The sequence below is a fragment of the Vombatus ursinus genome, unplaced genomic scaffold, assembly GCF_900497805.2.
Source record: "Vombatus ursinus unplaced genomic scaffold, bare-nosed wombat genome assembly UNPS02014781.1, whole genome shotgun sequence".
NCBI lineage: Eukaryota > Metazoa > Chordata > Mammalia > Diprotodontia > Vombatidae > Vombatus > Vombatus ursinus.
The window spans coordinates 46,239,483-46,383,661 of NW_020954559.1; positions in this window are offsets into that span (position 1 = coordinate 46,239,483).

Genomic DNA, 144,179 nt, shown 5'->3' on the forward strand with positions numbered 1-144,179 from the left:
CTTCCTTCCTTCCTTCCTTCCTTCCTTCCTTCCTTCCTTCCTTCCTTCCTTCCTTCCTTCCTTCCTTCCTTCCGTCCTTCCAGTAAACAATCTCACTCAACCTCTAGGATCTTTCAATTAAAAAACCAAACAAAATACATAACCAAAACTAATTCTGAAAATATTACCCAAGGTGAGTTCATCCTTCAGCTTTCTGGATGGTCACATCTGAATGAATAATGCTCAATGAATAATGGATTCTTTAGTTTGTTTTCAGCCATAGGAACTCACATCTTCTTTACCTTACAATAAAGCATGAGCTTGTGCTTGTACTATTTCCATCAAATAGGATACCAATAACTATATATTTTAATCATAATTTCAAATTTTAAAATATATTAATACATGTTAATATCTTATATGTACATATAACAATGTAACATAAAGTAATAGATAATAATAAATATATTCTAACACTTTATCTATTCCACCTTCATCCCTTTACTTCCCTCCAGACTATGGACTATCCTCTGCACAGACTTTTCCTTGATTAAACAGTGTCTGCAATAGAAGTATCTTTCAGGGCACTATGATGATTCTCCTCTTTGTAAATAATTCAGAATGAAGGGGAAAGCCTCTATATGTGTTTATATAAAGCTTTCATGGTCTGTGCCAAAAGAACATGCCCCAGAGACAAATATGCAATACATTGGTCCTGGCTGATCGTGAGACCTGTAGCTACCACCCAACCTGGGCCATTTCCAGAAGGGATGAGAAGGAAGATATAGACATATGTCTGAAAGCCACAGTTATTCTTCTTTCTGTATGAAATGGCTGCTGCTTTTGAGTTTTCTACTTTCTTCTCTGGCTTGATTGATAAGCTGATTATTATTCAAAGCTTCAGTTAAATAGAAATCAGCCAATTAACTCTTCCTCATAAGAAAAGTCGGAGGTGTGTGTGGTACTAGCCACATTACTTTGGTCACAGGACCCCCAGGAGCTAAAGAATGTGCATATAAAAGAAGGAAACTTAAAAACACAAATTATATTGGGAAAAATATGTAAAAGATGCACAAATCACTAGATTAAAATGTATATTGCAATAGAGGTCTCAGATACAACAGCAAAATGCTAGTGTCTTTGTCTGCTGATTCTCCCTGTATCATCCCTCAGAGCAAACAATTCACTCAAAGCTTCAGACTAGTCTAGAAAGTCAAATATTTTGTGTCTCCTATTAGTGCCAGGGTCAGCCCCAGGCTTAGTACACTTTGAGTCAACTGGATCTGCTTCCCTTCTTCTGAGACAGAAACCAGTCAGAATGGGATGGGGATCAGATTATAGTAGAGACACATTGGAAATGCCCTGGAATAAACAAGTTAACCCAATTTAAAATGGACAGGAATTATATTCTCCAATAAATTCCTATACCAACTCCTCATAATAGTGTGGCCTTGACCCTATGTTATTAAAGGCTATGCCAACAGCCCACAGGCATTGGCATGTTTTACCAAGCTGAAAAGGCTGAGAGTTTGGCCTCTTCCTTGGATGTATATCTGCCATCCAATGACCGGTCTAGTTAACCTCCTAAATGACCTTCAGTATGGGGAGGTTTATCATTGGAAGTTGCTCTTTTGCAAGGGCCCAGGTAGGTAGAAGGATATCTGTCATTGTTGAGTAGAGAGGTGTGTGGCTCTGGGTCTTTTGTTTGCCGGCTCTATGTGTTGTCTGCTATTACCCACCCTACAAGAAAACAATGCCTTGAGAATTCTGTCATTACTAAGGGCATAGGGGAGTGGAGGTTATTATTCCTGAGGTGAGAGGAAGGGTTTTTACCAGGTCAACATATCTATGTCTAACTCAGGCCCTCCTCTCCTCAGTCTCTGTCCTCTGCCTTTTCCTTCACCTATGCTCTCTAGACCTCCTGGTTCACCATTTGCAAAGTCTTCTTCATCTTATATCTTCTCCTCTCTCATTCTTTCCATCTTCTATGTTCATGGAACCTTGACTCCCTCTGTATAACACTTTATTTCTGACTATCCTTTACAATGCTGCCTATTTCTTTTCCCATGTTCCTCTTTGTGTCAGATCAGGAGGTAGAGTCAGAATATTCCTTGTTCTCAAATGCCACCTACAATTTTCACTCAGAATCCTATGCCTTCTAGATTCACTCTATCTATATCACCCTGTCAAAAACACTGTTACAGTAGTTGATCAGTCTCTGGGTCTTTTTCTGTTTTCTCAGTGTTTCTTTTAGTTTATGATCTTTTTGACTCCAATCCTTACTGTTATACTACTACTACCACCACCACCACCACCACCACCATCACCACCACCACTACTACTGCTACTACTACTACAACTACTTGTACAACTACTACTACTACTACTAAGACTGTGACCTACTATGACCACCACCACTACTACTATGACTGCTACTACAATACTGTTGCTGCTGCTGCTACTACTACTACTACTACTACTACTAGACTGCTACTACTACCACTATTATTACTATGACTACTACAGCTATACAGTTACTATTGCTACTATTATTACTAAAATACTACTACTACCACTATTACTACTATGACTACTACTATTACTACTATGACTATACAGTGGCTATTGTTACTATTATTACTACTATACTTCCACTACTACCACTATTACTACCATACTGCTGCTGCTGTTGCTGCTGCTACTACTACTATGACTACTACCATACATAGTGCTGCTACTACCACCATTACTACACAATTTATATGGTGCCAAATGCAAAATGCTTTACATATGTTATCTCATCTGATCCTCACAACAACCCTGGGAAGTAGGGGTTATTATCCTCACTTTACAGATAAGGAAACTGAGGTACACAGAAGTTAAGTATCTTGTCTAAGGTCCCACAGCTAGTGAGTATCTGAGACAGGAATTGAACTCAGATCCTCCAATTCTCTATCCACTGCATTACCTTGCAGTTAGACTTCATTATTCATATCGGTGCCCCATCAGACACCTTGGTTTCCCAGTCCATTATCCCTCTCAGCTCCCAGGACCCATGGCTCCATTCCATATCAGTCTCCAACATGGATGTTCATTCCTTAAATCTCATCTGGACTGCAACCTGCAAACTGAACTGCAATTAAGGCCCTTCAAATTTTTGTTCCAATGTACATTTCCAGCTTTATTTTATTTTATTCTTCTCATGTTCTCTGTGTTCCAGTGTATTAGAGTACTAGTTAACTTTCCCAAACTTTCTGGAGAATTCCTTTTCTAGCTTCCTCACATTTGCATAAGCCATCTCTTATGTTTGGAATCCACTCCCTCCTCACCTCTGCCTCTCCGAATTACCTATTTCAAGGCATAGCTTTGGTGTAATTTCTCTCCCTTCTCAAATTTCTATCTACTAAATTTTGCATGTTATATATCCCCTTAGTAGAATGTTACCTCCTTAAATGTAGAGACTATTTATTTTTGTCTTTGTATTACAGATGCCTAACAAAGTACTTTTCAAATAGTAAGTGCTTAATAAATATTTTAAAAACTGTATCGGACCATGACTATCTACTAAGGCACAAGAAAGGGCACAATCTTCATTAAGATGGGAGTACTCACACTGATAAAATAATAGATTTCTTTGGAAATGTTAAAATATTGAAGACATGATTCAAATTAGATAATACTGGGGTTCTTCCAAGAAATGCCAAAGAAAGAAATGAGTGGCAAGAGGTATAGTGGACTACTATGAGATATGTATTGTGTCCTCATATTGTAAGCTCTGGTTAAGATTTTTTCACATTCTCTTATACTCTCATTTTTTTTAGCCAGAGATATTTTAAGTCCTGGAGAGAACCTCTGAATGATGGTTAAGTTTCTAGATTTCTAGGATGAGATTTTCTATTCTAAAGCTTCCTTTCCAAGGCAGTGATCAGGACACTAGCATCATGACAAAGATTGAACTTAAGGTAAAAATTACATTTTCTGGAAAATCCTTGTTATTACTTCTTAGGTTCAGTGGTTTCTAACATCAGAATTCTTATTGGAACCAACTCTATTAGACCACTGAAAATTATTATTATAGCCATGAGTGGCATGGGCTGAGACAGCCACAAAGGGCAGGGAGGAGCACTTCTTCATTTTCTCTAAAATTTTCTTCTTCTCCAAAATCACTGAACACAAAATATCAGAGGTACAATAAAAAGCTATTTTAGGTTTCATCAGGGAGGATTGAGAAGAGGAATAGGAAGCTAGGAGGGAAAATGGACACACATACAAGAGGGAAAAGATCTATGTAGGCTTAGCAAGTCCAATGAAGCAAAAGAATTGACATGAACAAACAATTGAAATGACAAGGAAGGAAATACAGAATTTTTCTCCCCCAAAAAGAAAGGGGATGGACATAAACACGGTAGCTACATTGGTTTTTCTTGGTCCATATTTAAACAATATGATTGATTATCCGTCTACTTCATATCTCCTTGATTTTTATCAACTTAGTAAGAATAGATATGTGTCCATAACAAAGAGGGAAGAAATAAGGAGCAGAAATGGTGATTTGAGGAAAGTTATTTTATTGCCAAGTGAAATGACAAAACCAACATAAAAAGATCTATTAAATTACTAACAAGTGAAGTACACTAGAAATATTTTAATTCTCTTACAATTCTTCAGATTTCTAGGGTTATCCTAGTTTTGAGATCTTTTTTGCTACTTGATTTTACAAGGGAAATCTTATATAAAGGTAGTCAGTGTGGTCTAAGAGAATGGACATAAAACATGAGTAAGGAGATCAGCTTCTTCATTAACTTCTCAGGTGACCTTGCACAAGTCCCTTCATGTTATTGAGTCTTCCTATCCCCACTTTACAAATGAGGAACTGGTCAAAAATCATGGTTCTGTGCATCCCTGGGAGATGTGGAGTTCTGCAAGTGGTCTGAAAACTCACATGCATATAGTCATATATGTATTTTGTTGTTGTTCCATCATTTCAGTCATGTCTGGCTCTTTGTAACCCCATTTGGGGTTTTCTTGGCAAAAATACTGGTTTGTCATTTCCTTCTCCTGTTCATTTTACAGATGAGGAACTGAGGCAAATAGTGTTAAGTGATTTGCCCAGGATCACACAGCTAGTAAAAGTCTGGGGCTGGATTTGAACTCAGGAAGATGAGTCTTCCTAACTTCAGACCTGACACTCTATCCACTTCACTGCCTAGCTGCCTCATATATTCATGACTGTTCTTCAAATGGACATACATGTTGTTATAATGTAATAAAGTATACATTCATTAAAAAACATTATTGAATTCATAGTAGCATTTGGTCCTATTCTCCATGAGAACAGACCCCCAAATCTGAAATGGTTTTAGGAAGAAATTTGTTAGGTCATTTGGTAAAGACAAGAGAGAGAGCTGGAAAGAGAATGCCTCTTTCCCCAGATTCAGGAAGATTTGGGATTTTGACAAAGAATTCTCACACACCGGAATTCTCACACTACATACCCCATGTACCCAACTAGGCAATTTTGCCAAGAGGGCAGCCTAAAAACAAAATAGATTGTGATAGGTATGAGTAACTAACCCAAAACATGAATGCTTTGGGTGGATCTAGGGTCTGGGAGAATCAGAAACACCATGTAGCCTTCTTGGGCAATCCTAAAGAGTTACTACAGTCAAGCAACATTCTGGTGTGGATAACCTTTAATCACATAAAATTGGATTCAAATAGCATAATTCCCCCCAACAGTATAATAAATAATCTTCTCCACAATCATCATTAATTTTTTTCAACGAACAGATGAAGCTACAACAATTATCCTGGGAGGCTTGGTGAGTTTTTTGTTTTTAGTATATAGGCTCTAATACCAAAAAAAAAGCAACATCTGGATTGGAATAGGAAACTAATAAAGAAAATAGATTCCCTCTTTCAAAGAAAGATAGGGAAAACATTCTTAAGATGAGGAAGTATAATGAAACAAAGAACTGACAAGAATGTTCATTTGAAATGGCAGGGAGAAAATGTAAAGCTTTTCCAAGACTCATCTTCAAGCACCTGCTTCTGCATGAAGCCTTTCTCTCAGTGGCCCTCCCAATGGCCGGGGCAACCCCTCCCAAATTTACCTTTTATTCTTTTTGTATATATTACGCATGTACTTATGTGTATAAATATTTCCTACATTAGAATGTACACTTTTGTGTGGCAGGGACTGTTTTACTTTTGTCTTTGTGCCTCCAGGCTTACATGGCAAACAATAAATGCTTGTTGATTGATTGATAATATCATAACTTCACTGGTGTTCTTTTGTCCATTGTTAAGCCAGATGACTGATTATTCTTTTAGTCTAGCTTGTATCCTTCAGGTTTCTTTCAGATCTAAAGTTTAACACTTACTAAATATCAGTTTTGCATGTATCATAGGCTTGCACAGGTGAATTTCATTCAGACTTGACAACCAATAACAAGCCAGTCACAGACTTGCAGATGCATGGGCTGACTATAGTTATTGATATACGCATTGAGAACACATTTTCAGTATGATTTTAATTTGTCTATTCCAGGAGTGGGGAATCTGCAGGCTCAAGGCCACATGTGGCCCTCTAGGTCCTCAAGTGTGGCCCTTTGACTGAATCCAAACTTCACAGAACAAATCTCTGTAATAAAGGGATTTGTTCTGTAAAATTTGGACCCAGTCAGAAGACTAAACGCAAGGACTTAAAAGGCTACATGTGACCTCAAGGACACAGGTCCCCCACCCCATCTATTCCATTATTTCTCTTTGTTTCAGTCTATTTGCTTATATTTAGTAAGTGTATGAAGCAGTGGAAATGTACACAGTAGAATTGTAAGCATATACTTGTATACATATCTATTGATCACCTTTGGGGCTGGAAAAAAGTGTATCTTGAAACTGAAATCACAGGCTGGCTGAGACAATGGTGAAGTTTAGAATTACAGCACCAGCTAAAAACAAGTTCCAGTTAAAAAAAAAATGTGAAGATGAAAAGTGTAGTAGGAAGCATCCAACATTTAACTTTTGACCATTTGGATGAGCTGATACACTTTAAACCAGGGATTTCAGTCAGCTCCCACACGTGTTGAAAGGATCAGATTAGTAAGTGACAAAAAAGCAGAGGAAACATAAAGGTTTTAGGGATAGATGGTTGCTAGCTGGGTGGCAGCTCTAGTTGTGCTTATAGAAAACCTCATAGAATTACTTCCAAGATGTCACTGCTATGGTTCTGGTGACCAGGGTTCCAAGACTCAAGATAATGGAATCTAAGGAATAGGAGTAATATACATATAAAAGAAATTCCCTTATTGAATTTATGGATATACACACACAGTGAATTCAGTTTAAGGATGATGTTTCCCAAGGAGAACCCTGACCAGGAAGCTTTTATGCTATTCTTATCTCTCCTGTCTAGAAAATTAGTCAAGGATGGTATATGTCAAAGTGGTTTGAAGGAAATTAAAAAAAAAATCATGGAAATTGTGAGGTAGGAAAAATAACTTTGGTAAAAGTTCTCTAGTTTGAACTCAGAAAGTTTTGTATGACAATTTGTAAATAATTTTTCATGTAAGTATTTTATTTAAAAGTTCATTGGTCTCATAGACTTCTGCTTAAGTCATGGGAAGCTCTGGTCTTGAGCATCAGGGATCTACATATTTTCCCCTCAAAATCTTTATTTTTTAACATTATAGACATTTATTTTTTTCCACCATACAGCACTCCTCCTCAAAATAGGAGGAAAAGGAAAATCCTTGTAACAAATAAGCATAGTCAAGTAAAACAAATTTCCATGTTGTCCAGGTCCAGAAGTGTGTGTCTCATTCTACATTAATTCATCACTTCTGTCTCAGGAGATAGATGGCATTCTTTATTATTGATCCTCTGGAATCATGATTGTTCATTGCACCAGTCAGAGTTATTGAGTCTTTCTAAATTGTTCATTCTTACAATGTTGATGTTACAGTATAAGTTGTTCTGGTTTTGCTCATTTCATTCTGCATCAGTCTGTATAAGTTTTGCTAAGTTTTTCTAAAACCATCTCTTCTTTTCTTATAGCAAAAATATCTTATTACATTTCATTCATATACCATAATTTGTTCAGCCATTCCTCAATTGATGGGAACCCTACCACCTTAGTTTATAATTCTTTGCCACCACAGAAAAGCTATGATGTCTAGTTATGATATTCGTGGTTCAAAGAGGGATGCACAGTTCAATATTTTTGGGGGGCATAGTTCCAAATTACTTTCTAGAATGGTTAGACTAAATCAGAGCTACAGCAGTGCATCAATGCACTTATTTTCTTGCAGCCCATCATCATTTATCATTTCCTATTTTTGTTAATTTTTTGCTGATCTCAAGAGTGTGATGTGAAACCTCAGAGTTGTCTTAATTTGCATTTCTCTAATTGTTAGTGATAGGGAACATTTTTTCATATGGCCTTATATAACTTGGATTTCTTCCCTTTAGAATTGCTTGTTCATATCTTTTGACCATTTATCAATTAAGGAATGGCTCCTTTTCTTATAAATTTGAATCAGTTCCTTATATATTTTGGAAATGAGACATTTATTGGAGAAACTTGCTGCAAAATTTCCCCCCAGTTAACTACAAATTTTTTTTTTTCATTCTCACTCAGTGGCAGCTTTCTTAGGTCATTGGATTTGTTTTTTCCATTCACGGCACCTCTGCTCATTGATCAGTACCAATCGCTCTGTTCTAGGGCAAGCACACTTTTAGCAACTTTCAGTCTCCACTCTGATGCCATCTTCAAATGAGGCCTTCCAGGTAGTATCTTCCAAATATACACTATAATGAAAGAGAAAAAGTGAAAATAAAATGCCTGAAATATTTAATTTCTACATCTACAAAATATATATTATAGTATATTTTACCAATCCCTAGAGAGACAGTATGGCATAGTGGACTGTCCTTGAGCCAGGAAGACCTGGGTTTAAGTCCTACCTCTGACAATACTGCTCAGGGTACAACTCTGTGGGACCCTGGGCAAATCACATAATCTCTCAGTATTTTAGGCCATCCTTTAAGAAGATAAGTCGTAGAAGAGGTGTCAACCTTCCATGGCACAAGGAGTTTCCTCATCTGAAAGTTTCCTGTACCAATGAAATAACAGGACCTATCCTAGCCTCACCAAACTCCTTAACTATTTTGGGGACATTTTGAATGAAGAATTTTAATTTATTTGTATATGTAGCCAATTCTGAACCATTCATGGCAATGGGGAATAAAGCATGAATAAATGAAATCTGTAGATTATTTAGAAATCTCATTTCAATTATTTCTTTAAACATATATTCACATATCTATCTTTCATTCTTTCTACTTTCTATTTTTATTTCCATTGGCAAATGTGGCCATTCAAATACATGAGCAAAAGCATAAGAAAAGAATATGAGAAAAATGATCAGGTAAGTAGTAACCAACAAATTAAAAATAAAATAGTTATAAATGATATTTTCATTTGATAACTCCTATCACAAAGTTGCATATAATGGTTTTATTTTATTTTTTAAGATATATTTTATTGATGTCTTTTGTTTTTCCATCATAGCCAGTTCTGGAAAATATATTTCTGATTGAACCCTTTCGACATAGAAAAACAATTAATCAAAAGCATCTGAAAACAGTAACTACATCTGTTCACATATATAGAATTCTGCCTTAGTGGTCCCTTGACTAATTGCCAGAAAGGAAATACACACACACACATACATACACTTTAAGATAGGACCCTCATTGTCCTTGTTTTCCTTATCCTTTCTGCCATTGTTTACTGAATGTATAATTTGAATTTCTTACTGTTACTGTTGTCAAGTCAACAAGTATTCATTGAGTGCCTATCATGTTCCAGACAACATGCTAAGCCTTAGACATACAAATAAAAGAAAAATGGACTAGTACTTGCTCTCAAAGAGCTCACAGTCTAATGGGGAAAACAATGCCAAAGCTACAATACTGATGAGATGAATTGGATCTAACTTTAGAGAGAAGGCACTAGCATTAAGTAGAATTAGAAAAGGTTTCTTGCAAGATGTGGGATTTTGGCTGGGACCTGGAGGAAGTCAGGAAAGCCAGGAGGCAGGGAGAGAATTCCAAACATAGAGGAAAGCCAAGGAAAATACATGGAGTTGGGAAATGCATCATATTTGAAGAAGGGAAAACTAGATGCTTCAGTGGATAGAACTCCTGCCCTGTAATCAGGAGGACCTGAGTTCAAATCCAATCTCAGATACTTACTAATTGTGGTATTATGTGAAAGTCACTTAACTCTGTTTGCCTCAGTTTCCTCATCTGCAAAATGAGCTGGAGAAGGAAATGGCAAACCATTCCAGTATTTTTGCCAAGGTATCCCTAAAATGGGGTTACAAAGGGTTGGGCACAAGTGAAATGACCCAACAACTTGTTCAAACAACAAAGAGACTTTAACTACATTGCAATATCCAATTTATATATTGTTATTTAGCCTCTGCCTTTTTTTTTTTACTGTATATAATTTCATACACATCTTTCTATATTCATCATTTCTCATGGCAAGTTCACATTCCAATACATTCCTATATCATCATTTATTCAGTTGTTTGCCAATTGATAGGTACCTATTTTGTTTCCATTTTCCCTTTCTTTTTTTCTGCTACAAATAGTTCAGTCATTCCTTTGGGGCCCTTGTTTCATTAAACCTTTAGCAAGAACTACTGATAAGTGGCAAAATGGACCCATTTGAATTTCATCTCTATTTCCTCTCTTCCCCTGGTGGTAGAAGTACTAATGAGCAGTGTGATGGCCAAAAGGTGGTCAGTAGAGATCGAAAACAGAAATGAAGAACCAAAATAATCCATTCTGGAATGATCAAGATATTTTGCATGTTAAGTCATTTTTTTTTATTGAGACAGCCACAATAACAACCATAAAATGCAAGGCGCTGTGCCAGTAGGAGGAATGGTAATAGTATTTGTATCATTATATTTTTATATTACATAGCACTATTGAATTACACCCAGTGATTGATGCAGTCAGATTAGAGATGCAGCTCAAGGGAGGAACCCTCCTTAGGATGGTTTTTGAGTGTTCCACTAGTGTTTCCACTAGTGTTCCTTTTAAATTGGGGATAGTGGGAGGGGGGAGAGAGGGAGGAAGAGGCCTTTCTGACCAGGCTTAAGGTCCTTGTAAAACCAAGTTTAATATGAATTTTGCCTATTTTAATCTTTGAGTGACAGTTTCATTTCATTCCTGAGGTTTCCTGGAATGCTGTGACTCAGTGCTTTCCCAAAATGTATTCTCTGCTTCCTGCCTTCCTCAGTGATTCTCTTCCCTTCAGGTTTGGGGATCCATGCTTACCCTGACATTTGTTTTTCACAGTTGAAGAAACTGAATTTTAATGATTAAAAACAGCAACAAGCCCACAGCACCCTACCACTTTGCCTTTTAAACACTCCATAAGCGATAGGAAGCACAAGACAAAGAGGAGAAATCAAATTTGTCAGACTGCTTTGTGGGAATCATGACCCCACACACATAGCAGACTTGGGGGTCTCTGATCTTTTATCCAGAGAGGTTCTCAGCAGGGAGACTAAGATCATAAGACAGAGCTCAGACTTGCAAGTGTTTATGAGTTGGAGAAATGTGGTGGCTCTGAACAGTATGATTTCAAAATCCATATAGTAATTGTAACTGGGAAAAAGAGGGGTAAAACAAAACAAAAAAACAAAAATCATGAGTGCTGGAAAGCCAACAGGCAGAGGTAATGCTGCTGAAGAGGAACAAAATATTCTGAAAGGGCTATAGCTAAGGAAATATCAGTATAACCTTTGTTGAGGAGCTGTTAAAGCTATTAGGATATCATAGTACTGGGACCAAAAGCACACCATCAGAGTCTATAGTCTGACTGATGGCTAAGAGCACCCATTGAAGAGGAGGCAGATATACTGAAGTGACCTCTGCAATCCAGGGAGGGCAGGCAAGAAACGTATGTGGTTTGTAGTTGGCGGCTAGTTAGCAACTTGTCTGAAGCCAAGGTAAGAGAGACGAGGGATACTGAGCCCACGTGGTCCCACTGGGCTTGCCATTTTCATCCCACTCTGCAGAGGAGGTCCTTGTTTCCTGTCCCGAGTCCACCTGCACATATAAACAGAGTGGCTATTTTTGTTAAACAGAGCTTAACTGTTTCTGATACAGTCATTTATTTGTGAAGACTATTTTATGTTAATTTAATTATAAGAAAATTGAAAAGTGTAATACATAGCTAAGCCCTTAAGGCCAGTTAATCTATTTGGATTGTAACAAATATAATTTTTATTAGCTCAGCCTATTTGGATGGTAACGAGTATAACCTTTCGATAGACATTACAGATTCTGAATTATGGTCTATTTTATGTAAAACCAGCATTTAATACAATAAAAGGAAAATTCTTTATCTGTCATTGTGTTATGAAATCATTATAAAAATGAGAGTAGGATCTGAACTATACCTATAATTCAAGAGAGGGGTTTTCCTGTTTTTCACAAGGATACCCAGGTAGCTATTAGAAAAACAATCAGCCACAGAGTAGGGTGAAGTTTTCTGAAACTGCCTTGCCAAGGAAAATGACCAACATTGCAGGAAGTTTATCATTTTCAGAGTCAGTCTAATTATAGTAGTTAACATTTCCCTTATCTAGAGTTCAGTTCTCCAGCAACCTTGGTAATTCAGAACAAAATCGAGAACCCAGAAGGAAAAAAAAGACATTTTTGAGTAGCCAGAATACATGTCATGAAATATAGACAGAGGCTTATCTACTTTATATGCTCATGTAGTTTTTAGGTGGTAATTATAATAATAACAATAAACATAGTCCCCAAAACAAAGGCAGAAGTAGTCATTTTGTGACCTGGTCCAGTCAGGATACATTTAGAGGGGGTGGATTCAGTTTTAGATGCCATATTGGCAAGCTGGATATTGTCCAGAGGAGATTGAATAAGGGACTCCAAATCTAACCATATAAGAATCAGTTGGATCAATTGGGAAGGTTTAGTCAGGAAAAGAAGGCTTAGGAAGGGCATGACAGTTGTTCTCAAATAACTGAAGGGATGTAAAGTGGAAAAGGGATCAGAATGGTTCTGCTTGCCTCTGTACTATTCTCTTCCCTCCTCCTCCCACCCCCAACCAATATCCAAAGGGTAGAAGTCACAAGGAGGCAGATTTCAGCTTAACAGAAAGAAAATCTCCCCTACCATTTTTCAGCTGCCTTGGGAGACAGTGAGAGTCCCATTGATGGAGGTCTCCATACAAAGAGTCAATGCAAAGTTTTTTAGGAATGTCAGCCAAGGTCTTTATGATTTGCATGAAGGTTAAACTAGCTGATTTCAGAAGTATCTTGCGAGTTTATGATTTTATGAAATTTATAGGAGAAAGATATACCTTCATTCAGAGCCTATTTATGCTATTTTATTTAAAATTTTAATAAGCTTTTCTGGTTTCTCAGACAATAATCAACAAGAAGGAGCAAGTAAGAAGGGGGCCTGCTAGAGGTAACCAAAGTGAGAGGACCAGGGGGAGATAGTTGACTCCCTGAGAAAATGGAAGGAAAGAGAAACCAAGTTCCCTCCCATTTTTAACATTCCATAACTATAAACAAATAGACACAAGAGTTGTTTCTTTTTTCATTGTGTCTGGAGCTATTCACTAGAGGAATACACAGCTCTACATATCTTGATAATTCCTTGAGACACTGTTATATCTGCATGGTAGAGTAGCTGCTGTTCACAATGACCCTTGGTCATCAAGAAGAGTTTTCATTTATGTTAAGTATATGCTGTTTAAGGAGGCAAAGAACTGTGAAAAACATTTGAGAAAGGTTTCACTGCAATATGGTTTAAAAATTTTTGGCACTCGAAATGGTAAACTTTTGCTATAAGGAAAATTCACTTATATAGAACACTTCATTCTATGGTTACATAATAGCTGGATAAATGAGGTGTCACTATATGTTCTCTCTTGCCCATAATGCAAAATGGCAAGTTTTCAAGCGTAGACAATTCTTTATATTTTTCTGAATACTCTTTCACATGTACATACACACACGTACAAATACACAGAGACACTGATTTACTGTGATGAATAGGTTAAAACAGCTTGTACTATACTTGGCCTCTTCCCAAATGTTCAGTATTTCAGCAAATTGTGTTTAAACTGGTTCAGTTTTGTAAAAAGATGAGTATAAGCATACATATATAATTTTGTCACTTCGTCAAAGGGCTAGATTAATCTGGGGCCCGTGAATTTGGTTCTTTTTAAATATTTTGATCATTGTTTTTCAGTATAGTTGGTTTCACACATTTAAAAATATTATTCTGAGAAGGGGTCCATAGGCTTCATCAAATTGTTAAAGGGGTCCATGACTCAAAAAAAGTCTTAAATAAAACAAAAATAAAAAAAAAATAAAATAAGTCTTGTTAAGGGATCTCGCAGGGAGGGTATCTGGTCCAACTGTTCTTTCTTAAAACGAGGAAACTGAGTAATGTTTAAAATTGATCAAGATTAAGTGACTTGCACAAAGGCATACAAACATTTAATAGTAGAGCTGGAATTAGGAGAGTAGAACCAGCGTTCTTTGACTTAAAATCCATTACCTTTTCTATATAAAAATATGCTCCCTCTCATACAACTTTAAGGAAAGTTATTTTCCAGTTCAAGGGAATAATTTTTACTTAAGTAAGGTAGGCAAGCCAACAGTTCAGAAGCCTGCTATTTAAGCAACTTTGCCTACTTTCCTATGTGGCAAAAGTAACTGGAACCATATAGGGGCTGGTTTTCAAAGCATATGCCCTGGCACAAATGCCATTTGGCACCCCTTCACTGCCAGGCACATTTCCCTCATTTCCACATCTCTTAAGTACTGCATGGTAGATATTAGAGGAGATCTCTTCTGGTCTAGAGATGGCCAAGGGTTTTTTTTCTCTGAGTTTGAGCCAATTAGTCAGTCAGTCTACGCAAGTATTATTTAATGAATGCCCACAGTGTCAGCCAATCTATTCTTGGGTATGCAAAGGAAAGGACCCTGGGCAGGAAGGAGAGCAGCCTAATTTAGTCTGATAAATTCCTTTTCTATATTAGCTGAAACTCAAAAGCTATTGGGTTGGCAGCCCATTCAGTATCCCTCAACTGCTGCCACCAGTCCAGGCCTACACTCAGTACAGATGCCCCTACTCTGCTCTCTCTTTCTCAGTGCACTACAGAGAGAGGCAGAGCTTTTTAGAAGAACTTTAGTACTAATGGAAAACAAAGTAAAAATAACCATGAAATTTAGAAAGTATAGAAATATCCAATTACAACGAAGAAGAACTTTAAGGCATGCTTTATTTATCATGAAAAGGAGCAAGGTACATGTGTAATATATTCACTTGTGTGGCTAATGCAGGCTGTGGAACATGCTTCTCAGAGAGTCTTGATGATAGGGCATGGAAAGACTTGGAGAGACTCTAGAACACGCGAAAACGTTCTGTAACTGGTTCCAGTCTATGGAACATTCTTGTTTCTATCTATGGTTGGGAGAACCTTTGTCAAATGACTCTGTAGTCAAAAGTTAGGGAGCCTTAAAAAGGACCTATATTATCTTCTCTGTGTCTCTTTACCTTGCTCAGTGACTCCTTTGTTCATTGTATTAAGTTAGAGATGTTGTGTTAAAGGAAAAGGCCTTGGAGCCCACGCCTTTCTGAGGCAATGCAGCCCTATAAAAGGGTCTCAGTCTTCAGTCTCTGTGTTTGTTCTTTTCCTTTTTAAGCGAAGGTAATTAATCTGGAGGTTGGGAAAGCCAGTTACAAGAATCAGAAAATCTGACTCAAGCCCAATTTTTCTAGCCAGTCCAGTATCGATGCCTTGAGGAAGAAAGAGTGAATTTAGGAAGTGACCAAATGAAGCTCAGAGTAGGACTCATCTGGCAGTCAGGCCACATCTTAAATGAACTTGGTGGAACCAGTGGAGTTCAGAGTATGTTAGAGTTGTGTTAGACACGTAAGTGAAGGCATTGTGCATGTACCGTACCCTTGTTACATGATGAATAAAGGGTGTGTTGAAGTTCCTACTCTTTGTAATTGGACAATTCTGTGCTCTGCTAATTTCATATTTATTTTTACTTTATTTTCCCTTAGTACTAAACTCTTTCTAGAAAGCTCTATTTCTGTTTGTGGTGCACTGAGAAAGAGAGAGGAGAATGAGGACATCCATATTGAGCCTAGACCAGGAGCAGCAGTTGAGGGATACCAAATGTTTTTGTGTGGTGGTGATGGTGGTGGGTAGGGCAACGTTTGTACATTTGCTATATTTTTGAGGTAAACATTTCACTGCACTACATTAAAACTATGCTAAGATTCCTGGGGCACCCCAAATATATATATATATATATATATATATGTATATATATATATGTATATGTGTGTGTGTGTGTACATAAGTTGCCTCTTTCTGTAACTCTAGAAGACTGCAAATTACAGGGAAGAAGCTGCGTTTCCTAACCCAGTTCCCTATGCCAATGAAATCACAGGTCTAATTCCCTTTCCTATAATTGCATGTATATATCAGTCAGTCAAATAATAAATATTTATTAAGCACTCGCTATGTGCCAGGCATTGTGCTAAGTGTTAGAAGAAGAAAGGCAAAAGATGGTGCTGTTTTTCAAGGAATTCACATTCTAACGGGGAAGACAACATGCAAACAACTATATACAAATAAGCTATATACAGGATAAATTGGGAATAATCTCAGAGGAAATGCACTAGCATTAAGGGGAATTGGGAAAGGCTTCTTGTAGAAGGCGTGATTTTAGCTGGGACTTGAAGAAAGCCAGGGAAGCCAAGAGACATGAACACTAACTTTTTACTGCCTGGGTTTATTATGTATGTTTGTATATATACACAAACTGGTGGCAGTGATAGGATAGCTACACTAACTATGACTTATTCAATAGCTTTGAGGCACTGGCAAGTAAAGAGGAAATACAAAAAAGGAAGTAAACCCCAGGTGTTACTGGATCTGGCTGCTCTCCTTCCTGACTTGTGTCTGCTTATTTACATGGATCCCACTGCTGCAACCACATTTAAAGAAAAACAAGTGAGCTCTGGCAGGAAAGAAACTGATCAGTCAGATACTACTCACTTGGGGGTTTTTCCTTACTGCATATTCCTGGAGTTTTAATTCATTCCCTAGGAGCTAGTTCTGTGAAATTCCTGAATTTGTCCAGAACCATCAGCTCTCTCCCAAGAAAGATGGGAACTCAAAAATTACTCAAACTAACCAACCTGTGGAAGATTGTGGGCAAGGCCAAGTGCAAAGCAGATTGGCAGTAGTGGAGTGGGAGGAAGGAGGATGGGATTTTCTAGTGCTATTTGGATTAAGATGTGATCTCTTGGTAGACCTCCTGAACTAGCCTGTTGTAACAACAACATTCTATCCTTTATATAACACTTTACAAATAATATCTCATTGGGTCTAGGGGCTAAGGATTAAAGGTGCCTCTTGGCATGACAAAGCCAACTGGTATGAATTCTATGTTTTGTATTTGCCCAAACTTCTCTAAACTACCATTTTAGTACATGTCCTGTACATTAATATACCTCTTAGATTTTGATGAGAGGCAACATAGCAGACTGGATAAATTATTAGACTTGGAGTCAGAAGGACTTAGATTCACATTCTGCTTCAGATACTAACTATGTGACCAAAGGGAAACCACAGTTTCCTCCTGTATGAAATGGGGTTAATAATAGTTCAATCTTACATGGTTGTTGAAGATCAATTGAGATAATGTAAAGTGTTTTGTAAACTTCAAAGTGCTGTGTAAATGTCAGCTATTATTATTTCTGGCTTAGTGCATTTTGTTTGTATATTCTTTGTTTTTTCCATTAAATTACAAAAATTATTTTAAAATAAGGAGTATAATCTCCTTTTGTAAATTCTCCCTGACATCTAGAGCTGTGTTAAGTACTCAGTGAGCGGGCAATAGGTGAAGATGATGATGATGACGATGGTAGTAGTGGTGGTGGTGGTGTATCATATACATTTCAGTGCTCCATGGGGAGCCCTCAAAGTTATATTACATCAAAATTTAGGAAAAGAATCTGAAGATTTCTCTTACTCTTAGGAGAAAGTTCCCATAATTCTTGACTTAAAAATTAGTGAGGAAAAATATTCCATTTAATTTTGAAAACAAAACAAAAACATAACACACTGAAAACATTGTACTTGAAAATTATGTTCTCAAAGTAGTCCTTTCTGTAGTGTCCTAGTTTTTTTTTTATTTTTCTGAAAAAAAAAACTGAGTATGCACTATTTAAGATATGTACACACAATCAAGTGCTATAGAAATAAAAAAAGCTTTAATGTGCTAATTTAGTTTTAAAAATCTCTTCTCTAAGTTTAATTTTGCTCTCATTCTCGTATTACCACGCTACTATGTTGAATAATTACTCCTTAGATTAATGGAGTGCTTTTTTCCCCCCAAGATCAATGCCTTTTAATACAATAATCTTATTGTATTATACATTGTAAGATACAAAATATCCTAATTATCACAATATCCCTCTGAGGAGAATAATATTACACACAAGAAGTATTGGGTCTTTTAAAAATGTCTATAGGTGGTGGTAGGTTACATATGGAATGTCATGGATTCTTTAACAGTTGTTGGCCAAAAGTTCACCTGTCACAAAAAAAGGGTGTCCTTGTAATGAATGCAAAAGAGTTTATATCTACATTTGGAATTATGTGCTGCCTTTTCTAGTCATGTGATATCCAAGGTCATATAATGCTCTGACCTAGGGGAAGGAAGAGATGTAGTTACCCAAATATTAGCTTGTTGGGAAGGTGTAGATAGAACACCATCAATCAGTAGGCTTCCTAATTGACTAAAAGTGCATCTGTGATTGCACCTAAATGAAAAATTCATAGAATCATAGAATCTCGACAGAAGGAGGTAATACTATAACTGGCTAGTTTTGCATCCATGGCAAGAATATACAATTGATTCTCCCTGCTAGATGGCATGGTGTATTGGGGATAGTGGTTGCATATTTCATATATGTTTGTACCTTTCAGTTTTGTGAACCTGAAGGAAGTGCTTCATTTGCCACACCTTTGGGATCCTTACTCATTGGGGAACCTAGTTCACTCACAAACAGGAAGCCTTTCTAAAACTTTCTAAAACATGCCCAGTAACTGGTCATCTAGCCTCCATTTGAAGATCTCCAAAGATGGGAATCTCATAGCTTCTCAAGGCAACCCATTCCACTTTTGAATTTCTATAATTGTTAAAAGATTCGGAAGTTATTTCCTTATATTGAGCCAAAATCTGTCTCGTTACTATTTACAAAGGGATATAAAGTTCATAACCCTCTATCATTGTTTCTATTTTCTGGACCCAATTAAATCAAGTCTAATTCCTTTACCACATTATGGTCTTCCAACTATTTGAAGGCCCTTCTTTTGTCACAGCTAATTTTTTTTCTTCAGCTCATTCAAGTCCTCTCCTCACTTCTCTTTCCCTCTGTTGTTCTTTTAACTAATTCTATTATAGTGTAATTTTGAATAACCTTATCATCCTGGTTACTCTCCTTCTGAGATGCTTCGGTTTGTCAATACCCTTTCTAAAATGTGAGAATGTAGTTTGCTTGACACTCAATGTGTTTATTTGAAGACATGGAGGGCAGTTAAGTGTTCACTTACCATCTCCTTATTAAGCTTGCATTTCAGTACTGTGCTAATGATTTTTGTTCTATACAGTCTTGAAATAATTCTCCTTGGTACAGAAAGCAATCAAATTTAAAATTGGGTAGCCCTATTTTCTTTTCATATTTTTCTTTTATCATCCTCCCATCCAATCTAATCTGTAGTGCAATTCCTTTTCTTGCCCCTAAAATAGCTTTCAAAAAGCCTCGTTTTTGTTGTCCTTAGTATTCAAGTAAAAGAATCAGCTATTTTTAGGTTTTTGTGTTCCTGACACTATTCTTGTAGAACTTGGTCACCTTTAATGTTGAGCCTCAGTTGCTTTCTCTTTTTCTCTTTTGTGGGGAATCATAGAATCCCTGAATTTCAGAGGGACCTCAGAGATCATCTAGTCCAAAACAAATCCAAATAGAAACCCCTGCTATGATATCCTAGACAACTGGTTACCGTTTAACCTTTTTAAGCTTTCAGTGTGGGAAAACTCTTGGTTTTCCGCAAGAAGTTCATTCTACCTGAGCATCAGGCTAAGTTAGTCTTACACCAGCAGAAAGTAGGAAGGTCTCAAATAAAAAAAAAACAAATTTCCATTTTTGAAGTCATAAACATGATATTTTGAGTCCCCAGCAGGAATAATGGCCTCATAATTATTACTATTGGGAAATGTTTGCTAGGTAGATGAATTTGGAAAGGTTGGGAGCCATATAGTTTAATTGCTGGGTAGAATTCTTTTAGATATCCTCTGGATTACTTGAGTCTTCATTTTGCTATTTCTAAAAATATTCTTTCCTCTGACAAATAGACATACAAACTTGTGGTTTTGTGGGTGTGGTAGGGAATATGATGAAGACTGTATATGATAGGCACTGATAGCAGATATCTTTGTAGGATTCAGAACCACAATCCTGGAAGGGCAGAATGTCAAGATTACTGCATGGATTCCAAGATACCAATTTCCACACAGACTTCCTTCCACAAGGAAGGAAGAAATTCTAGATGCAAAAACAGATCCATAACTAGGAATTAAAGTGGCTGGGACAAGGGAGGGGTTAAAGAACAAGTGGAGAGACCAAGAGGTCAGCCAGGAGAAGGATGGAGGCAAGATAAGGCTAAGGGATAATTCACTTGGAGTTCAGGGAAGGTCCTCACCTTGGAGTGCTGCTGGCCTAATGTGAGTGGCATTCCCCTGAGTAATTCCTGGTGGTGTGAAGTCACACTTGGGGAAGGATAGTCCTGTTCTCAGGGAGCTCATCCTATGGACTGAGCCACCTATGAGTTCTGTTCACTCTGTATTACCTCAAGGAGAAGGAGGTGAAAGGATAAAGCAGGGCATCCACACTGAGAAGCAATCAGAAAACATGGTGTGGCAGGAAGTGAGCAGAGTGCCACCAGCAGGAGCTCAGAGGATGGAGCAGGGAGTAGTTTTCATGAATGAGGGATAGTGGTCTGGGCATGATAAAGGGCTGTAGCTTTTTCCTCAAGTCCTTAGCCCCCCTCAATTTGCTCTCTTAGCATTCTAAGTTTCTTTGATGCTCTTCTGGGTTACTATGGTAACCTGTTCTTTTGCCCCTTTGCCAAAGTGTCCTGGGTAGATTCTCTTATTGAAGCTTATGAAGTTATACTGGGAATCTTCCCATCCCTCTCCTTGGTTATTTGGATTTGGAAGGAATGATTTTGGTAGCAGAAACTTGCTCCTTGCCTAGGGCTTGCCAAATAAGCACCTTTGGCTAAAGAGGCCCTGACCCATGATCTTGGGGGTTGTCATCTCTGTATTTCAATTAATTTTCTGCATGACAGTCTCCACCTTTATTAATTCCTTTGTATTTAGTTTTCTCCTCTGAACCCTGTTGACCTCAGGGAAATGCTACATGGAAATGTTAAATAAAGTTTCTAAAGGACTTTGAAACATTCTATGAAGCAGGTATACAAGTAGCCATTTTAAAGTACATCTGAAAATGAAATGTCTTCTGCATGTATGGTATCACTTATAGAATATTTAGACTATTCTTGCCGAAGAGTGGCAAGATCATACTTAGCAATTTCTTCCAATAAGCATGTGCCAGGCCCTGGGCTGGGTGTTGGAAATACAAAGACAAAAACAAAACAATGCCTGATCTTGAAGATCTTACATTCTACTATGAGGATAAAACATGCACACAAATAAGTAAACATCAGACATATATGCAACATACACATAGTGATGGGGGGGGCACTCACAATTAATTAGTCAAGTCTTCATGTACAAAGCCCTTGAGTTAAGTCTAGAGACTAGGGAGTTGAGTGGAATCTAGATCAACTCAAAACAAGGAATTTATAATACCCCAAAGCTCCCAGACCTGTCTTCTTGTTGCATGGTCCCTAGTATTTGAAACCCAAGCCACATTCTTCAGGGACAGGGATTCTCATATTCCAATGCTGCCGTCATAAACTAGGACATCTTTTAGGATCTCATTTCCTTCTCTCACCATACCAAAGCCATCTTGGGTCTAAGCAAAGATATTTAGTTATAAAGGAAAAAAAAAGAATAATTTTGCAAATAATGCATGAAATTAAAGGCAAAATGAAATTAGTACAGAAGAAAACATGACAGTATATATAATGTGGTTCTCAAACCTATTAATCAATCCAATTCAGCTAAAAATCCTCAGCAGAGTTTTCAGCCCCACCTCTGATGCCTGAGTCCCGCTCTCTGAGCATCTCTGTTCTACTCTGGTTTAAAATTAGGACAACGTTATTTTAAAAATTCTTCCAGGCTGGCTGGCTTTCCACTTCTCAGTGAAGTAACAGTCCAATTCTCCTTTTCACCTATGCTTTTCAGACTCAAAAGCAAAATCGATCAACATAATATGTTAATTATTTTACTTCTGCTCCAGTGAGGATTCTTCAAAGACCAATCTACTGTACTGAACCTTGAGTGAGTCTTGGATTCCTTTAGGTCAGAAAAAGGAAGTCTCTGAAATAAAGTTCACTAACTTACTTGGAGAATGGTCTTTCCACCTCCTTCCCAGGAAAAGATATCCCACGATCCAGTGTACAAGTTTACAGGTAAAGACAATCCATGACCCAAACTCATAGAAGCCCTACCCAAGAAGTTCCAAAAGACATCTCGTTTTCTTTATAGCAGACAGTGCTATAAGTAGCTGTACATGATAGAAGGGGGGTGGATTCCCCATAGGGGTTTTAATTCAACTTTCTCACAATTGGATCAACCCCTCCCCTTTTCCCTCTGGACTTCTTAAGTCCATGTAACTAACAGTATTAATTGAGACCAAGGTCTGTGTTTGCTTTTCTTCATTGTGGCTTCCCACCCCTACCTCTTGGTTCTAGAACTCTTCTATTTGGTCTGGGAACTTGATATTGTCCAGAACAAATCCTTTTTTCTTCAGAAGGTTTGTTGATGGAATTCCTTGGCTTGTTCTGGTACCCTTTGGCTGTTCTATCACTGTTTATGGTGACTGCCATTTCTGTGATTGAGTGGTTCCCTTTCTCCTATAGTGTCATGGTTCCCTGAAGGGATCCCACAGATTGGCCAGTGAACTGAGTCCAGAGTCCCTGTAGGCCCTTCTTTATAAGTGTCTCTGGTTTCATTATCTCAGCTCTCCCAGGTGAAGCATATGACTAGCCATCAATCACTTTTAACTGCCATGACTCAAGAAGTCATTCTCAAATGTGGCCAAAAAGGGCAAGTGGATTCTTTCATATCTTCTCAAGGAGACATTATCGAGGCAGGAATAAAGTCCTAAGTGTGGTATCTGTAGGAATGCTTATACCTTCTCTAGGGAAATGTCTTCATTGTCAGAACAAAGGCTTTATCCTTTAACCTTATTAAACCAGATGAGTTTCCTCCTGGTCACACACACCCTTTCTACAATAAAGAACTAGGACAGAAGTGCAAAGTAAGTATGTTGTTCTTGAGTCATTTCAGTCATGTCCAACTCTTTGTGACTCCATTTGGGGTTTTCTTGGTAAAGATACTGAATGGTTTGCCATTTCTTTCTCTGGCTCATTTTACAGATGAAGAAACTGAGGCAAATAGGATTAAGTGACTTGCCCAGGGTCACCCAGCTAGTCTGAGGTCAGATTTGAATTCAGAAGGATGACTCTTCTTGACTCTAGGGCCTTTGCTCTATCTACTGTGCCACCTAGCTGCTCTTAAAGCAAGTACAAAGTTGTTGTTGTTGCTTTTGCTGCTGCTGTTGTTTTTCTTTCATTCTTGAAGAGGACCATGACATCAGGAAGGTGATGACTTGCAAGTGAATTGGATTTAAGTGAGGCAGGACTATGCAAAGTCACCAGCCTCACTTTCTCCTCCAGAGCCATCTGGGTTCAGTGGCAAGACACAGATCAGGATGACTAGAGATGGCCCTGGATACAGTGGGAGACCTTGGCCTTTTTAAGCTAAGACATTTCCCAGGTCTCAGTTTGTCTGAGGCAATACCTATTCAATGATTATGGCTAGATAAGAAGTCAAGCATAAAGTATAATAAAATGAAAGGGTGAGGTAGATTTGGAGATCAAAACCACTGTGGAGGAGGAAGAAAAGGAAATAAAAGAAAGGAAAAATGTAAACTAGTAATGGAGAAAATTGGAGGAGAGGCAAGGCCCCCAGAAGGACATCTATTACATTATATATTGTCTCTCTCCTAATCCTTTGCCCAAACAGGAAAATACCAGCAATGGTGTAGGCAATAGCATTTTCAGATCATCAAGGGAAGGAGTGGAGCCCACATGAAACATATGTGAATAATGCAGTAAAACCTTATTTAGTCTTGATCCTCTCAGCCAGAAATCTCTATTAGTTGGTACTTCTCTAATAGAATGAGAAGTGATGTTGCTGAGGATGATTGTAAAGCACTATAAGGCGCTGAAGTACCTTCTGAATCATCGAGGGAAAGATGACTGATGTTTAGTAAGTACCAGATAAGAAAAAAAATGTTATACTATAATTCTAGTACAATGAACTATATAAAATCTATTTCTGGGTTTCCAGACAAATAAGAAGAAACATACTGTGATCAAAATGGAGAAATAGAAAAATAAAGGTGTGTGTCTATGTATGGGCATGTGTGTATGCATGTGTGTTTGTTAGTGCATGAATGTGTGGGCATGCTAGTATGTGCATGTGTGTGTTTGTGTGGATTTTGTATGTGCACATGTGTGTCTCTGTGTGTGCAAGAGTTTCTGTGAGTACATGCATGTATGCCTGCATGTGGGTGTTTGTATGTGTTTGTGTGGATTAGTGTGTGTATATGTGTTTTGCTTTCATAAAAGAATGAGAGTGAAAATGAAAAAGAAACTTAAGAAAACATTATAGACACTTTTTGGGAAGAGGAATTTGTAAAACAAATTTAAGAAGAGTGATTTGGAGAGGTGAGAAGAAAATCAGACTAAGGAGTATATGTAACAGGCAGTATCTTCTGACATTCTTATTTCCCCTTTTTATATGTAAATAAATTACCTTTGGCTACTGCCAACTGAATGCATGGTTTCTCTGTTGAGACTGTTTATTGTCTTATATGATAATAAGGCCAATATGATTAAAAGGCAGTTAGTATATTTTCCTCCCTGTGAAGGAGGGCTGGGAATGATGAACCCAGAGGTCTTCTCTGAAATTATATTTCTGTGTTATAATTTTAATAAACACAGAAGGGAAGAAGCATGTGGGAGGGAGGTAAGGGAAAGTTTTAAGTTTCATCTTCTCAACTTGAAAACCACGGTAGAAAGAAACAGAATCTTTCAAAGGGAAAAAGGATAACAGCTTGAAAAGGGTCAACATTTGAAAAAGAGGGCTTTTAAAAGGACTGAGGAGTGAAGTAGAAAGAGAAGGAAGTTGAAAACATGCAGATATCCTCAGGGAAGAGTATATAAACAAAGTTGAATTTGAAGGCTTTGGGTTACTGGAAGTGGAAGGAAGAGTGAGACCATTAAAGACTAGGGAATTACCAGGGGTGGGAGGTTAGGGAAATGGTATGACTTTTCCCAATATAGGACTCTTCAGTTTAATATAGGTCATAGGCTATTAGAATCACAGTATTATAGAGCTAGGAGGGATGTTAGAGATTACCTCTCTATTTTATACCTCTCACTTGACAGTGAAGGAAACTGAGTCTCAGGTAGATCAAGTGATTTGCCAAAGTTTACAGAGCTCCTAAGTGATAGAATCAGAGAATGGTATATGGACTACCAAAAAAAGAAAAGACAAGTGTTAAGGTTATGTAATAATAAACACACTGGGACAGAGCAAATGATAAATATTTTAAAGAAAAATATTAAGAGGAGTTATTATTTATATAGCATTTTAAAAACTGCGAAAGAATTTATATACATTATCTCATGTGCGTTTCATAACAATGCTGTGATGTGGATGCTGTAGACATAACCCTTGTTTTATTGAAGAGTTTTTCTATGAAGAAATTGAAGCTTAAAGAGGTTAAATGGCTTATCCATAGTCACATAGCTATTCTGTGTTGGAGGATGGATATTCCTCATTCCAAGATTAGTACTCTATTTACTGTGCCACTATAAGAGTGACTTTATAAAACAATTAGCAAAAAGGATGAAATATAGAATTGTGCTCATTAAGATAAGAGATGGTAATCCTTTTTAAAGAAAAGAAAAAACCAACAAACAAACCCAAAGGTCTCTGAGCCTTCGGAGTTTGGGAAACAAAGGCTAGATGGGGTATATTAACTTTTAAATATTTCCATAGTGAAATTTGTTGTCTTAAATCAGTAAGGGATAACTGAAGTGGAATTAAGTAATGGTCATTCATTTGTTTACGATTTTAGGATTGAAGCATTTAAGACGAATATGTTAATCTAAAAATTATGATAAAAATGAGGGAATTAGTGAAAAGCTCTGATCTCAGAAGGAAGGCACTGTAGGAATATAATGTACAATTACATTATTCTTATGCATAAGAGGGAGGAAGTAGAGTCTTAATATGAAGATCAAATCCCAAAGTTCCTGTGATATGGGAAAATTAATGCTGTTGGCAAAAGGTGAATTTCCTCTGTGCTTACTGCTATTTTAAATGTTATGTCTCAGAATTGCATTGACTTTTTATTTCAAAAGTTGCATAGGTAGTTTAATGGATTGTTTTTGTAATCCCTCATGGCTCCTCTTTATCGGTTTGAGAAGACAGGAATTTATAGAAAGGATTAAGACACCTATAGGTGAGAAGTCTCTTTTTTTGGGGCATCCTTTTGTGGCCAAGAACCTGAAATTAATACCTTATGGAGGGTAATTTACTTTTGAAGGTGTTCAGGAACACAGACACACACACACACACACACATCTCATGAAACTTTCTTCTCTCCTCATTAAAGGTCTTATACCAGTGACATTATCATCACTTTGTGATGGAGTCAGAGCTGGTTAGAAAAAAGAATCCTTCTATCCTGTGCTAGAACCGAGATGCAGTTAACGTTGGCATATATTGCACTGTGATTTTAATTAAAGCATTTGAATGCTGGCAGGTCAGTATTGTTAGAATGAGTGTCTGATTAATTGCTTATTTCTTTGTCATAGCTATAAATGGGATGTTGTGAGGATACACGTTAGACTCCAAACAATTCCCCTGGGGTCTAGGAGTAAATGGACTCTGGAGCAATCAGTTCTTTTTACTCAGAATGTCAGATAGGAGAGAAGCCAAAATTACATTGGTCATCAAACGATCCCATTTTAAGATGCTGTGGGTTAAAAATGTCTTAGTAGGATGGATGGGTAGGCCATTCCTGTTCCTTTATTTTGCATGACACCATTCCAGAGGCTAGAGAGAATTCAGGAGGTAAAGTATACTGTACTTTCCATCAGCCAAATTAATAAATGTACAAATTAAAAAGGATGTCAGAGCACTAAAGAAACATCTGCTAACCAAAGTAAAAAAAGTAATGATGATGATGATAAATAAGGAGAGACAAAAGGGAGTTCTGCTTGGGGCAGATTTCTCTCCACCTGCACCCTACTATAAAGAACCATCAAAGTTATCCACAAGGAGGCCTCAGTTCAGAATTCTCTCTTGTAGCTTCTAGATCACATGTTACTAACCTGATGACACCTAGCCTCTTTGTTAAATCTAACACTGGAGGCTGTTCTCCTTCATCCCAGTTCAGTTTAACCATACACAATACCCACCATCTGAACGTGCCCCAGTGGAGAGACAATACCACAGCAGAATGAGAGGCCCAACTCGTTAAGAATTCAACAGCAAATTTCCTGATGGGAGGAACAATCAATGTCAGATTGTATCTAGTGAAGTATACCGTACATATAACAGTTGCGATTGATAAAATCCACTTAGGAAATTCAGAACATTTATCTTTTAGAAAGCCAGGCTTCTCTGTCCTAATATAAATACATATACAAATAGAAACACATATTCTCTTACTTTAAACATTTTGCTGCTCTCCCCTCTCCCCCCTTTTTTTTCAGTTCTTCAAGAAATCTGCAATGGGAGTTTTTTACTTTTCAATGAAATAGTAAGATGTATTCTGCAGAGGGTAAACACAGCAGTGTCTTTTTTTACATCTGAAAATATGAAGAAATCTCGGAGCTAAATACTTTCAACATTTCAAGATCTTTCCCCATGAACTTCCTGTTTAGAATAACATAGTAATTACTAATTATAATTATGTCCTGAATCTTTATAACCAGCTGCCTGCATTTTTGTTGTTGTTGTTGTTGGATGAGCAGGTGAAGACTATACTAATCCTTGGAATACACACACATCACCTGGGAAAATTCAGGGCTGATTATTCAGTATTCTATTTTGCCTCACCTATCCTTCCATTTTTATAAATCCCCTCCCCCTACTCTGTTGTTTATTATGTTACACCTGAGAAGCTGTCTAATCATGTGATTACTTCAAGAATTTTATAAAAAAAGAATGGATGAAGGCAGCATAATCATAAAAGTTATTTTTTAATTCATATTCTTCATTTTGCTTTCCTTTTCTAAACAAAAATTGTACTTCAGAAGAAAGACTCCAAATATACCAAAATATTTATAAGAGCACTTTTTATGGTAGCAAAGAATTTGAAACAAAATAAATGATTATAGCCTGGGAAATGGCTAAAGAAATAGGTGTACATGAACATGTACCATTACATATTACATACATATTACATTATATTACACATTTATATGCTGTAATTAGTAAATACAATAAATATAGAGAAGCTTGGAATGGCTTACTTGAAATGATACAAAGTGAAGTCAGCAGACTAGAAAACAATACATACAATCACAATCACCACAAAATGACTGAAAATGAATGTTGCAAAATGACAAAAAAGCATGGCCCCAAAGAAGTGATAGGATAATATGCCCTTGCCCCCATTTCTTTGCAGAGGTGGGAGGTCCACATCTGTGATACATTGCACATATATTTCAGACTTTTTCAATGTATTGATCAGTTTTTCTGATTTTTAAAAGTCTTTTCCTTTTTTCTTTTAAGTATCATTTGTTTTAAAATATTATCTGCCATTGGGAATGGCTCTCTGGGAGGAGGAGGGGGATGAATAATGGGAGAAATTTTGGTGATATAAAAAAATCAAAGACATTTTAAAAAAAGAAAGTTAGAAATACAGGGACATTGGAAGTATGAAATCTCAACTGAGTCACCTTTAAAATTCTATAAAGACATGGAACTACAATAAATGACATATATACTTCATGAGAAAGCTATATCATAGGTATTTGATAAAACTGAAATGTACATTAACTTGATATTCCTTTACCTGATAGAGTTAAAACTCTGTTTCACATAGCATTTTGATAATTTTGGATTTATTAATATATTATTCAGAAGGGAACCCAGTAATATGTATTGCTATTAAACAATAAAATTAGTGGACATTTAAAATCAGTAAAAATAAATTGAACTGTATCATTCCATCACACAGAACGTACAGTAATGGTGCCTTGAGATGGAAACCATATTCTTTACATTTCTAATCCATGACTAGGACTCAATACCTTTTTGGACCAAAAATCACCTCCAGAAATTCCTTTCAGTCTTAAATAGATCTTTCATTCTGAGAAATATATTATCTTTTATCCCAACACAAAGTTGAAGATTTAAGTTGCTCCAATATAATAAAATTTGGCTGCCACCAGTCCCCCATTCTTTCCTCAAAGTTAGCAGCCCAAATCAGTGGAGAGGTCATCACCTCACTCAATCAAGACACCTCAAAGTTTATCCTATAATCCAACAGGAATAACAACAGATGGAAAGTTATGTCAAGGTCCATAACCCCTGAAAGGGAACCCTTCTTGTAATCGCCGCAGACTGGTGCTACAGACTCAAGAGATTTGCACACGGTTTGAATAAGCAGCCAAACTTTGGGGTACTTGTCCAAATGTGGTCTTGAAGCCTTTCCCATTTTATCCAGCCCTAATAGAAACCAGAAGTTTTCTTCATCTTTGATTACAAAGCAGTGAAACCTGCCAATGTTTCTTTTAGTAAGATGTGCAGTCTGCTTCCACCAGGATGGAAAACTTATTTTAAATGCACTGAGTATGCATATCGTGCATAACTGGCTATAGGCAGTATATAAGTATGCATTCACTTACAAAATCATGAAATATTTTGGGGCAATTTCATGATTCTAAGGGACTGTTGACAGAATTATGGAATTATGGAAGTGGAAGGGACCTTCAAAGGTCATTGAGTCAATCCTCCCTGCTATAGGCAAGACTGTGTTGAAACCATACCTGAAAAAGACTTGCCTATCCTTTTTAAAAAGCCTCTGAAAACAGGAGATTCATTGACCTCTGGTTTGTTTATGTGACAGTGAATGGTTGGTAATATTAGGATCTAGGAACTATTAGTTGCTATCCATCCCCTTGTAAAAGATGCAGAGATATACCAGGTGTTTCATTGCTACTGTTAAATGTTATTTATTAAGAAATAACCATACAGTCAAAAGGCATTTGCACTGATTGGAAATGGGCCATTACTGGCCAATCAGAGAACTTGGGTTTGTAAACTGTATAGTCATTGAGAAACAGCTGTACAGATGTGGGTCAGTAACTGTACAACATTTCAGCATGCCAACTGGCCAAGAAAATTTCATTTATTGTAATTAAATGATGATCTAGGGTTGAAAGAAATGTTTGCTCTTCAATAAAGGATTACCAGGTAAGATAAATGCCTTAAGGGAGCTGAGGTATATATTTGGAATAAAGTCTGTTTACTTTACAGCATACTTGTACCATTGTATCAGGGAAACAGTATGCATATGTTCACAGACACAGGAAGCACAAGGATTTATAGCTGAGGCAACAGAGAGGGCATGATTAGCAATGACAGCAGATACATGGATTATTGAGAAGCAAAGGGTAGGAAAGTTGCAAAATAAGGGATATGGCCTGAATGCAAGGGTGATTCTGAATTTGTTTTTCTTTGTTTTAGATCAAGGGAAAAAGTTACTTATTGAGACCTTTACAAAGAGGTTCTGATTAGTGTGAATAATGAATTCCATGAAATGGTGGCATGTATTCCAATTCGCACTATCAGAAAATACATTTATGTAAAACTTGGTAACTGGTCCCAACCCAATGGAAATATGCAGTGCAGATTTGAATAATGCAACCACTTTCATGGGATTCATTTTTCACATTAATTGACCAAGCTGTTTATATAAGATTCTTTCTTATATCCAGTGTGGGCAAGGAAGATGATGTTAAGGGAAAGAACACTGGATTGACTGAGAGTTGGGGCCCTGGCTTTAGTCACAGCTCTGCCATTAATTGGCTAGTCGTATGTGAACTCAGCCAGGGCACATAACTTCTGTGGTTCTCAGTATCCCCATTTATAAAATGATGGAGTCAAGACAAGTAGGCTCAAAATCTTTTCCAGTTTTATGTTTCTATATACTTATTTGGCTAGGGTACACCTCTCCCCTACTTTGTCCTGGCACTTTCAGTGTTTCCAGGATCCCAGTACCAGTGTTTAAAGGTTTTGTCAATGTATTTCCACCATCAAAATATTTCCTTCTTAGTAAGTTTGGGAAATATTGGGCTAGATAAACTCTTATTTAGCTTCAAAGGAGAATAGGATATTCACAGGCAGGGAGAGGAGTTAAAACTTTGAGCCTCCAGATGGCACTAAGATATGGTCAACTGCTGTCCTTACCACCAGCTCAGTAAGCACCCAAATGACCAAATATGTCACACAGGCTAAAAAGCCTCAGGTCACAGTATCTGGCATATAGTACGGCTCACTGAGTATTAATTCATTGATTGAATAAGTGAATGAGTGTCTGAGTTTGAATGATTATACTTGATTAAAAAGGCTTGTGTTCAATCTGAAAAAAATAATCTAGTCATATGGCAAATTTTACGTTAAAATCTAGTAAGTGAAAATCACTGCTGCTTTAGTAAAACTCCATCTATTTTTTTTTAAATTACATGCAGGAATATATTATAACTCCCATCTCTATGCTGTGTGTTCATGTAACGTTGATTTATTAGTACAGTAGAAGCTCACTAATTAGCACTAATGACAGGGAGACCCATTGTGGATTATAGAATTTTGCAAATTAGTGAATGTATGAACAAACAATAAAAATCAAGAGTCCTGCATTGCAAAATGTCCTTTTCTACTTATTTTGACAGAATGGTTTACTGTTAATTATTTATTATAATTCTTCATAGTGTGTTGGTAATATTATACTTTGTTAAAAGGGGCATTTGTAAGGATTAATGGGTTCATGCTTATAAAGCACTTGGAAGAAATGTATAATGTGAAGGGGAAGCATTATTATTATTATTGTGGAATATAATGAAATCTTAGTAATATGAGGCTTTGTGCAGGTGTCTGTTCTCAAATTTTGGATAAGAAGTAGGTGAGACAGCTGAATTTATTCTGAGGCTTATTGGAGTTGTGGGCTTGTGCATTGAGAATTAACTATACTTAAATATTAAATAACTGTAAAAATCAGATATCCTGAGTTTGTCACTGAGGTGTTCAAATGATTAAACATACAATTCTAACTACTGTGAAAAATCTGATTTTTGGGTGGCACTTTCCAGTAATGATAAGTTTACTGAAATATTAAAAAGGCAAGAAGTTCATATGTCAAGTAGCTAAGGAGCTGTCTTCATTTTGAAATTCATTTCCATGAGGAAGGGCATCCTGAACCTTTGCATTTGGTTTGGGGTTCCTTATTATGGAAAAGACCTAGGGTAGTAGAAGGAGTCTGGAGAAGGGCAAAGTAATTAATTCAGGGGCTGGAAGGATTGACTCATAATGAAATAATAGATTGTGGCTAAGTGAATATGAAATAGGTAGTATATAAAATATACCTGGGTGTACATACCAAAACTGAAGAAGTTACTTAGCCAATTAAAAGGATAAAGCCATGCAATTAAGAGCCAAGTATCAGAGTAAACCAGCCTTGAAATAGGATCAACAAATCCCAGGCTCTCACATTCTTACTAGACTCTAATATTTTGTGATAATGCAAAGGAGTGGAATACTTGAACTCTGTGTCTTCTTTCAAAATTTAATTACAATTTAGTTTGTCTGCAGTCAGTTTTCCTTCAGGCACTGGGCTTAGAGGTTGCCTCGCTGGGCTTAAGTGTCCTGAATGCTATATCTATTAAGTTGTGGTACCTACTTTGCTTAGTACCTAATTACTGCACTTTGTTTTGGAGACATTTAAATTTAAACTAGGTTAATTACATTTTAGGGGGTATATGGTAAAGACAAGGGAAGGAACAGGTTTTTTTTTCCCTCTACTTTCAATTATCCTTATGATGGCATGTTTTTTTTTCACCTTAACAAAACTGTTCCCCTTCTATTGTCAAATATCTAAAATCAATCAACTGCTTAACAAAAATTTATTTAGCACCTACTATGTGAAAGGCACTGTAATAGGTATTGGGGATAGAAAAACAAAAATGAAACAATCCCTGTCCCCAAGGAGATTACATTGTATGGGGGAGGGGAAGGGAAATATATACAAAAAGAAATAGAAGGTAATTGCGGGCTGGGGTGGGCAAGGCACTGGGTGTGGTGGGGATCAGAAAAGACTTCATAGGGTATATGGTACTTGAGCTGAGTTTTGAAGGTAACAGAGATAAAAACAGAGAATAGAGATAAAGTGAGACATCCAAAGTTTAGGAATGGTATGACACCAGTTACATATGTTTATATATATTATATATTCACACACATATGTATATACTTACATATGTACACATTAATAATAGAGGACTATATAAAGAGATGTATGCACACACATACATATATGCATATATGTGCATTGTGTACGTGTGTACATGTGTATGCATATGCATATGCATGTGTGTATGTGTATGTGTATATGTATATGTATATGCATGTTTACATGTATATGTGTATGTGTATGTGTATGTGTATATGTATGTTTACAGGATGGTTGGGAGGGAAAAAGAAGGCCAAGATTCTGGGGATCTGTGGGATGAGAAATTGATTTGCCATCCTTTTTTTTTTACCTTTTTTAGCTCTCTACTGCACAGGGATCCAAGAAACCCTTTAAAATGAAGTGGGCAAAGCAGAGAAGCTATTAGCATATGCAAAAAAAAAAATCAAGCCTTTAAGAGCTTATTTAAAAGTTGCCCATTTGTGTTTGAAAATAAAGGTCAAACACCAGTCTATTTGACTTAAATCCAGGTGAATAATTTTAAATCCCCCTTTTGTTCTGCTCGACAAATTCTGAAGCGGTTGAAGTATATACACTCTCCAAAAACACAGGGTAGTGAACAAGAGCCTTAGATTTTCTTCATTCACCACATCCTACCTACTCACGGAGTTAGGAGAAAAAAAAAATGCAGGCAAGCGTCTCTGGCTCAAGGAAAGGCAAAAGGTCTCTCGCACCCCCTGTGTTCTATTCTATTCTTAAATACAAATGTAATGTCAGCTGAGGCTACCTACAGCACCCTCAAAACTCAGCCTAGGCTGGGGGACTATTTTTGTCAAAATCTTTGTGTTGCTCATCTGTAATAAGAATTTTTTAAGTACTAAAAATATCAAGGCACCAAGTGGAATCAATAGTGTGCACAGTGAGTTATTTCCAATTGACATAACCTGGAAATTATCCTTTGGGTTTAATCCCTCCCTCTCCCCCAATTTAAAAAAAAAAAGAGTGAGAAATTGTTCTGAAAGATTCCACGGGCAGGTTACTAATTCTTTAAAAATGCCTATATTAAAAAAGGTGGTTTTTTTTTAATCCAACAAAAGGAAACATTATCTAGCACTACATGGTCCTGAAAAATTAACTGGCACCTAGGGTGGGGCAAGTGTAAATTTTGGCAGATATCTTTAACTAGTTTTCAACCATTTATAGTTTGTGCACATACCATTCTAAAACCTATTTTTTTCCAAGCACATTTCCGTTCTTTTTAACCCATTCGTTGTGATTATTAATTTGATTTGATCCTTTATTGGGGACCTTTATTCCATATGCTTCCAATTCATTCAACTAACAAAACAATTTATAAAAATCTATCAGATGTTTTATACCTGTTTAACAAGCCCTGTTTTTTAGAGACTAGAAAATTACCAAGTATAAATGGAATTGAACCCCAATGAACACAAGTTTAGTTGAAAGCTTAGGCTGTATAAATGTCTGAGAGGATTCTAAAGTGGGAAAATAAATTCCCTTAGCCCTAATGGATACATTTCTTAGACTGAATACATTCTCCACGTAGACCGTCAGCTCTCAGTGGAACAATCATAAGCAATGCAACGCCTAAGAGGAAAAATATTTCTCATTTGGTTGATGTCTTTAAATAAAGCATTTAATTTTACTATTGATTACTAAAGTCATATTCCAAGTTAAAAAAAAAATCAGGGTATCCACTTTTCAGGAATTTTTAAAGGGAGATTGAAGACCTAAGGACCAAGGCTTAAAAAATTAAAAAAAAATCCAGTAAGCATTATTGGTACTTCATCCTACTGCTAAATGTGTCTTAAACTGCATCCAAAATATTTCATGCCTAAAAACAAATTGTATGAACACATATAGGACGTCATTTTAAATAAAAAATGCATCAGTGGGTAAAAGTGACAGGGATTTTTAAAACAAAATTTAAGGAAGAATTTTCTAAAAATAAACCATCTCAAAATGGAATGAGCTGTCTCCTATTACTAAAGATCTCTGAGCAGAAGATGGGAAGCTATTTGTCAGGGGTATTGTAGAAAGGATTTTGCTGGCGCTGAGAGAATGGGTGAGATTGAGTGCCTTTTGAAGTCCCCTTTGCAACCAAGAGCATAAGATTATATATGTAGTAAATGCATACATTCACAATGACCACAAATAAGACTTTTCCCTCCCTCCTTCAAAACTACTCCACCCACATGCCATGCAGATGAAAATCCAAGAGAATAAAAGGTAAATAAATAATTATTGACATGTCTAGGAGATAAAATTAAAGGAAAAAGGATATTAAAAAAAGGAAAAGGACCCATATGTACAAAGATATTTATAGCAGTTATTTTTGTGTGGCAAAGAATTGGAAATGGAGGTGATACCCATCATTTGGGGAATGGCTGCATGAATTATGGTACATGAATATGGTAGAATGTGAGAAATAATGAAGAGGATAATTTCAGAAAAAAGCTGGGAAGACATATGAACTGATGCAAAATGAAGTGATCAGAACCAGGAGAACTATGTATGTAGTAACAGCAATGCTGTAAAAATAAATAGCAGTAAAAGACTTAATAACTCTGCTTAATATAATTAAAGGACTTGTATATGAAAAATGCTATCCAACTTTAGATAGAGAACTGATGAACTCAGAATACAGACTGAAGCATGTTTTTTTCCTATCTTTATTTTTATTGCCCCCCCCACCCTTGCCCTTGAACATGGCTAATGCAGAAATATGTTTTGCGTGACTTCACATATAAAATGGATATCACATCTCTTATTATCTCAGTGGTTTGAGTAGGGGTTAGAGAGAGGGACAGAATTTGTAACTGAAAATAAAAATAAAATTTAGAAGAAGGAGATGAATAGAAAATCTAACCTCCTTTTGCATTCTCAAACCATAGGTTAACTAAATCTCGAAAATACTGCCTGGACTATGAGGTTGGACGTTATAGAATTCCCAATCATGCTCTTTGCTAGGGAATCAGTCCAGAGTAAAGGCATACCTGTACAAAGTTGCTTAAATAATATAATTTCATAAAAAATTAATTACATTTAATACATTAAATTACATTAAATACATTAAAATACATTAAAAACAAATGGCACTGGAACATTGTTAGACCAGTGAACCTTTTATAACTACTGTGGAGGCAGAGTGAAATGGTGGAAAGAATATTGGTTGCAGAATCAAGACTTTAGCAAGTCATCCACCCTCCCTAGTGAACAGATTTCTTCATCTAAAGGCATTTAGGTGGTGTAGTAGAGATGGAATCAAACTTGGAATAAGGAAGACTTGCTAGAAAGGCAAATCACTTAACCTTTCTTAGATTTATTTTCCTTATCTGTAAAATGGGGATAATAACAGCACCTATTTCACAAGGTTATTTTGAGGCTCAAATCAAATGAGATAATAATACATAAAATGCTATATAAACCTTAATAGTACATTCTAGAATTTTTCCAAGAATTGAAATTAAATTCACTAGCCTATAGTTTGAAGATTTCTTTATTCCCTTTTTAAAAATGATTTATTGAGACTTATTTAAAAAAAAACCACACCATTTTCACCATCCCCTACAATATTGTTTTACCTAATAGCATGTTTTCCTACAAACAAACTTGGACACAAGGTGGAGTATGCCCACAGAGTAGCAGGAACGGTGGAAAGATGTACCAAGAATATAGTAGGTAAAACCCCTTCCCCCACCAAAAAAAGTTTCAGGTCATATAAATTTGCCAGGTCATAAGCCTAGCTATGAGGCATAGTGAATAGAGTGCCAGGCCTGGAGTCAGGAAGACATCTTCCTGAGTTCAAATCTAGCCTCAGACACTTATTAACCACATGACCCTGGGCAAGTCACTTGACCCTGTTTACCTCAGTTTCCTCATCTGTAAAATTAACTGGAGAAGAAAATGTCAAACCACTCTAGTATCTTTGCCAAGAAAACCCCAAGTGGGGTCATAAAGAGTCAGACACAACTGAAAAATGACTGAACAGCAACAACAACTGCCCCATACTAGTACGGGAGAGGACACGGTTTCTAAGATAGGAACATAGAAGAAGCATGTACTGATTAGGAGGGTTCCAGGTGACATGGTTTTCCAGTGGGTGAGGAAGTGGTTTGCTAAGGAGCTTGCAGAGGTTCAAGAGTCATTGAGTGTTCACAGCTTTCCCTGACCTGATTATTATTTAAGACTGCTGAACCTTATTATGTCAACATCTCAATGCGTGCCAATTGGTGCTGACGTATCTCGGACATATCTCTTTGTCTTTAATGGCATCCTCATTTTTCTATGCTATCTTGTATATTATTAAGGAAGATTTCCCATCTTTTTCATTTGCTTTAACAATTCCTGACTTCTAATTAGGCTTCTAATTATTTAAATTAGATATAACTGAACTTGAACTTGAACCACAGGCAGTGTGGAGCTAACCGCTGAGTCAGGAAGCCTTGGATTCAAGTCTTGCTTCTGATACCTACCAGTGTGTGGCCCTGTACCAGTGACTTAGCCTTTTAATGCCCTAGGTAATGCCAAAAGACTATAAATGGTAGCCCAGGTGCTAATTTGCACTGGTACTTAAAGTTACCTAACAAGGAGCTCCCTATCCCAATGAAATCACAAGACAAATATCTATTAAATACCTACTCCATGCAAGGCACTGTGCTATTCCTAGTGAAAATGACACAGTCCCTCTTTTCAAGGAATTTATAATCCTGTAGAAGGAAGAAGTAATCCGTGTCTAACCATAACTGATGTTAGAAAGTGGTTACATTCCTAGGACATATCAGCACGTTCTGAGAGGTTAAAGGAGAGAAGATTCACTCCTAGCTAGAGGTATCAGGGAATTTCATGAAGGAGGGGGCAGCAAAGCTGAGACCTAAAGGAGGAGAGGGATATGAACTGGGGGTAGAAAGGGTGGGGCAAGAACTCGCTGGAGGCATTATGGTCAACAGACACTAGGGCAGGAAGTGTGATTAAGTAGAGAAACATTGAGAAGTGCTGTGGGATGGGAACACGGTACCTGAAAAATCCCCTCACTGACCTTCCCAACCCCACCCCAACTCAAATAGAATGGAAACTCCTTGAAGGCAAGGAATATTTAATTTTTATCATTATATACTGATTGCCTGGCATTGTGCCTTACGGATAATAGGAACTTAATGTTTATTGAATTGAAGAGGAGGAGCATGAAAATGAGAGTGGAAAGAAAGGTCAGATTTACATTATGGAAGGCCAGGCTAATATGTTGGTATCTTATCTAGTAGACAAGAGAAAGACAATGAAGATTTATGAGAAGGGGCCTCATGTTCATTAAAAGAATGGCTTTGCCAGCTGTGTGAAGAATGGATGAGGCTCACAGGGGTGGGGAACCTTCGGCATCCAGGCCACATGTGGCCCTCTAGATCCTCAAGTGCAACCATTTGAGCAAATCAGACTGAATCAAAAGGCTGCACTTTAGGACCTAGAGGGCCACATGTGGCCTGGATGCTGAAGGTTCTAGCTCTCGGTTAGAGTTGACTTAGAGCAGGAAGTACAGGCAGAACACTATTACAATGATCCAAGTGAGAGGTGATGAAAACGCGGAGGAGAGAGGCAAAGAGAGGTGTAGTGAGAAATTGGAGTGCTAGAATCAATAAGACTGGAAGATTGAATGAAAATAGGGTGGTAAGGAAGAAGAAAGTGTCAAGAATGATGACGTTTAAATCTGCATTTGGTCATGAGTTGGTAATTGTGATGAGTCCTGCTTTATACTGACACCACAGATTTCACTTGGAGAACTACATAGTATCACTAAGAATGAGCTCCATTAGGGCAACTAGGAGCCAAAGTGGATAGAACACTGGCTCTGGGGTTAGGAAGACTGGAGTTCAATTACAGCCTCAGATACTGGCTCTGGGGTTAGGAGGACCTGAGTTCAATTATAGCCTCAGACACTTACTAACTGTGTGACCCTGGGAAAGTCACCTAACCCACAAATGACTCCAAAAAAAAAAAAGAAAAAGAAAAGAAAAGAAAAGAAAAGAAAAAAAGAATGAGCTCCATTAAATATGAAAGGTTACAGCGTGGTGCAATTGAAAGAGAACTGGCCTTGAACTCAGAAAGATCTGGATTCAAGTCACAGCTCTGATATATACTGGCTATATCACCCTGATCAAGTCACTTAATCACTCTAAGAACATAAGTTTCAGAGAAAGTGTCTACCTGTATTTGTATATGGAATTTCTTTAACTAGGAGTTCCCTATATCAATGAAATTTTAAGTCAGCTCCCTAGCGGCTAGGGACTAAGGCTAGGCTAGACTTAGTACTATATTTCTGCATATGTGTCCTGTATATTATTAGTACATATGATACATTTTTAAAGAAACACTGTACACTCAGTTTATTTTTATGAGAACAAAAATTTAGAAGGAAATTGTGTAATCATCTGTGTGATTCCATGGTAAAAACTCCATCTAAAAGCATCTTAAATACATTCTACATGGGTCAAATTCATTAAGCCACAACCATAGAGACATTTCTTCCAAGTAGCTTAACTAGTTTTTTCTTCCATACGTATAGCTATTTGGAACTTTGGCAAAACAATGTAACATGAGAAATATAATAACTTTGTGACTTATTTGTAACTCTTTGAGTTTGAGGTTTTCTCCAAGTATTATCAGGAAAGGTTGATAAAGGAATAGAAATATCATTTGAAATTCCATGCCTCCCTAACTAGATACAATGCAATGCAATTAATTTTGATCCACTTATCATTTAGTAAAAGCTTACTATGTGCAAAGATCACACCAAGTTTTGGGGATGCAAATGTTTTTTACTTTTAAATGACAATAGATTTCCTTAAGATACTTAACTTATACTGGCTTTAAAGTAGGTATATTCATAAATATGAGAGAGTATGTGATGGGGAAAAAAGGGAGATCCAGATTGTAGAAAAATTTGAGAAAGGTGAGAGTACCTTCAGCTGACCGGGGCGGGGGGGAGGATCAGAGGGGACTTCATGGAGGACAGGAAAGAAGAAAAGTATTCTAAAAGACTGAAAATCATAACAGGAAAGCAATAGAAGGAACCTCTATGATTTTCCATATTTACAAAATAATTAATTTTACAGGAACATTTGCCTACTGTCTCTTTCTTAGCATTAAATTAGACCTCCCTTTAAACTTTGTGTGAATTTAACATGAGATTAAATATAAATCCCTCAGCTTTAAGCTTGAACATCATTATAAGTAATTAACACAAACAAGTATACATTTTACTTGATAGATGGGTTCCTGAAAAGCTGTTATGAGTTGAACTTCTGTAAATTGAATTATATTTTGAATGCATCAAGCCAACGAGAATTCTATGGTGAATACTTTTGTAAAGCTAAGAATCTCATTGCAAAGGAAATAATATTTACTTAATTTACCTTTTTAGTATATTTAGATTTTCACAATGAGGTTTTAAAAGTAGAGTCCAATTCTTAGGTACAATGTCACAGAATAGCTATAAAAAGAATGTAAGCTCTTTGAGGACAGGCTCTGTTTCTTTGTCTTTTTATCCAGAGCTTCTAACACAGTGCTTTCACACACAGTAGATATATAATAAAATGTTTGTTGAATTGAATTAAATTGAATTGGAAGCAACTTTTCTGAGATCATGTAATCCATCCAGTCTCCTTGTCTCAACCCTGATTTAGGAAGAATGGGATCCCCAGGGATTGGTAGAAGGAAATATGGAACTCACAACAAAACAGGAAAGTAAGACAGTTTTATTTGGGGGGGTATTCACAAAATATACCCATTAACCCCCAAGGTGGTATTGGGCAGATTCTTTCTTTAAATCATTACTGTCTAGTGGATGCTTTGTAGGGTTCTTATCTGGGTCTAGCAGTATCAGGCACAGCAGAAGTGGGCAGGAGCCTGAGCCTGAGGACTGTGGCTAATTCATGCTAGTGGGTAGAGTGAAGATTCCTGTGGGACTGGAGTTTAGCTGATATTCAAATTCTCCATCTAGTGGCAGCTTTAGGATGGAAAGGGGACTTTGGACCCGGTCTTTATCTAACAGGATGACTCAAGGGTTGGCTTTAGGGCTTCTTCATTTAGCTGGTGGGGGAGGCTATTGTATTCCTTATGGCCCTACCTTCAAAAAGGTAAAAGTCTTAATTAAGTCAAGATAGATGATTATCTATTTTCTTAAAGCTCTCCAGGGAGTTTCTGATGCAGCCCTCATAAAATGATGTAATTGCATTAACCTGCTCCTGAGAGATTTATAGACTCTCAGAGATTATCTCTTCCTTGTCTCTGGATTCATTTTTTGCCTTACCCTCTACTTCACTGTCTCTCTTCAATTCTATCACTTATCATTCCTGTCCTGTAACCTGCCCTCTTTCTTTTCTTCCTTCTGCTTCCAAGGTGTCCTCTTTTCCATTTTCTACCAAAACTCCAGACTTCTCTTTGCTTCAAAAGCTCATCTGAAAAATCCGAATGAAAGCAATCAGTGTCCTTTTAATCCTCTCATTTTGGAATATCCCCCTACCAAGAGAGACTTTTCTATCTATGAGATCACAGGGTTCAGGAGAAAACAACAGAATGCGGCTTGCAGAATTGTTTGGGTGGGTTAAGCTAACAAGAAAAGGTCAGTAGAAAAGACTGAAAGAGAAAGGTTTTATTTTCTTGACCTTAGCTCCAGAAGTCAGGGGGTTGTAGTGTCTTAAGAAATGAAAGTCAGAGAGAATATTTCTTCTAACAGAGAACAAATTGAACCATTTCGAGGGAAAGAGCACTTGTTTTGGATGCAGGGGGCACAGAAAAAATCCAGATCAATTCTTTCAAAATTTATTTAGGTATGTTGATGTTTTGATTAATTTTTATTTAGTTGTCAGGGATTTTATAGCAAGGATTTTAAAGGTATCGATAAAAGTTGGAAGGTCTGAGTAGGGTGCAGATAGTCACAGAGTATTTATAGACTAGCAAGAATGCCTTCAGGGCGTTGGGTAGAGCACTTATGGAGGATTTATGGAAGGGTACAGACAAAAAAAAATGACACAGGATGAGATGGCTTGTGATCTTATACTGGTGAAGGGAATGTCCACACTAGTGAGATCATAAAGATCACAGATCATGATCTGGAAGAAGTCAAAGGTATCACCTAGTATGTGCCTAGCATTATGAAAATAATGCAAATACTAGTATCTAGTATGCTCCCTCTGGCTCTTTCCAGCTCTGATTCCTACAATTCTAACGCAATACCCTTATTTTAAAAATGAGGAAACCTAAGTTCATGATGAAGTGATTTGACCAAGATCACATGGTTAGCAAGAGACAGAACTTGAGTTTGAACCCAAGACCACAGAATATGTTTCTTTTTTTAAAGCAAAATAATTGATCAAAGAATATTTAATATATAAATATATTTGACTTATTTTTATGCATTATATATTTCTGGAATTTTAATTAAGTTTCATTCATCATTATTTAGTCTTTGTTTGCTTTTTTTTTACATGGGTAGCAAACAGAAATTATTTTCTCCATCACAAATCATGAATGTTTACCAATAATTCAAACCAACCTAGAAAGAGCCATTTGTTGGCTTGATTGTGCTTAAGGGAATTGTCACTGAAAAAATAAGAAGGAAAAGTTCTGATATTTTCTTATGGATGTTTGTTTATTGCTAGAAATGCAATTAAAACCCTGAGATCTCAGTTCTGAATTTTCCCCAACTTGTTAGTGTGCATAGCATTGAGAAATGACATAACTATAGTTGCCAGCACAAATTATATAATAAATAATAGCTACTCCCAGCATTGATTGTTAATCACCTGTTGCTTTTGTATGTTTTTAATACTAGCTGATATTCCTATGGTACTTCTTGGTTACAAAATCAGTCATTCATCAAGTAATTATTAGTTGCTTGCTATATTCTACTTAGCTTGCTAAGTTCTGATGATACAATTATGAAATGATGTAGTAACTTGTCTTCAAGTAGCTTACATTCCAATAAATTAAAATGCTCTACATTTTACATGCATTTTTTTTCATTTGAGCCTCACAACAGCCCTGAGGAAGGGAATGTTAGGATCGTTATTCTGGTTAAATGACTTAGCTAATATTAAGTTGCAGAGCCAGGTCTCAAACTACACCTAAGGCTAAGTTAGAGAAGACAGAAGAATTATCAATAAGTATTCCTGGAAAGATTTTCACTCCCTCCCTCAAAGTCTCACGTTTGGACAGAATGAAACCTACAAATAAGCCAAATATATGCTAGACTCCAACTACAGTGTGGTTCCCACTATATTAAATGACTTCTGTATAAAGCTTGAGGGTAACGTGACCATTTCTCTATTTAAACCAAAACAAAATTCTGAAACCCACATAAATAATTTATTTAGAACCTTCATTGGGACAACAAAGGTATATGACATATTTCACCAGGTCATCATTGTGATTCAGGATAGTGTAAAAAATTATGTCTCATAATTAAAATAAATCTGAGGGGAAAAATGGGTTCCATAGCAGTGCGATTTCCATAGATTGGAGAATTACATGTTATTTTGGACAGGGCAGAGTAGTTTTTTTAGAGATTCTGGAGCAAATGAAGGTTAAAAAGCGGCATGTGGTACTATGTGGGATGTACTACTTTGCAACATTGAAAAGAGAGAAGTCTAGTAAAAGCACTATGATGGCATTTCAAGAAAATTGAAGAGAGAAGAGGGAAAAAGAGAATCCTCTTAAAAAGGCCTGAGAGCACATGGGTGATTTCAATACACAATGTGAGGATTGGTCAATTACATAGCAAGTCCATTAGGCAGAGCCTTCTTGAAGGACATATGTCCCTCTATTCTTCTTCTGAGTCTGGCAGCATCACCCAGCTCCTCTGAGGCTAGGTGGCATCCCTCAGGCTGGCAGCCTCTCTGGTGTTGATAGCACAGCAGGCTGTCTGAGGTGGCAGCCCTGCTGGGACACATCTGTCCCTCTCAATATTCACACTGCTAATGTCTCACTCTTGTGACAAATGCAAATTGGGTCGCTTCGTCCAAACATGTCAGCCTCATTAGCAGGTGCACAGTGATTGGCACATGGCACTGAGCAGCTCTGTTTCCTGTGTTCCCACCTCCAACCACTTCTGGGACTTGAATTGTTTGGGACTATGAGGGGCAGATCTGAGTTGTTGTAGGGGGAATGGAATCTGTTCCAAAATGGAATAGGAAAGAATATCATTTCTAAACAAAGTGTGAATCTCTGTGTGCATGTGTGTGTTTGTGTAGTGGGGGTATCAACTGTTAATGATAACTCTTTATATGTAACAACTTCACCCTTATTTTGAGTTACAAGTTGGAAAAAATCATATGAAATGATATGACTAATCTCTGATCAAGTGTTAGACTCTGGTCAGTTGGGGAGAAAGCATGGCTACTATTGGGATAGCAGAGGGAACACATTGTGGTTTTCACCTATTCAAATGTATGTGTTACACACACACACACACATATGTACACACACACACATATATACCTATATATATTTTCATTATCTAGCGATCGATCTAATACCAGAGCCAGCCATGATCAGCATCACCAGTTAAAAGCTTAACTCTTCCCTTCTGTCAATTTAATTGAGACTTGTAAATTTAAATTTTCTTTTTGAACCTTGAAAATTTAAATGCAATCATTTAAAAATTCTTAAAAGGTTGACAGTGACATTGTCTTAACAAAAGCCAGGAAATTCAGTTAAGACTGACACTCTTGTCATTAGCTCTTGCCCCCATCTGTTTGTCTTCCAGGCCACATGTAGTTTTGAATTGCCTAGCTTTATTATGTCCCTAAACCTATTTCATTGTATTTTGGTGCCAGTATCATATATGTGTTTATAATGCACCTATGTTTATTATTATAGCACAGTGTCATGTAGGGATTTATAATGAACACTGTTTAGTGATGGCATTGACTCATACCTGGTGTGTGATTCTATTTTGATGGGTGGCTACTGCATAACATGTGAATATTTCAGACGCTGATTCTAGTTTAATATGTAATTTAACCTGTCAGTTAAATAGCACCTTTAATATGAATACTTCAAGGCTTATTGAATGAATGACATTTTTATTCCCATTTTACAGATGAAAAAGTTTTGAACACTGCAGAAGGCTGGGTTCCTCTTGTCCTTTCTAGATCTAACATTTTGATTTTATGATTCCATTCTGGCCGAGGTCCATGAGAAGGATGAGCTTATTTTCACTCCTAGGTAGACATGTTTTTATTTTAGGAGAGAAAAACTTGGTGTGGTATAGAGAAGAAAGAACATTGGCTTTATAATCAGATTTAGTTTTAAGTCTCAACTCTGACCACTTAACCTATAACCTCATGGGCCTCATTTTCCTCATCTCTGAAATGTATTTAGATAACAAAGCTCATGCATACATATGCTTAATGAAGAAAACAGTATTTCATCTTATGTGATGTTTCTTCAACCAGTACAAAGTACAACCCCTCTAAGCCTTAGTTAATAGTTTCATGAATTTTTGGGGCCCCAATCAAGACCTTTCCAACTTGACTCCAACTGGATAGGTCTTTCCAGGGCTTGCATTCTGCTAGACTGACTACCTTTAAAGAACTGAGGATTGCTTCTATGTCACAATGAGACGTCTATACAGGATATTAGTGAAGATACAGATATATCTTATGGGGGAAGGGGAGAGAGACACATACACACACAGGGGGGAGAGAGAGAGAAAGAGAGAGAGAGAGAGACAGAGAGAGACAGAGAGAGACAGAGACAGAGACAGAGACAGAGACAGAGAAAGGCAGAGAGAGACACAGAGACAGAGAGACAGAGACAGAGCGAAGCAAATGGGGGTGGGGAAGAAAGGTAAGAGGTGTAGTACAACATAGTGGATGAAAAACTGACCCTAGAGTTGGGAAGATCTTAGTTTAAGTTCCATCTTTGACTCTGGACAAGACATTTAACCTCTTAGTGCTTCAGGCAAATCTCTAAGGTTATATGTTGCAGAGAAAGTAACAACATACATATTTGTAGGGGAAGTTTTTCACTTGTAATTCCCTTTAACAATGAAATCGCAATTCTTGTCCATATCAGACATGCTATTTCATTGGACAAATACATACACATGTGTATAAACATAAGAAAAATACACACGTGTATACGTATGTGTGGCTATATGCACCTATATATGTATATATTTACATACATATGAATATATTTATACATACAAATTTCATTGTTTTTACTGCTTTCTCTACCTGTGGGATATCAGTTAAAGTGTCAAATTATGATCATTTCCCATCTTTTTAAAGGACTCAGACCCACTATATCTCAACAGCATTTCAAACTACACCCCTTCTGTTGTACACTGCTCTTAATGGATACAACTAAATGGAGAAAAGAGATCTGTCTCAGGAAACAGAAAGAAAGATGGAGAACATGTGCCTGACCCACAGGAGTTAGGGCCTAAGTACCTCATCAATGGCATTGACTAGATAGAAAGGCCATCTCAGCTGCTCAATCTTTGGTCCACCTAGTCCCATTAGAAATGCACTCACCCTCACCTTGATAACAAAAGTGACCAATGCTTTATCTTTTTCTTTTTAAAAGCAGTTACTTTTTTAGAGTGACAACTGATGTGACTGGCAACCTTCCAGCCAGCCCTCTTTGATTGATTGAATGTACTGCAGGCTTCATCAGCAACTCACATTCTCCCTTCTTTTGCTTTAGATTTACATAGGCTATCTCCACGATGCCATGTTGCTATGTGTTCCTTTAAAAAAAATTAAGCCATCATTTTCTACAGAAACCCTAGTTTAAGAAAAAGAAAAGATATTCCAGCCTCAGGACTTTAAAGTGCTAAGTGCCATCATCTGCATCTCATTCCTCTAGCCAGTCCTAGTGCTCAGTCAAAACACAAACATGGAAGTGTAATCCCACTGAGAACATTACAGATGTGGCAGACATGTTCCTGGGATCCAGACGGAATGTCTACCTCCTGCAGATATCCCTTCCCACCTCAAGAACCGCACGTTCACAGAAGGGAAATGTTTAGCAGGTGAATGAATGCACGTCTATGAAGTTGGCACTGACAATAATAGTATAGTATTTGGAATATGATATCCTTCAGAGATTGTGGCTCGTGATTCTGGGTAAATACTCCCTCTGGTTTAGTTAACAGAGTTTATATTAATTTCTTGGGGGTGCAGAGGAGAAATGGGAAAGGAAGTGGGAAGATTAGAGCTGAATACTGACCTTGTTCTATATTACTTTATAAAACAGTCTTGTATAGAAATTATATACATGAAACATATAGACATAGGTTTAGAAATACACTTTTATATTTATTGATGAATGAATCAAAATCTCCTGAGAGTCAACAGAGAGCCTGGCATCACATTGAGCACCTAAAAATATAGTTTTATTTCAGTGCCAATACTTTGAGTCCAACACATTTTATTTAATAAAAAAAAGACTTACTTTTTTGTAATCTCATTATTTTTAGACCCGTGGTTGAGTAACTTAATTTGCATGGCTATTGTAAAAAATTTACTGAATCATCATAGAAAGTTCAGGCTTTGGGTAGACTCTGGATATTTCAATTCAATTGTACCATTCAGAATAGAAACGCTTCTTTCAAGTTGTGAATAAGCTGCAGGTGAATTTTCAATAATCTTTAATGAGATATCTGGAATTCTACTGGGCCTAAAGATCTACTGGAAGAATTTTTCAGAATGGCAAAAGATGGGAGAGTGAGATAAAAAGACTAAATTAGGAAAAAGGTAGTGTTAACAAACCACATCAATGTGTCTATTTTATATATTATATATATATATCACAAATGTAAAATATATTAAACATGAAACTATATGTATTTTTATATTATCTATGCATCTTTTACAGGAAGAACATTCAACTGTTAGAAGGTATGTATTTGGCATTATTCTTTAATGATGGTGGGTTGGCCCAAACCATTTATTCATTGAGCAAATATTTCTTAAATACCTACTATGTGCAAGGCATTTAGAACCATCTAAACTCTCTCACCCAGTTCCCCCTTGTGAATGATGGCACACATTTGTGAGAATATTGGTAGGGTTAGGAGTGCAGACAGTCTGTAGTTGTAGAGCAGTTTTCTGTGCAAAGTTAATTGAACCATTTGGGGATTGAAGCTTCAACCTTGGCCTCATTAGCACCATGCTCTAACCAATGGAAGGTTTTATTTTTCCATTTATAATGTTAGGTTTTCATGCACAGCATTGGAAAGAAACCAAGAAGGAGAAGGAGACTGGTCCCTTGTTTAAATTAATTAATTACTGTAATTCTGCACCTATAACATGCCCATGGCTCTAGGAAAATAAAACAAAGTATTTTTATAGCATGCAGGATGCATGGCCTTCTTGGCTATACTGCAATTGCAGTACAAGCAAGAAGCACTAGGTTCCTACAGAGTGGTTAGGAATGATATTGAGAAATTCCTCCATATAATCTCTTCTACAGCTGTTATCTCATCATGATCTAACACAATTTCAATGTTTTATTTGCAAAATAAAAAATATTAGGCTAGGATCTAGGAATAATCCTTTGAAAAGATTCAGTTACTATCTTCAAGAAAATGATTATTTTGCATCATCCTAAAGAGCTGAAAGAGTGAGTTGTTATCAAGATCATCATAATAGGGGGCCCAAGGGGAGCTGAGGTAGAAGTGGGAGAACAGGACCTTTGCTCTCCCAGTCTGACACAAAGGTGCCAGTGTTGTCAGACTGCTGAAAATCTGAAATTTGCAAAAAAATTAAGTTTGGAGAACAAGTCATCCTACCTCATACTTCAGAAGCATCCTTCCTGGTTCATGATTCTGATATCCACCCTGGGAACACTAGCTTATTGGTGTGGCTAGACACTTTGGATTCTGACAGCTAAAGCTATGCCACTGAAATTTGACTGGTCCTGTCTTCTGGGTTTCCAAACTTCTGTATTTCTGTCCTTCTAAGCTGTTCAGAAGATTATCCTACACGTCATGAGAGGCAGTGTTGTTCTGTGGAGAAAGCAATGGGATTCAATCAGGAAGACCTAGATTTCAATTCTGCCTGGTATACTTACTAATGGCATAACCTTGGACAAGTCATTTAACTTCTTTCTAAGCCTCAGTTTCCTCATCTTTAAAATGAGGGTAATAATAGCACCTGATTCACAGGGTGGTTGTGAACATCAAATGAGATTATTTACATAGAGCACCTTATAAACCTTAAAGTGCTATAAATATAAACTGCTGCTGCTGCTACTACTACTATTATAATATAGCAATTAGTCAGTTAGCAGACAATTAGTAAGCTCCTACAGCATGCCAACAGTGCACTAAGCTGAGCAAGTGGTTTATGCTTACAGGAGGGTTCATGCTATTTTCATTTTTCCTTCTTTCTGAAAAATCTAATCCTTCTACTTTATCACACTTTGCTGAGGGAGATGCTAAATAATATATGTTTTAAAAGGAGCCTGCTTAAAGTTTTTATAACTAACACAACTTGAGTAAATTACTTTAAATAATGCTTAAACTATTTATGTATATACATATATACATACATTAATACATATATAATATACAATATATATTGTTCAATGTGTATATGTTTGTGTGTATTTTGCTTGCTGTAAGTTTCCTATGCAGAAGGACACTTTAATTATATAGTACCCAAACTTAACCCCATAAGATTTTCAATGTAGTATATAATCCATTTGGAAAGTTCTGATTTTTCTCAGGGGTTTTCTTTGTTTTGAATCATTTAAGAGATGATAATGAGATCATCATCATCATCAACTTTGAGCATACCACTGTACAAAGTAGTTTCACATACCTTCATTGATTCCTTTAGATATACTAATTACTCACCCTCTGATATATAGGTATTATCCCTACTTTAAGAAAACATGGCAGGAAAAAAAACTAGGGGAGGTTGATAATTCAAATTCTAAAATGATTATTCCAAAGGCAAATGTGTTAAATTAGTGTGCTTAAAATATGATGTAATTTATAAAAAAATCAATTTACTCATAACCTATCATAAATACTTATAGAGCAGCTATTTGGAACAGTGGATAGAGAGCTGGGCCTGGAATCAGGAAGACCTGAATTAAAATTTGACTTCAAACACTAGTGGAGTCACCCTGGGCAAGTCATTTAACCTCTGTTTGCCTCAGTTTCCTCATCTGTTAAATGGGGATAATAATAGCACCTAGATCCTAGAGTTGTTGTGAGGATCAAATGAGATAATAATTGGAAAGCATTTAGCACAGTGCCTGACATGTAATAAATACTATATAAGTGTGGTGCAGTGGGTAGAGTGCCAGGCCTGGAGTCAGGAAAACTCATCTTCCTGAGTTCTCAGACATTTACTAGCTGTATGACCCAAGGCAAATCACTTAACCCTGTTTGCCTCAGTTTCCTCATCTGTAAAATGAATTGGAGAAGGAAATGGCAAACCACTCTATTGTCTTTGCTATGAAAATCCCAAATGAGATCACAAAGAGTCAGGCATCACTGAAATGACTGAAAAACAACAACAACAACAACAAAACCCACTAGAAACGTTAGTTGTTGTTGTTGTTATAACATTGTCCCAGTTTTAATTTGGTATTATCTGTAGGGCAATTTTTCTCATTCTGAACCTGGGTCTGTGGGGACTCTGTCTCCGGTGAAGCCAGATATAATGGGATTCAGTTTCATCTTTTAATATTGTACCATGCTTTTGGCTCTGCTATTTACAAGCTATCTGCTTTGGAAATGCCACTGCCCTAAATTTGTCCTAAAAATGGAGAAGCTGGAATAGATGATCTATGTAGGCTCCTCCATTTCTAAGTCTTATGAACCTATGATCCAGGTTTGGAGTAGAAAACATTTGCATGGGCCTCTGGGTCCCATAGTGGGACCAAGAAAGATAAAGTAGATTCCTAAACATGGAAGCCACTCCATGTTTATAAGATCCCTTTCTTTTATATAGGCTCTTTATTAGCTTTAACTTTAGAAATTATTTCTGAAATTAGGTTTTTTCTCTTCGAAATTAAACGTTGGCTAGATTGGCCAAGGTGAGGAAAGAGATGGGATGTTAGGGATGTAGACTTATCCTTGGAGTTGGTGACCTCATGACTACCTAGAGAGTGGGTATTAAAATTTGGTGTTAAAGGGAATACCCTGGCTGGGGACAAATAAGGGAATAAGGGAAATTAGCAGTAGGTAAGGGGGAGAAGAAAGTTCTTAGGATTAACATTTACTGAATTGAAAATTTTAAAAGATGTCTGTGTGTGGAATAGTGGAAAGAGGATTAGATTTCAAACCGTAAGACCTGATTTTGTATCCTAATTCTCATTCTCTGTAGGACTTTAGGCAAATTACTTCCTTGCTCTGAGCCTCAATTTTTGAGGTAAAAAGAAGGGGTTGGGTTAAAAGAGTTCTAAAATCTATGAACATTGATTTTTTTTTTAAAAGACCCATCCAGCAATAGACTAGCTGTTCAAGGTGAATCAGAGTGTGAAGATACACTAGGAAGTTATCAAATTGGTCCAAGTATGTGGTGATGAGGACCGGGACAAGGGTAATAGTAGTGGCGTTGGAAGAAAAGGGATAGAGGCAGAGGTGTCCTGGTGAATATTTCAGAATCAGTCTTCTGAAAACAGTATGATATACCTTTATGTTTACAAGCTAGCTCTAGCACATCACCAACTGAAAGATAGGAGAGATAATACTGAAGAATTTTTAGGATTAGTTGGGGTTAGATTTATTTGAGAATTCTTCGGTCAGTATGGTATTGTGGAAAGAACACTAGTTTGGAGAATCTGGATACCTGGATTCAAGTGCTGACTTTGCTAATAATTTGCTTTATGACCTTGGATGAATTATTTCCCTGTTCTGGGACTCCCTTAACTTGTTTGTAAAAAGAAGGAATTTGATAGAGACAATTTCTTAAGTCCTTTTTAGCTCTGAGAATCTAAACTTAGGTCTTTAGAATCTTTTTCATGTTCTCTTTCTAGCCCTATTCTTTCTTTCTCTCTTTCTCCACTCACTATTTTGCCCTACTCTAGCTTGCCCATATACAGTCTTCTCATTTTAATACCCTTTGCTTTTAATTCCCTTTCCCCCTTCCTACCTAAAAAGGAAATAAGGAAAGAAAACTATGTAATAGTAATAATTGAAAAAAAATTCTTTTTCACTCCTTTCTCATTGCTTCATTCTAATAGGTCTAATGTTAGTGAAAGATGTTTGTATTTATCTATAATCTATAGAAGCCAGAGTAAGCGATAGAGAATGCATCTCTCTCTCTCTCTCTTTGTGTGTGTGTGTGTGTGTGTGTATGGAGGGAGGGAAGGAAAGAGAGAGAGAGAGAGAGAGAGAGAGAAATCTGGAGAATTTCAATTCATAAAAACAAGAGACATTTTTCAAATTTTAATGAAGAAATACATTTTCTCTTTTCAAAGTTCAAAACTAAATAACGAATAGTCACAGTAATGTTTACCAGATCTCTACATTTATTAAAAGCCAGAGTAGACAGAGATAATAGCATAAATCAATATTTATGATTTACCAGACTTCTACATAAATATTAAAATGAGGCAGCCATCATCAGACTATTTGTTGTTTATATTTGCTTTCAAATTTTAATGAATAAGAATGCCATTTATCTGTTAAAGTTCAAAACCTGAAAAATATCTCCTCATTAGTCCATTAATGAATCTGGTCATAGGACTGTCATTGGAAAAAGAAGCCTGATTAACAAAACAGTAAAAGCCATTACAATCCATCCCTAAACTCATACAAAAAGCCCTCCAACAAGGAACTAAAAAAAATATGTGTAAGCTGTGGCTAATTTGCAGTTTCCACCTGTGTCATTATTCCTGATTGTGGCTAGCTAAGACGTGGTCTAAGAATACTCCAAGAAGAAATGTCCTCTTTCCCCCCCTTTTTTTCCCTTCCTTTCCTTCCCTTTTTTTTATTTGCTGTTCTGTACACCTTCTCTGGTACAGTGGCAAGAGTACTGGGTTTGATGCCAGAGGCTCTGTCCCTTATTACCTGTGCAGACTTTGGGGGAATTGCTTCACTCTTTTAGGACTCATCTGTAAAATGTGTGACTTGGATTCAATTGCTTCCAATGTCTTTTCTAGCTTATAATGGAGGATCTTGTGATACCTGTTTGCAGGTGGCTACAACTTCCCTACCATCTAGTATAAACCTGCAGGTCACAAACCAAGAGAAATTCATTTGTTTTCTAGTTTAATGCTCCAAGGAAACTTTAAGAAATAAGATTAGCAAGAACTAGATGAAACACATTTTGAACTGCAAGAGGGAGAATAAGAAAAATGAAAACTAACCCTATCTGATTATTGGCTCATCTCAGTGAGCTTCTACATGGGGATTCACGAAAGGAATGGAGACAGTGGTGGCTTCTATATAAACCTTAAAATACTTTTTTTTTCAAAGTACAGTTCTAAGGTAGGCTTTCCCCTTTTATGCCGATTCCTTCACAGCTCCTCTGAAGCCCAGCTTTTGCCAACTGCTTTTATCACCTACACCAACTTAACCATATCTGAGGCCAGCAGCTGCAATCCAAATTTTCCCACCATCTGAGAGGCAGTAAACTTTCCCCAGAGCAGTACCATATGGTCTGAGAACAGCGCCACTGTGGGCTTGTAACCTTTTCGGCTGGTGCCAGTCACATGGACTGTCCTCAAAATATTCCGAGCATATGTGCAGGCATCTATCGATGCATTTGACCTACTCTGGCCTGGGATGTAGCAAGAGCTTGACACTCCCAGGATGGCTTGCGCTGCCCAAGAATGAGAGGGGGCCAAGGCTGAGTGGGGCAAGTTCAGATTCATAGCCTGGCTGGCTTGAAGCTTATCCAAATGGGACTCAGAGCACATTCTCAATTTGTGATTTAAAAATGCAGTCGGCTCTCTTAGACGATCAAATGAAATAAGTGCTCATGGCTGCTGTCATACAAAACTGACAGTACACTATGGAAAAGGAAGGCAGGAAAACCAATTAGCATAGAAGTCATTGTGGCAATTATGACTCAATGCCATGGTTGCCACTTAGAGCCAAAACTACCACGAGAATTAACCCCTGAACAAACTAACTAGCATAAACTTCTAAAAAAAATGATTATTATCATTATCAAGGACGTGTCACACTTCTGAATCTATCTGTGCCCCTGAAAGAGATATGGCATCTTTAAATTACCGGGCGAGGTAGATAAAGAGTTGGAGGCCTGCCAAGGTAAAAGTTGTAAAACTGGATTGATTTTTGCTACAGCTTGCTAAGGGCTCCCTCGAGCTAGGATGCAATGTTCAAATATAATAATTGATAGCCTGAAAAAATATTTCTGATAAGTGTGTAGGGGTAGTGAGGAGCCCTGTCTGAGGTGAAGTGAGTCTTTGTGTTCCAGCTAACCTGACTACCAAAGTGACCCAGATCAGCTGTTTTCTTGCCTGGTTGCAGCCACCAGGTTTCTTTCCTTTCCTCCCTTCCCCCATCCATCCCTTGCCACCTTCTACACCACCTCCTCCTTCTTCTCCTCTTCCTCCTTACTATTGCAGCTTCCTCCAGCTGTAGAGAAAATGATTCTGGCCTTCCTAAAGGGGGCATTTGTTAATGCTGTTGTGGAAAAGTAATTACCCAACAATCAGACCTGTGCACATCAGGTGGGGGGGTAGGGATGGGGAAATCACATTCATTAATACCACCTAGGTAATCCCAAGGGACAGAGGGGTTAGTGTTAATCTGACCCCTTTTCAGCCTTCGCCTTGGTGACTGACCACCCCAAGCTGTGAGTGTGTGTATCTAAATTGCTCGAGATTCAATTGAACACATTAAATTTTAAAAAGGATTTAACTGAAATTTTTCAATAGCTTCTGAGAGGGGGATAATTTATTAGCTCCGAGTAAATTAAAATCTCAAGCAGGGGTAAAGACTTTGGAGATTGCTTTAATACATTTTATATGCTTTCAAAAGAAATGTTCTTTTAAATGGTCCAAAAATCAGCTAATTTTGTCCTATTTAGTAAATTACCTCCTAAGGCCACAATGTTGAAAAACTTAGAATTGCTTAAAAAAAAAAGAGGAGGGGAAAAATCATACACCTTCCATAGGAAACAACAAAAACCCCAAATTGCTATGTCTTTTATATATCACAGTTTGTTTTTTTTTCCAACTCAAAAGTCAGTGAAACATTTGTGTTACCTTCTGCCAGGCCACACAGGGACCCATTTTCCTTATGATGATTGCAGGCAGTGGGAGGGGTGTAAGGTTAATTGGGGGACATTTGAAGGCTAAATCCCCATGCACTGTGCTGATAATTTATACCTTTATTTCAGGCCAAATTCACCTGTAGAGCTGGAAAGCTATAGAGGTTAGATGAACCTCTGCCCTGTACAGCCCAGAGGCTGTCCCCATCATGACAGGAGATTTCCTGCTTTGAATTATCTGTGTAATAAAAGATTCTTTCCCTGCTTTTACCTGACATCCTGTGTCCAAAGGAGGAAGGAAGACTTTTTTTTTCTGATGATAAATGCTTCATCTGGGTCTACATTAATACTTACTGGACCAATCTCTCACCATTGTAAAAACTCTAAAGGACTATATAAATGTGAGCTAAATATATAATTTATACATATCCAAAATGTATAGATGTGTAAACAATACACACATGAATTGCACATGTAAATGCAACGTATGTATATGCAACCTATTACATATATGTATATCAAATCTTTTAAAATGTGTTTCTCATTCTATATACACAATATCTCTACATCTCTCTCTATACACACTATATGCATACATGTATGTACAATTTTGACTGTGGTCCTAAACACTCTAGTTTGGCCATTAACAGAGGCCAAAATCCCAAGATATTTACAAGATCTTTATTTCTGGTGGTCTGTCTTCTGACTATAATTTTAAAGGAATGATGCCGTCTAAGGTTTCTCTTCATGAACATGCTCCCATTATAAGATTCTGTATGAAAACATGTTAGATTCTGTCTGGGGTAATTTAGATAGAGTCCTGCTTGGGGGCAAAAGGGTAATTTAAACAACCTCTGGAGGTTCAAATCTAGCTCTATAATTAAATAAAATTCATTTGCTCAAAGAAAAGACAGCAGAGAGGTAAAAGCAGATGGAATGAGAGTACCGAAGAGATAAAGAACAGAAGAGAAAATAGAAAGAATAAAAAAGCAAAACATGCAACCAGAGAGTGGTGCTCCACCCAGGATCTTTTCTGGTAAAAAAAGATATTGATGAAGATGACAGAGCCACACTATCTTCAGAATTCTGCACTGATCAGAGACATAATATATTTAACCAAATGAAATAAGTAAAGTGAAGTGACATTCACGGTTCTAATACCCCAGAGGACAATTGGACATTTGCACTCTTAATGGGGAGAAAGGGGAGCAGCAATGATCTGACATCCTTGGAAACTCTGCCTAATGGTCTGGCATCAAAGAAAATTTCCTGGATTATATTGTGGAGGATATGCATTCCATTCTCAAAGCCAAGAATACATTCCTATATTATTGTGAAGGTTGTTTGGAGATTGGGGAAAATACTTCAGCCTTCTCTGTTCAATACCATACATACACAATTGAAATATGTTTTCATAATAGAATTCCTTCACATGATGGCATTTTCACTGCCAGTGTTTTAGAGGCTAGGGAATCAGCTGATTCCCATTCATAAAGTCATTAATGATTTCTTTCAGTACTGATAAGGCTTGGGACCCAATTTATCCTTTTAACATCTGGGGACTAATATTTGTCGAGTGTTTGATCAGATTTCCTTGTAAATTTTACTGAGGTGGAGATTGAGGTAGTTAACTCAGTTTAACTGAGGTCCCAGAACAAGTCAGTGTCAGAGAAGTGATTAGGATTTATAGCCATTGAATCATATATTTAGCTCTTTCTACAATGTATATCAGTTTAACTAGTGTGATAATCAAGACAATAGCATCAGAAAATGGAACTTGAATGCAGGTCTTTCTTATTCGAAGACTGGTTCTTTATCCGCTATGCTATGATGTATAGTAAACTTAATGATATATTTTCAACTATTTAGAACTTGTAGGATTTCCTGCTTCTCCCATGTGTATAGACACAGCTCTCCCACCATATTGACAGGTCTAGAGGGCAGGGACCGTGTTTTATACTTTCATTGCAATCCCCTCCTCCCCCAACACCGTAGCACAATGTTGGGCACAGGGCAGGTGCTTAATAAGCAGCTGTTGATTGAGGAGCTATCAGGCTTGGTGACAAGTCAGAATTGCTTTAGGAGATGGTGTAGGGATTGGTGAAAACAATTTTTGTTCACCACTAAGAGACTGACATTATCAGTGGGAGATTTCTATACCAACAACAGATTATTGTTATGTTCTTGGCAAGGGAGGCTGACAATGTTACAAGAATTTAGCACTGGCTCCAGCTGATTAGCAGTAGTATTAGTAACGAAAACAGCAATGATGATGATGCTATGTAATAAAGTATAATAATGTTAGTAATAATAGCATGAATCTTAAAGAAGGTTCCTTTTGAAATCTAGACTGAGGTTCAGGTCATATATATTTAGTTCTTCATTTCAATACGGAGGTATCAACCACGTAGAAATGTATAATTATGGGGATTGTTTTCTTTGTAATTGAATATAGTAGGGTCCACTTGAATCAACCCATCCAAATGTGATTACTATGGCAATGCAAAATGTTCATTTATTAGCAATTATTTAAAAAAAATGAGGAAAGGCAGTGTGGCTTAGTGGATAAAATGCCAAACTCTGATACCTGAGAGCAGGCATTACATTTTTGAGACATACACGTAACTACAGGGAAATCTCTTAACTTCACAAAACCCCAGACAACTTTTCTAGATTATTTTAGTGACAAGCTGCCGATCTGCATCAATGGAGAGAATTTCCACACTGAGAACTCCCTACACTCATGAAGTTAAATGTCTGCACAATAAATTCAAAACATGCTTTTTTACAATTCCCTTCCATTCTCATCTTTAATCCTATTAAACTCCCAAACTCCGATTTTTCAGTGATGTTATATGAAATCATCTGTGATTTAAACTTTTCCACTTAAATTATACTAAAATATGTGTGTATACATATATATGCATATCTTTAAATACACCATTACCAGGGATGTTTCTACTAGACATGTGAGCAAAAGTAGGTGAAAAGGCTGATGTGTGGGAACGGAAATTAGTCCTTTCCATGGTGTCTTTGTATGCTGAAGGTTTTCCTCAGTATATAAAATAGATTTCTGAATGATTGCCTGTAAAGTGAAATTAGGTAAATAGAAATCTATTTTCCCACTGACTTACATTATGCTTTATAAGGATTGATTAATTCTAAGACTGACTGCACTGCATTCCAGAACCTGTAGTCATGGTAAGAGAAGCACAAAATACAAAACGGAGTAGCAGTATGAGACAGAAGCTCAAAGCCAGAAGCTTTCCTCCACTGGATAGCCAAAGGAAGAACTGTTTCTCTAAACAACAACAATAACAACAACAATAACAACAACAACAACAACAACACACCATTATCCCATGCAGAAATACCAACACAGAAGCTGTAAAAGACTGATGCAGTTCAGTGGAGGAGATTTTGGGACTAGACTTTCTCCTTTATCCCTGACCTCAATCCTAATCTTTTCCAATACTCTATTCTCATCAAAGGAAGCCAGGTTATCTGGTCCTTTTTCTAGTGGCTATTTTAACATAGCTCTTCTTGTACTGGACCAGAGATAGAAAGATGGGCAGGATAGTATTGTCAGTGACCTGCAAATTGTATGTTCATGAATTTTCTGGTATCATATATTAAAATTTTCCTTTACTTCCTAAATTACATGATGGGGAAATTTTCTCATTGATGTCTCTCCACCAGTAAGTTTACACTGCAATAACACACTTCCATGGCTCCTTAATGTATCCAAGGCCACACAACAATTCTATAAGTTAGGGATTGGAGGAGAGGAGATTAATCTTATTTTGCTAAGGAGAAAACTAAGGTCAAGAGGTTGTGCCCACAGCTAATAGATGTCAGAATCAGGATTCAAATCAAGATATTCTAAGCCCAATGTTTTTAGATTAATACAATTCAGTAAGTATTAATCATCTATTACACACAAAGTATAGTACTAGGTGTTATTGATAAAAAAGACAAAAACAAAACAGACCCCGACCTCAGGAAGCTTCCAGTCTTTTGAAGGAAATATTATACTTCTCTGCACTTCACTGCTTTTCATTAACTGAATTCCTGAAATGTTGTGTGGAAGCCAATCATATTTTAAACTAAATAATAAAAGCTAAAGTTGGGGAGTTTAGGAAATTGAAGGAAATCTGCAGTGAATTATGTTACAAAACATGTATCTACTTTATAATTTAAAGAGATAGCATGGGGCAGAGAAGAGAGTGTTTGACTTAGAATAGCCCACCTTCAAATCCCACCTCTAAATATGTACTATGCCTATGTTACTGCAGATGAGGCAATTAATATCTTCATGCCTCCAGATAAGTCTAAGACAGGAAGTTGCAGAGTGGTTGTAGATTTTCAATGGTAAAGGTAGTTTTCCTTATCAGGAGAACCCTATGGTAATAAAATCATAGGTCTAGTCTCCCCAAAATATGGTTTATATTATTTGAGGGGCATATTACTTTGTCTAGAATATTTATATTTAACCATATACTACATATATCTATCTCCATATCTATCTCTGTCTCTATATCTATATATATTTCTATATATATCTCTGTCTCTATCTGGCTATCTATCATCTATTTCTATAACATCTATTTCTATCTCTGTTTCTGTCTTTATTGTCTATTTCATCTCTCTCTCTCTCTCTTTCTCTCTCTCTTTCTCTCTCTCCTATACATACATAATCTTCACAGACTGCCATGGTTAAAGTTATGATCTTTTCTTACTCAGATCTCATTTTCTTTTATATCTATTAAGCATCTGTTATATTTATATATTATGCATTGCATTTTATATCTATTTTATGATTTTTATTATCTTTTATACTTATTTTATTCAATTGTATATTCTAGTTATTTGCGTATGTATCATATTTGTCCTATGAAATGATAAACTTCATGAGGCCAGGGACCACATCACAATTTTAAAGATGTCTAGGACCGGAAAGAGAATACTAGCAGCAACTAGCTGACCAAAATTCAGGGGTCAGGGCAGCTAGCTCTTTAGACATTTTTTCCTTTATTGTACAAACTGTTCATGATGTGAGGGTCAGTCAACAAACAATTATATTCACTTACTATGTACCAGGCACTGTGCTAAGCACTGAGGATACCAAAAAGGCAAAAGGCAGTGTCTGCCTTCAAGGAATTCACAATCTAATGGAGGAGACAAGCAAACAAATACAAACAAGCTACATATAGGATAAACAGGAAACAATTAAAAGAGAGAAGGCATTAGAATTAAGAGGATTTAGGAAATACTTGCTGTAGAATATGGGATTTTAGTTAAGACTTAAAGGAAGCCAGGAAAGCCAATAGGCAGAGATAAGTGGGGAGAGTATTCCAGGCATGAAGGACAGCCAGAGAAAATACAAAGAATGGAGTATCTTGTTTGTGGAATTAGCCAGAAGGCCAGTGTCACTGGATCAAAGAGTATATGGTGAGCCAAGATGGTGGAGTAAGCAGTAGATTGCTGTCCCTCTCCTATTCTCATCCCCAAACACCCATAAAACAGTGCCCCAGAATAGATCCATGAACAGCAGAGTCAGCAGAAAGACAGGGTAGAGCAATCTTTTGATCCAGGAGACTTAAAGGACTGGCAAATAAGGTCTTTATCACTTGGGAAAAAGGGGCACATAATCCAGGACCAGAAGCATCCCACCAAGTATGTGGCAGGCTCTACCTCAACAAACCAGAGGGAGATCCTGAGCCCCAGAGTGATGGAGCAGGCAAATGTCAACACCAGGATCCACCATGTGCCTTAGCATAGCCAGGGGAAACAGCAGACTCCAGCTTGGAGAACCACCATGTACTCCAGCACAGCCCTGAGGAAGACAGGCACCCTCCAGCAAAAGAACTCTACATGCTTCAGCACAGCCCCAGGGATTTGCAGAAAGATGCCACCTGGCCTTAGCACATGCCAGACACTACCACTAGGACCCCAGCTCAGCACCAAGTAAGCTGCCAGACCCCTACAGGAGGGACTGAGGGAGGCGGTGGTCAAAAGCAAAACTCTAGTGAGGAGGGAAAAGGAGAAAGGAGAAAGAAAAGCATAAACAGAGGGGAAAAAGGATGGAGAGAAAGACACAGATAGTAGTCATAACTGTGAATGTGAATGGGATGAACTCTCCCACAAAATGGAAGTGAATAACAGAATGGATGAAAAGTCATAATCCTACAATATGTTGTTTACAGGAAACACATTTGAAAAAGAGTGACACGTACAGGGTAAAGGTAAAAGGCTGGAGCAAAATATATTATGCTTCAGCTGAAGTAGAAAAAAACAGGGCTAGCAATCCTGATATCAAACAAAATAAAAGCAAAAATTGATCTAATTAAAAGAGATAAAGAAGGAAACTACATCTTGCTGAAAGGCATCATAGACAATGAAGTAATATCAATACTAAACAAATGCACCAAATGGTATAGCATCCAAATTCTTAGAGGAGAAGTTAAGTGAGTAACAGGAAGAAATAGACAGCAAAATTATACTAGTGAAGGACTTCAACCTCCCCCTCTCAGAACTAGATGAATCTAAACATAAAATAAAAAGAAAGAAGTTAGAATTTTAGAAAAGTTAGATATGGTATACCTCTGGAGAAAATTAAATGGGAATAGAAAGGAATATACCTTTTTCTCAAAATTCATCTGGAAAAACAGAAGGTCCAGAATATCAAGGGAATTAATGAAAAGAAATGCAAAGGAAGGTGTGCTAGCCATACCAGATCTAAAACTATATTATAAAGCAGTAATCATCAAAACTGCTTGGTACCGGCTAAGAAATACAGTGGTGAATCAGTGGAATAGGTTAGCTACACAAGACACAGTAGTTAATGACTATAGTAATCTACTGTTTGATAAACCCAAAGACTCCAGCTTCTGGGATAAGAACTCACTTTCTGACAAAAATTGCTGGAAAAACTGGAAAACAGTATGGCAGAAAATAGGCATAGACCAACATCTTACACCATATACCAAGATAAGGTCAAAATGAGTACATGATCTAGACATAAAGGGTAACACTATAAGCAAATTAGGAGAGCAAGGAATAGTTTACCTGTCAGATTTATAGAAAAGGGAAGAATTTATGACCAAACAAGATATAGAGAACATTGTGAAATGCAAAATGGATTTGTTTTGATTACATTAAATTAAAAAGGGTTTGCACAAACAAAGCTAATGCAACCAAGATTAGGAGGGAAGCAGAAAGCTGAGCAACAATTTTTTGCAGCCAGTGTCTCTCATAAAGGCGTCGTTTCTAAAATATATAGAGAACTGAGTCAAATCTATAAGAATACAAGTCATTCCCCAATTGATAAATGGCCAGAGGATATGAACAGACAGTTTTCAGATGAAGAAATTAAAGCTATCTATAATCATATGAAAAAATGCTCTAAATCATTTTTGATTAGCGAAATGCAAATCAAAACAACTCTGAGGTACCACATCACACCTATCGGATTGGCTAATATGACAAAACAGGAAAATGATAAATGTTAGAAAAGATATGGGAAAATTAGAACACATGCATAAGTTGGAGGAGTTGTGAACTGATCTAACTACTTTGGAGAGCAATTTGGAGCTATGCCCAAAGGGCTATAAAACTGTGCACACCCTTTGATCCAGCATTACCACTACTAGGTCTTTATCCCAAAATTACCATAAAAAGAGGAAAGTACCCACGTGTACAAAAATATTTATAGCAGCTCTTTGTTGTAATTGCAAAGAATTAGAAATTGAGGGAATTGCCAACAATTGGGGAATGGCTGAACAAGTTGTGGTATATGAATATAATGGAATACTATTGTTCCATAAGAGATGGTGAACAGGTAGACTTCAGGAAAAACTTGGAAGACTTACATGAACTGATGCTGAGTGAAGTGAGCAGAACCAGAAGAACACACAGGAACAACATTGGGCAATGACTGACTTGGTTAGACTTAGCTCTTCTGAGCAGTGCAATGATCTAAGACAATTACAAAGACCCATAATGGAAAATGCTATCTACATCCAGAGAAAGAACTATGGAGTCTGAATGCAGATCGAAGCATACTATTTTCTCTTTTTTTATTGTTTTTTGTTTTTTCATGGTTTTCCCCTTTTGTTCTGATTCTTCTTTCACAACATAACTAATGTGGAAATATGCTTAAAATGATCATACATGTATAGCCTATATCAAACTGCATGCCATTTTGGGGAGGGGGAGTAAAGGGAGGGGGGAAATTAGAACTCAAAATCTTATAAAAGTGAATGTTGAAAGCTAAAACTAACTAAATAAATAAATAAAAGCATATATGGTGAGGAGTAAGGTATAAGAAGATTGAAACGATAGGAGAGGTTAGGTTATGAAAAACTCTGAATGCCAAACAGAGACTTTTGTATTTGTTTCTGTGATGATAGGGAGACACTGGAATTAATTTAGTAGGGAGTGAGATTGTCAGACCTGCACTTTAATAAAATCACTTTGGTGGCTGAAAGGAGGATGGATTGGTCTGAGGAGAGAATTGAGGCAGGCAGTCCTACCTGAAGGCTATTTTAATAGCCCGGGCCTGAGGTGTGAAAGCCTGGACCAGTATGATGGCAATGTCAGAGAAGAGAACAGGGAGGGAGTATTCCAGAGATGTTGCAAAGGTGAAATTGGTAAGCCTTGGCAACAGATTTGATATGGAGGGTGAGATAGTGAGAGGTCAAGAATGACACCTAGGTTGGGAGCCTGAGGGATGAGAAGATGGTGTTTCCCATTACAGCAGTAGTGTGTCAGGGGAATGTTTAGGAAGAAAGATAATGAGTTAAATTTCGGACATGTTGAGTTTAAGATGTCTTCTGGGGATCCAGTTCAAAAGGCAGTTGGAGATATGATATTAGATATCAGCAGAGAGGTTGGGGCAGGATAGGTAGATTTGAGAATCATCAGCAAAGAGGTGATGATTAAAACCATGAAAGTTGATGAGATCACTAAATGAAGTTGAATAGAGGTAGAAGAGAGGATTGCCTAGGACAGAACCCTATGAAAGACCTACAGTTATAGGGCATGATCTGGATAGTGATCTAGCCAAGGAGACTGAGGAGCAGTCTAATGGTCTGATGGATAAGATGAGAACCAAAAAAAGGACAATGTTCCAAAAACCCAGAGAGAAGGAGTATTAAGGAGAAGAGGGTGATTAATAGCGTCAAGGGCTACAGAAACATCAAGAAGAATGATCGTTGAAAAAAAAAGCAATCAAGAGATTATTGGTAACTTTGGAGAGAGAATTTTCAGTGGAATGATGAGGTCAGCAGATATATTATAAGAGGTTAAGAAGAGAGTGAGAAGAAAGTAGAAACATCCATTTTAGGTAGCCTTTTTAAATTTAGTCACAAAGAGTAGAAGAGTTACAGGGCTGGATATTTAGCAGGGTTGGAAGGATCAAGTGACAGTTTTTTGAGGATGGGAAAGGCATGGGCATGTCTGTAGGCAGTAGGGAAGAAGCTGGTAGACAGGTAGAGGTTGAAGGTAAATGACAGAGTAAGAATGACAGAAGAGGCAATCTGTTGGAGGAGAAGGGATGAAATGAGGTTGCTTGTGCATGTGGAAAGGTTAGCAGTAAGGAATAAGGCTACCTTTTCATGTGATACAGGGGTGAAGGAAGAAATAGTGGCAGAAGGAATATGAGATGAGGAAGATGGGAGAAGAGCGAGCTCACTTAGAAGAGGATGTACCTTTTATGGTAAATGCAATGTTTCCTGATGACTCCATCCCATATTTTCTTTCCTTATTATTTTTTTCTTTTTTTCTTGTTCACACCTATTATGTTTCTGTAGAATTAAGGAGGTGGAAGTGAGCTACAGATATCATCAAATACAGCCTATGTGAAGGACAAAATTAAAAATGTTTTATAGGGATAACTACCTAATCTTTTTTTCTCAAAATCATTCAGAGAATGATACTTTAAAGTTCCTTAGTACACATCCCCATGTCTCCCAACTTTGCAGATGTGCTGTTCTAATGGCAGACTAGAATCTCTCCTGGTATAATGTAGCCCTTCTCCAGGCCTCAGTAGAAACAGCTGCTCACATCCCATCACGTACTTGAAGACGGTTATTAAGTTCCCTCTCAGCTGTCCCTTCTCTAGGCTAATTAAACCAAGATCCTTCAGCATTTCCTCATAGGGCCTATTTCACCAGACTAATCATTTTTTGTTGCTCCTTCTCTTTTAACCTCCATCCCTCCAGTTTGATTCTCTGCAACTTCCAATGATATCTTGCAGCTATAAAATTGTCAGAGAGTGGTAGGTCATGAATTGGATATGGTATGGTATTTGGGCTCCTGAGTACAATTTTTAGCACTCACATTTGTGACAAATTTGAGCTTTTCAGTTCATTAAAGACATTCTTCCCACTAGTCTCTAAATTTAAGATTGAAAGGAGGATGAAAGTTAGCATTTTTTTGAAGATCCATAATTTGATGATATTTTTCCCCTTCTGATTCTAATTCAAGTTCATTTTCCCTTGGGCATGATGCAAACTCCTTAATTGTCTTTTTCCTGTAAGTTACAGAAGGATAGAGAATGAACATGGACAATTCATTTGCTGTTTTATTAAGCACCTTTTTTAATGTTCAGGGCCTTTCACATAGTAGTTGCTTAGTACATATTTGTTTAATTAAAAAGTCATTATGCTTTTGTACCCATAGGCCTACTATTCACTACCCCATAAATGGGAGATAAATGAATGACTGAGAAAGGAGAGGTATGTTTGGATTGTGATTTGTATATAAAGATTAGTTAAATGTATAGTTCTGATTGGTTTGTATTTTGTTGTCATGGAGTACTGACGGTGCTATACAACCCTAAATTAAAATAAGAATATTCCTTATTTAGACAAAACTGCAATTATCCAGAAAGATAGTTTACTCAGTTCGATTTTGCGTTAGATTGGTACTACCTAACAGTTATTTTCTATGTATCAGCCTTAATCTTTTTAGACTAAGAAAATTATATTTTCATACATGTAAGTACAGATATGTGTGTAGTCACTAATACTGACATGAGTCAGTCAAACATTTATGTAAGCATTAGAGATACAATGAAAGGGAAAATATAACCACATTTTATAAGAAAAGGTATTCACGTATTTTAAAATACAAAGAAATTCCATTTTAAAAAATGAAAATAGGTGATACTTTATTGAAAATCTCTTTAGCTTCCTCTTTTTTTGGACACTTTAATTCTTCACAAAGATCTTCTATTTTCTCTAATGATTTAAAGTCATCAGTGAAATGTCTTTAATTGAAAAAAACATTAATATCTAGGTTTTTAGCAAACGCTCCATCTTTTGGGGGACTTGGTTGTGAAGTTTCCACTGCAGTGTTAATTATGTAATATCCTATCATCCTATGAACTACTGATACAGGAGTCCTTATAGCTCCCTGCATGAGGTCAGGATTAGTTTCAGGATTTAGGGTAAGGAGGCGGGTTTTAATGAAATAGACTCAGGCCGCTCCTTCTAGTACCTTCAAATAATTGTTTAACTTCTGAATGTGGCAGGGTTTTGGTGGTGAAATTAATTGTTATTTAAAATGATAGCCGATTAAGTAGGTAAGTGTCCATGTATACCTTCTAAAGTTGTAGCACAAAAAAGTTTAAAGATTGCCTCAGTTTTATTTATGATCTGTTTCTGCACTTTTTTGATTTGACAGAGCTATGCCATGTTGATATGCGGTTGGCAGGCATCACTTCTCTCAAGGCAAGCACTCTTTGGATGGTGATGGTAGGGGAGGTCTCCTTTTTTATTTGCTCCCTCTTTTAATGGCTCTGTTGGGGACTAATAGAAATCCACTGGACTGTAAATAACACAAAAAGCAAATGAGGGAACTTTTAAAAAGTATCACAGCTTATGTATCAACTCATTTCTTTTCATAAAAAAATTTTCAGTGTTCGACTACAGATGTCATGTAGTCCAATCCATATCTGAAGAGCAAACTCTTTCATGGTATCAATGACAACTGGGCATCCTGACCCCATCTGAAAACCTCTGGTGATGGGAAATTCAGTAGTTCTTGATGAAATCTCTTTAATTGTTAGTCCTGTGGTTAGGATGTTCATTTACATCCTTAGCTGAAGTCTGCCTCCCTCTGTCTCATACCCATTTTTCCTAAATCTATCCTAGGTCAAATCTAATCTTTCTTCCACACGACAGCCCTTCAAATACTTGAGGAAAGTTACATTCCTTCTCTTAGGCTTGTCTTTTCCAGATCAAATATTCCTAGTTCCCTCAAATGACTTTTATATATCATTGACTCCTAATGTCTCTCTATTCTGGGTGCCCTCTTCCAGATGTGATATGTCTTTAAACAATCAATCAACAAGTATTTTTAAGAGCCTATCATGTACCAGCCACTGTGATAGGCACTGGGGACAAAAAAAAATCCCTACTCACAATGTGCTTATGTTCTACTGGGGGCCACACCAAGGAGATAGATAAGTATATACAGAATAAATATAAAAAGAATAAATATAAATGTGAAGTAATTAAATATAATGTAGTTTTAGAGGGAGGGCACAATCAGTAAAGTGGATCAGGAAAGACTTTATGTAGCAGGTGTTCCTTGAACTGCACCTTGAAGCTAAAGAGAGAGAATCTTTGAGGTGAAGAAGAAAGGGAGTGCATTTCAAAGAGGGCATGGGGGTTGGCTAGTATGGGAAGATGAGTCCAGGATAACACCATTGTTATGAAGCTCAGAGATTGGAAGAACAGAACCTTCTACACAAAGGTAAATGGAGTGAGCTTTGAAGGAAAATAATGAGTTCTGTTTTTGTATGTGTTGAGCTGGAGACATCTCTCCAGCAAAACCCAATGGGCAATTGTCCAGTAGGCAATTGGTGATATAAAATGGAAACTCAGGGAAGAGATTGGGGCTGGATAGGCATGGGGATCTTGGATTCATCAGCATAGAGATTACAACTAAACCTATGGTAGTTAATGGTGTGTGTGTGTGTGTGTGTGTGAGAGAGAGAGAGAGAGAGAGAGAGAGAGAGAGAGAGAGAGAGAGAGAGAGAGAGAGAGAGAGAGAGAGAGAGAGAGAGAGAGAGAGAGACAGAGAGAGAGAGAGACAGAGAGAGACAGAGAGAGAGAGACAGAGAGAGACAGAGAGAGAGAAGAGAGAAGGATAGAAAGAGACAGAGAGAGAGACAGAGAGACTGAAAGACAGAAACAGACACCGAGACAGAGAGGAAAAGAGATAAAGGAGAAACAGAGAGACACTAAAAGATGGAGAGACAGAGAGAGAAAGAGACAGAGAGAGAACCTAGGCCAGAGCCTTAGGGAACACACATACTTTCTCTCTCTCTCTTTCTGTCTCTCACTTAGGGGCATGATCTTGATGATGAGCCAGTAAAGGATCCTGAGGAATAATTAGTCATACATGTAGGAGGAAAACTAGAAAAAAGCAATGTCATGAAAATGTCCACCTCACTGCAAAATTGGACTTCATTCCTGGAGTGCTCTCACTACCAAAGGTCAGCCTTTGCCTTATCTTTCTGGGCTCCAGACTCCCACACCACTTCCCAGAGTTTCCCAGAGTTTCCTAACTATGTCTCTGTGGGGGTACCTTCCCTCCTCTTTTCTACATTCCATTATTAATTATCTTTCCCCATCAGAAAATAGGTTTCTTAAAAGAAATTATTTTTTGCTTGAGTGTATTTTTATTCCCTGTACTTAGAACAGTGCTTGGCACATTGTGAACCCTTAATAAATGCTGTATCCATCCTTCTATCCATCATTCATCTATTCATCTCTCCATTCCTCCCTCTTTCTCTCCCTACCTACTTATTCTATTATTGGATATAGTTTGTGTGTAGTTTTGGTGGTCCTAACATTTGAGTATTCCATGTTAGATCAAGCCATCTTCCTCATTTATCTGGAAACTGATAGTATAAATCAACATAGGATCAAAGGAATGTCCTTGATGGGGTAAATAACACATATATGAAAAAATAAATACCTTTTATACGTATAACACAAAATAACTGGAAACAACAAAAGTAACTGAAGGGATCAAGAAAATTCTCACATAGGCTGATCATTATAATTTTTCAAATTAAATTAAAACTTTTTCGATAAATAAAAATCTATTTTCTCTCACCTATCCCCATTTGGAAAAAAGAAGAATAAAACCCTCATATCAAATATGCACAGTAAGGCAAAGAAAAAAAGTTCATGTTGGTCACATCCAAATAAAGACATATTATCAGTTTGCATTCTGAGTCCATCACCTCTCTTTGAACTTAAAACAAAACAAAACAAAACAAAACAAACAAACAAAGAGACTGGAACAGGGCTTTTCTATAATTGGAACTCTGACATGCTAGGCCAGGCGGCTCTACAGAGGTCATGGATCCTAGGGTAGGGTGAGGGGAGGTATGTAACGTGTACATGTAAGTCAAATATCCACCTTGTGTTAAAATTTAGTGAACACTGAATCCAGTGTTGGAATCTTGAACCAACAATTGCAAGCTTTTTAAAAGTTTTCAATATTTGTATCATTGTCTTTTTTTTTCCTTTCACTTATATGACACAACTCTATTCATCATTCCACATAGTATGCTGGCAATTGAGAGTTTCCAGTCAGGCAGCATGTATTTTTGTCCCACCTGTCACAAACCTGGGTCAAATCCCAGTTTTTGTTGTTCAGTTGTGATTCTTCGTGATCCCATTTGGTGTTTTCTTGGCAGAGATACTGGAGTGATTTGCCATTTCATTCTCCAGCTCGCTTTACAGATGAGAAAACTGAGGCAAACAGGGTTAAGTGACTTGCCCAGGGTCACACAGCTAGTTAGTGTCTAAGGCCAGATTTGAGCTCAGGGAGAAGAATTTTCCTGACTCCAGACCCAGCACTCTATCCACTCTCTCTGCTTAGTTAATCCACTGTTTTTACTATACTGATGAAGTACTAATTGACCATTTTGGCTTGGAACCTCCCCTTTCCAAGGCAGAACAAATTTGTTCAAAGTCAGTATTTTATAAAAATGGTTCACCAGCTTATCTGACTGTCATGTAACTGTCATTCACTGTCCCCTAGGTCAACCTGTGTCCAAAGTGGTGAGATCACAAATAGACCAAATTATAATGAAACTTATTACATTATAAACTCAATTATCTTTCCCAGGTTTGGTAGCAACATAGGCTCCCTTCCTTCATTGCAGAGGACAGAATGCTGAACTTGGAATCAGCCAGAAATGCACTGGAGTCATGTGGCCATAGACTAGTTTCTTAGTTTCTTTCTGAACCTTGATTTCTTCATAGGTAAAATGGGATAATACCTATAAAATCTCCCTTTCAGAGTTGTAGTAAGTAAGGATTATACAATCAGAGATTTAGATCGTTAAGAGATGTTAGGAGTCATCAATTGCAACATCCTCATTTTACAGATAAAGAAATTGAAGAATAAGTGACTTGTCCAGGGTCACAGAACTAGGAGGTGTGTGAGGCAGAATATAATGAAAAAAAATTTAGTTTAATTAGGTCAGTATTGTCAGCTTATAAGTGGGATGAACAATTTGAGTCTAATTTCCAAAGGAAAAAAAATAAAGGATTGCTCAGAAAGGCCAGTTCTCTGAAAAAAAAAAAGTGACAACAAAGAGAGTCTCTAGTCAGAGGCCAGAATAAACACTTTCAAAAGAGCAGAAAGGTTGAGGAGAATTTGCTCCAAAAATACTCTATTGGCTTGCTTATGAGGTAATCAGATAAAATATTGGCAGAGAAAAAGCCTACTTAGCAAATATAGATGGCTCATTCCAGGAGCTGGGGCATAGCTGAGAGACAGGGAAATATTTAAAATGAGAAGATAAACAAAATTTCCTCCCCAGGTAAGGAGGCAAATAATGAAAGGAAACAAGGGATAAAATGAAGAGGAATAAGAGAGAAATGAGGGGGGCACTGTCTCTTGTGAATTATAATCAACTCCTAAAGAGAAGGTAAATGGTGTTCTTTTGATAGACCTTTTGGGGGCACTGAGGGGCCATACTTGCCTTTGAAATGATCTATTGTTATGAAGCAAGCAAAACTCAGCCTACAGTACCTGTGGGTATTTGGTTCAAATTTTTAAAAACTGGTTTTAGATGTTAAAAAAAAGATTCAAGGGAAAGCATAGAAGACAAGAAAAATTCATTTACAAGGTTTCTCCTCATATGGCAACTGAAATGTGCTGGATTTCTTTTTAGCTGTTGGACCTACATGACAGTATAGTTATATCATATGTGTACTGAGTATGGGAAGTTTTCAAACTGATTAAACTAACATGTTCATCTAATGAAAGGCTGTCTATAGTAGTCTGTGGAGGTATACTATCAGATCATAAATGAGGCACAAATACCAATCAATTAATATTTAAACAAAGTATAACACTCCAACCCTCAATCCTAGTAAGCATGTCAGAAACCTCTAGAGCTTGGGACTGGTCTTGGAATGCCCTCTATGGCCCTTGACAGCCTATAATGTGAAGAGAATGAGTTTGACAGAGAGAATACAATAAAAGCAAAAGACCAAGTGTTGTAATCCTAAATTAAGTCAGTAGTTTAGAAAGGCAGGCATAAAGAATATGCCCAGTAGCATTAGAGAAAACTTGTTATTTGTAATGAGCAGAGTCTCATGTACAGATCTCTGTATGTTAGTGAATATGTATTAGCAAATTAGGGCAATGGCATGTATGAATTTTTCAAGTTATTCCTGAAAGAATTTGGGAGACCAACCCTCATGATTTAAAATAGGGCAACTGTGAAGTAAAAAAAAAAAAAAATGTCGTGGGTGGGGATCAGAAACTGACAAAAGCAAGTATTAGAGATTTAGCATGACAGATTTATCTGATTTCCTCCTACTAGATCTTCTTTCAAGATATTTCCCTATCAAAGCATTGGCAGATCTGATACATAGCAAGGCGAGTCTCACCCACCAGTGAAATATTCCACTCCTTCTGGGCAAGTTAGAGCAGCTCATCCTGTCTTATGGCAAATCAATTTCAGGATATTTGATCTTCACATCAGAAAAAGAGTAGGTCAGAATTTCAAATCCAGGTCAGCCTGCACTGAAGGCCATTATTACCTGAGAGAGACTTCAGAAGATTTCTACAAGGCCTAAAGTGAAATGAGCGGATGGCCTCAGCTTAGTTTTCAACAGAGAGCTGGCCCCATTGCCAAATTGTCTTTGTAACTGACACTAACAAATGGCCAGATGAAAGTCCTATGAAAGCTCTGGAGGTGCTGGTCCAGACCTAGGCTTAGCTGTAGGTGAGGGGAGTTAGTATTGAGTGCACCTGTGCTGTGGATAGATGGATGGAGGGGCTTTAGTCACTGGAGCTGTCAATCTCACCATTTTCCACAAACACTAAATTCAAACTGAAAAAAGCCAAAAAGAGAAAAAAAAATAGGCTCAAATTAGTAACCAAACATAGCTCTGTTTCCTAATGCTCATTCAGATAGAGGTTCAATGGCTGGAAATTATTGAAATGAAGCAGATGTCAAGGGGATGCTGCAAATTTAGCTCCTTTCCAGCAGCAGTAATTTTGTGCCCATCCTTGTTAAAAATCTCCACATTGTGAATGGGCCTAAAGTACCTGCTGGTGCAACTTCCTTCATTGTAGTTGAGTAGAACAAATGTATATGGTTTAGTGCTCTGAGCCCTTAGTGCCGCAGGCTGAATCTAAGCAGCATTTTCCTGATAGTTAGATTTTAAGAAAGCTTTTCTTCCTATGAACATAATTTCAGCGAGCCATTCATTTTGTTCCTATTGTCATTGTATTCGGCTGAGTTTCCACCATTTAAAGCTGATCAGTCTCGATTTACATAGCACTGGAAGAGACACAGGCTTGAAATATAGGTTTCCTCTTGGTTTCTCAACTGAGCATATTCCAGAATGTTTCCCATTTTTCAAACCAACAGATACAAAACAGCTAATAGGTGAAGAAATATTCTAGTGTTTTGGCTTTATGTTGCTTTGGGGTAGTGGATGTTTAAAAGAAAGGTAATCCAAAATCTAGGCATGCTTTGGAAAACTGATACAAGGCTACTATATTATTTATTTATTATGTATGTATTTGTTATGTATGTACTTATTATTTAAAAAAACATAAAATCATTTTGTCACATTGTTAATTCAGACAAATAAAGTCATATAGTATATTGGCAAAGAGGTAAAGGGAATTATCACATTTTGGGAAAGATAGGGAAAATATATTTAATTCAGCATGTTTTTTTAACATCTTGATTTTTTTTCGAACAACATTGTCACTTCCAAATGACTCTGCCTCAGATGAACTCTCTCTTGTTTTGTAGTTAAGCTAAATAAATCAATACGTTGGGCACGTCGGATAGTATTTGCCTCATTTTTGTACTATCCACCCTTTTTTTCTCTTCAAGGAAGGAGTTGTGTTTTACAATCTATCCTCTGAGGTTGTTTGCCACTGCATTGATCAGGATTCTCATATCTTTCAATGTTGTTTTCCTTTGCAATATTGTGGTTACTAAGTAAATTTTTCTTCTGGTTCTACTGACTGTGGTCTGTGTTATTCTGTAAAGTCTTCCAAAGTTTCTGCAAATTCCTCATATTCACCATTATTAGAGCATATAATATCCTGTTATTTTCAAATACCACTATTTATTCAGCAATTCCCAATTGGTAGAGACCTGCTCTTCAATAAACTTTTATTACATATCTAGCCTGGGGAAGGCATTGTTTTAAATGATAATGATGAAAAAGAAAAAAAAAGAAATTTTCCTACCCCAAGGAAGCTTACATCCTACTGGAGAACTTCCATTGATATCTTCCAAACTGGGAATGGGAAAGTTGGACTTCCTTGAGAAGAAGAATATTTTTAACTTAGATAAGATATACAGTATTGGGTAGGGGCTTGATCAGAGGGATTCACTGATCAACGTGATGAGCTTATAGTGCAGCAAATGTTCTACTGAGACTATAATTTCATCTCTCTATAAAAGGTAAAAGACATAGATATTTTCATTTGACCTATTCTCAACCCAGTATATAGCAATTGAAGAAGATTTGATTGATTTAGAATGTCATGAGATAAACTATCCTTTTGTGCTAGGTTTATAGAAAGGGTCTCAGTTGCAAGGTCAGACCCTTTTCTATTTTATCTTTTTTCTGGAGTAATATTAAGAGATTTGATGAGCTAAGAACAGACTTTGATCTGGGTGGAGCATCAAGGGGAAAACTTTGCATATATTCAACCCCTCTCCTCTCTGCAAAAGCTGCTGATGGCTGTTTTGGGATTAGAGACACTAATACTAATACCAATAGCTAATATTCATATAGCAATACAGCTTTTACAAAGTGTTTTGCATATGTTTTCTCATTGGATTTTCACAACAATCCCATTAGATAGGTGTTATTATTATCTCCATTTTACAGATGAGTAAACTAGAAGATAAAATGACTTGAAACTTAACAAAAGAGTCAGAAAAGAATTAAGGATATCTGATGTAGAATGTTCACTTAGGTCTTCCTGATTCTGTCTGACACTTCATCCATTATGTCATCTAGATACTTTGCAGAGGTATATGCTGTAGCCCTTGTGGCCTAAGAAAAGAGTTTCTGGAGCCCAAGATCTAAAATTTGGACTTCCAGAGAGAGGAGGGAGAGTACCTGGATAGGGCCAGCCCTGGAATTGGCTCTATGTAATATAAGTTTGAGAGTTCCAGATTCTAGCCTTCTTGTTTTCCATAGGGGCCTCTTAGGGAAAAAGGATTTCTCACATGAACCCAATAACTAGAGCAGGAACATTGGACTAAAGCTATGACATTACACAGACAAAAACAAAATGAAATGAATAAAAAAAACCACAAGAAGTCCTGAATTTTCCTTCCCCAAATTCGTTATTCTGATGGCATCAAGTTTAATGGGAAGGTAATTACCTGTATCAAATCCAAGTTCATTTTTCTTCTGGAGGAAGTCCAAAACCTTAGGGCATTACCACAAGACTTGATGTTTGTATGCATTCATGGAATAAAAGTGAGTCCAACCAAAATGTTGGGTGGTTGTCTTCTAAAAATCCCAAGGTAGCTTGCCTCTTAAGGGAGTCTAAACCATGGGATTACAAGTCTGGTGGATTTAAAAGGGCCCTCTGGGAAAATGTGGAACTCATTGAAGGGAGAAACTATACTGCTTGGGGGCAACTATGAGTTTATCATAGTATTTTTATATTTTCTTTGGGATGAAATAGAAATTATCTCGTTCCCAATATGTACTGTTACCTTGAATGTTTGTGTGAATGTTGGAGAACATTTTACCCATATCTATGGACAGCTAAACATCAGCTATATTGAGCTACTTTCTTAGATCTTGAGATTTGAGTAGGGGCAAGGTAAGCCAAAGAGATATAATTTTAAGGGATTGTCCTCCAAATCAATGCCAATTCTTCTTAACCTACAGCCTAAGATGTTGGAGCATGGTTATAATTTAATAAAAGTCTATAAGAGATATCCTACTATAAAATTCTATGGATGTAATCTTCATTGATTCCTATTCTATTATGTCACTATCAGTGACATTCACTTAATAAAGCTCATATTGTACACTCTCACCCACCCTTCTGTGACCTGAAAGTCAAAAAGGTAAGAGGGCTGACATAGAAGCTTTCATTCTGAATCATTTAAAATGTCCTATAAATACCATTCTATACTTGTTTCCTTGGCAGGTAAGTGATACGGTATTCAAAATACTGGGCTTGGAGTCAGGAAGACCCATGTCCAAATCAGTCTCAGATACTAGCTGTGTGACATTGAACAAGTCCCTTAACCTCTGTCTAACTGTTTCCTCAACTGTAAAATGAGGGATCATTATAGCATCTACTTTCCAGGGTTGCTGTAAGGATCAAATCAGATATTTGAAAAATGATTAGCACAGTGCCTGGCACATAATAGGCGCTTAATGCTTGTTTCCTTCTTCCTCTTTGAAGTAGTGTAGGTATTATCTACAACCTGTCTACACAGTCAGGCAATCCACCTACTATGTGCCAGGCACTATGCTCTGTGCTAGGGATACAAAGAAAAGTAAAAGCTAGTCCCTGTTCTCAAGGACCTCACAGTCTAATGGACAACACAAGTCTAATGGAAGACAAGAGTCACGCAGAGGAAAAGGAATTAAGCCCTTTTTACATTCAATTCTGGGCTAACCCATTCGAGAAACTACCTCACTTTAGGATTAGAATAGGAAAGCTAGGAAAGTGACTATTTTTATAAGTTAAATGAAATTGATAAGCATCTTATCTCCACAATTCTACTTCTTCTCACCAAGGGGTTATTTATGAACTGGTATGTGACTCTGGTCAAAACAGATGAAATAAACAAATAAAGAGTGTAGAGGAAGATGTGAAAAATAACCTGTAATATATTATTTGAGATTCACTTCTAGAGTTCATTTTTTTAATGGAAAAACTTCTAAGCATGATATAAAAGTGATGTTGAAAGATATAAATATGCTTTTGACTTGAGAAAAGAATCACTTCATAATTTACACCATCCTTCCTTGAGAAAAGGATAACTTCGCTGCTCATGAGTTATTGGTTTCTTCTACATCATTAAATATTCCCTGTCTGTCTATCTGTCTATTTCTGATTTTTCTGCATTTCTATTTGAGCACTGTGAGAAATAAAGAATGAATACATCTGAAATCTACAGCTCAAACAATTTCATGTTAATATGTGACAAATTAGCAACTTATAGCAATGTTGCATCCAAATATATACAAAGTTTTGAAAACAACCTTTCCAACTTAGTACATGAAAACCAGTATGTGTAAGAATGACAATAGCTTGCATATTTCATGGACAAGCTTTTATCACAGTTATTTCCCTTCCTTTGTTCAGTTCATTTAACTCCTCAGAAAGAAATATGCATGGATTTTTTTTCAGTGCTAACGTTCCATTAAAATTAAAGCATCCCTAAACAATCTCAATCCTAAACTAAAATGTGGATATAGTGTAAATAGTATGAATATAAATACATAGGATTTGTAAGTTTTCCTCTAATTGAATTAAATACATTCCCTATATGTAAAGGTCCAAAGAGGTACCCGCCGCTCAGCCCTTTTAGTTATGTAACAGTCTGAGATTTGGGTTTCAGTCATCAAAGATGTGATAAACAACCCTGTGCATTAATGCAGAAAACAGATTGAGCTTTTTAATGGGACATCAAATAAGACTTTATTAGCATCTATTAGGTTCAACCCAAAGCCCAGGAAATAGCATTAATGAGCATCATATATCAGTGTGTCTGTTATGAGATAACAGTATCCCTTAAAACTAGCAAGTCATACAGTACTTTATACTTTTTTTTTTACCTTTATCTTTAGAATTAGCTGACATTCTATCTTGTTACACTGGCCTTACTATTAGTAATAGTGAACCAATTTATAAACCCATTAGTGACACTTTTTCCCGAAGATAAAAACAGTCAAAATTATCTGGCAGCAATTAATCTTAATGGCTGTATGCAGTAAACAGCAATGGGCTAATTCCAGCTCTGTCAGCCCCATCAAACAATCCCGCATTAGGCAGCTTTTCACTGATCCATTAAGCATATTCAGAACAACAACAAATTCAATGCTGAAGGCATATGTACTAAACATTACAACAGTGATCTTCTGAAGCCATCATTATCTCTTAAATAGTACTTCCCCCATGTATTATCATTATGCTGTACATTAGAAATACTTTGATTAAACTCCCTTAATTCATAACAGACAGCTGCAGACCATTTATGCAGTTAATCTCAACACAACAGCTATTGAGGAAATATAACAAATGAAGGCTGTAAACTGGAAGTCATTACTATGAAAGATACTGGTTTTCTAGCCCTCTTAGAGCAAAGTGCATCAGAAGAATGGGCTTTAGGACTAAAATAATAGAACTGAAACTGTTAATGACCTCCCACTTTTCCTACAACATCTGTAGCTTAAGTTGTTCTTCAGGGTGAGAAATGTGGCCACTTAAAATACCCCATGTTTCCTGTGAGTGAATAAAATCTATAGATCCTGCCGAACCAAACCCACAGTCGACCTTCTATTTTTCTGCTTCGGTATTAAGAATAAAAGGTCTGAGTTGAGTGCATTGGTTTCACTCATCTCACTGAGAACTTACAGTTATGTGACTACAGAAATGTTCTGATTGTACATTCAGCCCTATACTGAGATCTATTCGGTAACAATGCCTGCTGTACCATAGACCTTTCTATTTCCTTTCCTGCTAGTAATAAGCTTCCCCCTCCCCACTCTGAGGGCTTGATTCTGCTGTTTCCTCTTTATGGTAAAAAGAATGTACTACAAACAGTATTTTCAGGGTCAGAAAGTACTCTATTTTCCCTGAGTAGTGATACCATATTTCTCCTGTGACCTTTCTTTCCCATGAAATATTCTCATTTAATAACTAAAAAAAAATGTTAAGCAGGCAAAATTGTTATTTTTTAAAAATTATGTTTTCGTCTTCAAAGTTGGCACCCTCTTCCCAAATTCATGTTCTGTTCAGCAAAATATGCATTGGCTTAATAGAAAGACCAAGAAATCTGTGTAATTTTGCCATAAAATACACCTTCACAAATTCCTTACTTTTCAAATGTAAAGAAACCATAAAGTATGTTAGTGAATAGGTTCTATGTGTATAGCATTCTTCATCATCAAGAGTTTATTTTATTTTAAAGATATAAACCACAGACACAGTGTCTACCTTTCAATGAAATGGACAAATAAATAAAACTTCCATTTGGCATTACCCTGTCAGGCTTTGACCATGGTTTCAGGGTTAGATTTTTTTTTGTCAGGCCAGTGCAAAGGAGAATATACAAGTGCTGTGGCCATTTGAAGCCCTCTTCTATGGGCTTTTAGTTAGTCTGGAAAAACATACTTCCTGGAGAATAAACAAAGGATTCCCCTAATACTGGAATTCAAGATAATGAACAGGTTGAAATGGATCTCACCCTAACAATAGCTAGTCTCTAAAAAAACACCACAAAGGTGTGTCCATACTGATTAAAAAAAAAAAACCCAGAGGCATTTTGGTATTATATCTAAAAATTTCATAGTAGAATCTACTCAGAAGAATGGGGATAATTCATAATTGGCACTGTCAGATGCTACCAGAATAATTCAAATTTTTTGCTGAATTGTGTAAAATTTTCCTAGCTCATTGATTTAAAATCAGTACAGGTTCAGTCTATACAATGTCACTAAATGACAATGACTCATTGGGAATGCAACTGATAGTACATTGTCATACATTTGTCATATGGTGGTAAATGGCCAGTTTGACTAGAAGAAGCCCAAAACATGATTGTTGAAATATGGCTAGGTTGAATCTGGAGGACAATATCTTAAACCCTTCTGTTTTCAAAGGACTTTTATTGTTCTTAAAAGAAAAAAAAAACAATCTCAAATGAAAATCCAAATAAAACCAAACACAACAGAGTTAATAGATTAAATAGAGATAATAGATTAAAGAAAATCTATAATTGATTAGAGATGATTTATGGCAATGGATGATCAGTGAACTTTGACTAATTGCCAATAAAATGGCATGTATAGGAATTTTGGTGAAAGGAAATTTGGTTGGATTAAATATTTCAACAGGACACAAATCAATCAGCTTTTATGAAAAAAATGTTTAATTCAATCAACTTTAAGAAGTAGAAGTCAGTGATCATTTGGATTTGGTTACTAAGCTTTCTCATGCTTGTCCAAGCAAACCGGATTATTTAGTCTCCCTCTAAATCTAAATGTTGACCTTGTGGCATGTGCATAGTGTCATAGCCATATGCCAACTTACTTATCTCTATAATATCTTCTGAGAATAATCTACACACATATCAAGGTTCTCCTTGATGAATGGATGAGAAAGAACCAAGTAGGCTTTTGAAAATGACCTACTGTATGTTTATAATCACAGGGACTGAAAACTGTGGACAATACAAGCTTCCAATGAGTTATTGTTTGTTGACTTTACATAACTTTTTTATTCAATAGAGCAAAATGCCACCTTAAAGGCTTTCTTCAAAAATTTCTCCCATGTAGTTGTTAACATCAAAAAGAGATATTTGATGGATATAACCACATAGATTACTATTTAATCATCTGATTATTGATATTGAATAAGGCGTATATTTGTCAAAAGCATTTCCCTTGATCATAGAGGATTCTATACAGTCTCCTGTGTGTGGGTGACATCAGGCTGGTTTCATCAAACTCTGGAATATTATAAGCCTCCTAAACAATATGCATAATTATTCAAAATAATTAGAGTCATGCAAGAAAAACCAAGTGAATTAAGAATGACTGTTGTCTCAAGTAGACTGTAGTGTGTGGTTGAAAGGATATCTCACAGAGTTGATCCACCAGTAAATATACATATATCTTGGATAACAACAACAATAGTAATTAGCATTTCAATATTGCTTTAATGTTTGCAAAGTGCTTTATCAATATTATCTTACTTTATCCTCATCATAGCCCTGGAATGTAGAAGGTACTATTATTTTCATTTGCAGATGAGGAAACTGAGGCAAGAAGAAGTTAAGTGACTTGCCCAAGGTAATACAGCTAGTAAAGGTATGAGGTTGGATTTAAACTCAGGTCTTCCTGACCCACGTCCAATGCACTATCCACTATGCCATCTAGCTAAACTGATACTGTAGAAAGACTGGGACCAGGATTGAACAGAAGCAATAGAGAGGGTTTGGTCACCTTTGAGAAATACCACAGTGCTTTTAATGACCTTACCTTCTTCCTGAAACAAAAACTCCTGAAGACAGCAACCACCCCCATCACCACAACTACTGCTTTAAACTAATAATCTTCTCTTGATGCTCCACACAAATCATAGAATACCACAGTCTTTGAGGAATCAGATCATCCAAAAGGTAATGGAGAACTGCATGCAAGGTATAAAAAGGTTATAGTATATTGCCAATCAAGAACTGTGTGCAAAGAGTTGTATGAAAAACATCATCAAATTGGTGTATGACCAGAAAAACAGACACATAGTTAAAGTGAAGGACTAATGGACTACCTCTCTACTGTATAGCTACCTGTGAAATGTTGAGACCTACAGGAAGGAGTCCAGCACACTGAATGGGAGATTTATGGTAGTACATAGACAATTGTCTCATAGGGGGAGAAGGCTTAGATGGGAGTGATCTACACTCACACTGATGAGGTTACAGATTCATCACAACATTAAATTATAAGCACACACATATACACGTAAGTATTCATACATTTATATTTCAATGACAGTGCTGGCTAATGTTGCTGAGCCCACTGTATTCAAGAACTATTTGCTGATTTGAATTATCTACTTTAGGTTAAAGTCACATAGGTACATAGATATAAAAGCTGCATAAGTTTCTACACGTCCCCTTTCTGGTTCCCTGTGGGTCTGCCAACAGCCTATGCCACTTTTGTGCACCCCAGAAAATGTAATGGGAGATGAAGCTAGACTATGCCTCCTAGGAGCCCTCAGGGTGAAAAGCAGAAAGCTAGGACAGCCTTAGAACAGGTTTAGAAAAGAAAAAAAAGGTCAGAACAATGAAATAAATGATGATTCTAAATGTAACCTTCAGGCATTATAGAATTAGGCAGCCCACGTCTCAGGTTAAAAAAAAAGGAAGAAATGTAATAGGTTTTGTTAACTGTCAAAGGAACTTTCCGTAATGCCTATTAAATTGACCTGCTGTTCAAAAGAGTCCATAGCTACAAAAACAGCAAGTACCATGTCCAATTCTCCCTTGCCTACGTGTACAATGTGGGAGGTGGAGGTTAGGACATAATTTGTCTGGCCTACCTCAGGTTATCTCTGATTCCTAGCATCCCATTCTGACAACATACACATTTTGTAAAGCCACAATTATAGAAAACAGAAGAAATAACAGAAATTACAGAATTATAGAATTTAAAGTTACAATCCAATCCAATCCATCCTCCATTCAGATGCCAAAGTTTTTTTTTCCTAAATGGAATGTCTGACCATGTCATCTACCTACTCAAGAAACTCCATTAGCTCCACATAAAACTCCATATAAAATACTGTTTGGCATTTAAAGCTTCTTACTACCCGTACTCTTCCTACCTTTCCAGCTTTCTTATATTTTATTCCCATCTGTGGATTCTAAGATCCAGTTAACTTGCTGTTACTTGTATATGCCTATGACAACAGAGTATGCTTAAAAGCAGGAGCATGGAAGTTGGGTGGTGTAGCACATAAAGAACTGGGCATGGAATGAGGAAGATTCATGAGTTCAGATCTGGCTTCTGGCACTTACTAGCTGTGTGACCCTGGGCAAGTCATTTAATCCTGTTTGCCTCAGTTCATCTGTAAAAACAGTTGGAAAAGGAAATGACAAACCCCTCCAATATCTTTGCCAAGAAAACCCTAAACGGGGTCACGAAGAGTAGGACCTGACTGAACAACAATGGCTTTTATGTATAAGGAAATTTGTCCTCCCTAAAGTGGGAGAAAAGTGAGCAAATTCATTAATTATTCTTCTGTTTTCATATCGGTTGTTTTTCTTTTCGCTAAAAGGTCAACTTTGTTATTGTTTGGTTTAACTAACAGGTTATCTCTTGGTTAAAGGATATTAGTGGCTATTTAACTAGTGGAACTGTTAGAAATTAATAGCTGTGTTTGACTATCTTGAGTTTTATACTTGTTTAGGAAACCAAGCTCAGACAATACTTTCTATATGGGAATACTTTTAATCCAGGCAAAGGGTTTATTTAAACAAGCAATTTGATTTTGCAATTGAAATAGGAAAATATGGATAATTCACAAATTTACCAATTCTTCCCTACTGTGGAACATTCTGTCTGTAGTGGCAACAGCTGTATTTGTATCATCTATCCAAGAAACATTCAGTTTACAAATGGGTTATGTTCCCAAACATTCATTTTAAAGTCAGAAACTGACTGCCTCTCTACTTTTATTGTATGAGTAAAGAAATAAAAATACACTAGCAAAAACCTGTCTTGAGTGTTGATATTTTAAAAAATAACAAGCTAATTTAGAGAAGAATAAAGAGGTTGATGGAACCATTTATGATCATTTTGAAGGAGACTTCTGGGAAATTTCAAAGTCTTTATAGGGTCATTCTTATGTCTGTTTTCACTTTCAAATTAATGTTTTTCCTTCTTACTACAGGGATGTAGAAACATGTTAATATTTGCCATGTAGTCCTACTTCAATGAGCCATTGTACCATGGAAGTGATCCCAGGTTCTTGAAGGCAATACCAGGAGTGTTGTAACATTTTGTAGATTCTATTATATTGCAACTGAACTGTATCAGTAATGATATTCACATAATAAATGCTAACTAGAAAACAGCAAGGCTATTGTAGCTAACTGAAAGGATGGTTCACAGATTTTTCTTGGACAGACAGGAAAGGGAATTGTCAGAACTGGTTTTACCAAAAGGCAGTACCCCCTGCTGCCCCCAACACACACAACAACGTATTTTAATGTAATACTTAAAGACCATCATGAAAGATAACTCAAACTTGCATATTAAAATCTGTTGCAAAGGAGGTAGATGTAGAGGTTTTCAAAATAGAATTTGAGATGGTCTTCTAAACCAATCTATCATATACTCTGATGGTCAGGGACTTCAAAGAAAATATAATGATAGGAGAAGACAGTTATAAATATGTTGGAAAATACAGTTCAGGCTGGAGAACCAAAAAAAGTCAAAGGTTTGCATAGTGTAACGGAAAGCTTATTTGTGTGAGTAAAAAGACCCAGGTTCATATCCTGCTTCTGGCACTTAGTACCTGTGTGACCTAGAGTAAGTCGCTTGGCCACTGTAGGCTTCAGTATCCTGACCTATAAAAGTAGAAGGCAGGACTAGATGACCTGTGTGCTCCCTTTTGGTTCTCTTAAGTACTAAATGTCACTACTTTAATGTTGCTATTCAAAAACCATGAATCTATATATCATGCATACCATGTTCCAAAAGAGAGTTTTAAAGGGGTGGGAGGGTATGAGTGCCATACATCACAAATAATGAAATTTCTCTATCTTAACAGACTGAAAACAAATGGTTACTAACGTGGAAGTGATACCAGAATGAGCACTTGTGGGCAATTACAACTATGAATTAGCAAAAGTTAAAATCAACATAATAGAAGAAAGGGTAAAGATGGGTAAACACTGAGTACAGTTTTAACAAATTCAATCTGATTTATTTAAATAAACCATTGATGTTGAAAAATGGAAAATGGAAAACAAAAGGTGAAAAAAATTGACTTTGATTATCATCTTCCCTGCAAAAGTGTAACTGATATAAAACAGATATACAACATACAGGTCAAAAGCATTCCAAAATTGCCTTATTCAGAAAACACTTTGTATCCTTCTTAAGTGTGGAGGAGGCAGTCAATGAAAACCGTTGTTTAGAGTACAAACTTATTTGTAAAACACTATGGAAGAGGACGATGAAAGAGTATGATCAGTATCATTTCACAAAACCTCAAAAGTCTGAGAATGAAAATAATTCTATTTCTATGGATGATCTGTGGGACAAAATGGACAAGAATCACACAGGTTAAGGAAAGAAGAGATGAGTTATTTGTACTAATGAAGGGAACACCTACAGCAGTGAAAACAGATCCATCAAAGTCAGAAGTATTGCAATACAGGTGTATCATTAGCACCACAGACATCAGATATGTTTAAGAGTTAAGGGTTTTTGCTTTTGTTGAAGTATGTAACCATAAAATGGTGGAAGAGAAATATATCTTCATAGGATAAGAATTGGAAGAAATAAAAGGATCAATGAATAAATTAAAAAAATAAGTGTAAAGTACTGTGCTTAGATCTGGAGATAAAAATTTAATAGCAAGATAGTCTTTTCTCTCCCAGAGGCCATGTTCTAATGGGAGGAGACAACAGATACTGGAGAATTCTACTTCATGGGGAGCAGAACCTGAGGTCTAGATGACTCGAGGTCAAGGCAAAGCCTGAGGTTATGGATAGCAAGTAATGAAATTTGATTGAAATAGAGAGAGGGGATAAGTCTGGTGTACGAACATTTTAATGTAATTTCAATGTGACAGTATACATTTTTAACACTGAACAATTTGATAGTGCCAATTATTTGGAGGTGAGAACTTTCTTTTCCAGGTCTGTAACATTTGTGACTGCTGAGGAGGTAGAGGCTGCAACACTAACAGAGGCAGTTGTGCCTGTTGTCTCTTTTCAGGGTTGTTCTCTTGATTAACAGCAACACGATTGAGCTGGAGGTAGGACTGGAAGCCCTGTGGGACATTGCTGTTCACTTACAAGAAACAGTAAGCAGGTTAAATATTTGTTTCTATTGTGAAAGCTGGTTTTTTTCAAATTGTTTGTTTTTTCAAATGTCTTCAACTTATCATCTCAGAGGACTTGCTATTAACTGAACATAGTCTTTTTTCCTTTGCTTTCCCACCTTACTCCATCCCCTGACCCTGGACTGTCCAATTACCCATTTGAAATTGGTAGATGGTAGAAAGGATGCAACCACGGGATTCCTATCCTGCTCCTTTACCTATTCACTTCAATCCCTCCAATGGTTGGGCCACCCAGGACACATTTAAGGTGTTCAAATGCTTATAGGACTTGGAGAGATGGGAGTCACCAGCTCTATTCCTTCCAGTGAAATAGAGCAGGGCTTCTTAAACTTTTTCCACTCGTGACCTCAGAGCTTCTTCAACTGTGGGTTGCAATCCCACACCTAACCTTATAACCTAGCTACAGCCTAAGGTCCTCTACACCAGTAGTTTCAAACTCAAATAGGAACAGGGTCACTAAAACCTTACATAAGGATCTCTGGAGGCTGCATATTGCCTTAGAAAACCACATATCAATATTATCTGTGTTCTATTGTATTTTTACTTATTTTGTCAAATATTTCCCAATTACATTTTTAATCTGGTTCAGGCAGCTCTTGGGAATATTGTGGGCTGTGTGTTGACACCTCTGCTCAACACTTTACCATTCACTCTGCAGCTATACCCTGCAGACTTCTGGCATTGTCATCTGACTTATTTATGTAGCCTAAAGATTCCTGGGCCTTGCCATCTGACTCCTTAGGACTCACCTCTTCACCCTTAGGAATTGTAGGCCTTTCTATGCACCCTGCAATTGGACTTCGCTTTATGTATTGGCTCCTTTATTAGAATACTAGCTCCTAGAGAGTGCAAGGACTGTCTTTTTATTCATTCATTCATTTACCTATTTATTTACATATTCACTCATTCATGCATGTCTTTCTTTTTGTTTATTTATTTATTTGCTATTTCTTTCCCCTATAATTAACATAGTGCTTGATAGTAAGCTTGATAGTAATCAGTGCTTTTTCATTCATTTAGGAATGCCATATGTGTGTGTGTGTGTGTGTATAAATATATGGTCAGACAGTATGTGTCAGTGCTAAGATTAAATCCATATCTTTTAGATGCTACTTTGGCCATAGTTTTTACTGCTACTCTAAGATATTTCTTATGGTAGGATTAACTAAAATGTGAACAGTGAAATGAAGAAAAGAAGGGAGCAAATCCATGTGGAACTCCCAAAAGTGAAACAAAAAGTGGTAAAGAGACATTAAATTGACATACAGTATTTGTAAAGCTCTTTGTATACCTTTAACCACTAAATAAGTACCAATTGTTATTATTATTAAAACCACCAGGTGGTGGCACTGGCCCAACACAGTTTGGTTGCCGTGTATTTGGTGAAAAGAGACTGGAGTACCCTTGAAGTGAGTAGAATGAATGGGTACATAGTATGAAACCCAATGTTCACATGTATTTACGTGTCTTATGTTCATGACTTGGAATTATTATTTGTCAATATTTTATGGGTATGACTATGATAATATGTTTATGTTCTTTTATCTTAATGATATGAAAAATATGAAAGTTTTTCTGGAGTTACTAACTGAATGCATACATATATATATCTATACACACACACATACACACACACTATCAATATGTTTTTTTGTTGCAGATTTATAGATTTCTTTTTTTCTGATACAAATTTTCATCTGTAAAATGTAATTTCATGGTAAGTAGAAATAATTCATATGAATCAAGAAGTCAATATTGTCATAATCTGAAGAACATACCACTGACAATCAAATTATAGTACTAAAATGACAGCAGGGAAAATAGAGTACTGTTAGAAAAAAATTCTTTAACTTAATATATTTAAATTCCATTCTTCCTCTGTGTCTAGAATGTGGGATTCATTCTACCCATTGTAGGTTCTGTTTCTACAAATATTTAGAGATAGTAACTCACTCACTTTCTGTCTGTCTGTCTGTCTGTCTGTCACATACACACACACACACACACACACACACACACACCAAACTAAGGAACAGGGCTATGTGAAGGAAAGGAGAGGAAGAAGGAATATCAAATGAGAAGAGGGGATCAGGATTGAAAGAAAGAGAGTCAAGATTACCTTTAAAAAGTTTAAAGTAAAGTAACTGAAGGAATGTAATACTGTGTTTACAGCAGAAGAGGGAACTTGAAACTGAAATGTTTCTACACAGACAACATTAATGCATCTAGAATGAGAAGAAAATGGTCATATGAAAAATATCTTTGTATAAAATTTTACTAATAAAGGCTTGATATCTAAGATATAAAGAATACATACACACATACACACACATACACACATATATATAACTAATGGCCATTCCCCAATAGATAAATGATCAAGGGTATGAACAAACAGTTCTCAAAAGCATTGTAAAGCATTCACAACCACATGAAAAAATACTCCAAATCACTAATAATACGATTGCACATCAAAACAAACCTGAAGTTTCAGCTCATACCTGCAAATTGGCAAAATAACAAAAAATTGCAACAGTGATGGAGGGGTTGTGGAAAGATTGGCACACTAATATATTATTGGTGTAGCTGTGAAATCATATAATCATTTTGGAAAGCAATGAGGAAATATGCAAATCAAATGATTAAATGTCTATAACTTTTGAACCAGAGATTCTGTTACTAAGCTTATACCCTGAGGAAACCATCAGAAAGAAAAAATAATTCCATATACTTCCAAAATAGTTATAGTACTACTTTTTGTGATAGCCAAAAATTGGTAACAAAGTAGATATCCATCAATTGGGAAATGACTAAACAAATTGTGGTATGTGTATGTAACAGAATATTTCTGCCCTATAAGAAATGCTATGTGATGAGTATAGAGTATGGAAAGACTTATATGAACTGATGCAGAGTAAAGTAACTAGAGACAAGAAAGCAATATACATAGTAAATACAACAATGTAAATGGAAAGAATGACACACCAAAACCCTAGAAGTAAAAGAAAGAAAATTATAAAGATCAAGTGGGATGCTAATGAAGAGAAATGAGAAGACACCCTCAACCTATCCCTTTGTAGAGGTGGGACGTCCACAGTTGTTACACACTGCACATGTTTTTAGACTTCTTCAATACATCAATTAATTGTGCCGACTTATTTTTTTCCTCTTCAAAGACTACTACTTATCACATGGAATGGCTCTTTGGAAGGATGAGAGGAGGGATACATGGAATATTTTGGTGATGTAAGAAACAGAAAATATTGGGGCAGCTAGGTGGCACAGTGGATAGAGCACTGGCCCTGAAGTCAGGAGGACCTGAGCTCAAATCTGACCTCAGACCAAACACTTGACACTTACTAGCTGTGTGACCCTGGGCAAGTCACTTAACCACAATTGCCTAAAAATAAAAAAAAATTAAAAAGAGAAACAGAAAATATCAATAAAAATATGAAAAGTTCCACAGAAATAGAGAAATTAAGAGCAGGTTTTAGGAGAAAGTTATTTAGTGACATTCAGGTGGAGATGTCTAGCAGCTAGATGAAAATACAGGCTTGAAGTTTTGGTGAAATGTTAGGGGTAGTAATTAGTATTTTATAGGGTAGATAAGAGACATAGTATACCTGATGTACCACCAGCACCTAGAACTTAATATATTCCAAACTGAAATCATGCCTCTTATTCCAAAGCTCCTCCTAACTTGTGGCACCAACCTACTCCTTTGAATGTACTCCATATTCTAACCAAACTGTCCTACGCTGGATCTTTTTTCCTATCCTTTCTTTTTCCATTTCCTTTTGATCCATTTGGATGTATGCCTGCCCTATGTCTCTGTCTGTTAAAATCTTACCCCTTCAAGCCCCAGTCCAACTCACATGCCCCCTCCTTATCATGAATACTTTCCAAATTCTTCTCCCTCTTCCAGCTGATGGTGATTTCTCCCTCTCAATTTTCTAATAATTCTCTGTTTACAATATGTTATGATCTTTCATGTTATCTCTCCCCTAAATAGACTGAAAGTTCTTTGAAAGCAGGTCTGTGTTGTATTTATTTTTTGCATTCCTAGTGCCTAGTGTCTTGGCCAGAAACAATGCTTAATAAATGTTTGTGGGGGGCAGCGAGGTGGTGCAGTGGATAGAGCACCGGCCCTGAAGTCAGGAGGACCCAAGTTCAAATCCAGCTTCAGACCAAACACATGGCACTTACTAGCTGTGTGACCCTGGGCAAGTCACTTAGCCCCAGTTGCCCTAAAAAAATAAAAAAAAATGTTTGTGGAATGACTTACTAATTTTCAAATTCATAGAATACAATGAAATACATCTGATGACTCGTTCTTACTCTTTTATACTGCTTCTGTCCTCTTGTCTTTCCTCCTGTTTCCTCTTCTCGATTCATCCCTATTTTCACAGTTCCTGTAGTCATCTGCTCTATCCTTTGCTCTTCTAGGTCATGATTGGGTTGCTACAATGATGACCTCCACCTAATCTTGGTTGTAATACTTCATCTCTTGAGTTCTTCCTGGCTCTGACTGCTTTTCTATGTACTTTGGCACAACTCTTCCTCTCCTCTGCTGCAAGAAAAATGGTTGGTAGAGAATCCAAGCTGCTTGAATGCCAAGTAGCATTTTTTTTTACTCTAAAATAGCCTGTTTTTGAGTTATAGACAGTTAAAGGTTTTTATTCAAGGTGGCAAAATATACTTAAAACTTTTTGAGATATCTAGTTGATCAATAAAACAATTATTAAGCACAATCCATGTGCCAGTACATATGCAAGGAGGCAAGATAGTTCATTCCCGCAAGAAGCTTATATTCCATTGGGAGAGAGAATGCATGAAGAGTAACTGAAAAGCAGAGGTTCATTTGCAGGCAGCCACATAGTATGGAGAAGTTCAGAAAGAAATGTGGAGTCCTGGTTACAGGTGAGAGAGGTCAAAATTCTACCTAGGGCAGAAACCAAGGTTCTGGTGTATGTGTGTGTGTGTGTGTGTGTGTGTGTGTGTGTGTGTGTGTTGGGGGGAGCGGGGGATAAGGATGATGACCTTAGTGTAGGCAGCATAGCACTGAGGTTGGCTCTTAACTCTCTAGTGGGGGATATAAACAGTGAGAAAGCAACTAGAGTATGGTAAATTATCCTTCAAAAAATCCCAATAGGAGAACATCAAGCTAGAAGCGTCTTTGAAGGTGTGGGTTGGCTCTGGTTGGGCAGTTTGGTTTTAAGTGTTTGAAGATGGGATAGTGCATTTCAAATGCTAGAAGCAACCATTTTTAATCAGTCCATTCCTCACATGATATATTAGGATTCCTCCCATTTGATGTATGATTGATCCCAAGTCCTAACTGTAACACCTCTCTATGTGGTTTTTAAAGCAGTACAGATGGGTATATCGGAGGCTTCTTCACAGGCTAGGGGTGTGCTGCTGCATGCTTTGATCCTAGAAGGGATTGAATGTTGAAGATGAGGGCTTTATTTTCTTAAAGGTACATCCATCACTTACTAAATCAAAATATGAGTATATGATGATTTTTTTTAAAATTTAGACTCTGTGTGATGAGATTATATAGTTTGTGCCTCCCAAACAAATGTGATATTGTGACTATTCCCTTTAGACAAGAGACATACTTGTCTCCTGAGCCTAATACTATATTATACATTTAGTGGTCATTTCATTAATATGGTTGAATGACTGGCCATGCTGAATTCAAGAGTATTTCCTTTCATTTATGGAAAAGTCAGAAATTGACTTTAATGGGAAGGCTAAAAGTACCGATTTTTCTAACAATTACATTTTGAACCCATTTCTGAAGATTCATATAGCATTAAAACAACTTGTAAAATGATCAAAAGAATGTATATAGCTTGGAAGGAAATGACCTATACTTCTTTTACCCTGGAGGATATATGATGACCCAAATCTATTATCTCATTCCTAAGTCCTATTAATATGTCATACAAAGAATCTTCTTAATCATAACTCAGCAGAATAAAAGTTATTTTTGAGCTTCATTGGGTCATTAGTTGCACAGTACTTTGTTTCATGCTTCTCTTCTATATTATTATTCTATTTTGTATTATAGTTTTATGGATGCTGTATTCTGCCCCCCCCCCCACTCACCTATGTGAGCATGGTTATACACTATTAACATTTTCTAGTAGACTGACTCCAAAATTAGTCAAGTACAATTAAAATCACTTAGTAAGGACCTACTAAGTGCCAGGTATTGTGCTAGAACCTGGAGAAACAGAGATAAAATGAAAATAGTTCCAAGTCTCAAGGAGCTTTCTACTAGGGAAGAGAAGAATGCACACTGAAATATGTAAGATAATTTGAGGAGGGAGGAGTAAGCACCAATAACTAAAGAGATCAAAAAAGATTTCACTTGAGATGAGTCTTGAAGAAAGCTAACTATTCTTACAACTGGAGATGAGGAGAAAGTGTACTCCAGGCATCGAGTCTGGAGATTCAAAGTGTTTAGTTCATTTGAAGCATTGTATTAGGTGCTGAGGGAAATATAGTGATAAAGAAGACTTTACATTAATCAGGCTTACAATTTGGGGGGGGGAGGAGAATATAGCATCCATAAAAAACTATAATACAAAATAGAAGCAGTGTATAATTCATAAGTGTTTGCTCATTACTGTACAGTAGACATTATCTAGGAAATTTTTTGGTATCTGTTAATATATTAATGAGACATATTGATACCTACAAGATAACCAGAAGAATAAAAAGGAAGTCTCCAGTGTATTGGGCAAGCCCACCATAGAGAATTTTATGGTAAAACTTGGACAAGAATCACATGAGATATAAAAATATAGAAGATTGGGGATTCACATTAGTAGTGAAAGCACCCACACAGATAAAACCATGCATATATCAAAGTGCTTTTAACATTAATATATTAATAGATACCAAAAAATCTCCTAGATAATGTCTACTGTACAGTAATGAGCAAACACTTGTGAATTATACACCGCTTCTATTAGCACAAATGTAAATGAAAGTGATGTTAAGTAGATCATAAATTAGCCTGAAAAGAAATTTTATTTTTCCCCAATATGTGAGTCACATATTCTGCCAGGAATATATCCTAGGAAGGGTTTTTTCCCCACTCTGTCAGTATGTGGAACAAAATTTTATTAACATTAATTTGAATTCTGTGCATAGAGTCTGAGAAAACATGCCCAAATATGTTGCTTTGAAAGTCAATATGTTGCAATTCATTCACAGTAAGGCTGTTTTTTAAGCATACATTGTCACCTGGCTGATTACTACTTAGTAAGCACACGATCAGTTGGTGTGTGAAGAGTAATTTTCTTGGTCCTTTTAGTTTTTTTTTCCCCCCAAAGGATTTTCACTTAAGAAAAGCGAGTTCATGTTATTTTGACACTAGCATGTGCTCTGCCATATGCTATATCTGCATATGGGTTCTCTGGGCCTAAGAAGTCCCTTTTAATGGTGATGGGAGAATAGTGGAACTAAATCCTGTAACCAATAAACACTAGCTGAAAGTTATCTAGCACTTTAAGGTTTGCAAAGTCCTTCACTTACATCTGATTCCCTCAACTCTGCTGGTTAGGTAATAATAACTAACATTTACATAGCACTTTAAACTTTACAGAGCGCTTTATATATATTTGTTCATTTAAACTTCACAACAGCCCTATTAGGCATGTGCTGCTATTCATATTTTCGGCTGAATAAACTGGCTGAAAAGGTTAAAGGACTTGGCCATTGTCATATCACTGGTAAGTTTCTGAAGCAGGATTTGAACTCAGCACTTCCTGGTTTGGAGGCCTGGACTCTTAGGACTACTTCAACCACTGTGTCAGGTACTATGGCTATTATTCTGTCCATTGTATAGATGAGGAAACTGAGGCTAAGTCCAGCGCTATTTCCACTTTCCCATGTTGCCTCTAGAAGGCAGGGAGAGAAATATCTTTATGCATAGCATGGAGCAAGTTCAGGACTATCCCGACTCTGGAATGGGTCCAAATACCTTGGAAAAAAGTATAATTTGTGATATAGTAGGAAGAACAAGAGGATTGAAGATATAAAAACCCATGCTCAAGGCTTGTCTCCCTGCCATACTAGCTAGAACTGTGTGACATTAGAAAAGTCACTGAGTCTATTTGATCTCACACATAAAGTGGGGTTAATTCCTGCACTGATTATTTCAGGAGATTATTGTGAGCATAGATCTCTACTATATCCACAATATTTTACTAGATGTACTGAGACATGACATTATCGAGTAATCATTAGCTTGAAAAAGATGAGATCCAAAGAGAGTGAGGGAAAATTATCTCGAAATTCTATCCCTAGACTTAAAACTTGTTTATGGCTTTAGAAAAGCCACTTTATTTTCTTATTCATTTACTACATCTGTTAAATGGGAACAATGGCATGGCCTCTCTTAGGATAGATAGGATTCAATATAAAATGCTTGCACTCAATGTGAATTGCATTGTATACATTGTATTTTTATTGTACTATTTACATTTATTTTATTTTTTATAACAAATAATACACTGGAAATTTTATATGCATTTTTAAAAAAAGATATCCTGAGTTGAAAAGGCAACAGTCTTTATTACAAGATTTTGTAACAGCCAAAACAATACATAGTCAATGGGTAATTACTTATGCTCATTTATGTTCTTTTCTCCCAAGTTGATATCATTTTGGAAATCTTTCATTTCGATTCATATAGTAGCCAGTTGGAATCAGAAATCAAATGATGCACATATTTAATCGTAGCTACCCAACTTTTGGATCCTTTATATACAAGCACAATAATTACAGATGCTTAGGGCTCTATCTAAAAATTCTGAAGAAATAAAATCTAATATACCATAATGACATTTTCAGCTGCTTTAAAAAAAAGAAATACCTAAACACTGAAATAAAGCCTATGTGATTCTAATTCTGTTTCTGCCTCTGTCTACCTCTCTGTCTTTTTCTCTTTTGTTTCTCTCCTTGTGCCTCTGTACGTCTGACTGTCTTCTCTGTCTCTCTCCTTCTCTCTGTCTCTCTGTCTCTGTCTCTGTCTCTCTGCCTTTCTGTCACTGTCCCTATTTCATCTCTCTCTGTCTTCTCTCTCTCTATTTGTGTCTCTGTCTTGCTCTCTTACTCTATCTCTTCTACTTTTATCTTTTCTCTCTGTCTCAATCTCAGTCTCTTTCTCGGTCTCTGTCTTTGTCTCTGTCTCTCTCTGTGTCTGCCTATCTGTCTGTCTCTTTTGAATTTCCTCTGTTCTTTTTAAACCTTCTTCAGTGATACTGTTGAAGTTGCATTACTGGGTTTTATACATGCTGAACATTTAGTCTCAGTAACTGAGGAAAGCTGAGCAAGGCTGGTTTATGTAATTTCACAAGTATGCTCCTAAAGTCAAGCATATTTCTTCTAAAGCATACTGGAACATTGAAGTGTGTATATATGTAATAAAACAATGATAATATTCACATAGAATTTCAGCAATTTATAGCCAATTTATCAATGACCATGCAACTGTACTCACTGTAGCTAAAAAAAAAAGCTCACTTAATGTTTACATAGTCTTTGAAAGCACAGCATCTTAGCAGGGGAACAGGAAGCCACTGGAGTAATTAGAAAGGTACATTGTAGAGCATGTAATGGTAGAAGGATGTTTGTATTATAGTCCAACACATCATTAAGGATACAATTGTTATTTAATGTGGCACAATCATCTTTCTACTCTTCATGAAATCCACTTAAGTAATTACCTTCTTAGCTCATTGGTTCTATGAGCTGACTGCTTAGGAAGTGTTATATCTAAGGAAATATTAAACCTTGGTTTTCAAAATGTCCCTCTTTTTTAACTGGTTTTTATTAGCATATTAAGAAATGAAGACCTTTTCCTTGACCTGAAATGCTGAGGGAAATACTAGATGCTTACTTTTTTTTTTTTTTTAAGAAAATAAATGTATTTGAAGGATTTGCAAAGATGAGTATGCATTAACCAGGGGATCTGGACTTTCAACCATTCATGTTTACAAAATCCAGCTTAAAAGTGACTGCTACCCATATGATATATTGAAATATGTATAATCAGTTAGACATTTGCTTTGACCAGTCAGTTTTTTTAATGAGGCCAAAATGTCATTTTAAAACTTGCTTTGGTTTTCATTTTTCAGGAGAATAAATCTGTAAGAAACAAAATAAAATCCCTTAAAAAGTTATAAGCAAGGGCTTAGAGATCTGTGTGTGTGTCTTAATAAATGCTGTCTAATTTTTTTCTAAGCTCCTGTTTGATATCAGAGAGGCCAAAAGATGTAGAATGGAAAGACTCCCAATATATTTTCAGAACACATTAAAAATGTTTTCTTAACAGATTTTTATGATTATCTGTACCCAGGACTTACTTGCAACATATATTCACTGTCATTTAGGAAAGGCTGAATAGAATTGAAATCACTTGACAATGTATATCTGCATTTTAAACTTGACGTTCACTTTCCAAAGATGCTGTAATAGCCATGTTTACTATCATTACCACGAGGTAAGTCTGAAATACCTTTATCTTATTTGGTAGCTCTATGTTGGTTGCTCTTTGTTTGAACAGAAGTGTCAGCTGTATTTTACTTTATTATATAAAAAAGTTTCAGAATTTAATTAAGGGTCAAGTACCAGCAGTAGATAAATGCAGCAGCTAAAGCATATTTCTGATCACTCTGAAGTCTGCAATCATGAAAATTATTATCATTGAGTAAAACTGGTCTCAATGATGGTTACTGGGAGCTGGAATCTGTGTTACTCAGCCATAATTTACATAATAATGGGTTCCCAGTTTTCATCAGCACCTTTTGTTTGTACAGTGCTTACTGCTACAGTAAATTGTCAAAATGTCATTCCTCTCCAATCAGCCAGAAAATATCAACAGTAAACAAGGCACAAGAAGAAATTCCCTGATTAAAAGTATGGCAGAGGTAATAGTAAAGCTGAATTCTCAGTGATAACCGAAAACATTCTCTTCCACCCCCCCATAATACAGTTATATGGCTTATGAAAATTACTCTTTCCGCTATCCCCTTTTAATGAAGAAATACCACTCTGCCAGTGATGTCACTATGAAAATCTCAGAACGACCACAGGAGATTAATCTATTTACATATGTATTTATCATTACCACTCTGCTCTCTCTTGCTTTAGAGTGTCAAACCCCCCGCCCCTTTTATTTTTGGCAGAGTGACACAGATCAATCCAAGCCAGATTTTCCTCCTGCCCTTCTCTTGTCTACCTGCTGACATCCTACTGCTTCCAAGAGGAGTAACAGGTTCATAAAGGAGCTATGTGGTCAAAAGAACTTGGCCTATTAAGACCCTGGTATCATCCAGTGTAGTTACAGAGTTTCTTTCATCAGGTGATCCTTCAGCTTTTTTCCCAACAAGTTTTCTTCTTGTTTCATAGAAAAAGCACCTGGAGCTCAAAGAGAATAAGATACATGCCCCTAAGTAACATCATGACTTTGGAGCTAGAAGAGGAGTCTATAGAAGCAAGCCTTGACATTCAGGTTCATATTTCTCCCATAGACTAGGCTCCTTATCACCTTACTTTGCTACCCAATGCACTACTGTAACAGACACACCATAGAGGTAAGAGAAGAGTATCCCCAAACAAATGACATTAGGATTTTAAACCTGGTCAAACTCCAACCTTCTCTTTTACCACTTTCCCCTCTCTCTGCTTTACCCACTCCTCTGACCAATTATACTCATATACAGTTTGATGGAAACCTTTAAATTATGGCACATGAAATCAATGTATCTTTCTGTTGCCTTATAAAATCAGAGTAGAACAGGGAGAGGATGAGGATGAATTAGTATAGTATATGCCTTATAACCATTATAGTTACAAAGTATATTAAAATTAAAGACTTCACATTGTGTTTGAAATAAAAATGAATATTGTGGCATCCTGCCAATGAGTCCCAGAAACCACTCTCCTGTGGAATTGAAACATTTGGCTCATATAATACTTAATTTATTTTTATGAAATGACAAGTTATATAAATGTATGTTTAAAACAGAGGAGCACAATACTTAAAAAAGTTTCTTTGTATTCTGGCTCATAAAGGTTAACATAGTCAGGGCTTATATGTAAACAGAATAAAAAACAATAAACTCCCCTCGTGTGTTTTCTAAAATGATGCATTCCTAAAATGTTTTAAAAATGTGATCATGGCATTGAGTCACCCTAGGAAAAAACAGGCTCACCATACTTTCTTTTGAAAGTGCATAGGAGTTTTTAAAATCTATTGAAATGAAGTGTTGACATGAGGAAATATTTCGAAGAGCCTTTTTTTTTTTAACCATCATGCACTTTATTTTGCTTGGCTACTTTAATTTTTTCCCCCACTTCTTCCCTTTGAAAATCCTACATTGTCCAAACCCTTTCGATTAAGTAGCTTGCCTGAATGAAGCACTGTGATGATGTGGCAGTGCATCCATAAACAGGGAGCCTCTCAAAGCTGGGCAGAATGCTGAGAAATAGGGTTGATCAGTGGTAATTACTCTGACACCTCATGCAGTACAGGGAATTAACTCCTAGGACTTTGGGCCGAATGAAGAAGAAGTTGATGTTCCACGTTGTGAATGCATCAGTGCCTGAACCCATTACCAGTTTAAATGGAGAAGGGAATTTACTATACACTTTTTTTTGGTTGGGAATGTAGAACGGTGTGCAGAAAATGAGAAAGTAATTCAGGATACCAGAGAAACAGCAATTTGTATTTTTATTAAGTTCTTTACCTTCAATTTCTAAATTAGACAAATAAATAAATAAAAGAGGAAGTCCAGAGTAACCACTTTATTTTTTTAAGAGAAGATGCCCATTGTTTCAAAGAGCAGTGTCTGTCGCAAAAGTAAGTGAAGGTAATCCATGGCAAACCTCTCTGAGACTAAGGTGCATAAAAACACATAGCAGGAGGGAAAATGCAGCTAAAAAGGCAACTAGTTAGCAAGCTGCCACTATGACCTTTAACTGCATCCATGGTAACTGGGCTAAAGACGGAGTTCCATTTTATTATTCTCACACCCACAATGTTAAGCCTGTGAATCCCATTGCAATTTAATGGCTGAAATCAGAAGGCAGATCTGTGTTCATTGGACCAGTGCCGACATCCTCTTAGCTAATGAGCGCAATAAACATTTTCTTGCCAGGGAACCAATGCAAGTGGAAATATTATGCCATACAGAAATATATACCCAAACACAAAGAAATGGTCAGGCAAGCCGGTCCTTTTTGTGTATTTGCATACACTAACATTATAAGCCAACCATCTAAAGCAAGACAATATCGAGCTCCTAGACTATTAAAGAATGTGACATCCCCAAAAGCTCATTTTGAATAATAAATCTGAAAAGAGTTATGAATTCTCGAGTTAATGACTATTACTGCCTCTTCTATTATTTCCTTAATGAATCTTATTATTTTTAAATGTATGCTTCCCTTTATGTGCCTCTAATATACTTCGTGCTTTTTTCCTAAGCATGTATTGTACCCCCAGCCGAGTCAGAAACAATATAAAAGCAGCAGTTTTAACAAGGAAGAAGATTTCATTCTAACTTTGTCTCCACTGCCATTTAATTCCTAGATTCTTAAGAATTAGTGACAACAATGTCATATCTTTGTCACAGAAGATAAAACCTGCTGAAATACATATATCATCTTTACTTGGTTGGAGATGCCAGAGCCATGATGACAGCAGCTATCCTGGATCAGGACTATTCCAAGTGCTTGTGCTTCTATCATCAAGAAACCTGGAACATTTGTAAGAAAAACACAGATGTACGTTTAGAATGAAATTACAGCTGAACCTGATATCCCAAATTTAGGAAACTACTAATTTAGGAATCTGCATTGAAAGAGTTAGCAGAGAACATGACTTGAAATGTGTGTAATTTAAACATCTATGGGCACCGATTCCCCACTCTCATGTTTGTTCTTTCAAAACAAAATAGTCGCTTATCAGTATTCAACTTTAACTGTATAAAGAAAGGTATTGCTAGAACCTGAAGGTCACCAAAAAAATATCCTTGACCTCTTCAGTAAACTGTCCCTATTGCTGCAATAAGGTGTGGTCCATCAAAGACATAAAACTACTTCAATATATTCATTGAAAAAGTGATAGATGAAATCTTTTTAGCCCCTTCGGTGAACTACTTCCTCAGTTTTAAAATACCCTCTGATTTTATTTTGGTTAAATTGTTAGCCTAGCATAAAAAAGTGGAAGGCTTAATAACTTTTACTGTCAGGAACAATATATTTTTCTCATGGAGCAATGCCAAATATCCTTTGTAATAAAGAGCTTGAACTATTTTGCTAACAGAAGCTGCTTGTTCTGGAAACTGTAAAGGTCGGAGAGAAAATAATTTTGATGCTTCTTATCTTATAAAATAATGTCACTTTTATCATTACTAGGGAATTTGGGAATGGGAGAGAAAGGAGAAGCAAAAAGAATGAGAATAGTAGCCCCGTGATATCCATACCTGTTTACTTTTTGAAAGGGCAGGATGTGCCTTAAACAATTAAAAAAAAACCCTCTTCTTTCTCTTTGGAGAATTAAGAGATTAAGAATGTCACAAAGTCGGTGAGATCTCTTGGGGAACATTAAAAAATAATATGCTTTTAGATCACATCATATATTAAATGACAACTGCCAATTTTTTTAAAGAGTTCTCAAAAATCTTTGCTGAGTGACAATTTGAAGTTAAAATACTCAGTGCTTAACATTTCACATTACTGATGAGAAAAGCTTCTGTTCACTTGACTAATGGGAAACAATAAGTGCTTCTCATTTATCCCAAGTAAAACTGGACCACAGTGGATGGTGTTTTATGGTCTAAGTGCTGATTTGTTTAATTAAGGAGCATCCAAGATAGGCTTTTCCTAAGACAATACTTCTTCCTAAGTATTCAAATGTGGCTTTTTAGGGAGGGAAGGGGGAAAAAAAGGTGGTCTTAACCTGTGGTTTCATTGTTATAGAAAACTCTAACAATGAGGATCAGTTACTGTCCTTCAACTTCTGTGTTTAGAAAATTGTTATTAGTAAATGAGAGGTTAAAAGGTCACACAACCAGTATGCATTGGGTGTACTCAGACCCTGGTCTCCCAAAGTGTGAGATTCACTCTCTATTACCCTATAATTCTTCTCTTACATACAAATATGGGGACTTCTCACATAAAGAGATAGGGATTGTTTTTATTTTTCTGTTTTCTGTGTTATTTTTCTGTGCCTGATCAATAATAAATGCTTTTCAATTGATTGATTTCTGTGTTGACTTTCCCAATTTTAATGACTCCTACCCTATCTTCTTTAGTTTTCCCATTTGTAGAATGGGTATAACAATATCTCCTGCTTATTATGACTGTTACAAAGATAAATGGTGTAACATATATGAAGTGTTCTTTTAGACCTAGAACAAAAAACATAAACAAAAGAATTATCCTATATAATCTAATAAAGTAAATTGACAACTTTGTGAAGGGGATGGGGCACAATGAGTATTATAAACATGACTTTATAGAGAACTGGGAGAAAATGTTACAAACAGAAGGAAAGCTTAAACTATGAAAAATCAATACTTTAACTAGTTCATATCATTTCCAGTGCTGAGTAATCATGTGAAAACTAATATGATGATGTATTCAGGTAATATTCCTACCTCATAATGCCTCTCCCTGCTCTTATCCTCTGTGACAGTGAGTTCAAGCTCAGTATTAGCACTTTTCCTTTTTTCCAGCTGAAAGAAGCAAGATACAGTTGAAGGGAGAATATGGAGGCTGACTTTCATGGACAGCAATTGCTGGAGAATAAGAAAATGGAAGTACCTATGAGTTAGGAATGTGTCTCACCTTTCATCTGGAGAAAACTAGAGCACACTTTGATCTTATCTAACTCACATTGATGCTACAAAATCTAATCCTATATCTTTTCTTATCCTGCCAAGATTAGCTCCCTTCTCTTATACCTTATTCTAGGACAAACTCAACTCAGGCCAGACCAGTGATTCAGGTTCAGGGTTATAATAAAATAAGATATCATGGACCATAAAGTCGACAAAAACAATTTTACTTAGAAGGCAATGAAAAGGGATATAATTCTGGCTAAATTAAAATAAAATTTACCACAGTGATCAGTAACTTGGTCAGAAAGGCATCTCCTACCTTAGAACAATGGGAATTCTGGTAAAACATCTGATGCCAAATCCCATAGGCTTATTCTTTTATGCCCCTAGCATCAAGGAAGCCAAATAGCTCCTCCCCCTTCTAAATAGCTAGTCCAGCCTACATAAAACAGATGCTGCTCTTACTAGACACCTTCCCTGGTGTCCTTCAATTCTCAAGTCCCACTCTACAAAAAAATAAAAAATAAATAAATAAATCCTCCTCTCAATCTTCCTTAGTTTTAGTGCCTTTCTTCTAAAACTATTCCCGATTTATCCTGTGTGTATATTGTTTGTAATGTAGTTGTTTATATTTTGTCACCCCCATTAAACTATGAGTTCCTTGTTATCAGGGACAGTTTATTTTTGCCCTTTCTGCATCGGCAGCCTTTAGCACAGTGCTTGACATATAGAAGTTGCTTAATAAATGCTAGTTGAACGAATGATTTCTAACTTATAGGATACTTGACCTGATTTGGCCTCTGTCCTGTTGGGATAGTCAGTGTTTCATAGACTTGCTGATAATATGTCACATGAAAATTCTGTAATAATTTTATGCCTTTCATCTTCTTTGGCAACTCTCTTCCAGCTACCTCTCTTGTCATACTGCTTCAAGTGGCAATGTGGCATAGTAAAAAAAGAATACTGGCTCTAGTGTCTGAAGGTTTGTGTTTGGATCCTGCCTATTACTACTTGTGTGACCATGTGAAAATCTCTTTACCTTTTGGGGCCTTGGTTTCCTCATTTGTAAAATGTGGAAGTTTTAATACATCATGTCTAAAGTTTTTTTCCAGGCCTAAATCTATGATCCCACAAACTCCTCTCCCCAATCTTTTAAGTTCTAAGGGACAAATGTAAATCAGCAGCAGCAGCAGCAGCATTCATCATCAACAAACATTTTCTGAGTACCTGCTATTAGCAGGTGGTTATGGGGGAGCTCCAAAGTAACATTAGACACTTTCCTTGTACCTCAAGAAACATACAATCTATCCGAGGACACTGAAATGAAAGGGATGGCAATAGAAATTAATATATTTTGATGAGATAATGCATGTAAAAATCTTTGCAAACCTTAGAGATATTAAAATGTCAACTATTATTAGTAGCAATAGTACAAACTATTGAGTGTTGCAAGTTTCAGAGTAAAGAAAATATCCCTGAAGACTGGGGCATTCTGAGGAGCAGAGGGAGTTGGATTTGAGTTTGATCTTGCAGGAAAAGTAGAACTAAAGTGGAAGGGAGGGGGAAATTTTCCTTTAAAATTTTTTTTTTTGAGAAAGAACTCTAATGAACTGATAAGCTCTGAGTGCAGATTGAAGCGTATTTTTTCTTTGCTTTATTTTTCTTGCTTTTTGGTGTGTTTTCTCTTACAACATTGCTAATATGGAAATATGCTTTGTGTGACTTTACAAGCATACTTGACCTCATATTGCTTGCCTTCTCAAAGGGTGGGAAGGAGGAAGAGAATTTGGAACTCAAATTAAAAAAAATGTTAAATTTTTTAACATGTAATTAGAAAATAAAATATATTGAAAAAGAAGGAACTTTAATATTATCAGGATCTTTCTGGGGGATCTGGGCTTGTGGTTTAATTGATGTAAGGAATGCTTGGTAAAGACTCTCCTTTTACCGAGGTAGTCTGGCTCTCCCCTGCAACTTAATTGTCTTAAAGCAGCAGTTCTCAATCTTTCTTGTGTCCTGGGTTCTTTGGCTGCCTGAGAAAGCCTACAAACCCCTTTGCAAAACATTTTTTAAAATTCATAATTGAAAGAAATGCTAAATTTCAGTTAGAAGTTAGTGGAAATAAAGTTATAATTTATTTTTATATATAATTCATACATATTTTATATATATGTAACTCATATATATATATAAATTTTATAATTTATGTTTTGCCATCCAAGTTAATGGGCCCTCGGATATATGTATGTGTGTATATATACATATATGTGTGTATAACTATAACTATATATTATATATAATGTATATGTATGTGTATATACATACATACATACATACATACACACATATATATATACATATACATATATATACACACACATATATATATGACTCCAGACTAAGAATCTCTGTTTTATGGAGTTGCCTGGGCATTAAGAGATTGTGACTCACCTCTCAGGATACACAGCTAGTATATATTAGAGGTGAGACTTGAACCCGTGTCTTCCTAACTCCAACTGTTTACTATGCCACACTGTTTCTCACTCAAAAAATTAATGGATCTGAAAAGTGAAGTAATTATAGGACCACTGATTCTAATGCTAAAAATAAATGAGGATTTTACAATATTAACACAATTCAGAAACTGAGTACTCTGAATAGACAGAAAGCCTCTCTTGGTCCCTCCATCTATTAGTGCTTTCCCCTCTAAGACTGCCTTTCATCTAGAATCTCTTGAGTGTCTAAGAATGTTTCTTTGGTAAAGGCAAACTGGACCATCTTTTGCCTCAATTCTTACCTAGCTTTTAACTACTGAATGCGTGTTGCCTCAGACAAACTGAGTCCTGGGAAATAGATTAAAAAGGTCAAGGTCTCCCACTGCATCCTGGGCTATCACTAGTTGTCCTGACCTATGTCTAGCCACTGGACTCTGACAATCCTGGAGGAGAGAGTGAGGCTGATGACTTTGCACAGCTCTGCCTCACTTAAATTCAATTCACTTGCAAGTCAAGACATCACCCCCATGATGTCATTGATCTTCTTCTAGAAGGAAGGACAAACAACAACTGTGTCTTGTTATGTACCTATTCATGTACTAGTTGTCTCTCCCACTGAAATATAAGTTCCTTGAGGGCAGAGATTGCTTTTGCCTTTTCATTGTATGTTTGTACTTAGTACATAGTAAATGCTTAATAAATGTGTATTGGTTGTTGATTGAATCAACTGATGATACTCTGTGCAATTGGTAGGACTTTTAAGTCATTCTGTTGGTGAGGGATAAGAAGAACAGTCATTTCCTAAAAGACTGAACTTCTGAAGGGCTTCAGATTTTGCTCAATCACCGTAATAGAAAATACAGAAGGAAAATACATACAGTATTTTCATACAACTGCAATATTGTTTTAAGAATGACTTTGAGTAAATAAGTTATTTTTGACTATTATATATTCCCAAATTAAATGGACATATGAAGAAAGATGCTATCTGTATCCAGAGAAAGAGCTGATAAATAGAAGCATGTATAGAAGAATTTTACACACACACACACACACACATATAATATACATACATATGAATGCATACATGTATGTATATATACACATACACACACACACATATATATATACACCTATTTGCATCTAATAGTAGCAATATCTGGGACAGGGAGGAGGGAAGAAAAATGGGAAAAAAAAGAAATTTATATCATAACTTTGTTTAATATTTAAAAGTTGTAAATAGTAGATTTGCAGTTTCATGTGCAATTATCTTTTTATTATAATATGTCATGGAAATGCTTTATTCCACAAATTAAAAGAAAAATAATTGTTAAAAAGAAGGAAAATACAACTAAAGGATGCCTGTTTTCATTCTGAGATATATCCTTTATCAGGATCTTGGTTTTCTTCAATGCAGAAAATGCTTTCTGTATTAGAGGGATACTGAAGCAGGAATAATGTGATGAATTTTTAAAAAGCAAACAAACAGAGCTTCCTAATTGATATAATGTTTCTGTATGAGCTTCACCCATCATCCTTTCCTCATGATCCTTCACACAGCCATGCCAACAACATGTGAGATAATATATGAAAAAGTGATATGAATCCCTAGGAATAAAGAGACTATGGAAATGAAAGATATTTATTTCTTTATTTTTAGGCCCATGTTATAACTCAGAAAAAAACAGAGTTCTCAAACTATTTTTGATAACTCATTTTATTTTCATGTTGCAAGAGGACATGCTTTGAAACTATACAAATTACTGAGTATAAAAAGACTTGCCATCAAAGGCTCGAGGAGGGTAAAAACCTGAAAGATTTTCTTGGCTGTTACACTATCCTTATATTACACAGGCAGAAAAGCTTACTTTTGGAAGACTTTTTTTTTTTTTAAAGAACTCAGCCAAACATTGGAAAGCAATTTTCTAAACATATTGTTTCTTAGACCAATGGATAACAATAAAAAAATGAATGCATCATGTTTCAAACAGGGCAAAACAGAAATATAATAGCATGGATAGAGAAAACACAGATTCTATCTAATAGGACAAAACAAGAGAGTCAAAAATAGTTTGATGAGGAAATGTCAATACAACAAGGAAAAGAAGTACACAAACCAAAGGACCCGGATTCAGGGGCACTGAATAAGGCAATTTGCAAGTGGAAGTGCCTGAAATGGAACTGAAATCGAGGAAAACTAAACCAAGTTCAAAGTGACACAATCCTTAAATGAAGGTAAAAAACTTTGAATGAGCCAATATCACCAACTTCTAGCCAGTATATGGAATAATGTTGCTTGGTGAAAGGTATAGTTGAATATGATAAAAGGAAGCAATAAAGGTAAACCTCCCTTGCAGGCCAGCACCATTCTATTAGATTTTGTGTAATATGCCAGGGTACTTATTTCTATTAATTTTTTTTAAACAAGAACTAAAACTAAATGTTAGAGAAAATATTCACAGGGTGGCTCACTTGGGGGAAATTATATACGCATACACACATACACACATATATAATTATATATTATATATAATGAATATTATTTATATGTATATAGTAATTTTGGCTAGCTGGTTTTGGTGATGTACACTTATAATCTGCTGCCAAGGAGGCTGAGGCTGGGGAATATTTTGAGCTCAGGAGCCCTGAGCTGCAGTAGAGGTGTGCTGTTTGGGTGTCCACGCTAAATGTAACAGCAGTGTGATGAACCCTGGAGAGTGTGGGCGACTGAGTTGCATAGGGAGGGACAAGCCAGCTCTGGATGGAAATGGAACAACTCAAAGTTTCCTAGTCAATCACTGGTTGGTTTGGGCCTATGAGAGGTCCTTGCATTTAATAATAATAATGATTAATGGTAACAATAACAATAATAATAAAACAGCTAGCATTTATTTGCTAGGCACTATGCTAAAAGTTTTATATAATATTATCTCATTTGATTCTCACAACCATCCTGGAAGGTAAATGCTATTATTATCCCCATTTTGTGATTAAGGAAACTGAGGCAGACAGAGGTTAAAGATAAGATGAGATGGGATGACCTAGGTTTCAAAAAATGAAAAAAATAAAGAAATTTAATGTGTGTCTATGTGAGACAATAACATGTCATTTTGGATATCACTTGGAGTCATCAGTTCTGGTTTAAGGGGAGAAACCTGCTTGTAGGGGACTAGTCCATTTATGACCAGGTGATCTATATAGGATGAAGCTTAGCTTTTATAGTGCTTTAAGATTTAAAGTGCTTTTTGCACTGTAACTATGTGAGATAAGTAGTACAAGCATTGTTATCTACATTTGATAAGTGAGGAAATAGGGGTTCGGAGAGGTTAAGACATAAAGTGATATATCCATAATCACACAACTCCTATTAGAGCTTTGATTTAAACATTTCTCCTAACTCATCTGTTTCCACTATCTCATACTTGGGCTAGATGAGGGCTGAAGTCCTTTCTATATGATTCTTCAATTCTATGAGGATTTTTTTTTTCAAATTCTAACAAGGTCAAATTGAGAAACAAATGTATCCAAGGTAAGGAGAATTAGAAAGGCAAAGAGGAATAAGAAAAATGAATAGTTACGTATTATTATCATGAGAAAACAGGCATGCTAAATTATTTAAATCAAGACTTTCTATTTAACTCCTCTAGCAACCGTACACAAGCAGTTTGTAAACTTTGGCCTTTGTTGTCTCAGGAAGATTCCATCCTGCAATATCAAATGTGGGTATATTAAAAAAAGAGACAAAACAAAACAAAAAAGTGGTTCATTATTTGTGTGATGAGTCATAGAATCTAATCTCTTAGATCATCAAATATGGTGGAGGAGGTAAGTATCATTCCCAGATTTCAGTGGTTTAGGGCAAGTTGTACAGAGTTTCCTTAGCATATTAATAGTGAAAGTCTGCATGTCAGGTTGGCATGATAATAGTGTTTTTTTATCATTAGGGGTTGATGAAACTTAAAATTGCAAGCAGATCAAATCATAACTCTTAGTCTTAATTAAAATTAGACTTCTATATCAACACAATTTAAACTGAGACCTACTTTAATTAACTAGTAAAAAATATATAGCTATAGGTTTTCAGAGATATTCCAAAATTTGATGTTTTTTTTTTTTTTGCTTTGTTTTGTTTTCTGAGAGGACAAGAAGACTCTATTACCCTAGCTTTCCAGAAGGAGTAAAAAATGTCTTTATGACAAAATTTCTGCCCAAATAAGGATTCAAAGAGCTGAAGCAAAGTTCAGTAGCCATCTAGTCCAACTCATATGTGAATGGAATGCTCACTATAATATACTGAATAAGTGGTTCTTCTGCCCCTATTTGAAGACCTCCAGGAAGGAGAAACTATTATTTCTCAATGTATCCCATTCTGCTTTTCAATGACTCTGCTTTTTTCCTGACATCAAACATAAAATTGCATCTTCCTTACCTCTGACCACTGCTTTTAGTATTGCCTCCTGAAGCTAACCAGAACAAGCAAAATTTTTCTACTCAGTAGCCCTTCAAATACTTGAAAATGGAAATCATATGCCCTTCAATATCCTCTTCTCCAGCCTCAACATCTCCAATTTTTTTAACTGATTGTCATATGACATGCACTTAAAGCCCTTCACCATGCTGGTTTCTACCATCTGGATTGTCTCTAGCTTATTTCTCCTTTTCTTAAAGTAATGCATACAGAACATAATATTGCAATTCTGATCTGACCAGGGCAGAGTGCTATGACAAATGAAAACCCTGACAGAATTTTTGGATAGCTAATAATTAATTTATTAATTAGGCTAGCTAGTAATCAATAAATTGAATAGTAAGGGATTTTGAAAATATGAAATGTTGGTCATTTCCTTGAATTTATTTTCTTAAATTAATCCTGCACATTAGTTCCCCCCTTCCCCCCCTCCACCTCCATTTGTCTTTTGCTCACAAAATAGAACAGTGTAATAGTGGTCCCTTTCTGTAGAATTAATTATCAGGTAAAACATTGAAGCAACCATTTCCTGTGCTTTTTTAATTTCACCTTCAATAAAATCACCATCATCATCATCATCATCATCATCATCATCATCACTATTTTAATCCATATTTTGACCTTATAGCTGGATTGAATTGGAATGGAATTGAAAATTCTCTATTTCAAATTTAATAATCACGCTATATATATACACACAGTCTTCCTTACTCTTTCATCCCTCCTCCTTGTTCCCACTTTTTTTTGCATTAATTTCTTGGTTAAAATGATCTCTTTCAGTGTGAAACTTCTACATTGTGAAAAAGAATATTAAAGTACATTATATTTTTGCAGCTATAGACATAAATACAAAATTATTGATTCCTCTCAGTAATGCATAAAGACAATTAACAACTTCAATATTTTTTTAGTAATGCAAAATCTTCTAGACTTTTTGTTGGTATTGACATCTGGATTTGTTGAAGTGTCAACTATTTGAAAATGCTCATCTTCTAAGAACTTCATAAATGAAGTTGGCATATTCTCAGAATCTACTATATGAAGTATGGATGATTAAAAAAATGAATTACTCAATTCCATTATAAAAAAAAGTTAGAGAAAGAAGAAATACTTTGAATAGAAGCAGACTATATAAAAACGTATCCCATTCCAGATCTAGTGGAAGATGGATTTCTCTGGATATAGAGAGGAAAATCTTGTCTAAAATTACATATTTTCTCATTAAAAAAGATTTGGGGATTTGTTTCCAACATTTGAGCATGAATTTGCACAAAATAGAAGCTGACCCTATATATTCAGCAGAAAAACTATTCCAGATCCATTCCTACCAGGAATTTTTAGCTGCATTTTCAGTGACCTTAAACTTGTAGTCCTCCTGATTCTGTATGGTTCTTTCTGTCAAATGTTGTGATAACTCCATAAAGAGTTTGGAAACAAAGACCAAGAGAAGGAGAGGAGTGAATGAATGACATACTTCACTTTGATTATACTGAGATAATGAGAATTCTTTCTTTTGAAAAAATGTTTAAAATATGCTCAGAAACCATAATATGATCATAGATTTAGAGCTAGAAGGAACTTTGAAAGTCATCAATTGCAACCCTCTAATTTTGTGAGGAAACAGAGACCCTGAGAGATTGTGACTTGCTCAGGATCATGCAAGCAGGATTAGAACTCATATTTTCCTGATTGTAAGTCCAAGGTTCTAACCATTATACCATCCCACTCTGTGTGTCTGTGTGTGTGTGTGTGTGTGTGTGTGTAAACACTATATACAACATAGGGCAGCTAGGTGGTGAAGTAGATAGAGCACCAGCCCTGGAGACCTGAGTTCAAATGTGACCTCAGATGCTTACTAGCTCTGTGACCTTGGGCAAGTCATTTATCCCTGTTTGCCTTGGTTTCTCATCTGTAAAATGAGCTGGAGAAGGAAATGGCAAACCACTCTAGTATCTTTGCCAAGAAAACCCCAAATGGGGTTATGGAGAGTCTGACGTGACTGCAACAACTCAATAACAAATATATAACATACAATAAACACATTCAGTAATGTTAGTTAAAAAAAAACTTCAGGGAGAAAACAGAAAATTGGAAAATGTTGGTTCCCTTAAGAGTAAAAGTTTGTGCTATGAAAGAGTTCATTTACCTTCTAGGTAAGTTTTAATGAACTTTTATTTCTACTTTAAAAAAACTACCCTCACTAAGTAAACACTAGGGTAGCAGATAATATTCTCATAGTCTATTTGTAAAGTTCAGGAGTACATAGTGCTTTAAGAATCTTCTCTGAACATATTTTATAGATGAAGAAAATAAGTGTCAGAGAGATAAATTGACTTGCCTACAGTCACAAAGCTAGTTGTTGATCTAAGACTAGAGATCAGGTTTCCTGAGTCCAATGCACTTTTCAACAATTCAACTTAATAAACATTTTAAATACCTACTATGTAAATACCGGCAATACAAGCAAAAAATGAAACAATCCTTGACCTCAAAGAGCTTATATACTACTATGCCATGATGCCAAATTCTTGAGGTCCAGAGTTGGGAGGTTTTTCTTTTTCCTCTTCTGGTAAACTTTCAGTTCTGATTCCAATGCACTTTGTGAACCTTAGTTCTTTATATCCTGACTAAACATTCTGAATCCCCTGTTAGTCTGATCACTGATTTCTTTCACTTAGAGGAAGTAAAAGGTCCCCTTCCTGTTTTTTTTTCCCTGTTTTTTTTTTCTAAGTGTCCCATAAATTCCTGCTTTGGTTATAGGTATTGAATAAAAGGTGACAGAAAGCACAAAAACAAAGTAGAAGAATAAAGACAGGTCATGAAAGTATTTCCTAAGGTAGGATAGTGCCTGGTATGAAATTTTATTCCAAGGTTGTCAAGAACACAAGGATCACAGTGGTGAGGAGTAAAGTTCATTCACTTTATGTGAGAGGTATCCCCTTGACAGTTGAGAGACCATGTGTAGTGTAAGTTTGACAGCTAAAGTCAACATCCTCGTTGCAGGAACTGCTGAGAGTGAAGACAGATTAAATCATGTTAAAGGTGCCCAGGGTAGAAGAGGAAAAGGAAGTAGAATATAGGCTTAAAAGTACATCCTCTTTAATATCTGAAAATGCTGATGTAAATACTTTTAGAAAAGGAGCAATAGAAACTTCTTTCAAGTGGCATAAGAAAGATGTGAAACGTAATTTTTTTTTCCTCCTTTTTTTTTTCAGTAGGCTTTTAAGGTCTTCTTGGTTAGACTGAAGACACTGCTTTTCAAGGGGAACAGTGACACAAAGATCAACTTGTAAAGATTAGCTTATAGACAACATCACTGTGGGAGTGAATTAATTAAAAATTAGATATAAAAATAGTTAATTAGTTGATTCAGACAAGACAATAGAATCAATTCTATGTCTGATGAAGACCTAGTTTCAGCCCACAGCTCTCACAATAGCTGTGTGACCACAGGTAAATCACTTAACTTTTCTGAGCCTCAGATGAAAAATCTGTAACTAGGGGATAATAATGTATATAATACTTTTCTATCTTATGATGTTGTTATGAGACTATTATGAGATAACACATGTAAGGCACTTTGGAAACTTAAAAATGTTATATGAATGAAGTTAAAAGATGCAAGATTGTTAGATATTGATGTTTTATTCACATAAGACCATAGGTTAGAGCAAATTTCCTAAGATGGATTGAGAATACTCCCATTGAAAGGGTTGATGGACTAAATAACTGTCAAAATATCTTTTTTCTTTTCAAATCTGGCAGGTCAGAGATATGAGATTGAGTTATATTAATGAACTCTTTATGTTAGAATTACCAAGAAGAAGTGAAGCTACCACTAGAATTCCCACTGGTTTTTTTCTCATCCTTTGTTGTAGGCCAATTATTTTAGGTAAATCACTTCTCTCTGGGCCAGTTTCCTTGCCAATAAAGTGAGTGGGTTGGGCAAAGTGATATCTAAGGTCCATCCCAGCTCTATGATTTGTGTAGCCATCATCATGACAGACCACTACTTCCTGAGAACCAAATAAAAATGTTTCATTTACTTCTGTGACTCTAGGAAGAGAAAAGAGAATCTATACAACTGAGGATTCCACATAGACTTTTCATCATAATATTAGAGATAAAACAAATGAGATTATGATGATGATGATAATCAAGATGATGATGATGATGATTGTGTATCTTATTCAATATTTAATGCAGAAAAAGCCTTGTGTTTAAAAGAATTTTTTGTCAAATCTGCAAACTATGGTGATTCTTTTTATATACTTCCACATTAACTCTGACATATATGGACCCATTTATTTAATAACATTTAAAAGTAGGCTCCTCTCTGGTGTGGAAATTATGTATATTTTAAAATTTCTCAAACTTATTTTAAGGGAATAGGATAAGATTTCCCTTTGATTTTAATGAAAGGGGAAGTGCAAATATTTTCTCTGAAATACACAATTTCCTTTTGTTTTAAGATTGCTTAAGAAAATTCAAATTTGAATACATTTTTCCTGAGCTCAATATAAGGTTTTGTGAGAAACCTTAGGTGGTAAGTGAATGTTTAGGTTTTCTCTTCAGTCAAAAACTTCCTAACTTTTGCAGTTATTTCAGCCTTTTCAAAGCCAGCCTTCTGGGAATAGCCCTTTTCTGTTCTTTAGGACCCTGCAGCAGTTATAAATATCTCTGTGATAGTACAGGAGATATGTGTTGTGAAAGAACCTAGAGCATATGTTACCTGACCAACAAGGAATCATGAATTTTAAGGAGAAAAGCAGTTGAAACGACAATGCTCCCTTCAGTGGAGAGTGGAAAGCAAATTGTCTCTCTTCGAAGAGGGACAAACAGATGTTTCTCTGATAGTTGGCGTCCTTAGAAAATTAGCTGTAAATTTCATGGAAGATAATTATTAACACTGGATTATGCAATCAGCATGAAGAATACTCATCTTGTTTTTGGCTGGTGAGCTACAAAGTCATTAAAAAGTGTGAGGGGAATCAAATGTATATTGTATACCAAATAGGAACTGCCAATGGTCTCCATTGAAATCCCTTCAGCATATCTTTGTGTGTAACTTAATTAGCAAAGTTAAAATGGAGATGAGGCTCCAGTGTGTTTGGATGAAACAATTTTTATGAGAGGACACTTCATTAAAATGTTTAATAACTGCAGTAAAGCACCAGTTATCAAAGAAATCTGTTTAAACTGTGTGGATAAAGCTGGTCTGGCCATAGCTTCAAAAACTATATTCAATTGAAAATGTTTACACTGCATTTATACTGCAAAACGTCTGTACTACAGGAACATTCTCCTGTTGCTAGGAAATGACTGTGGGGCAAGGGAATTTTAAAATGAAAGCTATTATCTAGTTCACTAAGAATTAAAATACAATAAAATAGATATATTGAAATCATACTGAATATAATCGAGTCTTTCTTTGATGACTGAAATTTTTTCAGGGTCTTGACAAGCCTGAAAGTCATTATTAGGAACATCAAGTTATCAATGTAAAGTACTTCTGTTTTTCAGTCATTTAGTCATTTCCTATTCTTTGTGATCCTATGGACCGTAGCATGCCGATAATGTCCATGGTGTTTTCACGGCAAAGATATTGGAGTGGTTGCCATTTCCTTCTCCAGTGGATTGAGGCAAACAGAGGTTAAGTGACTTGCCGAGGGTCACTACTAAGTGTCTGAGGACAGATTTGAACTCAGGTCTTCCTGACTCCAGGCCCAGCACTCTATCCACTGAACCACCTAGCTGTCTCTGTAAAGTATTCTAGTCATTCTCAAATGTATCTTGTTGAGTTGGGTATTCTCTCCAATCATGCAGGACATAACCTCTCTGTAACTGACATCCCTGTATGACTCTCATTCATGTCCTCCCACAGGTTTGTGGTAGAGGTTCTGACCAACATGCTGACAGTCTTCTTCATTTTTTCTTGAAAATATAAAGGTAGCTATGGAGCACATGGGGTATCCATTGATTAATGCCTGACTCTTGCTGTATGAACCATCTTTCCACTCACACATTTGTTTGTTTACATCCTTTTCGCTGATTCTTTATCAAAATTCTTTGTAATATATGTGCTCATAGCTATCATGCAATTCCCAATGGCCTGCTGGATGACACTAATTTTATTAATTCTTTGAACTAAGTCAGTCTTCATTCAATGACAAGTCTTGCTTTAAGAAATGAATTATGAAATCAACTTATTTATCATCTGTAATTTTCACAATAATGAGGAAGCAGATTTTAAAATAAAATAGAAAATAATTTTAAGTGTTTCTATCCATATTTCAGGTATTAGGGAGTCTATTGAATAATCAGGACACAATATAATATTATGTAGTAATAGGTTATTTTATAATGTAAATGTTAATATCATATATATCATAATAATAGTTCAACACAATTCAAAGAGACAAAATGTGGAATGAGATAGCAGAAAGAATATTGGATTTAGATTCAGAAAATGTGGGTTAAATCTCTAGCTTTGCCACGTTCTAGTTTCTTTCTGTTGGTGACTTATTTAACCTCTTCAAGCCTCTGTTTTCTCATTTGTAAAATGGAGAAAATACTAATTCATATTTGAATTTTACAACACATGTCTACCATAACAACACTCTGAAGTGGTTAGTGCAAGTATTATTATTTCCATTTTACATCTGAGAAAAATAGGACTGTTTGGGGTTAAATGCCTTACCTTGGCCATGACTAAGTAGAAGAGATGGGACTTAAATTCAGTTTTCCTAATTCAGCATGCATTTCCCACCCGATCCTTGTACCTACTGAACAAAGGTCTCATGAGGATTGTGCTTTGCAAACATTTGAAGTTTGAAAACTGTTAAATTTTACTCTTTCCCTTCCCTTCCTTTTCATATCCAACCAGTTACCAATTCTTCTTTATTCTGTCTCCATAGTATCTCATATCCATCCTATTCTTTCTATTCCCGATGACACTAACCTAGCAGAGGCATCAGATTCCTCCTAGAATTTTGCAATATCCTCCTAACAGATCTGTCTGCTTCCACTTCCTTTCTCCTCTAATCTATCTTCAAGACAGCTTCTGCACAGACCAGGTTCTATCAACCCTCTGCACAACAATCTTCTGTAGCTTCCGATTATAATGAACCATATAAAATTAAAAACCATATAAAGTTCAATTTCTTGTGCTTAGAATTCAGAGTTCTTCACAATCTTGTGCCATACTAATTTTCCAGTCTTATTTCATACATATTTTACACTTCAAAGCAGACTACTCTCTGTGCCAAGAGAGACCCTATATTTCCTACCTCCCTACTTTTGTTTACATATTTCCTTATCCTGAGAGTGTTTCCCTGTCCATCTTCACTTTCAGAATCTCTGTCTTTTAAAGTCCAACTCAATCACCAAATTCTTCACAAAGTCATACTTGATCACCCTCGGTGTTACAATTTTTATAATGCTTTTATCATGTTTAATTGTACATTGTAGTTATATACATTTTTGTCTTATCCTGCCTCTCTCAAAGATGTATGTTCATGACATCAGGTACCATGTCTTATCTATATTTCATATATCCTCTATTACCTGTGGTAGGGTTCAGCCCTGAGTAGACCCATATAGACCATATAAAAACATGTGTTTGTAGAATAGTAGAGTTCTTTGTAAATGTGAGCTTTTAATGCTTACTAAATTAAAACTAATGAAATATTTTTGGTCTAAGAATGAAAATAAATCTCTGCAATTAACAAAGTAGGTCATTGACAATTGTCAATTCAGTTAAATTGTTAAATTCAGGAACGAGAAAAAAAAATTCAACTGTCTCCCCAGGTAGTGGTCCTATATTTGAGAAGAAGCACTGCTCTATGACATTTTAAACTATCACTACATATTACACATGTGAGCTCCTTTTTGTAAAATATATATGTATGATGCATACATATTTCCTCAATATATTCATAATTTTATTCTAATAAAATGGAAAAAAACTCTGAAATTTCTCCTTATTTTTAATTAAAAATTTAAAATATAAAGCATGTACATGAATAAATATATTATTTGTGATTCATAAATTCATTTTATTATGCCTCATATCAAGTATGAACTTAAAACTTAGGACTCAATTTTCCCAGCATCCTTCATGAAAAGCAAGTTTCAAAGGCAGATGAGGACACTCAGCGTTCCTACGTAACCCTTTGAGGGGACTTAAGCACTGTACAGAGAAATCAGAGTGGGAATCGAATGATACCGGGGCAGCTCAGGATTTTATGCCTTGAATAGTCCTTTTCCTTCTTGAGGACATCTGATGCAATAGCTATCTCTAAATAGTTCATTTAGATCTACTATAACTGCCTGACTAATAGGGAGAAAAATGTACAAAATATCATGATAAAGTTATGTGTCAATTCCCTCATATTGCATCAAACATACTAAAGCTTAGACATTTAATTGGCTGTTATCTTCTTTCCACAATTCCAAAAAAAATGGAGGCAGGGAGGTTTCTAAAATTATTTGAGTAAGACCAGTATTACCGGTCTTTTTAAGCTGAACACATAGTAAAACATTCATTTATAGGTATAACAAACAAACAAACAAACAACAACAAAAAAAAAACAACCTAGTCTTATTACTTGATAGCCACATTTGGACATTTGACCTGAAACTACTACAACCAAGTTTTTGACTAGTTCTCATTCAGATTTTGAAAGAATTGAATTATTTGGATAAATATTCACACACAAAGATTTAGCTGGGGGCACTCTCCCTCTTAGGCATCCCACTGTTCTAAGCTATCTTCTATTGCTGTAGGAATTCCCTGACAGTAATTACTAAAGGGTCGCTTTAGCAATTGGAAATAGCAATCACGCAGAAAATGGTTGGCTAGGGGAATAAAGGTACAAGGTAGCCTAAATTGGTGGCTTCCACACAGGCAAAGTAATAATGTGAGATAGAACTTACCACGGGATCTTGCCTTACCAAGTAACCATGTTTTGAAAATAGCCTGGCTATCAAAAATGTTTGAAATTGAAAGTATGTTCAGGAAATTTGGGTTAAGCATGCTCATATGAAAATATTATTTTGCAAAAGAGTCTCTGCTAATGCTCTTTTGCAATTCCACATTATTGTAGGGAAGTTACCCTGGGTTCTTGAAGGTTAGTCCAGAAGAAAACAAGCTTTACTCATTCTTATCAAGCTAAAAAAGGCTTCCTGAACTCCCCCTCCCCAACCATGATAGATGTCTGTTTTCTGAGGACCGAAGAGACTAAGTCCTTAGAGGCTCAGCTCCAGCTTGGGGGCAGATGATGAATTTTTTGGCCTCAACGACTCTGAAAGATGATAAACTGAGTTTATCATATGCAGAGATATTGTGCCCTTCATCTATGGAAGGAGCAACCTCTCTAACGAAACCAAAGATCCTTAAATGTTGAAGGTATAACTAACAATTTAAATTCTTCACTGACCTCTGTTGCTATTTAATTCCATAAACATTTATTATGTAACTACTGTGTCCAAGAAACTATATGTGTCATTGGGGATACAAAGAAAGAACTTAACATTTCTATCTCCATAATATCTCTTATATCCAGTGCCTTCTCTTTGCACACACAGGCACCATTTTAGTTCAGGCTTGCATCACCAGACTATTATAATGGAAACCTAACTAGTCTCAATGTTCAAGCGTCTCGCTAGTGAAATCTGTCCTCCACACTGCTGCCTAAGTAATTTTAAGTGCAGATCTGATCATATCAATCTATTACTTAATAAATTCTAGTGGCTCCCTATTGCCTTGGGAATAAATCAAAACTTTTCTATTGTAACTTTTTAAAGTCCTTCACATCTTTGTCATAAAATGTCTTCCTAGTCTTATAACGTTATACATTGCTTCTTCTTACTCTACCATCCAGTCAGACTGGCCTACTCTCCATTCTGCACAAACAGCACTGCATTTCTCAGTTCTATATTTTTGAAATGGGTTCCCCCCATTCCTGGAATGCAGTCTCTTCTCACTTCTGCCTCATAGAATCCATTTCCTTCTTTGACATGCATCTCAGGTACCAATTTTTATACAAAGTTTTATCTGATTCTACTGCCCTTCCCTCAACTTCATGCTAGTGCCTTTTCTTTTTAACTACCATGTAATTGTTTTGAATTTATTCTGTAATATATGTATATATGTGAATGTTAGTTTTCCCTATAAAATATAAACACCTTGAGAGCAGAGACTATTTTATTTGTTTGTCTTTGTATCCCCAGTAGTTAGCACAATGTCTGATACTTAGCAAGCAAACAAGGAATTGTCGATTGATTCATTATTGGCAGACACGTTTGTTTATTATCAGTGATATTTGAAAGATCATGGGAAATAAGAGAAGTACCACAAAATATGGAAAAAAGGCAAATGTTCTGATAATTCAAAATAAGAGAAGAGAATAGTTTTCCAAATGTAAGCTAGTGAGTTTGACTTCAATTCTTGGGTTAATTATTGAATGGATCATTAAAGAGATGGTTGTTAAACATCTAGAAAGGGAATCAGTGATTACAAAGAGTCAGGATGGCTTCATCAAGAACAGGTCATAGTAGACTAATCTCATTTCCTTTTTTGACAGGATCACTAAATTAGTAGATGAGGGAGATGCTGTGGTTATAGTTTGCCAAGAATTTTAGAAAAACTTTTGACCAAGTATCTCAAACTATTCTTGTGGAGAGAAGTGGAGTTAAAAAATACAATTAGATGGATTTAGAATTGATCAGATGACTGCACTGAAAGATCATTTCTAATGGTTCAGTGTCAGAATGGCAGGCAGTGCTCAGTGGAATAGCCTAGGAACCTGTGCTTGGTCCCCTGCTATATACATTTCTATCAATGTCTCAACTAAAGGCATAGATGGCACATTCATTAAATTTGTTAAAAGCTGGGAGGAGTAGCTGACACATCAGACAATACAATCACAATCCCAAAAGATCTTGGACAGTTTAGAATATTAAGCTGACTCTAATACAATGAAAGTAAACAGAGATAAATGTAATGTTTTACATTTGTGTACAAAAAACTCAACTTCATCAGTAAGAGATGGGAAAGTCATAGTTAGATACCAGTGGAATTTTAGTGAATTTACTGTGAATTGGTAGTGTGATATGGAAAACAAAAAACAAGTGAAATCTCAGGCTGCCTTGAGAGACATAGTTTCCAGCAATAGGAAAGTGGTAGTTTCACTGTACTCTGCCCTCACCAGACCTCATCTGAAGTTCTGTGTTCAGTTCTGACTCCTAGAGCTCAAGAAAGACATTGATCTGCTAGAATGTGCACAGAGGAGGGCAAATAAGATAATTAAGGGCCAAGTCCATGCCATATGAAAATCAATCAAAAGAATGGGATATTTTTAGCCTGGAGAAGACTCAAGGGTCATTTATGTATTTGTATAAAATGGACTAAACTTATTGTGTTTGGTTCTAGATGGCATAACTCAGAGCAAAAGGTGGGAGTTGAGAAGAAACAAACTTAAGCTTGGTATCTGGAAAAAAAACTTCCTAACAATTAGAATTACCCAGAGTGCAATGTGCTACCTCAAGGGGTAAAGGTTCTCTCCTCCTTAGAGGTTTTTAAGCAGAGGCTGTCAGATCATTTATTGATGTGTTATAATTGGAATTCCTTTTGTGTGGAAGTTGGACTGGATTGCAATGTAGGTCCCTTCCAAGTCTCAAATTCAACCATTTTTGTCTTCAGGAAGCTTACATTCTTTTGGGAGGTTATCTACTATATACATAGATGAGTTTAAAACAATAAGAAGAATGGAATTTGAGGGGGAAGAGGACATTAGCATATGGATTAAGCAAATAATTCTGAGAAACAGATAGCATATACAAATAGACAGAAATGAAGAATGGAAAATATTGTTCTAGTAAAAGCTAGTAGGATGGTTTGGCTGGACTAAACAGTACATGAAAGGTAAAATTAGGAGTTTGAAGTCAGATTATTAATGGTCTTTACCACTTGGCTCTGGTGTTTATGCTTTAACTAAATGGGAATAGAGAGCTATTGAAGGCTTTTTTGTTTGTTTGTTTTTTGTTAAGCAGGGGTATTACATGGTAAGATTTGTATCTTATTTTCATAGCTCTGTGAAGGACAAATTAGAAAAGAGAGTTAACAGGAGGCAGTTAAACTAGTTAGGAGGCTATTACAATCTTGTAGGCAGGAGGGGATAAGTACATAAACTAATGGAGAATAGACCAGTGTGAGAAAGGTTTTTGAGATTGCATTAATAAGATATGGTAAGTAATTGAATGTTAGGGTTTTTTTTGTTTTTTGGTTTTTTTTTGGAGAGGGAGGTATCAAGGATGATTCCAAGGTTATAGAAGTGGGAGGAGAGTAACATCTTTGAAAGAAATATAAAAGTTTGAAGGAGGTGCAGATTTAGGGGAAAAGTTACAATCACCATGAACTTCCTGTTCTTTATGACTATTAGCTTCTGAATTTATTTTTTACATTTCCTGTTCTTTCAGTTTTTCATTTTATTATCATTATTTATAAAGGACTATGGGTTGGAATTTTAAAGATGTTCACCCAAAGTGTAATATAACATATATATGAATATACATATTTATATGTATGATGTGCCTATTTCTAAGATTTGGAGGTTAATGTACATTTGCTTTAAAAAAAAACTTGATGGAGAATGGGAAAATAATGATTATTTGGGCTAACATTTAAGAGGAAAAAATTGAACATAAAAATGAGATCTCAAAGTTACCTTTATTTAGCCTATTCAGTTTTCTTCTAGAAAATGGTATATGTAACATGGAATGAGGAGAATCAGAAGAGTTCACCAATTAATTTAAAGAGAACTCCAACTAACTTGATGAGATTACAGGGCTTTTGCTACTCTTTGGAGAAAAAACCAAGAGCCTCTCCTCAGTGGATAGAGCACCAGACCTGGAGTCAAATCTGGCCTTGGACACTTAGTAGTTGTGTAAGTCTGGTCAAGTCACTTAACCCTTTTGCTTCAGTTTCTTCATCTGTAAAATAAGTCTTTGTTAAGAAAACCCCAGATGAGGTCATAAGACTCAGACATGACTGAAACAACACAATAACAACAACAGCAAATTTTTTTCCCATCTATTTTGATGTCATTCTTTTGGTTGAACTATCATTTCTACAACTTGACTACTTTCTCATTGTTTTCCTTATTATAAATTTTTTTTTGTAGTAAAGTAGGTTCCAATTATTGCAAATAGTGAAATCCCTGAAATGGTTGTGTTACTTGATTTCAAACTGCTTTGCCATGGGGTTGGAAGCAATTACCATAGTTTTTATAATTATAACTTTGAATAGTACAAATTCAGGCAGCTAGGTGGCACAGTGGATAGCACGCTGGCTTGGAATCAGGAAAACATCTTCCAGAGTTGAAATCCAGTCTCAGACACTTACTAGCTGTGTGACTCTGAGCAAGCCACTTAACCCTTTTGCCTCAGTTTCTTAATCTATAAAATGAGCTGGAGAAGGAAGTGGCAAATCACTCCAGTATCTTGAACAAGAAAACCCCCAAAAAGGGTCACAAAGAGTGGGACACAACTGAAATGACTCAACAGGAAGTGCAAATTCAAATACATTTGACTGCTTCAGGGGAATCATTTCCACACTAATCAGGACCTAACTATACTGTCAATTTTCAATTGTATGATGTTGAATCAAGGCAAGGTTAATATAGATATAGTTAATAGCTTTTGCATGTTTTTTTTCTTTTGTTCATTCTGTTTCCTTTAGTTTGCAAAGTCTTTTTTTTTGTTTGATAGTCTTTTTTTCTTTCCTTATTTTTTCCATTTCTTCTAAAATGTCACATAACTGACCACTTAGTGTTTCACCTTAGCTCACTTCCCAGCCATTAATTAAAAATGAAAATTGACCAAAGGCCATAAGCAGGAGAACAGAGGAAAATAAAGTGGATTGGATAATCACCCAACTGGAAAAATCATACCCTGAATAATCAAGGCTGTATTAACAATGTATTCTATGAGATGATGGGACAGACTTTGCATTTGGTCAAGATGGAAACAATCAGTTTGGAATAGCCCTAAGGAAATGGGAATCATGGACATCTGATCCTCAGAATATCCTTAATTTGAAGAGACTGGAAGAAACGATAATATGAAGAACTTGAGAATTATTTTAGCCTTTAATGTACATTTTAAAAGTTGACTATATGTCTACTAACATTTTCATTACTTGACAAAATATACATTCATTTAATAAATCTTCACCCACCACTTTCCTACTCTTCTCTCCTCTTACTACCTCATATACCTTCTCCTCCTGCTCCCCATATTATTATATTTAGAGAGCACAATTGAAAGCCTGACACAAATATATCCAAATCAAAGTGGAAAATTATGGCGATTATAGAGAAAATGCAAAGTTTTATCATTTACTTGGATATTTTAGGTTTAAGTCATCCAGTAGTACTAGATAGATGGCCTCAATTAGACATTCTAGTTTGGATATATAGACATTCATTGCATTTCCCAATTTCTCAAACACTCTATTTCCCTCTATCAGAACACGAAAGTATGGTTTGCCTCTCAGTTTTAGATCTCTTGCCTCATTTTATTTGGTACCAGATGATCCATTAAAACAAACAAACATTCTGGTTATATTAAATTTGTTCTTTTTTATATGGTGTATAAGAGCTTATTATACTTACAAAGCTGTTTTTCTAGACATATCTATCTCTCACATGAGATGTTAATGAATTTCTCTGGAATAAGGTCATAGTAGCAGTCAAATATTGGGAAAGTCCACCAGACAAATGCTTCAGATTCTTAGTAACAAAGCACTGTGAAGTTCCTTTTTTCACCCTTTTCTAAATAAAAAAAGAAATTCAGAGTGAGTCTGAGATCACAAGCAAAATTCCTCAGGCAGCAAACTTTTTTGTAGTGTATCTGAAAGAACCACTCAGTGGAGTCAAAGAGATAGCCCTCTCACCCTCATGCCAATGGGAAATACAAATCCACTGACATTGTTATTGGCAGAGGGAGTTCCCAGGATGATTGACACCAGCTGCTATACTGGAAGAGCTCTAAAGAAATGCCATTTCCAAAATTTGATAGTGTGATAAAATGTAGGGGATGGGTGGCGGGGTTGAAGACCACCTTGCAGCAGGAAAGGTTTCATGGCATTTAGCTTGGAAACACAGTGATACACTGAGTACTAACTTTCTTAAAAATTCTTCCATTCCTATAAAATCACAGGCATCTCCATAACATATCAGAAGGAAATTTAGGATGCTACATTCTTTTTATATCTTCACTCATTCTAAATAGGGTTATGGTTTTAAAAAGGAAATATTGGGGGAAAAAGAAAGAAAAAAGACATTGCAAAGCCTGAAAGTGTTTCTAATGAATCATATAGCATGAGGAGAATGGGAAAATAATGATTATTTGGGCTAACATTTAAGAGGAAAAAATTGAACATAAAAATGAGATCTCAAAGTTACATTTATTTAGCCTATTAAGTTTTATTCTAGAAAATGGTATATGTAACATGGAATGGGGAGAATCAGAGGAGTTCACCAATTAATTTGAAGAGAACTCCAACCAACCTGATGAGATTACAGGGCTTTTGATACTCTTTGGAAAAAACTAAGGGCGTCTCCTCATTGAATGTAAGCATGCCCACTGGCGCTATGCATTGGATTTCAGGGTGGTCACCTGATGAATGGCTGAGAATCAGTCACCTACTGATGTTGTCTGCAAGAGAGAGCTATGAGACCCGGCATAGGTTATTTTGCTCTCTCTTGATCTTCGAAACTCCTCCATTTACTTTTACCTCATAACTTCTTTGAAAGTGTAGCAAGAAATCTTAGAGATCTCTTTTCCCTCTTTCTCTTCATAATCAATAAGGCTGACTTAATATAAGTATGTGGTCATAGTAGACATCTACTTATACATAGTCTTAGAAGGTAGCTCAAGGATGTGATTCATGAATCAATCAATCATGCTGGGGATCTACAGACAAAAATGAAACAGAAAAATTAAAACAAAATTAATCTTATCTCTTCTGCAGTGCTGAAAAAACATGTTCCATAGTGGGGAAGGGGAGAAAGGAACAAGCATTTCCAAGTGCCTATTATGTGCTAGGCACTAAGCTAAGTGCTTCTCCAATATGATCTCATTAAACTTTCACAATGACCCTGAGAGTAAGCTGCTATTATTATCCCCATGTTACAGTTGAGAAAACTAAGGCAGATAGGGAAGTTAAGACATTTGCTCAGAGTCAAACAGATAGTAAAACTTTGAAGTCATATTTGAATTCAGGTCTTTTGTACTCTAGGTTCAGCACTGTATTCACTGTACCGCCTATCCATCTCTAGGTGATTATCTACTTTTATAGTTCCTGTGCACAGCACCCCAGCTGGAGAGCAGGGCTCATGACTTAGACGGCAGTTGCGATGAGAAGAGCTTTGCATGTTTAGTAGCTTCCAAAGTATGTTTACCTTCTGAGGAGAGTTTAAACCATAGTGTGACCTAATTGCATCATGGGGGAAATTATTCCCTGGAATGATGAAAGGTTGCTCTGATAAGCAACCTCAAAGTTCCATTCCCTTCTGGGAGGACTTGATTGGTTATTTGAAGGTTTTTTAGTGTCTTCAGGAATTCCTGTGAGTCCTTAGCATCTTAAATATTTTCTGTGAGTTAAGGCACTGAATACCTATTGGCCATTCCATAGCCAATTTATATTGCTACACACACACAGACACAGACACAGACACAGACACAGACACACACACACACACACACACACACACACACACACACACACAGAGTTTTTAGGTCGTCTACGACCCAATCAATCCATATAAACATATAACCTTTTCTTCTTCTTCTTCTTCTTCTTCTTCTTCTTCTTCTTCTTCTTCTTCTTCTTCTTCTTCTTCTTCTTCTTCTTCTTCTTCTTCTTCTTCTTCTTCTTCTTCTTCTTCTTCTTCTTCTCCTCCTCCTCCTCCTCCTCCTCCTCCTCCTTCTTCTCCTTCTCCTCTTCCCTCTGTTCCTCCTCCTCCTCCTCCTCCTCCTTCTTCTCCTTCTCCTCTTCCCTCTGTTCCTCCTCCTCTTCCTCCACCTTATTTTTCTTCTCCTCCTGCTCCTCCTCCTCCTTCTCCTGTTTTTCCTTTCCCTCCTCCTCCTCCTTCTCCCTCTCCCTCTCCCCTTCCCACTCTCCTCCTCTTCTTCCTTCTCCTCCTCCTTCTTAATAATAATAATTACTAGCATTTCTATAGTTCTTTAGGGTGTGCAAAGCACTTTACAAATATTAATTCATTTTACCTAACAACAAACCTAAGAGGTAGGTCCATTTATTATCCCACTCTTACAGATAAGAAAACTGAGGCAAGCAGAGGCTAAATGACTTGCCCAGAGTGACAGAGCTGGTCAATATTTGTGTCTGGATTTGAACTCAGAGCTTCCTGATATCCAAGGGCAGTCCTCTATCCACTATGCTGCCACCTATTATAGATATACAGGCTAGAAATGTGATTTCATTAGTATAGAGATCACTCAGGTCAAGAAATTCCCTCTACAATTTGAATTGACATCTCTGGCAGTCTTAGAGAAAGTCCTACTAGACTGAGAAGTTAAATGACTTATCCAAGGTCGTACCAGCAGTATCTCTAAGAGACAGCACTTGAACCCAGGTGTTATCTGGCTTAAGACCATCTCTTTATCCATTATTCCACACTGCCTCTCTTACAGATATCACATTTGACAATTTCCTAGTACTGCCTTAGCATTAATTCTCTTAGTTTAAACAAATTTAGTTTTTCTTATACAAACTAATTGTATTATATAGACTGCAGTCATTTTTGCATGGAAAGTAAATGTGCTAATGCGTATTTGACTAAAAAAAGTGCTTTTAAGCAACTATGAATTTTGGGACTCATCAAAACAAGCTTTTAGAAAATGAGGTGAAGATTTCAAAGATCAGCAAACATTGTACTACAGCATTAAAAGTAATAGAAAACATATTTTTGGCACTGTAGTTTGCTTGGTATATTGTCTCAGTGTAAAGTTCTTTGGATCTCAATCTCACATGGATTTGATTTTCTGCAGTGATAGCCAAATTATATTATGTTAATATTTCTTTCATTGTATTCTTCCTTTTACTTAGCACCTTACCTTGCTAGAGAATAGAATCACATTAGGTAACCATCAGCCAGGTAAGAGACTTACAAAGTCTATTCATCCTGGTTGTGCCAGCTCCTAGCAAAACAAAACTGGGATGGAAATAAAATTCAAGACCACTCTTTTCCCTCTTAGATTATCCCTCCACTTTGCTTACCATTGCCTATGCCAAGACTAGAATTTTGTCTACTCAACTAATTCTAACAGAGGTGTTGGTTGATGACAATTTAAGGTATTACCCCATCCAAGAGGAATCTGCAGTTTTTTTACAGGATTCTTTTTTGACATCTCAAGCAATTAACCAATACCAGTGAAATTTCAAGCACCATGACTTGATCAAGGAGATAGTTGAGCTGAGAAAAAAAAAATTCCTTAAGTACCTTTAATTATACCATGAAAGTGGCTTACTACTTGGTTTATTCATAAGGCCAGTCCTGTGTCTGGATTGTAGAGGTGCTAGAATTTGGGGAAATATTCAACTATTTTTGGTCCAAATTGGGATGACAGACTCTACCCGATAACTTTCCTCTTCCTGATAACCTGATAGCTGCGCTAAGGGGTCCTTATTTACCCTCATCTGACTCATTAAAGTCGATGGGAATGAAATTTGCTGTGTGACAGCATTTTATAAGTATCATATCTCCTTGAACTATGCAAGATTATTTCCTGTTGGTAATTCCTTTTGCTTTTCCATGAAATTTCATATGATCTTTGATAAAAAAGAGAGTATGTTACATATTGGCCATTTTATATTAAATTTTAAAACTATGTCAATTGGGAAGTAGTATGGTGGTAATAGACAGAAAACTGGTCTCAAGCCTACCTTGGACTCAAGATCATTCATCACTTACCTTCTTTTTTTAAATTTTTTTTTAATTAATAAATTTATTTCTTTTTAGTTTTCAACATTTACTTACACAAGATTTTGAGTTTCAAATTTTCACCCCATCTAGCCCCTCCCCCACCCCAAGATGGCATGCATTCTGAATACCCCTTCCCCTAGTCTGCCTTCCCTTCTATCTCTCCGCCCCCTTCTCTTATCCCCTTTCCCTTCTATTTTCCTGTAGGGCAGGATAGATTTCTGTACCCCATTTCCTGTATTTTTCATTTCCCAGTTGCATGTGAAAACTTTTTTTAAACATGTGTTTTTAAAACTTTGAGCTCCAAATATTCTCCCTTCCTCCCTCCCCACCCACCCTCATTGAAAAGGCAAGCAACTCAATATAGGCTATACATGTGCAGTTATGCAAAACACTTCCATAGTAGACATGCTGTGAAAAACTAACTCTATTTCTCTGTCCCCCCATTTATTCTGTTCTTTCTTTTGACCCTGTCCCTCCTCAGAAGTATTTGCTTCTGATTACTCCCTTTCCCAATCTGCCCTCCTCTCTATCATTCCCTTACTCTCTTGACCCCTTCCCCCCCCATTTTCCTGTAGGGTAAGACAGATTTTCACACCCAATTGAGTGTGTTTGTTATTCCCTCCTTAAGTCAAATCCTATGAGAATAAGATTCACTCATTCCCTCTCACCTTTCCCCCTTTCCCTTCCACTGTAAGAGCCTTTTCTGTTTTTTTGTGAGATAATTTATCCCATTGTACCTCTCCCTTTCTCCTTCTCCTAGTATAATGCTCTCTCACTCCTTAATTTTATTCTCCAGATATGACCCCTTCATCTTCAACTCACCCTGTGCCCTCTATCTATCTATCTATCTATCTATCTATCTATCTATCTATCTATCTATCTATCTATCATCTACCTACCTATCTATCTATATACATACATACATATAAATTTTTCCCTCCAACTACCCTAACACTGACAAAGGTCTCATGAGTTACAAATACCATCTTTACATGCAGGAATGTAAACAGTTTAACCTTAATAAGTCTCTTATGATTTCTCTTTCCTGTTTACCTCTTCATGTTCCATTTGAGTCTTGTATTTGAAAGTCAAATTTTCTATTCAGCTCTGGTCTTTTCATCAAGAATGCTTGAAAGTCCTCTATTTCACTGAATGGTCATTTTTTCCCCTGCAGGATTATACTCAGTTTTGCTGGGTAGGTGATTCTTGGTTGTAATCCTATCCCCTTTGCCCTCCAGAATATTATATTCCATGCCCTGCTGTCCCTTCATGTAGAAGCTGCTAAATCTTGTGTTATCCTGATTGTGTTTCCACAATTCTTGAATTGTTTCTTTCTGGCTGATTGTAATATTTGCTCCTTGACCTGGGAACTCTGGAATTTGGCTACAATATTCCTAGGAGTTTTCCTTTGGGGATCTTTTTCAGGATGTGATTGGTGGATTCTTTCAATTTCTATTTTGCCCTCTGGTTCTAAAACATCAGCACAGTTTTCCTTGATAATTTCTTGAAAGATGATGTCTAGGCTTTTCTTTTTTATGATGGCTTTCAGATAGTCCAATAATTTTTAAATTCTCTCTCCTGGATCTATTTTCCGGGTCAGTTGTTTTTCCAATGAGATATTTCACATTGTTTTCTAATTTTTCATTCTTTTGGATTTGTTTTACAGTGTCTTGATTTCTCATAAAGTCACTAGCTTCCAATTGTTCCACTCTAATTTTTAAGGAAGTATTTTCTTCAATAATCTTTTGGGCTTCCTTTTCCATTAGGCCAATTTTGCCTTTTAGGGCATTCTTCTCCTCATTGGCTTTTTGGACCTCTTTTGCCATTTGGGTTAGGCTATTTTTTAAGGTGTTATTTTCTTCAGTATTTTTTTGGGTCTCCTTTAGCAAGCTGTTGACTTGTTTTTCATGATTTTCTTGCATCACTCTTCTTTCTCTTCCCAGTTTTTCCTCTACTTCTTACTTGCTTTTCAAAATCCCTTTTGAGCTCTTCCAAGGTCTGGGACTGATTCATATTTTTCTTGGAGGCTTTGGATGTAGGAGCTTTGACTTTTTTGTCTTTTTCTGATTGTATGTTTTGATCTTCTTTGTCACCAAAGTAAGATAATATAGTCTGACTCTTTTTGCACTGCTTACTCATGATCTCAGCCAGTTACTTGAGTTTTAAACTCTTTGTTAAGGTAAGAGTCTGCTTCCAATGTGAAGAATGTACTGTCCCAAGCTTGGGGGGTTTGTATAGCTGTTTTCAGAAATACTTCTAGGGACCTGAAAATTTTTGGTTCTTCTAAGGTGTTATGATAAGAGGCGAGGTGTTTCCTCTCCACAGCTACAACAAGCTCCACCACACCAGCATTCCTCCTCGACCCAGGACTGCCCCTCAGAACTGTGACCCAGATCCAAGCACGGGCATATCAAGAGATTCCTGCCTCAGCACTGGCAAAGAATCCCTGCAATCCCCCTCTGATCAGCCACTTGATTCCCTCAGTCTGTGGGCCGGAAGCTCAGGAGGCAGTTGCTGCCCCAGAGGCCATGCTCAGAACTTGCAACTGAGATCTAGCTTCTCTTTCACCACAGAACAGACTTTTCCCACTGACCTTCTAAGTTGTCTTTGGCGTTCATGGGTTGAGAAGTCTGGAAACCACCAGAGCTGCCCGCAGTTCAGTCCTCTGAGGCCTGCTCCAGGGTCACTGTGGCCTGCGTGACCAAGCTGAACTGTGCTCCTCTCCTGCCCGGCGTGATATACCTTTCTGATCAACCATCCAGGCTGTCTTGGCTGGAAATTTGTTTCACTCTGTCTTTTTGTGGGTTCTGCTGCTTTAGAATTTGTTTAGAGTCATTATTTTTACAAGTATTTGGAGGGGTTTGGGGGAGAGCTCAAGCAAGTCACTGCTTTCACTCCGCCATCTTGGCTCCCCATCACTTAACTTCTGAATACCTCAGGCAGCTTTCTAAGAAGACAGCTGTAGATCTGTACTAGGAGAGGGATTTCCTTATCATATGAATTGGCGCACAAAGGAAATCACAGGTCCAGACAAAAGATATCCATTTTAAGACCAATAACCAACAAAACAAAACTTCATTTTTGAGAATGGAGTGGTGATTTTCCAGCATGGTCATCATTATTATCTATTGCTTACAAAGGTCTTTTACACATTAAAACACATAGACATACATTCATATTCACAAACTATAAAGCTAACAGTGCTGTTGTAAATGCATATGGTTTGCCTTCATGCCATGAAGCAACTGGTTGGTTTTGGTCAATAGTAGTGGCAGAAGCATGGAGTATTTTCTTTATTAAACTCTAGGCAATACATACATATATATATGTGTGTGTGTGTGTGTGTGTGTATATATATATGTATATATATATATACACACACATATATTCATAGAGAAAGGATATGGAGAGAGGAGGTATAGACAGAGAGATAGAGACAGGGACAGAGAGAGACAGAGAAAATATAAAGTACCAGACTTGAATTCAGGAAAATGTGGGTTCAAATTTTACCTCTGACACTTACTAGGATCCTGTATCTTACAATCATTGAGAATGTATATATATGCATATACATATATGTATATATGCATACATACATATATGCATGCATATACATAGATGTATAATTATATTCATATATCCATGCATGCACTTGTATACATGTACACATAAATGTGTATGTGTGTGTGTGTTTATGTATGTATGTATTACGTATTTGGTCCATACCTGTGCTTTCATCAGTGCTGGAAATTCCCAGTGAAGAATTGTTTCTACCAAGGCAAGTCCACAACTAATTTGTAATTTGTAGCCTTAGAGAGGTGCCTGCAGCATTGGGAGGTTAAATGTTGACCATGATCACATGGTATGTACCAGAGACATGACTTAAAAGAAAATGTTCCTGACTCCAAAGTCACCCCTCTATTCACTATGCCACATGTTTCTTAGGAGACTGATGTACACACAAATACAGATTTTTATAAAATGAAGACATAATAGAGAATTACTATAGCTATATAATAAGTAAAAGAAAATCCTCATATACAGGAAAAGGCAAGGTACTTTAGGTGGGTGTACAGTGACCATAATAACTATTTTTTCAATTGTAGTAGATGAAGGCTTATTTAGTCAAAACCTCAAACATGTATACTCAAATTAGAAGAACTGGGGGAGGTGTTTTGGAGAAAGGCAATTTTCTCCCCTAAGGATTGGATGAGGAAGTAGCTCCAGATGATTAGAATATATAAAAACATCTTGTATGTTAACATCATTATGTTTTGAGACATAGTGTCATTATGGGTTTCATTCAACAGAGTACCATGTTTAAAGGAAGCGAGACCATTGCTTTTCTGCAGTTGGTACTATTTAGGCTCTAGTAGGATCTTTGGTTTGGCAACTTGATGTATTTGAACAGATATAACCATTTAGAGGGAACTTAGAAAAGAACATCAGAAATGATAAAAGGTTTAGAAAATGTGACCCATGAGAAAAGGTTAAGAGAACTGGACATATTCAATCTACAGAAAAAAAGACCTAAGGGAGACATAATAACTCTTTACTACTACATAAAGGGATGTTATAAAGAGGAGAGGGACCAATTATTCTCATTAGTCAGTGGGGACAAAACAAGAAGTAATGGGCTTAAGCAGAAAGAAGGCAGATTTAGGTTAAATATTAGTATATACTTTATAATATCAGAAGTTAGACAGGAAGGAAACTTTTGAGGCTCTTCTTTTTCCCAAAATATCTGAAGTTGACCTTAATATGTATTTAATTGGAATGAATTTTGTAATACTCAAATTAAGTCTGCCATGGTGGAAGGAGATTTGAATAGATAGCATTCTCATCTAAAAGTACCAATTTATGGGTTTATAGAAACAATCTCTCAGTGTATGCAGACAGACATTTCTAAGAATTTCCCATTCTGTATTCTTTATGTTGTTTCCAGATATGTCACACAAAGGTGGAAATACTCACTAGACTTAAATGAGTTCTGCATATATTTGTTACACATATTAATAGATAGAGCAGTGTGCTTTATTTTATAATAGCTGTAATGTACAACTTCCATCAACCTTTGAAATGTTTTACAGAAACATAACACTCAACAATGTCTAAACAGGTATGTGACAAGAAATTTGAAGCATACCTTCTATAAGGAATAAAAAGGCATTACTAGTAACTTCCTGTGGGTTTCCCCCCTTTTCACATTTTCATTTGAGATTTAGAAAATCCACAGCACCTGGGATCAAGGAATACACAACCTCAAACACTCACCCCCTACTGTGGCTTATTGGAATTTTATCTGCCTATAGATTGGGCAAGTTTAGCTCATTATTTCTCCTCTCTCTCATTGGTCACAAAGTTTGTAGCCCTTGATACATCTTTTCATGGAGCCATTAAGTGGAGCAGCCAGTAATGAGTGTCTTCATAATGACTCATTTAGTTCCTTCCACTGGAAACGATACATATTACTTCCTCAACGCTTCACCTACTTCATTCAAGAAACCAGCATCCTAGTTTAGTTCCCATCACAAATTTAACTTGTTCCTTTGAAATCTCTTCTCCTCCCTATTAGAATTTTGTCTGAACCACCAGTACACCAAATCTACAACAAAGTTATTTTCTGTTTGGTGTGAAAGAGGTGAGATCTTAAGGAATTTTGTCAACTCTGCGCACACTTTCCTTCAAATATCACTGCTGCCAGTTACTATTTAAGATCATAGAACTAGAGAAATTCCATAGGCTAGAAGGGTCTACAGAACACTTTACCCAGTGCCCTTACTTGTGCATATGATGAGAATAAGGCCCAGAGAAAGGATTTACCTAAAATATCATCATTATTTAATAAATTTTGGTATCATTCTCATCCCTATCAAACTACAACACTTGCTTTTATCCCTGGAGTCACCCTGAGATCTGATACATGAGCTTTTGCCTTGTCTTATCTGGAACCAGGTTACTATGTGTTTAGCAGATGCCATTTTCAACTTATGCTGCTACTTGTGAATTCTCTCTCCATCCCACATTTCCAGCTCTCCTTTATGGGCTACATTTCCCCATTAGAATGTAAGCTCATTGAGGGCAGAAACTATTTTTCTTTCTTGTATTTGTATTACCATTGTTTAGCATAGTGCCTGGCAGATAGTAAGCACTTACCAACTTATCATTAGAATCACTTCATCATTCACATGTAAGTACAGGTATCTTCACTCTCAGATTGGTTTTGCTTCTGCTCTTTTGTAGTATCGCTTCAAACTAAATCATTTCACAAGAAGTAAGAGGATTTCTAGAAATAATTATGCATTTTTTGCACCATAAGGATGCTTTGTCAAATAAGGGACTTTATAATTTGTTAATATTGACATAGAATTCAACGTTTCATAAACTCTAAGGTTTCATTATAGTGTAGATATCAGCCTAGATTCTTGAATGCTAGCCAAATATAGTAAGACTCTGGCAGGTTCTATCATGGTGTGAATGGCCAGAAGGTATTGAATATGGTCTCAACAACAGATTTTATCTGCTTTGTTAAATTCAGAGAAACTTATCACTAGTAAGCTGATTACCTGATGATGAATAATTTCGTTATGGTGATCCAGGAAATCAACAGCAAATAATAATAATAATATTACATAACTCTTAAAACCATGTGAACCATTTTCTCTTCTACAGTGGCACAAGTAGTCAGAGGGTACTAAGATTCATGAAGTTTTTAGTCTATGCACAAACACTGATTTAGCTGGTGGTACCCTAAATGTGAGATCTTTGTTCAATGGTTTAATAAGAGTGACATATTGGATAAGAAAATAGGATCCCATAAACTGTTACTTATAAGAAACACATCCAGAAAGCAAAGACATACATAGAAAAAATGAGAAGTTGAAACAAAATTTGCTATTCATTAGGTGAGTCAAAAAAATCAGGGGATGAAATCATTGTCAGAAAAAAACAAAAACTATTAAGAACATAGAGATAAATAAGGAAATTATGTTATCCTGAAATAAAACATAGAAAAACAATATAAATCTTAAACATATATTCTCCAAGTGACACAGCATCCAAATTAAAAATGGAAACAACTGAATTTCAAAAAAAGACATAGATAATAATAAAATAATAGTATAATTTAATGTTCCCCTCTCAGAGTTGGACAAACTTAACAGAAAGTTAAACAAAAGGAAAAATCAACAATGCAAGAAATTATGGGAAAAATTAGAACTTAAATACTTAATAGGCCTCCCAAATGGGACCACTAAAGAATGTACATATCTCACAGTACCACATGACACTTTTGCAAAAATTGACCAGGTATTAAATAGACAAACTGAAAATAAATGTAAAAAAAGGCAGAAATGCTAAGAGCATCCTTAATAGATCAAAGGACAAAAATTCATGGAGGAAAAAGAAAGACACAAACCTAAATGAAGATAATCATATGATCTTAAAAATGAGTGAGTAAAGAATAAATCATAGAAACAATTATAATTATGTGAATGAAGCTGATAATGGTGAAACAATATACCATAATTTCCAACATTTCCTCAGAGGAAAAAATCCCTAAAACACACTTAACAAGTAGAAAAGAAAAATATTGATGAACTAATGTATATTAAAAATGAGAAACCTAACAAATAAACTAAGCCAAAACAAACAGAAGAGGGAATCTTCAGAATTACTGGAGAAATAAATTGGAAACCATGAAAAGTACAAAAATTATGAACACAACAAAAATCTAGTGCTTTGAAAAGAATAACAAAATTGATAAACATTTTACAAACCTGATTACAAAAGAAGGTAGAAAATAAAATCCACAACACATTAAATAAATGAAAGTAAATCCCAGTAAAACAAGAAGAAATAAAAATAATTATTGTAGCTTACTGTACAATTAAATACAAAAAAGACTATCTTAAAAATAATAAAATATCAAAACAGATTACATAAATGTTTTATGTAACCTAGTCTCAGGGCAAGAAATATAACTACTTGTAAGGGAACTAGCAAAGGCAGGGGGCAAAGAGGACTTCTTATTCTGATGCATTTAAAGAAACTTTTAATCACTTTTAGTGAAAATACATATTATTCATGAATAATTAATATTAAATAAATTATTTCCAAAATGTGAGAAAGATAATACTATCTCAGACTGCTTTTGTAAGATGGATATTTTCCTAATATTTAAACCAAAGAAGGATAAAGCAATGAGGAAGAACTATAAACCAATATCATTGATGATTATTTGTTCAAATTTTAAAAATAAAATCCTGTCAAACAGACTCAGTAATTTATTCTATAAATCATTCATTATGATCAAGTTAGATTTATATTGGGGATACAAAGATAGCTGTATATTCAGAAAATTATCAGAAAATTAATTATTTTAATGGGAAAACATTGAAAACCACATGGTTATGTTAATAGATGCAGAAAAAAGTCTTTTACAAAGTACTATACTCATTTGTGCTAAAAACAAGCAAACAAACAAAAAATTCCACAAAGTAAAGGCACAAATGCATCTTTTTAATATAGCAAAAAGTAATGGCATTACCTAAGAAGCTTTCCCAATGAATACAAAAGGGAAAGAAAGAATATTCTTTATATTTTTGTACGGATGGACAAAGAAGAGATAAAACTCTAATTTGCTGATGACATATATGATGGTTTACTTAGAATCTGCAAAGAAACTAACTGAGACATCTAATAGTTTCAGCAAAGTTTCAGGCTACAAAATAAATTCACAAAAATCAACAGCATTTCTATTAATTAACAACAAAGTTCAAGAGAATAACAGAAAGGGAAATACTACTGAATCAAACTAAAATATTCAAGAAATGTTTGGGAATCAATTTAATATGTATATATAATAGTGGTATAGGTTCAAATACAAAATATTTCTTAAGGAAATAAGAATAATAAATACATAGAAGGATATTTAATGCCCAGAGCTGTGCTATATAAGTATAATAAAAATGGCAATGCTAGCATAATTGGTTACACACAAAAAAATAATATTTTACAAAGCTAGATAAAATAATAACAAAATCTATCTGAAGGAATTAGAGTTCTACAATAGGAAAGGAAATAATGAAAAAGATAGGAATAAAAGTGGAATAACTTTCTAAATATATTACAAAGAAGTAATCATTTAATTCAATTGTTTTTAAATAGAAGAGTACATCAGTGGAACAGATTAGATAAGAGAGAGTCAGGAATGATAGAACTCAATGAACTAGGGCTCAATAAGCGCACAAACATAAATCACTTTTAAAAAAAATCCCTATTTGATAGGAACTACAAGTTAGAAAACAGGCTGGCAGAAATTAGGCTTAGACCAACATCTTATACCATATATTATATAAATATAAAACAGATACTTTCTGAATGTTAAAAACCATATTGTTAAAAAATACCAGATAAGAAGCAAATCATATGCTTTTCTTATCAATGGGAGAGTGATGTATTTTTAACCAAACAAGGGATATGAATAATTTCAGGATAGATAATTTGGTTTACATTAAATTGAGAAGCTTTTTGCATAAACACATGAATACATCAAAGATAAGAAGAGAAACAGTCATCTGGGATAAAAAAATATTTCTTTCAAATATCTCTAATAAGGGTTTGGTATTCGATATCTGTAGACAACTAACAGAAATGTATACAGACAAGCAGTTATACAAAGGAGAATTGTAAAACCTACCAATTTTATGAAAGAATGTTATAAATTAATAATAATAAGAGAAATCTAAATCAAAATAACCCTGAGGTTTTAACTCATACCCAGTAAACTGTCAAAAATGACAAAAGATGAAAATAGTCAACATAAGCAGAAAGTCTGTAATAGCTAAGGTGTGTGGGTGGAAACAAAAGACCCTGGATGTGTAAAACCACAATAACTCAAACAATATGTTGAGAAAGAAGCACAGTAAAAAAAAAGCCTGTCATATGGATTTATTTACAGATGGAGTGATTTATAACAGTGATACAAGTGATTTTGCATTCACCAAAAATTACAGGCAAGTCATATTTACTTTTAAGGGGCCCTAATGCATTTGGCTGATTTCAAATTTGGCAAGGAATTTTTAGAAACTAGGTAACATATCACTGAAGATTGCAAAAATTTAGTGTCTACTGAACTTCTAGAAAGACATGATTAAGTGGCTAGAATTATATACTCAGAAAATCATTATCCTTTATGAATTCATGGATCCCAAATCCCTACATTACAAAAAATTCCCCAAATGTCCTTGAAAATTTAACAACTTGTACTGGAATCATATAATCTTCTCAGATAAAACTATGGCCATGATCAACTGGTTAGCCAATAAAATTCCAAGAAGGGTGTTGATAGATGTCATCAATGCATGGACTCATAAACTTCAAACTATGTGGAATGAAAAACTTTCAAAATATGGAGTCCTAGAAGATTCATGTGGGAACGTGATGGGATGAAGTACACATCATTGCCTTCAGATGACCTGATCCTTAAAGTAACCTTAAGATGCTTTCTCAGTAAGCCTAGAAGAGGAGATATCATAATACTTTTAACTATAAAAGTAATAAATTTATACATTAATTCTTATAATTTGCTAAATAGCAAACATAAATGAAGAATAGTAAGAGGAATTTTACCAACACTATTTCTATTTGAACTTAGTACAGAAAAGAGAATTCTGATTTTGGAGTCTGAGAATATGGGTTCAAATCCTTATTCTGCTGCTCTAGTTGTGGTATATGAATGTAATGGAATACAATTTTTCTATAAGAAATGATGAGCAGGTGGATTTCAGAAAAACCTGGAAAGACTTACATGAACTGATGCTGAGTGAAGTGAGCAGAACCAAGAGAATATTGTACACATTTACAGCAACATTGTGCAATGATCAACTTTGGTAGACTTAGCTCTTCATAGTAATACAACAATCTAAGACAATTCCAAAAGACTCGAGATGGAAAATGCTATTCACATCCAGAGAAAGAACTATGTAGTCTGAATGCAGATTGAAGCCTGCCTTTTTCCCTTGTTTTTTGTTTTTTCTTTCTCATAGTTTTTCCCCTTTGTTCTGATTCTTCTTTCACAGCATGACTAATGTGGAAATATGTTTTTAAAAAGTATAAAGCGTTGTGCATGTGATTTTTGGCAAGTCACTAAGACTCTGGGCTTTAGTTTCCTCCTCTGTAAAATAAGGCATTGAACTACATCCATCCAACTCCAAATTTATGATCCTATGAATGGGAAAATGAGAAAATTACAATAATAATATTTACACAGTGCATCAAAAAGTACTTAATATTTATTATCAGAACTCATTACCTCTGCTCCATACCCATCTTTCCTTCTAGCTATTTTATTGGGCAAACTTTTGTCAAAGGCACTATCGTTCTTGCAATCACTAGATTGCAACATAGGCATTCCGTTCACTCTCATTCTGAATATCCAGTCTATATCGCATCTATTCCCTTCCCTCCACCAACATAAAACTCTCTCTAAATCTGTCAATTATAGCCTATTGATTAGATTAGTACAAAAGAACCCTAATTAGTCTGTTTACATATAGTGTCTTTACTTTTAAATTCATCCACCACATAGTTGCTAAATTAAAGTGCAAGTACTAAAACATGATTCTGATAATGTCATTTTCCTGATCAGCAAACTAACTTTTCAAGAGCATCATACATCATTCCCTCTCATATTTTCTAGGTTCCAGAAAAACTGGACTACTCAATGTCCCCTGTACATGATATAAAATCTCATCTCTTGTCTTCATGCCTTTCTACAACATGCCCCACTCCATGCCTGGCATGATCCTTCTCCTTTCATTTTGCCTCTTTGTAGCCTAAGTTCACTTAAAGACCAATATAAAATGCCATTTTCTAAGAAAAGCCTTTTTGAATTCCTTGAGTCATTAGTTTTTCGATTCCCTTTGAAATGACTCTGTATTTGTTTTGAAAATACTTATCTGTTACCCAATTGATAAATAGTCAAGGACATGAACAGGCAGTTTTCAGATGAAGAAGTTAAAGCTATCTATAATCATATGAAAAAATGTTCTAAATCACTATTGATTAGCGAAATGGAAATTAAACTAACTCTGAGGTACCCCCTCACATCCTTCAGATTGGCTAATATGACAGAAGAGGAAAATGATACATGTTGAAGAAAATTTGGGAAAATTGGAACACTAATTAATTGTTGGTGGAGTTGTGAACTGATTTAACCATTATGGAGAGCAATTTGGAACATTGCCCAAAGGGCAACCAAACTGTGCATACCCTTTGATCCAGTAATATCACTACTAGGTCTGTATCCCAAAGACATCATAAAAAAGGGAAAAGGACCGTCATGTACAATAGTAGCTCTTTGTTGTGGTGGCAAAGAATTGGAAATTGAAGGGATGCCTATCATTTGAGGAATGGCTGAACAAGTTGTTGTGTATGAATTCAGTGGAATACTATTATTCTATAAGAAATGATGAGGAGACATATTTCAACAAACCCTGGAAAGACTTACATGAACTGATGATGAGTAAAATGAGCAGAACCAGGAGAGCATTGTGCATAGCAACAGCAACATTGTGCGCTGGTTAACTTGGATAGACTTTGCTCTTCTCAACAATACAATGATATAAGACAATTCCAAGACTCATGATGGAAAATATTAAACACATCAAGAGAAAGAACTATGGAATCTGAATGTAGATTGAAGCGTACTATTTTCACTTTTTTTTCTTTCACATGGTTTTTCCATTTTGTTCTGATTCTTCTTTCACAATATGACTAATATGTTTAACATTATTGCATGTGTGTAACCTGTATCAGATTTGCCTGCTGTCTTGTGGAGGACGAAGGAGAAGGAACAGGGAGAGAGAAATATTTTGAACTCAAATTTTTACAAAAATGAATGTTGAAAACCATCTTTATGTGTAATTGGAGAAAATAAAATACAATCAAAGATTAAAAAAAAGAAAATATTTATCTGTGTATTGTCCCTTCCTGTCTCATATCCCAGTAGAATTTAAACTCCTCGAAAACAGAAACTTTTCTTTCTCTTTCTTTGTTTCCTTCCTTCCTTCTTTCTTTCCTGTACCTAGGGCCTAGCACAGTGCCTAGCCCATAGGACATGCTTAATAAATACTTGTTGAAATGAATTAACAAAATGTAATTTATCAAATGATCTTCAGAACTGCTCTGAGTTAGATAGTCCTGATATGACTATATTAATTTTACATTTGAGGAAAATGAGGTACATAGGACTTATTGACTTGTTTTGAGTTCATAGTTCTTACCTGGCTGAGCTGGGAGTTGCGCCCCACTCTTCTAAACACTGTATACTTTCTAAGACACCCTAGCTGTCTGCTATACATTGAAGTATTACATACTGTATTCTGGCTAAGTATTCATTCTATTTTTTTTTATTAGACCAGTGATTTCATTGACGTAGGGAACTCTAATAATCTGTAATTTACAGTCTTAGTTGCTTAGGGACTATGAAAGGTCACATGACTTGACCCGTGGTACCCATCTAGTCTATGTCAGAGGTAGGACTTTATAAGATTATAACTCTAGAGCTAGAAAGGGCCTTAGAGGCTATCAGATTCAAACCTTTCTATCTATAGATAAGAAAATCGATATTTAGAGATGTTAAGTCATTTGCCTAAGGTCATACACCTAACAGTGAGAGGAGAGTGAATAAGCATTTATCTTTTTAGAAATAATTTATTTATGTGTTTATTCATAACATCATTTTAAAAATTTTGTGTTCCAAATTATCGCCCTCAATTCTTTCTCCTGGTCACTCAGAAGCAATATATACCTATTTTACAAGTGAAGTCATGCAAAACATTCTATATTAACCATGTTGCAAAAGAAAGCAAGAAAAATAAAGTGAAAAAAGTATTCTTCAGTCCTTGTTCAGAGTTCATCAGTTCTCTTTCTCTGGAGGTGGATGGCATTTTTTCATCATGAGTCCTTTGGAATTGTCTTATATCATGCCTGACAAGTTTAGTTAGAAAAGAACCTTGATGTAGGAGGCATTCATACTTCTATCAGTCAAGTTCTCTATCATCCTTTAGCCTGTTTTGGTAATAATGAGCAAACAGATAAACCAATGAATGAATAAAAACACATTTGTCTATTAAGCACTTACAATGTGCCAAGTACTGAAGATACAAATAGCAGAGTGAGGCAGTCCTTGAGTCAAGACTCCTACATTCTAATTGGGGGAAACAACATATTAGATTCTTTTCTGTGGGACTGAGTTACATTTCTGAGCAAGTTCACTATCTTATGTAAAATTCTTAATGAATTATCTTGCATCACAGTTGATCACCATTCCAATATTGCTAGTAATATGTTGTGTTCTCCTGGTTCTTCTCACTTCTCTTTGCATCAGTTCACATAAGTTTTCTCAGATTTTTCTGAAACCATACCCTTTATAATTTCTTATAGTACAATAATGGAAGAAGCATTTATTAAGCTCTTCCTATGTGCAAGCACTGGGCTAAATGCTTTAAAAGTATTGTTTCATTTCTTCCTTACAATCCTGGAGGTAGGAGCTACTATTATTCCCATGGTACAGCTGAGATTACTGAGGCACACAGAAGTTAAGTGATCAGCCTAGGATTATTTAGCTAATAAGTGTGTGAGCAGAATCTGAACTTAAGACTTCCTGAATCCAACATTCTATCTATTACATCAACTCTAATGCTATCTATTTATTCACTATGCCAAGCTACCTTTCATTCACTTTAATTATACTTCTAAATGAAGGACATCTTCTTCCGATACAAGGGCTTAAAACAGCGAACATTGTTAAATTTGATTTTTCCAGATGAATTGTTTATTTTGTACTTACTTAATGATATCATTCAATATTCTCATTTTCTGTGATTGTATCACTAAAGAAACCTACATGATTGCGTCCAATTAAAAGAATCACTCCAAGAAAAGCATGTGATGGCCTGTGTAAAACTTCGATAGGCAATTTTTCAAGGTAATATTCAAACTGAATTTGAGTTTCTTCAGAAGTATAATTTCAGACAGATAATCATATAGATATCTATTCTGCCTCTTGGAAATCCCCTTGGAAGTCCAATTCAAATGCTATTTCCTATAAGAAGCCTTTCCCCTTATTTCATACCTAACTCCTTGAAATTAATATTTTGTATTCACTTATCTGTATAGATGTGGTTTCATTTTTAAATAAGTGGAAAACTACTCAAAGATGATTTTATTAACCATAAATTATCTGTGACCATCAGGGCCATGTTTTATTGTTGAATTACAACATAACCCAACTGAGACCCCTGATGAGTTTAGATAGAAAAGAACCTAGATGTTGGAGGCAGTTACACTTCTATCAGTCAAGTCCTCTACCATCCTTTGGTCCACTGTTCTGATAATAAAGAATGAACAAATGAACGAATGAATAAAAACACATTTATATATTAAGCACTTACAATGTGCCAAGTACAGAGGATGCAAATAGCAAAGTGAGGCAGTCCTTGAACCAAGGATCCTGCATGCTGATTAGGGGAGACAACATATAAAGTTCTCTTCTATAGGGCTAAGGTTACATTTCCTATTAAGCTGCTATATTATGTAAATTTCTTGATGAACAGAATGTTCCAGTGACCCTGAGTTTTGAAGACTATATGAGGAGAGGACAAATTCCAGTTCTTTTACTCTGGCCATTTTCTATTCTTTAGGTATACACCTGTTGTGGTACTCTTTAATCTGGAACTTCTAACCTGAGCCATGCTTTACTGACTAGTGAGAGCACACTGTATCTAGCCAGCCCCAGATCCAGGCTTTTTCACCCCAGTCATTTTCTACCCTTCCACCATGTGTTTCATCTTGTAACCTTTAGCTATGGGAACCATAATCAAACAAACACTATAACTGTTTTCGAAAGGATATGT